The sequence below is a fragment of the Calonectris borealis genome, chromosome 4, assembly GCF_964195595.1.
Source record: "Calonectris borealis chromosome 4, bCalBor7.hap1.2, whole genome shotgun sequence".
Lineage (NCBI taxonomy): Eukaryota > Metazoa > Chordata > Aves > Procellariiformes > Procellariidae > Calonectris > Calonectris borealis.
The window spans coordinates 74,011,424-74,155,602 of record NC_134315.1 but is presented as its reverse complement, the minus strand read 5'-3'; positions in this window follow the sequence as shown (position 1 = coordinate 74,155,602).

Genomic DNA, 144,179 nt, shown 5'->3' with positions numbered 1-144,179 from the left:
TACAAAGATATACCCGTTAAAAATCCCCCGAGTTCAGTGAAATACTCATGTAAAATGTCTTTGCATTTCTCAATGGGCAAAGGGTTGAGCCTCAAAGTATTGCAGCCCAGATCCCGTGCTAGCTGGCGACGGTCCTCCGAATATTGCAAACTCGAGGGTTTGCAAACTCTGAGGAGCATTCATCTCAGAGAGAGATTCTGGGCGCAGCCCGTTGCGGTCCAGGAGAGCTCAAAGGGTCTCGCGTAGGACTGCTGTTAATAGAATTGCAAGATGACTTTACTCGTCTGAATTTCCATCCTGGCCACAGTGCGAGGCGGTAGTGACTAAAATTCTGAAGGTTTCAGTGTTGTTACAATTGAGCTACAACTCAGATAAGATGGTACCTGGGCGGAGCAGTAGGAGTATGTTCCCAGCCTCAGCCAGGCAGAGTTTCTGATATGGTCAAGGAGCGCTCAACTGTCAGACTCGGTACACCAAGGCCAAGGTTTCATGGGAATTTCTGAGATCAACGAATGGCCCAGGAGAAGCAGGGGAATGCACACCACAACCACATCCTTTCCTTGTTTCAAATTATAAATAAATACGTATATATAAAACAAATGGGATAGGTTGTATCTGTAGTTTTAACTAGGGAAGTTTAACTAAAGAAGAGGACACAATATAATAGGATCACTATACATCCTCAAAGGGCGTTTAAAAAGCATTGGAAACAAATGCATGCTAAATATTTCATTGTTCATTTGCAATCAAAGCATTTCTTCACTTTGCTTCCATGTAGTCATTAAGCACTGATCTGTTTTACTAAAAAGCTATGCCTTAAAATAATAAATAGTTCATAATATATGAAATGTAAGAAACCATTTTTAAAGGGAAAAAAGAACATGAAAATTAATCGACAGATTTAGTTGCTGTGAGCCAGACTTTAAAAGTTATTTAAAACCCCGTCTGACACCTGAATACTATCTTTAAATACCTTCAGAAATGTGGCAGCTATTCAACTGTCTTAGTATGGGAGCAGCATGGAAGATGAGCAACTTCTGAGACGGTGTAATAGTGCTAGGAACTACAATGCGGTGTATAATGTGCAAAAGTTGAAATAATATTAAAGTATTGTCTGTAAATTCTGATTTCTCCTTCAGAAGAGAATCCTGTAGCTTTTAGAACAGGTCAGTAACCAGAGTTTACTTTTTCTCTTTTTGGGGCTGTTAGCAGTGGTATAAAGTATTTAAAAGTAAAAGGGAACCCTGAGTTCCGGGCCTGGCTCATGTTATAGTTGTGTGAACCATGAGGCTATGGAGCCGTTCACTCCCATTGTGCTGGCTCTGTAACCTGTTGCATGAGGAACTGAAAGGCATGCTGCTTGCTGTTTCTCTGCACTCTAGCCTAGGTGGCAAAAGCCCTCACCTGCAGGATGGTAAGCTTCATCCTGCTCATAGGAGAAGGATGGGCAGCCTGAGCCTGTGCTTTAAGTACTGCTTTGCTGGATGAAAGGAGGCTGTAGACTGCTCTTAGTGAGTTTTTGTAAATAACTGTTACTTTAGACAGGTAAGAAGGCATCTCCCTGGATGCTTAATTACAGGCCGATGCAAAGTTGCTGTGCTTGGAAACTGCGTGCCACCCTGCTTGGAAAGGGACACAGCACTGAAGTGCAGCAGGGCGATGCCCTGCCCTCAGTAGGGGTGTTCACACGCACTCAGCACCAGCTCGGTGTATCTGGTAGTTTGTGTTACACTGCATCGGTAGACTTGTTTTTTGTTTTGTTCACAGTATCGCAAAGTTGTTCAGGTTGGAAGGAACCCCCTGCTCAAGCAGCGGCAGCTTAGAGCAGGTTGTCCAGGACTCTGTCCAGTCAGGTTTTGAATATTTTCACTGATAGAAACTATCAGTGTTTGACCACCATCCCAGTAAAAACCCATTTTCTTGTGTTTGGATTGAATTTCCTGGTTTTAATTTTTTTGTTTGTTTTAATTTTGTTTTGTAAATTTTACTCGCTGCCTCTTGCCCCTGTCAATGGGTGCTACTGAGAAGAGCCACGCTGTGCCACGCTCCTCCTCCTTCATTCCATTGCATCAGGTATTTATACATATTGATAAGATCCCTCAACCCTTCTCTTCTCCAGATTGAACAGTCCCAGCTTTCTCAGCCTTTCCTCATATGAATGATGCTTCAGTCCCTTAATTGTCGTTGTTAATTAAGTCCAAAAGACACCACAAATATTCCACAGTGGATGGAGCACCAAACTTAACATGTGAAGTTAAATATAACCCTCAGGGGGGTCTAGTTAAGCCACTGGATACATAACAGATGCGCACAGATGAACTAGGGAGTACTGAAATGACTTGGACCTAACTAATGTGACTAAGCAGTGGAAACAGGAAATCTAATAGCTGCTACATCTAGTTAATAATCAAAAGTCCAGCTTTCCTATTTTCGAGAGTAAAATCAACATGCTTGCTATTAGATCTTGCAATAAGTTACCTACAGCTGTCAAAGATCAGCCACTCACAGAGGTAAAATGACATGGCATTTTGTGTCCTGCTAATGACATCAGTGATGAGCATTCCATAGGAATTGCCTAATGCAGGCAAGAGATTTTCTCCAGCTAGCTGACTTTCCACTCCACTGCTGGCCATTAAAGAGAAGAAGAAAATAGACCAGTGCTGAAGAGAATCTGTTTTTGATTACATACAGAGCTCAGGGGAAAAAGTCACAAAACAAACCCCTTCCCAAACCAAAAATAGTGATTTATCCAGGCAGAAAACATGTATTTATTTTGAACTGAAACTGCATATCCAGGTTGAATTTGAGAATTAGGTTGGGGAAAGAAAAGAAAAAGTTTTGAAATGTCAAAATAATTCTGTTTGATCATTCTGAACTGAAGCATTTCTGGTTTCTTAAGCCAGTGGCTAGGGAACTGACCTGTAATCTTTTTCAATTCATAAGATGCACTTGAACTCGGGCATCTTATGCCTCTCAAAAGTAGCCAGAGGCCTTCTGAGATGGACCTTTCTCTGATTCATCAGCTGAAACCCTTCTACTATCTAGATCAATCCTAACTATTCAAAAAAGAACAAAAGAGAGACTCAATAGCCTGTCACATTCAGTGTATTTGAAAAGAGAGAATGAGAGGGGAAAAAACACCCCAAAACGCTTCTGTTCTGGGTCAATTGGTCTGAATGTCTGTCTTTGATTTTTCAAGTCAGTAACTAAATTGAAAAATCAATTATTTACACATCTCTAACTACATGCTTCTCTTTTGCCAGCCAATTGTTCGATATGGGCATTTCCACAACTTCCCCTCTTGCCCAAGATACTCAACCTCCCATCCCTTGCCCTGCTTTTATGTAGCAGACTGCGTGATAGCTTAATGGAGAGTGTATCAGTCCTTGTGGAAAACCTGCAGTCCTGTTGTGATCTCATTTCATTACCGAAGGGACAGAAAGAAGTCAGTCCTTTGATTCTCTTCTCTTCCCCCTCCCCCCAAGTATTTATAAACAGTGTATTTATGGAGCTATATGAAAATCTTTGGAGCAATATCTGTGGAAGATTATGATATCAGGGAGGTTTGGCTGGAAGGTAGGACTCGAGTCATTTGCATATTATTCCATTGAAATGACAGTCTTGAAATGACTTGATGAAGCCATTTAATAGAAATGAAATCATCATTGATGACTTTAAATTCAAATGAATTGAAACGACTGTGTGTGCATTAAACCAGAAGTGTGTATGAAAAAAAGGAAACTTTTAAAGTGGTATTGCTTAAGATTCCTAGCTTTGAGGACAGACACTCAATTGCCGTGTAAATCATGGAGGCATCAGCAGTAGAAGAGTTCAAGAGGAAACCTAGTGCAACATTGAGGCTGTGGTGTCACGTGTGCTTGTGAAGGCATCTGGGCTAGATGACCTGAGAAATCCCTTCTAACCTAAGGTACCGGAATAGTACAGTCTAAATGACCAGTGGAGATTTTTTTATACAGATTGTGCTCAAACTCTTTAATTAGCACCATCTCATTCTAAGACCTTAGAAGTGGATACTGATTGAGTGTCATCCCATATTCTTACTGTTAATAAATTCTTTCCAACACACAAAGATCAAATATACAAGATTATTCAAACATTTCTTTGCTGTTCTCTGCTTAATAAAACAAGTGAAAGAAAGTGAATAGCAATCGCGCATCTAAAAGACATAGCGCTATTTATAAAGCATATTACTTCTTTAGACTCCCCAAATTCTAATTAGAACTTTACAAAGCAATAACAAAGATAGCAGCTGGATTCTAAACTAATAATTCTAAGCTCAGTGCAAACCGGAAAGCCCCAATGCCAGTAAAATAATACAAGACACCTGTTTTATACAGTACACATCAAAAGCAAGCCCCAAGGACAATAACTTTTAATATAATCATTATTAAATGTTTATTAGCCAAAGCTCAAAATATCAAGAAATGTATTGTAGTAGAGAAACAACTATCTCCCAGACACACAGAATCTTTTTATTTTGATGATTAAAACTTTGGTTGCCAATAATCTTCTGGCCCAAGGTAGCAAGCGTTATTACTGTACTTAGAAAGTAATGAAAGCATATTTCTTATCATTCAATTTTCCTATTTATAATTTAAAGTGTACTCCTGTTCATCTATCTGTTTGAAATTAGATTCTTAAATTAAATACTTTATAGCTTTTTCATTCTCCTGGAGATAACAAAATTACTAATACGAAAAAAGTCTATTAAAAAAATCCAGAGAGAGATTCAAACACAGAAACTCTGGAAAAGTTCCCTAATGTTTTGAAGATACACAACTTTCACTTGAGTAAGTCTAGTTATTTTTTTAATCTCTGTTCTTGCACCAAACAAAACAGAACTGGGTTTAAATCCGGACTAAAACTTTAAACCTCTGTTCTTGTTTTGCTAGGAATGACTACCCAACAACAAATGGAGCTATATTCTTGCATGCTTCTCCTTCAGGCCTGCTTTATTACATGCCACTAAGTATACATTGGGATAGGGAATTAAATTTGGATCTCCCATATCTTAAAAGAAAGGTAAAGCAATAGTAAACAAAATGAAAGTATGTATAGGACTTCTCCCAGTAAGGAAGGAAGGTGGGAACCAGCCTTTCTTGTGATTAGTGCTGCTCTGATAGACCACACACATGAAACCTCTTTTTGATTGCTGCTGGCATTTAATTGCTAACACCTGAAGAGCAGGTGGGGCTGATTTAGGCAGAGGGTTTTAAACTGAGGAAGAAGTGCTTGAAGTGATACTAAACTGAAAATTAGTAGGGTTGTGTTTCTGGTCTTCCCTGCTGCTAGGGGAACAGTAACAGGAGCTGGAGTTATTTCTGTGTGTGGTGGTATGCATCTACTGTAGACTCCTTAGCTTTGGGTATAGCTTGATCTACAGATGTTAGTGCTCCTGGAGGCAAAAGAAACCCTGCTAGAATGGTGTGTATTGGGGTATGAAGGGGGTTCTCTTAATGGAGAACAGAAGTTACTAAGCAGCAGTTGTAAGAGTAGATTCAGAGTAGCCTTGAATTGAGTGAGTGCTGCTGATTCTGATTAAACAAAAGCAAAACCTACTGAGTAGCAATAGGATTTTTTTTAATACAGACCTTTGATAAATCAGTAGAACTAATTATTGAAATAATCTAGTTCCTCAAATAAAACTTTGGCATTACTGTAAATCAATTAAGGTGAAAAATGGTTAGAGAAGAACTTCTATAACTGAACAAATGAAAGCAGGATCTTGGAATTAATCAGAGCATATGAAGGGAAGAAAAAGGAGACAATTATTGTTGAGAGAGAAAATAAGTATTGCTCTAAATAAAAAGTGGATTCATGTATGACAAAGAAAATTTTAAAAAGTAATAAACCAAGTACACTAGTGTTGAAATGCTCAGCAATCTAATAGGTTTTGAGAATAGTTTTTCGATGAGGGTGCTGTACCACCTAAGGCAAAATTTGATATCGATCTACTACAAGCTTTAAACTTTAAAATACCTATCTGTACAGGAGATAAAAAGATAGAAAGCAGCAAGAGAAACTGAACCCATGTTTTTCATATCTTCCTTGGGTATTCTAATAGTTTGGAAAAGCTAGAGCTCTTGCATTCCCATCTTCAGTCTTGTTTTATTGTTCCTTTTACAGCAATGTTGCCACTATACTTTCCCAGAACTTGATGTTACAGGAGTGCATAGGAAGTGCCTGCTAGACTGAAATCCCACCCACCTGTAATTTACTTTTGAACACTCAAGGCAGAATTGGGTATCAAACTAATCATTTTCTTTAACAAACGGAGCATCCTATGAGGTACTGAGAGCCTTTCACCTCCCAGTAACACAAATGAAAGCTGGCAGCACCTTGCTGTGTTGGGATCTGTGCATTTAAAATGTAGACACCTTGAATTTATTTGTGCGGAATGGACTACACCTTTTTCAAGAACAAAGTGAATTTAAAACCTTAATGTGGGATATTTTCACATTTATTATCTTTCTCTTGGGTTTCTTTAATTTCTGATTACAGCAAACAACTATGTGCTCTTGTGATAGATCTGGTCTGACAAGAAGCATGTGGGACAAAACATATTTTAAAGACTGTTTTCTTCCTCCTTATTCAAATTAATCTACTCTTAAGGTTTGCTGGAAGGGGAATTTGTCTGTAATCCAACAGAGAATTTTTTTTTTCTAAATGGCCGGTCTACTCCTGTAAGTGAGTCTAAAATTCTCGTTGTGAAATTAATGGGTTTTTGCTTCACTAATTTTCAGAATATGTATACCCAGATTACAATGAAATGAAGAGAGGTTTATTTCAAAACTCCCAAGAATACAGTAATTTGAATTGAGGTGGGTAATTTCCATTTTATGCATTATCAGTGATGACAAAGCTTGTGTTACTTAAGTCTTGTGTTGCAGCTGTGGAACCATTTTGGTTTATGCCTTCAAAATGCTCATTGAACTCACAGGTCTTGCATGGAGCTGTTGGTATTTATTCCATCTTCTGTATCATCATAGAATTTGTTTCAGCTGTGCTGGCTCAACAGTTTTATAGAAGTAAAAGAATCAATTAAAACAGTTGTTTTGCCATTTTTGTGAGATAACAGCACAGATTTGTGAGGTAAGAAGGTATAGTTTTTATGTTTAATAGGGAAGAATTATACCTTGATGAATGGATGTTTGAGAAATTACAGGAGTGTACCAGTTTAATTTGAACAAAAAAATGGAATTTGGAAATAATTTTAAGAGTGGGATAATGCTACCTTTTCATTTGCACAAATATGATTTAAAAGTGTAATCTCTTTAAACTGTGGTTTCATGAGTCTGCAGTTGATTATAGATTTTAGTAGCTGAAGTAAGGCAGTATGTCTTGCACATTATTTCCAAAGCATTCATGCAGCTGTGCTGCATTATACAGAACTGCTAAAAAACTATCAGTAAAAAATATCACCTGATGCTGTTTCTTGTTAGATTTATTTTGAGATGCTTGCATATTTCAAAATTATATCTTAATGTTTGAGGTAAACTTGGGAAGTAAGAATTTCTGATTTCTAAAGCCAATAAAGACTTGAAATTGCCATGGGGGCTGCACTAGATGCTGAACAACTCTTACCTACCCACAGGACACACATAGCAGGTGAACTACAAAGCTCCTGTGGAGTCCTTTAATATTACTTGAGACTCCTCTAGAAGTACTGATTTTGAGTCTAACAGCATAGTCAGTAGGGAGACCCAGTTAATGCTTGTTTGCTGTCTCTGCTGAGATGGCACTGATGAGCTCATACTGTGAGGGTAGTTTTTGTAATGTGGGCACCTGTCCACTTGGGAATGGGCAGAGACCAGGGAGTTTTGAACTAAGTCACTCAGAGCTGTGAGTGATAATGACTTTCATCCTAGAGGCACTACTTAATTAAGCAACCCTCATGGTTTCACACACTTGTGAGAGATGCTGCATCTTTAAGAAATGGAGGGTTTTAACAAGCAGAAATTGGTAGAGTAAAACCAGAAGTTTTAAAATTTCTTAAGGGTTTTCATAAGCAAACCACCTTTACTTTAAAATAAGTTTAACTATTTAGCACAAGAGCCACCACAGACTTAAGTATCCAAAGCAGGTTCTGTGTGGAATTGGGGAAAAACTGTGAAAACTCGGAAAATAGCTAAAACTCACCGCTGGCCTCCCTGTTTCACTTTCTTGCTCTCCGGGTGCCTGTGGCTCCCCCACTGAGCATGCTTCATTCCGTTGAGGTCTGGGATGTAAGTGCTTTTTTTACCCAGGTATCTTTTTAGGGCCCGTATTTGGTTGGTGTGCTTGGAAAATGCTTACAAAAAACCTGATGGGTTTGGGTACTTATAGAGTGGAGTGAAATTCTTCGGTTTTTCTTTCCAAGTGCATCTAGAAAAAGCAGAGGTTGGAGATGGGCGGTGATGGCTCCATCTAATCTTTTAACAGCCAGGCAGCTATCTCCAGAAATACCTTTCTGCTGTGCCTGCCTCTGAGTGAGTTACAACTTGCAAACATTTGGGTATGCTTTTTGCCTCCCCTGTTGCAACAGTTCTGCCATACAGAAAAGCAAATCAAAATTTATTTGGTCAGGGAAAAGAAAATTCTTCTGAATAATTAGTGGTTAAAATAGTGCCTAAATCTTTCTGTGAAGTGCATTAAAATATATTTTTTAAGTTTTTTTTTTGGTGATTCATGAAATGGATGGACATTAATTTTGGGGAAGAAGTATTTAGTTCCTATGGATACTCCCATGTTTTGAAGGAAATGGTGTTCTAATAGGTTCAGCAAATAATTTTATCTCCATGTTATGATGTTGCTATTTGTGGAAGCAGCTTTCGTTCACCTGAATAAGAGCAACTTATAAGCAGAGAAAGTTTTATAGACCATCATACTGTTTACTTAGTGTCTTCACTACTGTGCCATGGTAATTCTCTGAGGTGGTAGCAGATTAGGGAGCCTTTGTGTGTCCTGCTACTTTGTTTCAAGCCCTGTTTCTTGTTACTCTAAATGCACTAACTCTGGAGAATGGTATTTGAAAAGTAAATTTGGATCTCTATTGAAGATAAGTGTTTCCATCTTGCCTCTGATAATATAGGGAACTGGCCAAGAAACTAAAGAAAATGTGGAAAGGGGTGGGGGGGAGGAAGATAAAGGATAGCTAGTGCTGCAAATCAGGGAGCTGAAGTGATTATGGAGTGTGGCTGAAGGCAAAAGTTACTATCACTCAAAATAAGGCAAGAATAAGCCGTATAAATTCTACAGATGTTAGGTCTCCAAGACGACTATGTTATATGGTTATGTTAACGAAATTTTTAGAATTCTGGAGCAGATACAGCTCGGGAGTGTCTGACTGACTTGTTTAGGATTTGCAGATGGGGATTTTGCCGCAATGTTTTTTAGAACAAAATTACTTTGGCCACCATTTAAATCAAACTGATGTAGTCTGTGCTAGTCTTTATTGGACATATAGCATCAATATTTTAACTTACTTAACTTTGTTCTTAGAGGAGTATATTTCACATTCTTATTACTCATCTCTGTTTACTTGCTTTCTTTACACAAAAAAATGCTTTGATATGGAAAATATTATACTAAGCCCAGCTTCAAATGCCTGTATAGAAATGTTTGTAAGTAAGGATACATTGTAACTTACCAGGTAGAATTTAAAGTCAACACCTGCAATCACTTTATAATTATTCCAGTATTGCTAGTGATGGCTGATAGGTTCTTAAATAAGTTAATAGATCAGATGGCATTGAAATCTGTAAAGACTCTGGGAAGACTTGTTGAAAATTAGGACAAGACTTTATCTTCAGGTAAAGGACTGTGCAAGCTGCAGTAGCCAATGATAAAGGATGACACTGGAGGGGTGACACTGTTTTTTTTGCAAGGAGGCATTTTCCTGAGAAGCAATACACTCCTTGTGTCACATTTATTTAGAGATGAAGGGTAAATTTTTGTTATCTTGTACCACGGCTTCTAATATTCAACACAAAATGAGAAGTCATCTCTGTTGTTAGTGGCTGGTTAAGGAAACCCTTGCTGTCCTGGTTCCCCCTGAGGTGCTCGAGAACCCTGCTAAGGGTTCAGACCTGTTAGCCTAGATAGCTCAGCTTGACTTTGTGCCTCTGTATTATGAGTTTATTAGTTACCTAATTTTCTGTTTTCCTAGAATTCTTTGAGATCTTCCCCGTCTCTTCTGGCACTGTTGGTATATACTCCCCATTTTCTCTTTATTGTCTCAAGAGGGAGTTTATGATCGTTAAGAGCCAGTCTTGTAACTTGGTGTTCAGAGAGCCCACTCATCCACATGCGGCCAGACAGGTATTATACAATTCACTCTGCCTCAATTTTCTAATTTTCATTATTGCACATCCAGTTATTGTGGAGTCTGCTTGAAATCTGCTGAATGCCAAAGACTTCAACAGTCTCTGCCTAAAAGAAACAGCAGAATGCTGGTAGTCTATTCATCATTGCTCTTTCAATGCTTTTATGTTTACCTACATAAGCCTAATATGACAATAGATTGTGTCAAATGATGTAATGCACGTAGTCAACAGGCTACTCACTGGTTATCTGTCTTTTTACTTCTAAATGATTCAAGTAAGATCAGTGTACCCTTAGGTTTTGGCTATACCCCATGTATCTCTGATTGTGGACAATGCTAAACTTTGGTAGGCTTTTTGTTTTAAAGTGTGGAAGATTGTAATGCCCAACTGTATTCTTGCTTATGAAACCAAATTGGATTTCACATCGTTCCAGGAAGTTTCCTGGAACACCCAAGGTGAATAAACAATATAAGAATATTCTTATCTGCTTCTCTCATCTAGGTGCTTGTTCAGTTCTTAAATTCTGAATTTTGGTAAACTTGCAGTTATGTTTCATATCAATAAGAAATCACTAGGTTTCTTAAACCACTGGAGACAAAAGTCAATGTTCTGATCTTACAGAACACTTCACACATCGTTACTCACAATCGTTTTATGACATTTCTTTTGTTTACTCTCTATTTACTTAGCTATTTTGTCATGGGTTTTGTTCTGTTTACTGGTGGTGATCACCTCCTATTTGATTTGTGATTGTACATCTTCAAATTTCAGGGTTAACTGTATCATATTAGTTACTTCAATAAGCGCCTTCAACTTACTGATTTATACTGCTAATAATGCTCTTTTCTGGTAACTTCAAATTACTGTAGTGAGTGGTAAAAAAAAAAAAAAACCACCTTACCAGCAGTTTACATGACAACTCTCAACTGTTATTTTAGAGATTCAAAAATACAATGTGAAACTTCTAGAAGAAATTTAATTTCTAGAAGTTCATCCTGAAAAGCTACTTTAGCCCAATTATATTATGCTTGTATACTTTTGCTATGCTGTCTTTCTGCCTTTGGCAGAAACTTGAAATAAGGAAGTCTATAATATGACATGTCCTGTACTTGAAGAAGGTTAGATGCTTATTTGGGAAGTGTGTTAAGGGCGCATTCCATTTATGTTGTATTTGCTTGACTTGGGTATTACCAAAAAAAGTTCATCTTCTTGCCTAATTTTTTTTCATAGTTCTTCACGTTTTGGTTCTAATGAACTATCAATACATTGTATCTTTATTTACCAGTGGCATCTCTTTAATGAGATGCATAATAAAAGCATCATCAATTTATATTAGATATTCCCCAGCTCCCTTTACACTGATTCCCAAACTAAGTGGAATCAGTCTCAGAGCCCTAAATGCTAATTTTTATTGATGGTGACAATGAGGAAATTAGTGAACAATGCTGATGTTCTTATGATTAAAAAAAAAGGCAGTAAAAAGAATAAATGGTGTGATTGTATTATGTCTGGAGATCCAAAGAGATTTTTTTTATCCCCTTTTGTAACCAAGTCAAACTATGAATGGAAAGGGTCACAACATTCTCTACGAGATGTTTGCACTGTGAAATTAGAAATAATTGTTATTGTGCTTTTTCTTGGTATTATAATGTTTGTCACTTGTGGAGTTTTTAGGATGCTGAGCTAGCGCTTTCCCTGCTGTATAAATCTTACCTAAGCTCATAAAGGGTAGATTTCTGCTTCTCCTGTCCACAGCTAATTAGGGATGTGGAGGTTCTGAGCTCTTCAAGTAGCAGGCAACCTTGGCCACTTCTCAGAAACTACACAAAGGTACGGTGCGATGTGAATATGAAGTCTAGTATTAACATTTGACTTGGAATAGGATGCCTTTCTCACCTGCTGTTGCTCTTGTGTCCTGCCTCAAGACTATTTAGAAAAGATCGTAATACTGAATGCCTGCAATAATTATCAATGACTGTAGAAGAATGAGAAAAGGGAGATTAAGGGAAACTTGGGTATTTGAGGAAAATGGTCCTGATGTATGAGAGATCTTCAGCTTGCATATCTTCCCTGGGTAGTGCTACTCCTTTAAGCTGCTTTGAGATCCACCATCTCGTGGTCATTCTGAAAAGCGATGAAAGGCATGTCAGCTTTTATGTCATGGCTTTCTGCCTGAGCCCTTTCTGGGAAGCATAGCTCTCCTGTTCACAGGAGTTACCTTTCTTCTGTGAGGGTTAAGTGGGCAGCGCAGGGGTCTTCTGACCTTTTACTCTGGTTGTGGAGTCTGGTGCAGTCCAAGTGCAGGCCCATGGTTCAGCTTTGCTTTTTGAGCATGTTACTTTTTCAATCATACTGAAATTAAGTGTCAGCCATGATTAAGCACAAATAAGTGTCACTCATACCCATGATTGAGCATAGCTAAGGAGGAGACCATTAATAAGATTAAATATAAGTTTCTTTAAGGTTTTGTTTGTATCTTTCTTTATTACTAGTCTAGAAACGGACATATAACAGTTCTGGCTGGATTCCATTTTTCCTCTCCTAAAAAGACAGAGCACATATAGAGTTGATCCTGTACTTCTGAAAAACGGGCTACTTAAACTGCTAAAAATAGAGACCTAGAAAATAACAACCAGAAATATGTGGCTTGGTGACTCATTTTTGATGTAAATAATTTTGTGAAAGTTATTTATAGATCACATGTATAAAACTGTAAAGTTGACCTTTTTTTTGTATGATGTGCACTACCAAAACATATGACTTGGAATAATTTGTAAATTTAAGCAGCAATATTTACTTGGCAGACAGGGCTGACAAGTGGGAAGCAATTGATAAAAAACGAAAAGAAACAAATGACTAATTCATTTAATAGAATCTTAGGACAATTTAAAAATCATTGTGGAAGACAGCAAGAAACCAGTGTTTAGGTGGCCTGACACTAAAGGACTGACTTGAACTGATTCTAGTTAGTAATATGGTGAACAATTGAAAATGAATACCTGAAAAAGAGCAATTAAGAGTGAAACTACTAAAATGTCAGCTTTTTCCACTATCCAAACCTTAAATGTTGCATATTGTTCTACTGGGAAAAAAAACCCCACAATCCTTTGTATTAATACTGCTAAAATGAGAATTTGGATTAAGATGCATAAATATTTCTTATTTTTCTTAATGTACAATAGTATATAGAAGAAAAGAATATTGACTTATTAAAGCATCCTGATAATTACGAAATGATCCTGCAGAATGAGCTTCAGGTTACAGTAATTGCTTTGCTTCAGAAGAACTGCTTCCTCTTAAGAGAAATGCTAAAACAAAACAAAAACGCAGCGTAATCTGAACTATATGTTGGCAAGGAAATATTAGGTGATGTAAAACATCAACGTGTTTATTTTGTTGGTTTTTAGGAAATACCAAAGGCTCACATATTCCCTCCTATTCTAAAATCTTGGGAGGAAGAAAAATACTTCATAGCTGCCCAGTTTAAGCATGGTAATTCTTCTCGATGAGAACTTGATCCTACAAGACAATCCTCCTCCTTTATAGAGACATTATAAAGGGCTAGATCCCTTTAGGATTAGAGTAATAGATGAAATTCAGCAACAGAAATGGGTAAAACCACTAGAAATCTGTGAGTGGATCTCTGCTGAATTTCCTGCATTCGTTAGGTGCTTTTCTTCCACATCTTCCAGGGAACTTCTCATCCCAATAGGTTATCACCATCAACTCCCAGCTGTGTCTTGTCATTTCTTTCTTGGGAGTTGGAAAAATCCAGCAATAATCATCAGCCCTACTTCAGACATCTTCAACTAATTCCCAGGTTTCATGTGGCGTTTAGTTAATTTGGAACTTTGTCTGCTTTGTCTTTGTTTCCTACCTTAAGTACCTGCAAAAATCAAGCTCTTAATATTGGCAAGTAATACAATACACACCAAAAAGAAAACACTGTAGTACTTTTGCCAGTTTACCACCTTTTTCCAGTAGCCAGGTTGCTAAAAATCAGTACTGGGAGGTGAAAAAAACCCAACCGTTGCTGTCCTACCTGCTCTTTCTGCTCTTTTTCATCCCTCTGTCTTGTTTTCCTCTAAAGGATGTTTTAGGTCACTCTAACCAAATAGCTGTAAAGGGTAGTTAATGCCAACAAAAACACAGCTGAAAAGAGGAAGTAGTGGGAGAAGACAGTAAGAGCGATGGGAAAGGAGTAAGGTAATTGTTAAAACCAAGTCCAGCTTCAGACTAGATCTGTGCAATGCCTTGCCTTCATTTCTTTCTCTCATTAACAACAGATTGTTCTAACAGATCTGTAATGCTGATCATTAGCAAAGCCTGAAATCATGACCCATGCTTTCTGTGGAAGTGCCAGAGCTGTGTTAACAGCTTTGAATGCCTTGACCTGTTATGTAGTTGACAGGTCATTATGTCATTGACATAACAGGCCATTATGACACATCTGTTCCCTTATATAATAAAATGAATAAATAGTGCAGCTTTCTTAATCTGATTTTACTTGCAAAGAGAAATGTAGTAATATTTTCAAAGTTTCTAGATAAATTCTTTTATTTTAAATTCCAATAGTACCCGCCACTTTCTTTGTTTTAACTTGCAGGTCCACATCCTAATTTAAATTTGGGTTCGTGCTTGTTGCAATTGCCTATGTGTGTATGGGTGTGCACAGAGTGTGCGGATACAGATAATTGTCTGGTATGGCTGTTAGTGCCTACTTGCAAGTACATAAAAGCAGGCACAGTCATGGTCTGTTCAAAATTATACTGGAAGCAAGTGGCATCTTTGTTAAATTTATGCCGACTTCAGGCTTTGGGTTAGGGCCTAAATTCCCATGCAAAATGTAAGCACATGAGTTGTATTTCTGTTTAAAAATGAAGCCCTAGATATATAACAAAAAATTTAGATGTTTAGTAGCTAGATCACCAGTCATTAGAAATGTCAGTTGCAATAACTTCAAATTTATTCATAGGGAGTTCACATCGGCAGACAACTCCAAAGGGGCATGCTTCCAATAAAAAGAAAACCTTGAAGGCCAGCTTCCCATTGTATTTGATTTAGTACTCATTTTTTCTTCACATAACTTGACACGTACTGGCCTGATTACACTTTTGCTCTAGCTTGATAAAAACTAGTTCTGACTTGATGTGATAAAATGAGAAGAAATTCTGATGTGACTTCGAAGTTGCAAGTGAAATGTGCTGGGTCTTCCCCCGCAAGTGGAGAGTTTCTTGTAGCTGCTGGGCTCCAACAATCTTCCATAAGGGATGAATTCTATTTCCTGATTTTGTGATTGTATCTTTTAATATTAAAGATCAGCAGACTCAGAGGCATACATAGTGAAGAGGCTGGAGTTGGTGCGGTCACATATACCCAAGTATAAAGGAAATTAGGGAACATGAGAGAGCAAACAGTGGCTGGCTGGGCATATGTATCCCTTCTAGGGCTGCATTCATTAAACCAAACTCGGTAAGGTCAGGGAGATTGGGGAAGGCTGTTACAGAACCTTTTCGAAGTACGTGAAGCTTTTCTTGAGAGCAGTGGAGTTACTTGGTTGGTAAGTTAAGAGGAGACACTGTGGACTTCCCTGACCCTTCAGGTCTCAGCCTTCATGCAGGCGAACTCAATGCATCCTACTTATCACAGAGTCTTACTTAATGTTTTCTGCTACTCATATACTTGTGGGAGAAATGGTAATGGAATAATAGGAAAACTGTTCAATTCCCTCTTTCATATGGAAAAACAAGGGTAAGAAGGGCTTTTTCAGTTTTTTTTATTTTTGGCTAATGAGATGAAACCTCTTAAAAGAGATATTAAGTTGAATGAAACTAAGTAAGGGAGAGGTTCTGATATGTAGTGTTGACCCCTACCAACTCCAAACTCTCCATGGAAGGAATTGGGCACGTTTTCTTCTTTTCTCCCTATATTTTCTTCTAGTTAATCTTTTTCCCACCTACACGTTTTAAAGAACTAGACATCGTCCAGCAAGAAGGTCTAGAGTTTCAAAATACCTTCCATCCTCTTCAATTTATGTGCAAACATATTCAGCAAGATAAATGGTAATTGCTGCTCATAAGCAATGTAAAAAAAAAAAAAAAAAAGATCGTTTCTGGTGTTGCACTTCTCCTTCTTCGTATGCAGCCCACTCCTATGCATGTACAACCCAAACAAAGAAAAGGAAAAAAGCTTCTTGAGTGGAACAAATGCTTTGTTAATAATCACAGGCTCTTATCCATCCAAGGCGGGGGGGAAGCCAATTAGTTTCCTTTGCTATAGACATAATTTGGTCCATTGAGCTCATTGAAAAATACTGATCTTTGGGCATGACAATATGTTTCCAGAAGATAAACTAGGATCCAAATCTAAAGCAAATTAACTGTTTTAAGGTGCCTTGCACTTAATGCAAAGGAAGAAAGACAGACTTACGGAAGTTAAAAATGAAGTAGTGTCCCTTCTTCTTCTGATAGATGCAAAAACAGTCTACAATAAAACCTTGCATTTAGGTCAAGAAAGTAACCATTGAAATAAATAATCTTTTGTAATCTTTGCATGAAGACTGCATATTTTTAGCAGCTGTTCTACATACAGCTCAAGCAAATTATGGATTTAGTGCAGAAGCTGTTGTTACAGTATTTTGCAGACGATGTCTATACTGAGTGGATCAGAAACTGATCAAAGTTGACCTCCAAGCAGAGCAAATCACTTAGCCTAACACCCTAATATATTCTACGTCTCTTCAGTGTTTTGTAGTGTAGGCTCAATACTATGCTGTGTTTGTAATCAGAATAAAGTTACATTTAGCTCAGAATCCTATGTGAATACATCCTAAATTATATTCTTTAGTATTACATTCGCTTGATTTCTGAAGAGTACATCTAATTTCACAACTTTTGCACACAACTGTGTGTTGATATATGAGATGAAGTGAGATTATCTGGATACCCTTATGGCAGTATTGTGATTATCTCGATGGTTTTTTAAACTGAGCAGCATAATAAATTTAAGAGTTCTAACTTACCAGAGTGGATGGAGATTGATATAGAAAAGTCAAACATGCCTGTTGCCATGAACCGGGTGATTTTTAGCTCATGGATTGTTAGCTTGTATGTGGTTGAGGTGAAAAAAAAAAAAACACTAAAAAGCAAATTTGCATGGTATGACTGCATCCTAGGGAGGACTCTGAGGTGCGTACTGTGTAAAATACATCTGTCACTGAACACTCTAGGAAGAATATTTTTAGGTGAATAAGTGTAAGCAAAAGAAATTCAAGTTTGTTTTACCTTTGAAAATATTTGTTTTAAGCACTTACACTTTAAAGATTTTTTTTTTTTTTTTAAGTAAGCCTAGGGGAGTTATTTTCTGCTAATGACATAGCCAGAGAAGAGCTGAAACAGCAGAATTCCATTGCTAAGTTCAGATTGATTGTCACTGTGTAATGCTGCTTTATAGCCTCTCTGGAACAAAGAAAATATCACCTTTTAATATATGGTTATAATTTAATATTCTAAGCTAGGAAGGAAGGAAAGAAAGAAAACAAATTTAACAGCCCTCCCTGTTTCCAAAACTGACTTTATGAAATAGAAGGATTTTTTTTTAATTTACATTCTGTTTCAGCAGCCTTTTCTATCCAGAAGCTAGCTTGTAGTTTAAATTAGGTTGAGTGCAATAAACTAACATTTGATTTTTGCTTGTAATAATGCAAACTGTGAAGAAAAAGATAGGGATATAACTTTTTGTATTTTAGATTTCTATGTTACCTTCCTCATGAAAAAGAAAAAACAGAACTGAAATGGAGTAAAAAGCTTGGGGCTTCTTATTTAGAGGTTGGGCTATTCCATCAGTAAAATATGGCCTTCGAAGAGCTGTATTCTCAATTTTGTACGGTTTGCGTGGGTATGAAATAAATAGCAGTCATAATTTAAATGAGAATTATGTTGGTTCAGATTGATCCAAGTCAGACCCCTCCAATATTTGATCTTTTTAAGTACACAGACACTTTTATGGCATGTCTTGGCACGGTCCTAAGTGTACTGTTGTACCTGGGAGTCATGTGTAGCTCAAGTGTAGCCTAAATGTAAATGTATGAAATGGCTCAAATCAGTGTGGTAGCCCTAACTTTGGCTATATAGTTTATATTTCTGTTGATCCCCTAGAACTGCCATGTGCTTCACTGCAAGCTTCTGGGCACGGCCCCAGCGTGGCCAGTGTTTGTCTCCAGCACGTGTGACCCAACGAACCTGATGGGTTATGGCAGCGATACGTGTTGCCACACAGCTTATCCTCAGCAACCTAAGGGCAGCTCCCAGCCTGTCTGCTGAACAATTACCTGGATAGAAATTCAGTGGGAAGCTGAACATCGTGTTCCAATCTGCTCTTTCAGATCAATCTAAAAAGCACCTCGGTGCCTTCAGTATACTGTTAACATATGTGATCTGCTCTGACTAGTATTCTTTCAGCCAGCTACTTCAGTCAAATGCTGGAATTAAACATTAATTCAATCTATAATGGCTTTTGCTTTGAACTGGGGTAATTTTAAGTTCTGCTTGCAAAACAAAATATTTTATGCCAAAGCTTATGCACATGAGTACTCTTAAAGTGAAAGGTTTTTCACACTTATGGCTTGAAAAGTCGCAATTTCCAGCCTTAAATTACAGTTAACAGTCAAGAAACATTCATTTTCCACTGCGCAGTGAGCTGGAATGTATGAAAATGCACACGACAGAGCATGTTTTCTTTCTTGCTTACTTTCACTGGGATAAATAAGGAATAGCTCCATTCACATCAATTACCGTTGCCTGGCACTTACACAAGGTGAAGTTGATTGACAGGACCACTGAAATCCATGTTGTGGGAGTGGAAGAACTTTTAAGATGTAGGGGCTTCAGAAATAGGACTCATTACAAAGTTGGAAAAAAAACCAAGATGACAACTTTTATGTTTAAACAAGAAGTTTAAAATAAATTATACATGAACTCTAGACCAGAAGCAGTTAAATGTTTTTCCTTCTTTCATCTGCTTGCCCTTTGCCGGGAGATCAGGTGAAGATATAGGTTCCAATAGTAAATCCATGACAGACAGAAATTCAAGAACCTTTCGTTTCAATCACATAACTGACATCTGACCTTCCATACAAATAAACTCAGGATTAGCAAGGACACCCTGCCAGAAAAAAAAAGAATACTGAGCTCTGACTGATTCAGATGTGGAGAAAAATATTTCAGAAGAGCAGATAATTTATAGACATGCTAACTTTTATTATTGCATTGCAATCCCTAGTATAGAGTAGCAGAGTAAATAAGAGCTACAGTTTTTCGTTAAAGGAAAAAACATTTTAATTTCCTTTCTCTTTAGTGGGTTTGGATGAAAAGAGTTTCTTTTTTCCTTACAAAAAAAGGTATGGGGATTATAGAGAAGTAATCTTTATGTATTCCATAACGCTTCCATTTCCTACCAACCTCTCTTCTTCTGCAATACAGTCAATTATCTTCCTCTCTTACCAGTAACAGGAAAAGGTCAAAAGTGAAATAAGAAAATACCATCTTTCCTAAGGGAACACATTCATAATGTGGCAGGGAGCCTGTAATTTGGCAGCTGTAGCTTTGGGAGGCTAAAGTTTGGTACAGGAAGAAATTGGAATGTCTCTTGGTTGGGGAAATAGTGGTCATCAGAGAATGCAGCTGACACGATTTCTCTGTGTAGAGCTGACATTGGGGTGCTTGGTGCTGTCACTGAAGGAAGGCAAGCAAAGGCTCTGTTTTATGCTATTGTCAGTTTTGCTTTTTTATCTCACATATCATGCTCAGAACTAATTGTGTTTACTGTGCTCCTGCAAAGCAGGTAGTGAACACTGTATAATTAACTGGGAACTTCCAGTTCCTCCTTTATCTTCTAAACAGCATCTAGGAGATTTCTTTCTGTCTGTCTTTCCCCTCTAACTAGGTTTTGTATTTGTGTGCACGTGGTTGTTATTTTTTCTAATTTATCATTTTGCATCTCTGATACATCTTCAGTTAATGTCCAGTGTCAATGACTGAATTTTTACGCTTTTGAGATTGGGGATGAGGCAATGTTAGACTTGCATGTATGCAACCACATTGTAATTTGAATTAAGATAGTTATCTCAGATTTTGGCTCAAAACTAGTTCTCTTATTGCCATTACATATTACCCACGCATTTGTGTTGAATAATATACTCATTAGCTTATTAAAGCGAAGATGGGTAAAGAAGGAAGCAATAACAAAAGAATGAGAGAAGGAATAAAGATAAATCCAGACTAGACCTTAAAATACAACCTTATATGATAATTCCATTCACACCCACAGGGTAAGAAATGATGTCCTCCTCTCTGCAGGATGACCATCTGCAGTCTGACAATGCAATGGTAGCTCCTGCAATGGATGCAGGACCTATTGCTGTGATACTTGAACAAATCAGATCCTAAGTCTGCAGTTTTCACAATTTGCTGGGAATGTATTTTGAAAGATTAAAAAAAAAAAAAGGAGATAGAATCAATTGTCACGAATGAGTGGTTTAGAGGCCGCTTAAAGAATCACTGTCAAAGGAATTAACAGAAAGTGTTTTTAATAGTAACTTATAAAAGCATGACTTAACAGAGTTCGATGGCAAGGTTCACTCTATCATTTACTATACGGATGAAGTATACAAAGTAAAATTGTGTTATAATTGAGCTAGAATGATCTGGACAGAGACCAAGGACGAAAAGGGTAAAGGAGACCCTCCCGTTGAGTCACGGGGTTCGGAGTAGACCCGGACGGATCTGCTCCTCATCTCCCAGACTTGGTCAACAGTTTTTATCTAATACAAAAAAGGTAAGGGAGACCCTCCTGTTGAATCATGAGGTTCAGAGTAGACCTGGCTGGATCCACTCCTAGTCCCAGATTTGGTCAATGGTTTTTATCTAAGGGTTTATATATGTTTAGCAGCAGCAATGATTTAGGTCTAAGGGATTATATGTGTTTAGCAGCAGTATAAAGTTCATTCAGAGTTTTAAGGTGGATCACAACATTTTAGCAGCACTTTAACTAATTTAACATTTACAAAATAAATTAGTAGAGGCTACTACAATCACAACAGTGACTTAATTACAGATTATGCTTACTATTAGTTCACACACACACACAGAAATATATACAACTGTACAAAAGGTACACCTGTTAAAAGTTCCCCTTGTGTTAAGTGAAGAAATATTCATGTCAAATGTCTTGGCATTTCTCAACAGGCGAGGGTTGAGCTTCAAGGAGTGAAGGGTTTCGGCCCAGGTTCTGTTGGACGATGGTCCTCTGAATATCACAGACTCAAAAGGTCGTGAGCTCTGAGAGGTGTCCCACTCAAAGGGAGATGCTGGGCGCACCCCACTGCAGTCCAGGAAAGCTCAAAGGGTCTCACTTAGGACCACCGTTTTTAGCTTTGCAAGATGATTGGTTTTAGTCATCTGTAAATTTCCATTGTGGCCACAGTCCCAGGTGGTAATTGCTAAAAAATTCTGAAGGTTTCAATGTTGTTCCACTTGAGCTGCGAGTCGGATAAGATGACACCTGGGCCAGGCAGTAGGAGTGCGTTCCCAGCCTCAGCCAGGCAGAGTTTCTGATTCGGTCAAGGAGCGCTCAACTGCCAGACTCAGTACACCAAGGCTGAGGTTTCATGGGAATTTCAGAGATCAACAAGCGGCCCAGGAGAGGGAGGGTGAATGCACCACCACATCAATAAAAGTCATCTCATATGCTTAGTTCAGTTGTAGAATTTGTGTTTTGGACCTCTGTAATGTAGAACAAAATTATCTATTTTCTCATCTAAAGTTGGTTTCTGAGTTCTGAACTGGGTCAAACAACTGAAAATATGAAATGTCTCAGATGTAATCGATGAAAGCTTGACTGAAGAAGCAGCATCCACTTGCTGTGAACAGTTTCTTGTCCATCAGGTCCATTGGCCTTTTTTTGTTCCTTAAGGTAACTTCAGCCAGATGGGTCGTTGTTGTCATTAGAGCAGAATTTGTCTTATGCTTATAAGCCAAGGGAATTGTCCTTATAGTGGCACCAAGAGGTTTTATTATATTTTATTTTATTTTTTTAATTTCAACTGTCAGAAATCATTCAGACTTTTTTTTTATCTATCCTTAGGGATTAGGTGTTTGTTTCAGGCCTTTTTTAACATGCTTTTATAAAGCTTGTTTTCTTTTGGTCTGTGCGCTGAAGTTGATCATTCAGTGTTGTAATTTTTTTATTACTATGGGTAATTTAGTTATTGTTTGTCTGTTGGATATACCTAAAAGATGTAATCAGAATTAATATCTGCTAGGATACATAAATGGGCAAATACTTGGAAAAGGCTATTCAGGCTACAAAGAGCTTAAGGTCTAAAATGAGTCAGAGGAGAAATAAGAAAGGAAACCAAAGAGATGACATACTGTTTCCTAGAAGGATAAATGGTCTGTACAGCACTCTATTGCCTTGACTGAACTGCTTTAAGGGAACAGGATCATGTGTGGCATAGTTATGCAGTGTCATTATGCCCAGAAAAATTAGCTGACTCTTCCCCAAACCAACCATTTTACAACTGTCCTTAATCACAGACAAAGCACTACTGATTAGACCATGCTTCCTCTTACACTGCTGATTTTATTAATAATACAGTCAGCATAATACTATATTATGTACTTGCCATTCTTTGGGTTTTTTACTTGCATATACTGTCCTTTTCCCTGTACCTCCATTGAAAACTGATTAGTATAACTTTATCTGTATTTGTAGGGTATTCTCTATTAGAGAATAGAGATTTCTTACAGGTGAGAAATAAAATTAGTTTGTTCCTTATTTTAATGAATAGCCTAATTTGACATTTGCCTATACTTTGAAAATGTCTGTCTGGAGCAAAAATGTTATTCCATGTCCTTGAGTTTTTTGGGGGCTTTTGGTTTGTTTTGGGGTTGGTTTTGTCTGTTTTTTTTTAGAGTGGAAAGAAATTGCACTCATATAATCTAAGTAGTAATGATGAACAATTTTGTTTTGCAGCTAAAGCATAATCTTTTTCTTGTGATAAATGCTTGTCCCCCAAATAATTTAATTTATGAGGGGGGTTCTGTCCTTTCTACCAGTTTCACCAATGAGAAAACTTCCTTAGGATGCAAATAAGATGATAGAAAGTGGTGGATGTGGAGTTCTCCTTTGTGACCTTTGTAATTCATAATTGTCACCTGTAAGAATGCGTAAGACTTGGGCTTTTGTGTAGTTCATGCTTTGTGTCTATATGTGCTTACTAACGAAACAGAACAGTAATGATGGACTTAAGGATACAGGAGAAACTCTGAAACATGGCAGACTGAAAATAATTAAAATATTCATCCTTCATTTGTTCTTCATAATTTGTCTCGCCACACTTGTTAATTATGGGAGAGATTAAAAGCTTGCTTGTTCTCAGCCAATCTCCCTTTCATACTTGATCCCTACAGTGAAGTTGCACTGATGAATTTGTGGTATCAAATTCATTTCCATAGCAGCACAGATTTTTGCTGTGGATCACACAAATAAAAAGATTTTGACTTCACTGTGGGGTTAAGCTGCTCTAAAGGAAGAAGGAAGAGCAAATAAAACCTCCTTATGGAGAAAAAACAACTGCAAAAGCAATGCATGTGATGGCTTGATCCAACAACTGTAAATCCTGGGAGTATTCTTCTTATTTCAAGTCAGTGGGGCTGCTCAGTAGGGATTTCTTTCATATTGAGAACTAAAGGGTAAGTCCCACAGTGTGATCAAGTTTGTGGTTTTTTCCCTCCTGAAATACTGTCTTTTCCAAAATTTAATTTAGCAGGAAAATTCTTCCTTAAAGCACATATATCTGGATTATTTCACATACAAATACAACACTCACATGCATGCTCTTTCTGATCACATCCTAAAAAACACAGCATACAATATTTGGCAACATAGCCATAAAAGAGTCCTAGATGTATGCACATAAAAAATAACAGCAGTGGAATGTTTTCTTCTCTGGCTGGTATCATCTAAAGGTTGTGATGACAAAACGTCTGTTTAGAGAAATCTAAACCACCACCAGGAAGAGGGGCAGGAAATGAAACCACTGTAATGAGAACTGTTGCCCGCTGTTCTGCTAAGAAATGAAAGACACTTTGACGATGGGTGCAGTGGACTAATGTTGGTCAGTCTCCTGGAAAACAGAATTATGCATAGCTGGTAAGCTCCGATAAAATAAAGACCCAAGTCAGTCAGTGACAGGAAAATACCAATTGTAGTCTAAAGATTAGCAGGCTCAATTTTAAACTTGGAGTGCTTAAAATTCTTCTACTGCTGTTTCTAAATGTGCTAGTTTAGCAGTGCATTAATTTTTTTTTTTAAGGGGGGGAACATCCTTCTAATCCTTCTAGAATCCCATTCAATGCAAAATCATTGTAATTATAACACCTAAAGCTAGTCTAAAACTATATTGAATCTGAAATATAATTTTTAAAATTATTATTATTTTTGAACCGTGCTTTTGATTTTCATATTAAAAGTGGGTTCTTAGGACAGCCAGGTAGAAGAATGAGTGTTAAGGATAGAAAAAAGGTGTAAAAGTAAAATGGCCCTTTCCTGCCCCCTGCCTCCCCTCTCAAACTCCTACATCTAATTGGGACAAGAACATATCTGACAGTGAAAATGGATGGTGCAGGGGTAAGGGAGTTAAGACACCTAGAACTATTTTTTAACAGTTTGAACGATTTTTCCATTTGTAAGATAACATTTTTGAGTTAAAAAGTCTGTTTCTGAATTAAAATGTGATGTGCCTGTGCAGAACATAGGTCTGCTTCTTTAAAATAGCCTTAAGAAAGGATTGCCTTGCCTTTAAGGAAAAATGGTTTACTGTTTTAATTTAGATAAATAGGAATATTGAAAGTAAACAAGATTCTTCTTTCGTGAAATGTAACACAGAGCCAGATTATAAAATGAGAAGCCATTATACCTTGTGAAATGTCATGGATATGACACAACCACACTAAGAAACTTTAAAAGGAAAATGATACAAGTCTCCTTTATAAAGCACTTTGTACCATATAGATGGAAAACAGTATTCAAGAGAGGTGAACTCTCTAGCTGACTCACTCTTTATGAGTTTCCCTACAGCATTAGCTGGGATCTGACAGATGGTATGGAGAAGATCAAGGCCATGACCCCATGTCACACAGCAGACTTAATTAACATTTCTTTTCTCTTACCCATTCTTTTCCTAGATTCCCGACGGGGCATTTAATGTGCATGAAAGGGTAAAATCGAAGCTATGCATATGGAAGAAAGTCCAATATTTTTAGTAATCTGTCTTTGTTATGGAACCACAAATGGAAATAAATGGAGTGTAATTCACAAAACTAAGGAAAGTTGCTTCAACAATGTTATCATGATGGATCATTTAGTAAAGAAGACAAATTCATCACTTTCTTACCCTCAGATCACCAATTTTAGAAACACTTTAATATATTTCTCAATTGCTGTTTAGTTTACTCATACAAATACAAAGATTGCATATCTCATGATGATTTAGAATTTGCAGTTGCTGAGTATGAATATTTTCACCAAGCCTGCAAGATACAGAAGAAAACAAAGTTCCTAACAGACTTGATTTTGCATGCTGTGACCTAGCCATAGTCCTTTTGTCTATGGCAAATGTGAAAATGCATATCCACATGCTGTATCTCATTTCACTACAATTTGTATACAAGAAATCATCAGCAAGCCTGAAAATGGGGAATTAGCCTGAATTTTCAAAGGAGCAGAATTCTAAATGAAACAAGAGTTCAGGTTTGGGACAAACCCCTCCCATTACACAATTACAGTTTAAGCCAGAAAGATGTAATTCCGGAATGGGCAATGGTTATGAGACATGTGAGTAGTGTCATTCAGGAGTCACAGGACCAGTCAAACAGTAGATGATCTTGATGGCTCAGAATAAGGTGGCCAGGAGTGAGTGTACTTCTGCTTAATGAATCATCAAGTTCATTTAATCTGTTCATCTCACAATTTGGTCTTTTTATTTTTTCGTGATAGAATTGTACCTGTATTTGTATGAACGTCTTGCTAGCATGGAAAGAAGCCATAGTAATGCAAAGTAGATACATGAGATAGGACAGAAGGTTAGGCATTACACACAGAAGGAAGTATACTAGTAGACAGATGAGTAATGATGGGATAGGGGAAAAAAACAACACAGATTTGTGTTTATCCAACACAGTTTCTGGGAACAGACTTAGTTTTGACTGTTCTTCTTTTGCCTTTGCTTTTCCTCTAAGTATTTTCTGACCACAGATCATGTCAGGACCCAACTGCAGAAATACATTTATGATTACGCAGGCTCCATGGTATAACTACAAGTTTCAATCTCTGGTTTCTATTCTTGATGTTTTGTCAAGTTTCATGTTTCTAAAATCAGGTTAATAACCTTTATGGAGATGCTTCTGTGCAGACCAAGTGTATGTAGAGTGATTTTGTCACCCATAGCAATATATTTCCAGCAATATTTATCTTTTATTCAGCACTTAGGCAGACACTGATTTCTTTTTTCTGTTTACATCCTAAGTACAAAAACCTCTGAAGTGGTTTGTCCAGTTTCAGTCTGAAGGCTCTTCTAGGATTCTTTGCATTCTAGCCTTGGTTTTTACAGGTTTCTATTTCCTAGACAGTTGGGATTACAGAAACAGTGATCTTCATCTGTGTACCACACCCCATTTACACTGTGTTAGAAACTGCAAAGTGCTTTGATTTACAAACTGATCAGTAATGATCTCTGTTTTGCTTTTCTTGTCCTCAATGTTACTTTCGTTCTTTTCAATGACAAAGTATGCAAGGATGTGTTTAACTGATTTAGTCTACGATCTGCGCAAAGAAGTTGAAAAAGGAAGCACTTTGAGCGTAGTCTTATTGCAGAAACAATTTTTCTTTATAAAAGTATATCTTAGTGGAAATGAAAGTGCTTGAGCAAGAAACTAGTACAATTTCAAATCAAACTGCAGACCACAGGTTTTAATTTATATTTAATCTATAAAGACCCGAATCTCACATTCACAAATTAGGAGGATTCCTTGAGGGGTCAGTTGGTTACTGTTTGTATTGTACAGCAGCCTGAGTTAGGGTATAGCAAATATTTTCCAAACTTTTGAAAATAAAAATACTGCCAGTCACTCAGCTGGAATATGGATTTTCTTTCATATTTGCAATTCTTTGCTAGAGGGCCACCTCAGAGTACTAGGCTGTTCATTTCTGTAAAAAGTAATTGAATCTATTCAAATTTCCGTGCAAGGATGGCTCATATTCATTTAAAAATTTATATTTAGTAAGGACATACAGTTGAGCTACAAATCAGAATTTAGAATCAAAGTATGTGTGTTAGAATGGATTGTGGTGATGCTTTTTTACAAGGACTTTCTAGCTCTGATTTAAAAAAAAAAACAAACAAAAAAAAAACAAAACCAAAAAGGACTTAAAAGAATCAAGAGTCGTGGATAAGAAGATATGGCTGTCTGTTTAAAGACATAAATAAGCACTGTAGAGTTTTCACCTGCCTGTTATCAAGAAAAGAAGATAAATAAATAAAGCAAAGTAAGTTTAAAAAAAAAAAAATCCTAAAATGAGATCCAGTGCTGATTCGCATTATGCTTCCTAATGATGCTCATTACAATCCTAACTACATTTTAATGCTGAAATCTTAATGCTTCCATTCATCATTGGAATGAAATACAAATGCTGACAATTGACAAACTTAATAATACTAAAAAAGTTCATAGGACTCAAAACTGTCTCTGCATATTTATCAGAAGAAAAGACAAAGCTATGGTGGTTGTGGTTCAGGAATGCCTCTTTGGGCAAAAAAAAATGAAAACAAAACAAAAATCCCAACACGAAAGGAAAAAAAAAATCAAAGTAAGAGTCAGCCAATAAACACAACAAATTAGTATTTACAGACTACTTAGGGATAGGTTTTTTGCTTACATTTTTTGCTCATAAAGCCCTCCTTTGCAAGAAAATACTAAATATAGAGAAAGTGGAGACAGGAGAGCAAAATATTTCTGAGTGATTTTGATAAATTAGTTTGAGATGATAAATGTTACCAGCAGTTACGTAAATTATAATCTTTCACATTTATATCTGTCCTATTCAAAAGCATCCGAAAATTATTAATATGCCCAGTTAGCTTCACAAAATTATCAGTTGTCAATGTACACCTACATCTTATGATACATAGCGCATCTATAAAATTAATGCTGTAAACTGATCTTAAAGGGACCAAAGATTGAAATTAATTTCTTTTCTCACACTCCTTGGTTCCAAGGTCTGAAATGCAAACATCCCAAGTGTTTTATTTTATTTTATCATTATTATGCTTTCCTATATTTTCTGGTTCTTTCATGTAATAAAATTTCAATAAATGTGAAGGTCCCAATAATACTGATTGATAGATCTCGGTAAGTTATTTGGTGCATGGGGAATTTTCTCCTGATGGTGACAAAGCTGATTTCTGTTATACTTGAAGTCTGATTCTCAGTTGTCCTGTATAATCCAACCCTAAAGTAGAAACTATAGGGATAAGTTTTGTAAAGATGGCATTACACTGACTGTAAATATATCAATTCTGTCCTCGTAAAGGCGAATGCTAATATAAATCTTCTGTTACATGCTTTAGTTAGCAGATTTCATATAATGAGAATGTTTTTGAGTATCACTGAAACTGTAGCACTGGTTTTCTGACTCTTTAACATCTGGCCATGCTGAACTGAGCCTGTTTTATGGTGGTGAGAGGGAGGAGCCAAAGAGGTTCTTTCTAGGAAATTGTATCAAGTCTCTCTTCTACCATGTACAACTCTGTTGATTCTTCTCTTTGGTATTCATGTTCTAGATTATTACATTTATTGTATCAAAAACATTTTTTCCTTTCCTCTGTTCTCTATTTCAATATTTTTCCACTTTATTTTCTCCTTTTTTCTTTTACTTTATTCTGCTTTTTCTCTCCACTTTCTTTTTGCTTCTTTGCATTCTCCACCTGCCTATCTCCTTCATCCACTTTGGCTTCTTTTAAATAAAACTCTCATGTCCAAGTTGCCATGACTTCAAAATGCAAAAATATCCTCAATCAAACCTTTCACAGTTCTTTCAATAGGACAATACTCTGTCTGAGGGATTGATGGGGAGGAACAAGGGGATTATATATCACTGTGCAGACAGGGAAGACTTTTAGAAGCAGGTAAACACGATGCATATACACACATATGATTGATTCTATATAATGTACACGAATGATTCTCTTGGAAGAATTTCTGAAGACAGACACAAATTATGCTTGTAAAACATTTAGGTTTAGACTTCTTTTAAAACTATTTCATCATGAAATGAAATTTAAAGCTCACTTCTCTGCTTAATATTTGTCACTCTCCTTTATTTGCAATGCTTTTTGTTCCAAAATCAATTAATTTTTCCCATTTGATGCTACTCTGCACTTCAATTCGGTCTGCTAGCAGAAATATAGTCACCGTTACTTTTAACCAAATCTTATTGTAGTAGCTCTAGGTGTATCTTCACAAAAAAAAAAGGTAAGTATGAGGTAATGTAGTAAGTGAAGACTAATTAAGATTAAGAAAATACCAAAGAAATATATTTCCTTTTCTGTCTGATATATAATTATGGGCCATCATAAAGAAATACTAGAAAGCTGGATAGAAATATTGCTATAACAGAAATTTAGAACTTTTAGCCAAATTACACACCATTTTTGTGTCTGAAAAGGGAAGTCCTGAATGATAAGATAGAAAATAGGAAATAAGTGTAAATGGAATAAATCTTCTTACCCAACTTCCTTCAAATATGGCACATGCAAAGAACTGTGTCTTTTTTCTAAGTCTCTGTCATATCTCCTTCAAAAGTAACTGCTGAAAAATTCTACCTATAAGTATGGGTATATGCTCATATCTGCCTAATTTATCTACTTTCTCCTCTTCAATTACTTGCAAAATCTGGGTTGAAAGTGCTGTCATAATCCATTTATCTAGACACATTTAGTCAAGTAATATATTTGGACTTCAAATAAATGTACTGAATGTGATTGCATGATCTTGCCCTATAGCAGTGTTCTGCAGACTGGTGAAAATTTTTCCTTATGAGTGGAAAGCAACTGTAACTTTTGGGTTTTGGTAATAGTAGCAACTGTTGATAACAGGTATAGTTTTAGAACTATACTTACATTAGGGTGGAAATCTGAAAATACTCCGTTAATTACTCTCTCTCTTGTGAGCAGTTTCACATAAGAAATAACAAGAATATTCTTGTTCATTTACAGACATGGGACACGGATCTAACTGGAGACTTATGATCTTTGAAAAAATGGAAGGGAGCAAATCTGGGCTTTTTTGCTGGTTATCCAAATATTCAGAAACTGTTTTCTTCCCAACCAAGATTTGATATACCCACTAACTCCATGTTACTTTAGCAGAGTTTACAAATGGCACACTGTGTCTATGTATGAATCTTGGCATTCTTGGGAGTTTCTCTTCTGATCAGAGGATCATTAATATTTAAAAGTAATAACAAGGCAAAATACTGATGGCATAACAGGAAAAGCAAGAACTGAATGGCTTGCGAAAGCTGGCTACTCCCTTCTAGAGGTAGTCTCTGACAAAGTTGTGGCTGCTGCAGTGCTACTTGTAAGGGGGATGTAGATGGAAGTTTTTTTTCCTATGGTGATATCAGTCTATCAGCTTTCCTGTACAAAAAAAAGTCACTTGAAATCTAAATGCTAGTACAATTAAAATCGGAGACACGTATGCATGTGAATGTACACATACACATGCACACACCTGTATGGAAGACTTTATTCAAGTTAGCTAGTGCTAAGGAAATGTACAGGAACACTATTCTAATGGAAGAATTGTTTCTAGGTCTCATGTAATAAAAATGAAACTTTGCACAACAAACCAGTCTCTTATACTGCCTCTGATTTCAAGCCAATAAATGTCAAGATCTTTAAAAATGAACTCCTAATAATAAAACAACTTTTAGATTCATCTCGATCCTTTCTGTGTGCTCTTGCTTGTGAGTCAGAGTGATTGATACTTGAGTTATTTCCTGAAATGTAAATGATTCAGGTAATCCCATTAGGAAAGATATGAAACTGTAAATTTCTTATGAAGTAAAAATTACAGTGCAGTCTGATGTCTGGAGCACCATTTCACAGCTTCACCAAGGAAAAAAAAAAGATAGATAAGCAAGAATGTACAGCATGTGGTCTACAGGCCTGTACTTCCTCAAGTGATACCAATCACAGTTGATTGAAAGCCAGTGTTTCACATTTGCTATACATTCTAGATTATCTACTTGTCCAAATTGCTCCCAACTCTTTAGGAATTTGGAGAGTTTTCTTCTGTATGTTGCATTGGATTTAGTGAGAATGCATTCAGTCCAAGTCTTGCCCAGAAGGCTTTTGATCAGCACGATGACTGCCCATTTCTCATTTGATTTCTTTCCTGTTAGAATGCTTTGGCCAGAACTCCTGATCCCTTATGGTTGTTGTTAACCAGTGGGTATCGTGCTCCACAGAATTACTGTGGAAGACACTATTTCACGTGTAGCTTCTATGATTTCCTTTCACATGTATTTTCTTCAATGGGAGCCAAGATTATATTCTCTTTATAAAGGTAATAATCTTAAAACATGATTGCAGAAATCCATTGTGGTGTGCTATAATCCAGAACCAGATTTTGTAATGATGTAACTGCCCTTTAAATAGATAAGTTTACCCATTAGAAGGCAGTCCTTTCAGTGGCAGAGGTGTAAAACAATGGAAGGCCATAATAATCTTAATCTGATAAAGTGAAAGGGAGGAGGGAGAAAACCCAAGTATTAGAGGGGAGAAAAAGGGGTAAGAAGAACTAGATATCGTTTATCAGTAACTTATTGCAATTGATTATTGGATGCTGTTTCCCATCTGCTTGGCGAATAGAGAAAGATACCCAGAACAAATCGCTTTGTTTCGTATTTGCTAAATGGTGGTCAGGCTTGATGGCATTTTAAATTGCTGCATACAGAAGCACCAGCACCTCGCCCTCCCTAGCTTTCCTTTGCACTTTGCCAGAGGAAAGTATATGTGATTAGGGGAGGCGCGAGGTCTAGTTGAGACAGGCCATTCCATAATGCTCTTCAGAAGAGATGAGAATGGCACTTTCCAGTGGAGTGTCAAAGACACACTCATGCATGAAGGTAACAATTTTGATTTTCATTGATTTCCCAAGACAGCTTTCAGGTTTTCTTTCTAAGAGCAGGATACGCAACACAAAGGAGGACACCCTACTGTTATGGAGAATGTTGAATCTAGTGCAAAGAATTAGCCAGTTAGTTACTACGAGCTTTTTCTTTTACTCACTGAACAGATTGTAATTGTGGTTTTCATTTTCAATTTGTTAGCAAGTTTATATTGTGGTGTCAGATTTTTTAGGTTTGGGATTGTTTATATTCTTTGCCTAATTACCTTCCAGTTTTTAGGGAAATCTGTAATGTGAGACCTGATACCATGCTCAAGATGTGCCCTCTGACAGAACGGTTTCTGAATTTACTGCAGATTTGTAGTTCATTCTCACTGCACTAACTTGATTTTGTTGCTATGGTCTTGCTCTTTCTTAAAAAGTAAAGCTTGCTGAGATAAACTCTTCTTTTCATAAATGCTAGTCAGCTGAACTTTGGGAATGCAGTACTTAAAGCAGAATAGATTTAGCCATATAGCTGTGTTTATTTATCTTATCTATTTATTTATTTACTAAGACATGGTGCAAGCTTTTCTATTCATTGGATATCTACCAATCCAATAAAGATAGATCAGAATTCTCTCATGTTTTTTTCTCAAACCTGCTTTTAAGCACTTAAGTATGGCTCTTGAGTCCAATCTTCCATTATCCTACGCAAACACATTTTATATTCTCGCAGACCAGCGTGTTAAGCCCAGCTTTTGAACAAGTTGTGTTTCTTGTCTTCACAACTCCTACTGGATGTCATTTTCAGAACCTTGGTTATCAGATGGTTAATAATAACCTTATCTCTATTGTAAAAGCTATAATCTAGGCATTATTAAATTTGTTCTTTACTAACACTGTTTTCTCATTATCTAGGTTTTTTTTTCTCTTTGTGGTATTCATTCATCTAATACAAGATGGAAAACAGTCATTTTTTTTCTTTCTTTTAAGAAGGCTGAACAAATAAAGCTCACACTTCATTGTCTTCATGCCTTTTATCAGCAGTAAGTCAGTTCTGTCTAGGAGACTGAACTGAAGCAAATTTCAGTAGGAGTTTGGCCCACCTATCGAGCACAAAGTCAAGCCTAATTGTGTCCTAAAGCCTGCAGTAGAAGAGCACCATCAATAAATTAACAGTTACTTTAAGAGGTGTTCAAAGCACAGTTTACACTGCAATTCCTCTGTCTCTGATACATTTCATGATGCATAAATTAAAAAAAAAAAGCACAGCAAGATATAAAGTCGAAATTGAAGATACTAAGACTTAAGAGTTAATATCTTTTAGAAAATACTATATCAGTAAAAAATTTTTCCCTTCTAGGGAGAGAAACTTAGGAAAACTAAGCATTTAGAAAAGCTGAACAATTGGGAAAGATTCCTTATTATTTGAGTTAGTTCACCAAGGTGTGTTCTTTTTGTGCATCAAAACTAATGATATACTGCCAATGGTCAACAGCAATTTGCTTAGGGATTGTAATGTGGAGACCTTCTATCTTCCTCTTAGTTTTACACGTCCGAAGTTTGGTTAAGTGAAGCAAATACATGAAAGTATTCTCTCTGTTTTTTCAGTTGCATTTGTGAATGCGTGCTTAAGGTTTGCTATTAAGGTGTGTGATACTTAGTTGGATTAATCTGCTGGCCAATGCCAACAGTGTTTCTTAAAAATTCTTTGGAAAAATCTATTTTTGATGATGAGGACAGGTTGATTTTTTTTGGTGATGTTTTCTGATCTAGGTACTGATATGTTTCATAAGACACATCTTGATAGCCTGCTGAGTTGGTGATTAATTAGAAAATTTTGAATTTAATTCCCATATTAGATACTCATGGTCAAAAATTGGTCAAAGTTGTTGTTTCAGATGTTCAAAATTTATCTTTATTGAATATAAGAGTATTGAACTTGCTCTGCTGGGTTACATACTTCAGTATTTTTCTTCTTAGAAAACAAACTTAATTAGATAAATAGAGATGCTGTCTTAGCAGCAGAACAAGCAGCTCAGCCTTCACATACTGGTAGATCTCATTTATTCTTGAAGAATAATACTCTCTTGCACAAATGGGCAGTACATATAGCACTCGATATATCTTTAAATACAAGGAGGAAAATATCTAACATTCATGGTCATTCCTCTGCATTATCTTGCTTTTTGTATATAAAGAAAGGTTCTTTGTTTTCTAGTTTTACTTCATCTGAGGATATTAAACTTTGGGTAAGTGCTGCTTTAACTCAGCTCTAATAAATTACACACATTAATAAATGTATGTCACATGAACAAATTTAAAAACAATACAAAGATCTATCATTTTATCTTTTAACTATAGTCAGTACACTATTGAGTACAAAAATTCTTTGTTCTCGGTTAGAAAAATTAGTGTTATGTTCACTGTGACCGTAAAAAGGGCAACTTCTAAGGTGGGTAATTATAATACCTGACCTGACCACTATTTTTGGATAGTTAGAATCAATCACTAGAAAAACACAGGAAATGTCCAAGACAAAGACTGTTGTCTAATATAGACATGTACTATATTTCCTTTTTCATTGCGTCACCTAACTGCAGAACATAATATTTTGCGGAGTAGTTATATTGTTTGGATCTTGCGCTATAAATTGGATATATGAAATTTGAAATAATGCTGAAAGAACTTTGCCAGAATTGATCAAATGTGATTGAAATGAATTTTTGCCAGCTCTGAAAGCAGGTGTCTGCTTCCAATGTTTTTTACATGAGTCTACCATCCTCTAGAGCTAACTTCTTGGGCCATGAGAATGATGTAAATCATGAATGCTTTCAGTCTCTTCTGCACCAGCAGCAAGGAGGACGAAAATGTCGATTGCATAATTACCAATACTCAAGTTCATTTATTTAAAGGTGCTGAACACTTGAGAAAAGTGCCATACTCATTTATTGTGTTAGCTGGGCCTCACTGGGACTCTAGGCTTCTTAATTCGTTTCTAACACTTTCCTGTTTTCTTATTTGTTGGTGAGTTCGTGAAGAGGAGATGCTCCCTTGGTTAGGGGTTATGAGAGCTTGCTACCAGCTGCAGTTGTCTTCTAAGTTTCTGTGCTAGAAATACTAAGATACTTTTTCCTGGTTTAAAGATACTGGTGTACAAGAGAGAATGCAGCCCTTAGGAATCAAGATTTAGAAATTTAAGAATTAAAATTTAAAGAAATAGACATTTTTAAATATTGAAATTTATTTTTTTTAAAAAGACTGGCTTTCTTGTTCTGTGTCTGACTGCCTCTTACAGCAATTCATAATCATCTCTATAGACTCTGCACCTTTTTCTGTCTCATCATCACATTCTCTGTTGACATACCATAAAGACCACTCTGTATATCTATTTTTCACAAACTATCAGTGCTCCGATCAGTCTGTTTAAATAGACTGTATATCCTTTGGTCTTTGTGTTCCCTCTTACTGCAGAAAAATAACTCGGCATATAAAAATGGTAACAGACCTGTTCTTAAAAAGCATCTTTCAGGCTATAGCTTAGCTATGCCACAGAAAACATTTCTCAAACTGTGGATTGTGTTGGACACTGACTTAAAAAGCCTGTTCTGGGGGTCAGGTGCTGAAGCAGATCCACTTGGTCTGTGAGTTCAGAACAAGTAATTAACTGCTGTTCAATCAGTATTTAATCAACTTCTTATTAATTGATACTTGGTTATGTTAAGATTCTTATATTGCAAGTTTACTTGTGAGTAGACCCTTGCATTCCTACAGATTCCTTTTGATTTCCATGTGGAAATGTCCATGTATATCCTCATTTTGCTGTGTGGCAAAGTTTCCAGAGCGTGGAAGTAGAATAGCTAGGTAAGAAATGAAAATTCAAAAAATATTTCTGAGTCAGCTTACTCTTCTTTTCTTGAGAATCTTCGTTGATTGTCTACTACAGACTTTATTTTTGTTTTCAGTGTTGCTGTTTGTGTTTCCTTCTTGTGAAGACTGTGAGTTATAGAGTAGTAAACAAGCATTTACATTCTTTCCTAAATCTGAAGCGATCAGAAATGAATGCTACTTTGCTCCATGCTTTTGTTTCTTTGATTATATTAATAATTGCTACAACCTTGATGAACAAATTCCTTTCTTCAGATAAACAAAATTCATCCTTACATTAAAAAATATGTATAGTTATGCAGTACTGTCTTTTCCTGTTTTTCGAAGTCTTGCTTCAAATTCTTGCCATTGATAAGCAGAGTGTATACTTACCTTGCATGATGTAATTTTACTCCTTTACCTCTCTTCTTTCTCTCCCACCCCAAAAAGTCCACTGCATCCTTTGATTCCTGTACATTATACATTTTTCACCTTATAGACAGAAAATGGTGGAAAAAACGTGCTTAATATTTAGCTACTTCAGTTTGTGCCAAGCCTCATAATATTTGTTTGTGGGTTTTCTGGATGGTAGATGGGTTTATACGTAATCATTTTTAAGGAGAATCTCCATGTTTTGAACTTTTAAAAATCCATTTAATATTTTAAAGTTCAATTTCTAAGTCAACTCACTATTTGTAAAGCAGTTCAATTTTGAAATAGGTTCAACATTCAAACCTCTGCACATTGGTTCCACTTCAGCGTGCTACAGAGACCTAATCCTCAAAAAATGCTATTTGATCCCAGGAAGAAAAAAAGATAATGGATTGACCCTCTACATGAAACCATAAAACAGAGTTCTGGGTTGCTGCCATTCAAATGAATAGAAACCGGCAGCAATTCTAACACCTTTCCAGTTTCAATTTTATTGCATCTGCAAGCATCATGCTGGAATGGTAAACATTTTAATGGTCAGACTCTGTCCACTTATACCATTACTATTTCCCTATTATCTCCTATTTTTTGTGTGAAATGGAAATGAAAAGGTGACAGATAGCTGCGACTGAAATGAATGGAGATGCCATTTGCATTCATTGCAGTTGAAGCAAATCCTCTTCTTTCCCATTTCTTTGTTGTCCTTCAGAGAGATCTCTTACAGCTTCTGAAAATCCGTGAGCCAGGCACTACATTTGGATAATGCAGCTGAAACCCCATGCATCAGTCTATTGTCAATGTGATAATGCTAAACCTCTTTATATAAAGAGTCCATCATTTCTTTTTAAATTTAATTGATTCCGATTAATAGAAAGATTTCAGCTACACATGCTCTGAAAAACTTTTTTAAAATTTTTTTTTAAATAAGGATGACTCGCTAAAGAACTCAGAGCACAGAAAACTCATGTAAAAGCCGATCAGCTTATATACTTGTACCTTTTTTATTTTAAATAAGCTTAACTAAGACACTCTCCTGGGTTGTCCTTATTCAAAGATGAACTCACATATTTCCATTTCTGTGGCTAAGACACAAATTGTGGGTGTCAAATCATCTTTGAACTTAAGCATGTGGTATGCATTCTTAACGTACGCTTTCTCAACACTGAATTGTTTTAGAAACATTCCCCTTACTGGCTTTCTGTCTCCTGTACTAGGACTTCTCTCTTTTTGCTCCCACTTACATCTGAGGTTTGGGGAAGTAAGCAAGCAGTGTCTTTAAGACCAGCGTCATCAGTTAAGAAAACAAGAGTATTTGAAGTAAATTGTTATGCCTGAGAATTTCTTGTCCACCGATATCTTCTTAGTGGAAGAGACCCCAGCCGTGGCTGATACTCAGGCCTACAAGTGAAAGAGAAACAAGAAAAAGACGATGGCAGTGGGTGCATTATAGAGTTGGCTGCATAATCTTGAGAGCCATTCAATTAAACTGAGGAATTGGTTTTTGCATTTAGAGTCAGCACTTCTAGGCTCAGATGGTTATTGGGGGGGAAAAAAATGTTTTTCAGCTCAACACTGTTTGTTGCCTCAAACAGGTACCACCTGAAATGACTTGTTGCTAGAGGATATGGAATGAGTGTGAGCAAGTGGGGACGTGTAGTCTGTAGTCATAGTGCTATAACCACAGCTAAAGGCCTGCTTTGCAACACTGGTTCACTATGAAAAAAAGATGCTACTAATTGCAACAGGCAAAGAGTAACTGAGGAAGAATTCTGCTGTGCTCACTTTCTTCCTCTGGTCTTGTGGAGATGGTTAGACTTAATAGCAATTTCTTTTGTACCACACATACATAAGAACACAAAAAATATACTAATAGGAAAAAGTTCTGTAGAACCATAAAATTAAGTTCCAGTGAAAAAAGCAATCCCAGAAGAAGGCATCTGAATTGCCACAGACCAGTAGTTCATACGTTTTGATGTTAACGTGTTTTGAAAAATACATGTTTTCTGACAAAAAAAAGTTTGAAAAAATTTCCAGGCAGCTTTATGAGACAGTAGTGTCTGCCCCTCTCCAAACACATCTTTGTTCCTACATCTGTGATCTTGGAAGGGCTGATACCACCACTGCGGGCCTGAGAAGCCGAGCATCCTTCTCTGATCTCAGAGACCAACAATCCTACAGAGCAAGGGTTTAGTCAGGAGAAGAGATGAGTTACAGAAGAGGCATCTGGGCAGTTTTCTAATCATAACTACCTTTCTTTTTTTTTAAAAAAAAGGTTGTAAAGTATTTGTGATGAATATTTTGATTAGTAACAGCTGCATCAAAAATACTGTCTTCCTTGCTCAAGCCTCCTAGTATTCATTATGTAGACTGGCTATGGGTTGGACATCCCGTGGCTCTCCCAGCACTCCCAGTCCAAGCCCCAGTGCGTGGGACTTCAAGCATATAGGCACCACAGGGAGGAGGGATGGTACATGCCCTGGACCTGCACTTATACAGGAAGAGTGTGTGTTGGGCAGGCACCTGGTCCTAAGAGCTGGAGAAGGCTATAGAGGTACATCTACTCCAGTATGAACTTTGACAATGCATGTGATACAAACCAAAATACTCTTATGATGTGCCTTTATATATATCAAGAGACACATGTTGTAGCCATGTGTCCGTAATTACTTGTACAGCTCATCTTTTGCACACTAAACTCAGATTTAACATGTTTTATGATATCCTAGAGGCATACATTTCCTACCTTGACGTAATTCCTGAATGTGTGACAGAAATGAAGGCACAGATCCAAGTAAAGGTTCTTTATAAACCAAATTCCAACCCAGTGATAAGCACTCTGCATTTCCTTGTGGTATATATATTAAGCTTTCTGGGAAAGTAAGGCTTTAAAAAAAAAAATCACGTAACATCCCAAGAAGCAGCATTTATTGTCTCACAGGCGTGGAAATGTCCCAATTCACAGCAAATTTCATACTATTTGAAAACTAACCATAGTTTGAAGCCAGACTGTTCCATCTGAATATCCTCCAAGGTTGTTATAATTCTGATATGAATTTGGATTCAAATGTTGTGGCTGGCTCATATGAAATTAAATACAAACACGGATCCGAGCACTCCCAGCTTTGGCAAAGTATCCAGATTTGGTTTGAATTAACTAGTTTGATCTTTATTCTTAAGTTGACCTTTTTTCTTAACCACAAGTGTCTTCTTCACTTACGACGATAACATTAGAGTGTGCTAGAAAAGAAGAATTGCCCCCCTCCCCCCATAAAATGTACTATGAGCCTGTGTTTGCTGCTTTCAGATTACATGAATGATTTCTTGCAATTTCATGCAATTAGAGCCACACTTCTAATCAATCAACTTGCAGAAGGAGAATCATTTTTATGTCGCTATGCGCTCACTTGAGTATTTAGTTTGGATACTAAAGGTGGTTCTTCAGTAACTGAAGACTGCATATAAGTTGCAATTAATATTCACAAAGTAAAATATATAGGGTTTCTCCTCTTCAGCCTTTACAGGAGGAACATCCAAAAGAGCATACTGGGTTGTGTGTAGGAAAAAGCCTGAATGACTTAAAAAAATTGTTCCTTCAGAGAAGTTCATGTGTATGTATGTGTGGAGGGTGAAAATCAGTTTTCTCCCTGTTCCCTAATGATTGCTGAGGATTTGCTATCTCTGCAGATCGTGTATTCAGATTCAGGTGAAATATCAAGTCACAGTAAATCTTCACCATATTTCCATGATGTTTATGGAGATTTTTCTATGTTTCTTTTCCTGTTACTTCCCAAGCTTTTTCTGCCCTTTCCGCTATGAGAAATAGCCACTATCCATGTTATATAAGTTGACTAGCTGTGGAGGAAGCTGCGTGCTTATGCTGAAGGTTTATAAATAATTTTCATCCTATCTAGTGTCTCCCCCAATTTTTTTTTACTTTTGATGAACCAAGGTATAGATATTGTAGGAAACAAAGAATGTAGTTACAGTGGAAATTACTGTCACAGGATGTGGTGCAGGTATTGATGCTAGAAGAAGAGCAGAAAAATACAGAGTTTTAAGTCCATCATAAGTTGCAAAATACAACTGTTTGAATGCAACATCTGGCTCTGGAAATCATTAGTGTCTTTGCAGTCATGGAGTTTTATGGTACTGCTATATACACCCTACTTGCCTATATCTTACAGTTGCCGGGGCAAGGTAGTATGCTAGTCTGGATTTTGGTCTGACCTGTAAGTTTTCTCTGTCCCTTCTCCATAGTGCCAGCCCTGACCTGCCAGCTTATTTCAACAGTCAGCGGTATGCTGCTTCAAGAGTGAATCCATCTTTTCCTGTTTCTGTTTTCCACATCCCCCTTGATCTCTCTTAAGTGTTCCTTCAATGTGTCCTTTGAAGGAGTCTCCTGATTCCCACTCAGATTTTCTAAGGATAGTTCACAACAGATCGCATCTCAGATACTTTACTTTGCTCCTTCAACATCTTGTGAATCTACAAGCATAACCTTGACTTTTAGATGAAAGTCTTTTAACTTTTACTTTGAAGGAGCTCCTTGTAAACATCTACAAAGCCTCTCCATTATCTTCCTCCATGTTCTTCTTACAACAATAGGTAGGGGGCTGAAATCTTGTGTTTGCAGCCTGTTGTCCTAATACCGTTTTGTTAATTTCTTGCACTTCATATGCATCCACCTGTTGTCTTTTATTTTACTTAAATTGCAAAACCTTTACTGTTCAAGTCATTTATATTTCCTGCTCTTGCAGAGCATGAGTATAAGCGGTGCCTAAGGCCTCCAATACATTGTCGTGATAACAGTTAAACAGCAGCAGCACCAAAATGCCTAATGTAGAAACAGTTTTGTATGTCAAATATAGAATGGGAAGGTCAGAATTAAGTGTTTTGGTTTTGTAATGCTCCTCACAGGGAAGCTTGACATCCAGTGTGATTTTTGTTTTGGGTTTACAAAATGCGAAGGATGCAACTTTTTATTTGTTTCTTTATATGTTGCTTTAGAGGCTGTGTCTGGAATGAAGGTGAAGGAGGTTGTAGAAGGAGTGAAGACAACTGTGTCCACACGGGTAGACTTCAGGAGTAGCCCAGGGACATTTTTCCGAAGGATCTAGAGGCAGTTGTGTGGATACTGTTGCAATCTATAAAGTTAAAGCTGCAACCCATTAAAAGTTGTTTCAGTAAGAACACTTATAAGGAAAGAATCAGCAGGGATTGTTTTTAAACCCTCTAATTTCTTATTCAGGAGATCTGAATTTCTCCTTTTAAGAAGTTTCTTGTTCTAGTATATTAAATTGTAATTTAAATTATCAGCAAAAATGTAACAGAAGTTACTTTTCTCATATACACATACTGCATACACAGCCTTCTCTAGGAAATAAGGACTGCAGGGGTTGTGTACAATTTCTTCTCCATTTGTTGCATAATTTAGAAAGTCCTAGTAATCCAAAACCTAAGCACTTTTATGAACTACCCTTCCTGGAGAGGAACACTTTCTGTGTTTCAGTAATAGGCAGAAAATAAGTTTATAAAGTAACTGAAGATACAATCATAGTTTAAGAGCAAAACCCAAAAAGGTCCTGAATAGAGCATTCCGTGTTCTCCAGTGGGTGCCATTTCCCTTACTACCTTGTTTGCACTTACAGTTGCTTTATGCGTACATGACAATAGGACCCGCAATTGAAAGCAGACACCGAGACAAGCATGACCAATAACACTTTGCCACTTTACCAATACTTTAATAAAGCTGGAAGATCAATTCAGTTTTTAGCTTTTCTCAGAGAAATGTTGCCCAACAAGATACAGAATGATGAATGCTGATCTCTTAAAACCACTAAAGTATAAAGCGTTACAAAAGGTTTTTTTAATACAACTGTGTGATAACACAGGCTTCTGTTGATGAATCACAGTGATGTGGCTGTCCTAACGCTTATCTAAAACAGTGAAAAATGAAGTCATTAGTAAAAATAAAATGCAAATATTACAGAATGCTGGAACGTTTTTCTTCCCATATTTCAGGTTGGATTTTCAGCTCCCTGTGTGACATTTACATGTACCAATATGAAAATAAGATGCATAAACTTTAGTTTCTCCCCATACCCCAGTAAAAATGAATTAGTGAACCAAGAGAGCTGAAATGCCACCTGCTTTTAAACTAAGGCTACCTTACATAATAAAAGAGTAGGATGAATATCATGTATGAAGTATGAAAAGAACATTGCAGTTACAATCCATAGGCTACTTGCCATCTTTGAACACGTAAGGATGGAGCAAGAAAACAAAAAGGGAGAAATCTTGCTGCCCCATTGCCAGCCTAAGACTAATATAATAATATCTCACAAATGTTGAAGTCAGGCTATTAAGATGCAGCACACTAATTCTATGTGTTATGCCCAGGTCACAAGCCTGTATTCAAATCCTACTTACACCCTTAATTTGTCCCTGACACTGTCTGGTTATTTCAGGATTACTCTAGGGATGCAAGTTCAGTTCTGGATTTACAAGCAGTAAACTATTCCTCTCTCCTGGGAGAAGAGAAGGGGGAAAGAGCAGCTCTTTCTATGGTGTTTTCCTCCTCTTCACTCCTCTGAAGTAGGTTCACCCCTCAAATGAGTGATGTTACTGCTAGCTGTCCTCTCTGAGCTGGTGCTACGGGCAGGACAGAAAGAGGAGAACTCTATTCAGCTGCAGTTTGTCATTGGCCGAAGATACATGTACCTACGATAGATCAATACAGTCTGTTCTTAAGTATATTTTTAGATTTTTTTTTTTTCTATTATTAGTCTGGCAAGAGCTTAATGTAGTCTGATCTCATCTCAGACTATGGAAATGCCTTTACGCCTCTAGCTTGCATGAAACCTTCAGGCATTAGGAGCTTCCAGCCAGAACAAAGCTCTGAAGGGTAGTTATCATCAATGGAGATATGGAAGTATTTCATTTGTCTTTTGCTTTCCATGCTACCTTCTACAAGATACCAAATTTTAAGATGAGGTTTTGATCTTTATCCACAAGTTCTCTTTTGGTAATCTGGGCTACCAACAAGTGGCTTATAAAAAGCTTAAAGAGAATGGTCCCCAACTTCATTGTCAAACCACCACTTTCCTTTGAGGATGTATTTCATCTGTGTAAGTCTTGATAATGGTCTGAGTACATACAATGAGTTTTCCCTCAGGAACTTGGGTCCATTCAGCCTTTTTATCTGCTGTTACTGACATAAAGCATATTTCTTTGATGTGATGTAACTAAGTAGTAAGTAGTAGTGTGTGTATTAAAAAAAATTCCAAAGTAAGCCCAAAGCAGGCTACTAAAAGAACACACTTCACTGTGCATGTTTCTTTGTTCTGAAACAGGAGAAAAGAAAAAATACGATAGATGAAAATCACATTATTATATGTTGCAGGGGGAGATGCTCAGGTAACAATGTTCATAAACACAACATTCATAAACACAAATCTGTACATTTAAAAAAAATGCATAAGATTGTCTTCTGCTGTGAGTTTTTGTCTTATGGAGGGAAAAATATGTACTAGTCATTCAGAGACAATAGAATTTTATTTTTCTTCATTGCAAGCTAAGTTATTTGGGATTTTTTTTTCATTCATATAGTTCTTACCAGAGCATACTGGTTCTGAACAATGATCTTGTTAGAGAGGCCAAAGAGCATTGTTTCCCAATATAAGAAGTCAATGCAGCACGAACATGGCTAGCTATATCACACAGAGTCAAATGCATCTGAGAGCTCCATGTATTTTTATATAGTGTAATGGGATAGGTTTAGCATTGCCAGCTTTACAGGCACAAAACCAGAAGTCTGAGATGCTGGTGAATTTGTTCATGAATACCCCTAATTATGTTGAAGGCTAGGGTGGGAGTGTTAGATGGATTTCTAAGATTGTGGGATAGATAGTTCGGGTTGGAAGGACCTCAGGAGGTCTCTAGTCCTTCCTTGGAGCAGAATCCACTGTGAAATCAGACCAGGTTGCTCAGAGGTTTAACTTCTCTGGGCAACCAGTTAAGATTATCCTGGAAGGAACATTTGATTTCCAAATTTGATTCACCAGTGCCATCTTAAATTAAACATTTATTTTGTCTTATTTTACAGAATTTGTTTGTGAAAAGTGGCAATTATTCCCCTATTTATAAGCAACCAGATTATGTAAGTCTTCCTCAGCACTTCTTGGCTAAAAAAGATTGATGAGAAAAAAAACTGCTGAGGACAAGAAATTGGAAAGGGTGTATATTAAAAACAGATGCAGGCCGCCCTTCCTCCCCCCCGCCCCCCAATGGACTGGAACATCATCTTTCTGTCCTTGGATGATATGATGAGACCTGTCTGGAATCTCTTGAAATTCGGGGGCTCGGTCCTGAATGAAGATATTCTGAAGAGATAATTTAATTTGATTTGCTAGACTAGCCTTCACACTAATGTGGGTGAATGGAGGAATAAGAATTTTTTTTTTAATTCTGTTTTTTTTTTTTTTAGACACACACTGAATTTGACATCAAATACTATTTGATTATAAGGAAACAAGAAGCTTCCTCACCATTCATGATGTGTCTCTGAAATATCACCAATATAATATTATTTATCCTGTTAATAATAATTATGAACTTAATCCAGGATTAAATATCCACTAAATCATATTTCATCAAACATTCAGAGTAAGCTGTTTTCCTCTCCAAAATGTAAAAATAAGGAAATTAGTTAAATATAGAGAAAAATCAGAAAAGGAACTAGAGTTTCTTTTGTAAAATCTTTGTCAGTGAAGTCTCTCAAACATAAATGACTGTAAGACCAAAGTCTTGCAGTACCTGATAATTAGGTAGTATTAGTTGAAAAGTTACTTGTTTAACAAGATTTAAAAACCACTTCAGAATAAATATGATTTAATATAAGTAGAAAGATTTCACCAGCTAAAAATGTTACATGCAATTACTTTATTTTCTTCTGAGAGAAAAAAAGGAGTATTCTCACTTCTTTGGTTAAGTAATTATTCTTGGATTTCTGAGAGATATGGGGCCTTATTTCCACAACCACCATTGTCTGAAATATGCATACACTTTATCAGAGTAAGAAAGTATTTTTGCAGCTTAGATGATCCATCAAACAGACGATGCAGAGCTGGAATGGTACAAGTTTGTCATTCAAAAGTCAAATTTGTGATAGGCGGCTTCACACCTGCATAGTTTCCTTCACTGCACCCAAACTCCATTTGGTGAGACTGACTTACAGGCCACATCGCTATCTTTTCCTGAATTGCATTGTCTTTCCAAAGCTGTGAGATTGATTAATAATGCACACGCAGTACTCTGCTCGTCCAAGCAGCAATGAGGGAACTGAAAAATGTTACCAAGCAGGTAGAATCTGTAAAGTTTTATCCAATAATATATAAGCACAGACATGCTATTGTTAAAAAAAAAAAAAAAAGAAAAATTTGAATGCAGTTCTGGAGTTCCAAATGTTGGCTTTTGACTTCTGGCAGCAAATGAGAAATCCTCAACTTTAACTGTTAATATAAAGTATTTGCGTGCTTGGTGAATACATTAAGTGAACTGGAACAAAATTGTTTGCTTTTCCTCATACCATTTGTTCAGCTGAACATTTTTGTATGCATAGAGAGGAGGTGATTTTAATATAGGGGCAGTGCCAATTATAAGCCTTTTTGGTGGAGAATTTTTTCTGTGCTTAGTATGCATTGTTTTTACAATATTGAACTTATTTGGGACACAGAGCACAGTTTGCTTAGCACAAAGGTCTTGTTTCTACTAGCATGCAGAGGAGATTTGGGCAGAGATAAAACGCAATCACTGTGAAATGTCCCATCTCTATATAATACATCTCGGTTAACTGCAGGGAGTCACAGTAGTCGAAGTAATTAGATAAGGCTTTGTTTCTTTCACCTAAAGGAGAAGCCATGTGGTGGTGAAATATAAAAGAAAATTGCTAGACCATATGTATTGCAGTTCTCTATTTCCACCGGGTTATTTTCTTCTGCAAAAATGCTTACTGCAGAATATTGATACCTATAACAAGGAACATTTATACTTTGTTAGGTCAAAACCATGGGTACGCATGTGAACTTAGGCCTACATGATCACTGGCAAGTATGTAAACTGCTTCAAAGTAGACTTATAGTAAGAAAATATGCAGAAGTATGCTGCTTCCCATAGGCAGATTCTGCCAGTTTTCAAAGTGAAAGTCAAAATTCTTCACTTCCCAGTAGAATGAGGATTGATTTGTACCAAGATATTTTTGCAGCAAATCAGTGTTTATGAGTTAATGAAAAGTCCATGTAAATCAAAATAAACATTTAAAAATGAAGCCAATTATAAATCAAATAGAATTTCTCACAACTCAAATTGTTATACTAAAAAGAAAAGGAATAGAAACAAAAAAAAAAAAATCAAGGGAATTGGATGATGTTGTCTTTTGTGATGCAGCTTCATCAGTGAAAGAGGATTCTGTCTCCCAAGCTAGCTGATTTAAGTGGAGCTTCACTCACAGATATCCTGTACTTTCTGACCCAGAGGAGACAGAGTCTCTGAGTCAAGGAATTATAAAGAAACTTAACAAGGTCTAAAGAGAATACAGTAATCAGTATTTGAGATGAGAAAGAAAGGCAAGGAATTATACGCCCCACAATTTATCAAGCAGATAAATTGAAATAATAGCAGCAAAACAATAAAAATTAAAGCTATTATTATTTTATATGTAGTTGTAAATACTTGGGCTCCAAAGAAAAGCAGGAAGGCAAAATAGTGACAGCAAGGAAAGTCAAAGTCATGACGTTCCTCATATGATAATATCATCTCTGTGCAGCTGCTTGAAAAATTTGCATGTAATATCAAGAAAAGAACATCTGCTGCTCAGTATGCAGCAGACCACCAAAGCTGCTGTAGAGAAGAAGTGGGAGGAATGGATGGATAGGAACTAGTTCATGATAAGCCGAACAAGAAGTGGCATCCCACTGAATGGCATGACCTCTATTATTACTTTCCAAGTCATTTCCTCCCACTTCTCAACCGGGGGCTAGCATTCATGATGATAGAGGTAGCTGCCATAGGCAAGTTAACCTGGTAGTAAATTTGCTAACGTGGGATAATTTTCATTGAACGAATGCTCTTCCAGAATTATGTAAAATACATAATTTCAAAGCAACAAAATGCTTGATACGAGCTTGTGAACGCATTGCCTAACACCAACTTCCAACAGGTAAGCAACTAACGTGGAGCAGCAAGAAGGTAAAAGACTCTGTCAGATACAAGTGCGGAGAATGATGATACCAGAGCAAATGCAATAAGGATCCATTTGTGACTAATCACATGTAATGGGAGAGATGGGAGTTAGATGTATAAAACGCTATTGCTTCAGGCACATTTTTTTGCTATCTTAAGGGGCTTTTTGTTGTTTTTTTTTTTTTTTTATTTCTGTTTGGCTCAGTAAATTCTTTCACTTTTAATGGTTCACTACACTGAACAGCAAGAAATTATAGGATAGGGTTTTCAAATGAAGTTACTACCTGTACAATGCAAAGAAAAACGTGGGTTTTCTGTTCCAAGTATCTTGGTAATTCAGAAATTTGGTATTAAAAGTATGTAAATTATTATTTACAATTTGTGTGTTTTATTTTGTATATATACACACAGGCATAGACTGTTAGAAAACCGTTCTTTTTAAGAGTAATATGCTACATTTGTTTTTATTTCCATTATTTTCACATGCTAACAGTACTTCTTACCTTTCTCTAACATTCTATACCATCCATATTAAAGGCAAAGTAATATTTCCGATCATTTCAGGAACTCATTTATAATGCAGTACTGCTCAAAAGATGTTTTAAGATGGGCTATATTTGGTTTGAGAGGAGCACAATTATCTAATAATAATTTAAAAATCTGTAATACCATCTGTGCAAAAGCCCTGATAGAAGCTCTGCTTTAGCACAGTATGGCTTGCCTATAACATGATTTGGTATCTTCAGTGGGCAGATGTTTTTACTAGCTTTACTATCAGAATAATCTTTTTCTCCTCCGTATTATATGCACAGAGGTCCATTTCTGGAAAAAAGTAACAAAGACAGTATTGCTGTTATAAAAAGGCATTGTAGGTGCTGTGTGCAACAATTCTGATTAATAGATTCTGTAGAAATAGTGTGAACTAAATTTACAGTATAATTTGGTGAATTTTGCCAGATACAACATTATGAAATGCCAAACAGAGGGATCTAAGACTTTTGCTTATTTAATCAGTAAACAGAAATATTTAGAAAAAGATTGTTGTAGTTGTGAGTCACTGTGAGCTATTTTTTGCAGAAATTCTTTTCTGATTTTGAACAATGAACGAAATTGTTCAAAACCTGTTCTTTTCTGCCATACACCTATGAGCCCGTGAGTGCAAGCTTGTGTGAAGTTAGGGTGCTAGTCACAATGTAAACATAGATGTAGATCATATAACATTTCAGCTTATTCTGGAAATAACAGCTACGTAATACCATGGATTTATACAAATATATTCACTATTCTATTTAAATCTAAATAAAATCTCCGATCTGAAAACTGCAATTCACTTTGCCTGCAGGGATTGAGGAATAAATGGTAATGTGAACAGAAAGAGGGGAATGAGATCCTGAGGATGCTGCCTTATGCAGCTCTACCACCTGCACGTTCACAGGCAATTTTTGCTTGGCCAGCTGGGGGACTTTTGTTCGGAAAACTCCTGTCAAATACTTCTTTTCTTCGTATTCTCTTAGTCTGTCAGCTATGAGAGAACCTGAAAGAGGAGTGAATTTCCAAGTCTGCGTGGTCTGAGGAGTGGGTTGGGAGGAAGGTAAGCAGAGAGGGAAAAGAAAAGAAGGGGAAAAAATAACTATGCGTTAAGGCAGACATTTTCATCTTCCTCTATGCACTGTACAGAGAATTAAGAGGTTAGTGGGGTTTTCTCCCGCTTCTGTCCTCCCTTCTGTGGCAAAAAGACAGAAGATGATTCTTGGTTATCTCTCTAGACCCGGGCAGCAAGGAAGACTCGGAAGAGATGTACACCATAGAAATAGAATGGGATTGAAACATTCACAAATACTATCTACTGGTAACTCTTCAATGTTATGGGCTTCATTTAAACCTTAACCTGAAATGTAAAATACTCTCCATTACTGCACCAAATACCCATAACATGTAAAAGGAAAACTTTCTAGAAATTAATACTTCTGGAGCATCTGGTTGTGTAATGACTTATGCGTGTTTATACAAAAAACACTTTGGAAAAGGGTTTATATATGAAACACTTCTCAAAGGTGTGTCACGTAAGGGACCTTCTGATAGGCAACTTCTCATTAGTATTTGCCTCTTGTGAGTCATAAGTCATTTTGTCACAGTCTGTAGCAGCAGTACTTTGCTTTTATTAAAATGACAGCTTTGTTGACTACTCAGTGTTTCGAGTTATTTCATTACAAGGGTCACTTTGTGTCTCCTTTGTCTCCATGACCTTCAGATTATGTCTTTACTTTCCACTTCAGTCTGACATCCTGCTTTCATTTACTTGATGGCTCCATGGTTCAATAGCACTTAGAGATGTTGACAGCAAATGGAAAAGTTTGAAAATACTTGTTTAAAATAATACCATCTGTGCATACTATATACCAAATTTATTTTCTTTCTCTTTTCAAAATAAAGACAGTTACTTAAAATGATAGCTTTTTTTTTTGGTTCTTCAACAATTATTTTTTGCTTTTTCCTTCTTCTGTGCATCTCTTAGGCTATACTGACATCAGTTAGTCCTCTTCCTACTAGAAGTTAGTATATCCAGCTTTGGGAAGGAAACCGTAATATCTTCCAAAGATGATGTAAATATTATGTACTCTGCTCTCTGCCACCGACATGAGAGCACAGCCCGGGGAAGCGGCCACTGTGTCTTGACAGTGCCTAGCTGCTGTTTAGGAGCTATTTCTTCTCATCTGTGCTGAAGCAGCCTCTGCTGTAGGATTGACAAATAAATACTTCAGGAGTCAGGGAAGCAAATTTAGCTTGCAGATGGGATGTTGACTCATGAAAATGTTCTCACATACAGATTCATGGGATAATGGGGGCATGGAAATACACCTACATGGACTGTACAGTTTAACAGAAATGTAGAAACTTGCTTGAACTGAATGCAGTGCTGTATGTTTACTTGAATGAAGTAATTGTAACACGTGATTAGCTCTTCAGTATTTCCCTTATTGCTTAAGACATACATTTCACTATTCTTCATTCTGGGATATATGCATGCATCCCAGTATGTTATGATTTTTCTTTTTATTTAAATTAAAAGGTTTTGTGACGTGATGTCACCTGAGAGATATGACACAATGTGGAACATCTTTTACACCTTTGGGAGTATTGGATTACTTTCCCTCAGTTTCATTTGAAGAGAGTCTGGGCTGTTTTGGTCAGAATAACTATGTGTTTAACCTTTGGGCTACCCACAATAAAGCACTCTAGTTTTAAAGAAATCTAATTCTGGTACTTCTTGCTGTCCTATTTGATTGACCCTGGTTTTCTTGACAGCCTTGGAACCCATTTCAGTCAAGGATCAAAGCAGGACACTCAAGTGAATTTACTTTATTAAAAGTTTTTAATGACCTTTATATAGCTAATGCAAGCGAGTTTCATGTGGCTTTATTTGACCTGTCACTAGCATTCAACATTGAATCAGGCACAGAAAACACTCTTACAGTACCTAGTACCTTGGCTGTCATCAGTATTTGATGGCCAGGGCAGTGCGCTCCCTTCTGTTGCGTCATGTCTTTCTGAACATGCGTTTCAGGTGATAGACTTGGGTAGGAGGGGACAGCTGGATGTTACATTTGTTGTTTCAGTGTTTGTTGTTGTCGTTTTAGGACTGCTTCTTTATACCAGCCTTTTTATGCATTGCTTCATTCCTATGGCTTATGTTATCGCTTATACACAGATGACATACAGATTCATAATTCCTATTGGTGTTCTCGGATTTTGCCTTTGTGTGTCTCTGCCTGCATCATCTCCGTAACTGGATGCATACTAATCTTTTATTACAAAGTCGTTAAAAAGGATTCTTTTTAATCCTGTTCTTTAGGTTTTTTACTCACAAGTACTTCATGTCTCAAACATTGCTTCTCTTTTCTCTACTTCTGCAGTACTGTATGAGAGTTTTAAAATGTTCATTATAGCTTATTGTATAATCAACACCTTGCAGATCAAAACTAGATTTTTTTTTCCACAGGTTGCATGCTTTTTCTATATGCAGATCTTCAAGATTTTTTTTTTTTACTGTTTATATTACAAATCAGAAAATCCCTGGGACCAACTGGTCCCTGGTCTCTGCAAGTCAGGCAGAGCATAAGTTTTATTATAAAAGTACCACTTCTCAGTCCAGTGACCTAAATTTTAGATTACAGCAAATATGAAAGCCACTGCCTGCTTTTTTCCATGTGCAATCACATTTATATGATTTGACTTCTCTTTGTAGACTTGCCCAGAATATAAATTCTGTTTATAAATTGTGTGTACTCTTTTTCTTTCCTAAACTGTAGGAGCTATAAATATAGTAAAAACCGTTTTTGAACAGATTTTTTCCTCTCTGGTATCTTCTATGTTAGATTTTGCTGACTTTTAATAGCATCATTTGTCAACTTTTAATGTACTTTCAGTTTTGATTTAAATTTGATCTTCAGTTAATTTTTGCAGAATATCTACCCTTTTGTTACATGCTATTTATAATTTAATTTTTGGCTCGGTACATGTTCTTTTTATTCAATACACACTTTATGTTAAAAAAGTTTAAGTTATTTAATAAGACATCGTCAGAGATTGATAATGCTGCTGTCGTTATTGCTTTACCCTGTTGGCAGAAATGTGAATAGGTATTTTAATTTCCTACTGATGCCATTTTAAAATATCACGTAATTTATTTGCAGAATGTTCTCAGTATGATAGTCATAAATACACACAATTACTACAATGGCATTAATAGTTTCCTATCTACAAGGAACTATCCCCTCTGATGTTTTTATAACTGGCATGTAGACGTGCAGTAATAGTGGCTAATCTTGTGCTAGAATTATGGTGAAGGCAGCAACAGCATGATGCTTGCATTGAGCTAGAGAGCCAGCCTCAGAAGGAGAGGGGTAAATCCAGCAGGGAAAGCACGGAAATGGTTAAAAATTGGGCATAGGTTGGGGGAAATTCTGTGCACTTACAAGTGAGGTGTACACTTACAATTCAGGCTAAAAATCAGAAAGTCTGTGGAGCAGATAGCATCCACTGTGGGGAGCAAGCAAGATAAGGAGCTACCAGAAGGAAGAGGTTTATTGCTACATGGGGTAAGCAGCAATATAATTCACTCCACTGTAGCCAGCAATTCATGAGGGACAGGACTTTAGCAGATTGACAGTTGCAGCACGTATGCCACAAAGTTAATTTGTACCTAAGCTTTTGTCACGGCTTGAAAAGTAAATAGTTCAACTGATGAGTAAATGGACTGAAGGTACATAAGGGTAACCTTGTTTGCACACTGTCAGTAAAAAAATCATACAGTTCTTCACTGTTAGAAATGTAAACTTGTTAGAACTCATTGGCTTGATCCATGTTCTTCTCTATGACTAACTGGATGGTACAGCTGTGTTGCTTTGGGGTGGAATGTGCCATCAGGAGGCTTTGGCAGAAGCAATGTGGAAGCATCAGCTGGCAAAGGAGGTGTTTGCCAGATAGAGATATGTTTAATTTTGTTGTATACAAGCTGCATAAGATAATAGACCAAACCACTCTTACAGAGGCTGAGAAGCTGTGGAGATGTTGTTCTGATTCCTTACGAACCTGTTGTCTGTGGCTACCCCTCTCGCTCTCCTCTCATCCAGGCAACACAGCTGGTTTTTGCACGGGAACTGTTTCATTCCTTTGAATGAAGCACTTGGCTTCTTGAGGTTGTGTGTAATCATATATACCCAGTGGCAGGAAATGTATCGATTAATGCAAGGTTTCTACAGTCACCAGAAATTTCAGGGAGAGGCATATTGTTTTTAAGGGCTGGAGGACACGCTAGGGAGTTGTGGCACCGTGCCCTATGGTTATTTTGGTAGACTTGAAGATCTAAAGATACAAAGAACATGCAATTGCTTTCTTCTTGGGCTTATGAAAGAATAATAATGCCACTGTATATTAATTTCTAACACATCACCACAAATACTGCTAGTAAATTGATGTAAAGGCATTGAAACATTAGATGCTAAAAGCGTGACAAGTGCTTTTAACTGTCCTTGGGGATTATGAAGGATGAGATTCCTTCATCGCTGTGGCTGGTGGCCAAGGAACCCTATGTGAGAAGGTCTGGAATGATGAACAGGCAAAACTGGAACAGGGTTAGGTTGGTCTTTTTGGAGCATAAGACAAAAAAAGTAGCAGGAGACAGGAGGAGGAAACTTGGGCTCAAGGAGCATAGTTCTGAGCTTTCTGTACCCACCTAGAGTTTTCTAGTGATACGGCAAGCTTCAGCTCATGATTTAGGAGGTGTGTACTGGAGGATGGCTTGTGGGATACCTGTGCCTAATGCAAGCCATGAGTGGTTGCATGAAGAACAAGCAGCTGGCCTTTTTTCCAAACTTGTAGCTCATAGTCAGCTGTTTCATCAGCCAGTGCACCCAAAATTAAAATTTTCGTCGCATAATGTGTACCTACTCTCTAGCAGAAAATCTTGGTAGTAGCCACAGGTGAATCTTTTAGAAATTTTCATTTTACATTGATTGCCCAGCAGCGTTGTGCATTACTTTGTGTCATATTCGTGTCCTCTTCTCTTTCGATAATAATTTTAAGCTTTGTGTCCGTAATAAAAACTTATAAACACTAACATGTGAAAGTATTAGCAAGAGGAAAACAGACATTCAAAACACCATATTCAAAGAACTTCACTATCCACATCTTTTCAACACAGTAGATTTTTTTCTGGCCCAATCCACTGTGGTCTCAAGGCTCATCTTTATTCTCTCATCTTGATTCTCATCCAAACAATTCTTCTTCTAAAAGTTCTTCTGAAGCTGATAATACTACTACAGTCAGACTAACGGGTTTTTATGTACTGTCATTTTATTTTCCCTTTTCTTAAATACAGATGAGACATTTGTTATTCTGTATTCATAAATACCAACTCACTTTGGTAGATTTATTTATGTCCTTTTCCCGTGTGCCATTTTTCTTTATTTCATATCTGTAATGGCAATTTGAATTTCCCAACCCAAGGCCTTTAAGTGCTTAGGTTTTTTTTGCTTTCCTTTAGATGTTACAATTTCCATTTACACTTTTTAATCCTAATATCATGGTGAATAATATTATTATTCCCTTTTATTTTTTTCTTAGTTTGTTCTGTTGTTAAGCACTAATGTCCTTAATGAACACAGAAGCAGTATATTTAATTTGGGAACTATAACTAAATTGACTTTGGCTGAACGTCACTGAAAATCTGATTTCTTTCTTCATGTTCCATCTTTTCCTTTTATGGCTTAAGAAACTTTTGCTGTTTATTAAATCTCCCTCCAGACTTATAGCTCAGCTTCAATTCTGATAATTCTCAGTTGATCTTTACACTTCAGAGATTTCCAAAATATATGCTTGTTTTGATTCTGCTTTTGGAAATAGTTCTATATCCTTCTGCAGCTGATGCCTTTCCCTTCATATTTTGTCCTGTTCCTTAAGCTGGAAATTCCTAGTAAGTTTTTAATCTTTGCCTTGAAAAACCTTTGCCTTCTGCTGTAGTTGAGGACTTGAACTCTTTAATCTCATTATCTTTTCTAACTAGTTACCCAAGTTTGTCCTTTTGAAAGTTAAAAAAAAAAATCCCTTAGCCCTATGTTACTTCACCAAATCATCCTGCAGTCAACTTGCTCCAGTATTAGATTTTTTATTTTATCATATAACTCCATCAGATAAAATTTATTCTTGTTTTATCATGTAGTACTGTAGATATGCTAAAGTCAAATTAAAGCAAAGCCTTCTCCTGCATTTGTGACTTCTTTGTCACTGTCAACTCTCCTGTTAGCAGTGTTTCCTTATTAGTAGCCATTATGAATAGCTTTGACTCTGCAGTTTTTATTGGCAAAGGTGATGTCACCTGTAAGTACATATTTCCAGCATTTCTCTATCTTACATTATTACAGAGATATCTGCTGTATTAAAATCTGAATCTTTGGATCTGAACCTTTGGATATCTAACCGTAATCCATAAGAATTTCTAATGTTGATATTTTAAACATACAAAAATAAAAAATATCTCAGAAAAAAAGAAAAAAACTCTGTACAAAAACTTCATCTCGTAAGTGTACGGTAGTGAAAAAGACTTTTGTGATGGTTTTATTAAGCTAACATCATGGGAATGAACTAATACCTCTAAAAGAGTACACAGATGAAGTTCATGATCTTCAATGTCCTTGAAATTCTAATGAAAATTTGAATTTTGTAATCAGTGAAGTCTTGGAGAAATAGGAAATAAATTACAGGAAAATTTGGTATAGAGTATATTAGAAGACATAAAGGGACAAGTAATGTGGTGGAGTACTCGCTATTAACAAGTGCCATGAGCTGCTGCTTTCTGTCCATGTTTTAAAAAAGCATTACCTGTTGTAGAATTGAAAAGCATTGGTACTGTAACACCACCTACGCTGGAAATACTGGCTTTTTCCTTTTTCTTAGTATGATGTTTTTAGGATATACAAAACAGAACAATCCTTGCATTTTATGACAGAAATATCAGTGGAAGAGGAGGATAATTTCTCACTCAGCAATTTTGGAGAGTTCTGTAAAGAAAAGAATTAATTACTTTAATGATACTACTTCCCAAGTGCAACACTTTTCGTGGGTGTTTCCTGATTTATCTAACGTGTACATCCATTACGTTTTTCTCAGTCACGACATTTTGTAGAGCAATTAAAACATTGAAGGAACCCCGGCCATCCAAGCATTTTTCAAAATTATTAGAAACATCGAGTGCTGGCTGTGGCAAGTATGATAGTACTAGTCATTTTATCATCAGTGAATGTTTACATTGTTATAAGGAAATCGTAGTAGCTTTTACCTGCTCATCTCTGTAGTGTGAACCACTAAAACTTAGGAAATGAGTTTCTGTTTCAGAACAGGAAATGAAGACCGTATTTTCCACCTAGATGTGTCTACCTTGGTGTAAAGCTGCAGATATTTGAATAAGCCCCTATTTTAGACCTGTAAGCAGATAGGATGGACAACCATGGTGGGCAAAGCTCATGAAAAGAATTTGAAATAAGCTGTTGGGTGTCAGTTCAGTGACAGGGAGGGTGTTCCGGGACGCTGCTGTGCTGACACAATGTCATGCATGTAAGCTTTGCTCTTCCCTTATAACCTGAGAAGTCTCAACTGCAGCAGCTTACGTGTACTGCCTTGTTTTGAAGCAATTTCTTGGTCACTGCAATTCATCTGCTGCTTGCTTGATTTTTTTGAGAGTTAAGTGCTATTGAGCTCACCTAGAAGAGCTACAATGATCATATCCTAAACAAGGGGACCCAGGAGTCCTTCCCAGCTCTTAAGTCTTGGTGCTCATGTTGGTCGTGTCCTCAGTACGGGCTGTATATAAGGCCAAAGCTAACACCATCCTGTGTTACCTCAACAGTAGCTTATTGTCAAGAAAAGTAATTAACAAAAGTGCAACCAAAAAGCTAATATGTTGCAAGAAAACTGTAACGATGACACTAGCTCTTTCTCAGGTGTCAGTATGTAATAGAAATTCATTAATAATAAAAACATGCAGATAAGATATGAAAGAGAAAATACTTTTATTCAGAAACTACAGCTCTTAAAACCTAGCAGGTTTGTGGGGAAATTTTGGCTATTTACAAGCTGGAAAAGAAACACTCAAGTGGACGCTCCATGTAGTGGCTACACTGCCCGTTTCTTACTGTGTTTTCTGCTTACATGAAGTCTCTGAGCCCTCTCACCCCATACACCCACGAAGACATTTTTCTTGCTGCTTAACAGATCTCTAGGGCATCTTTATGGAGTTACAGCTGTCTGATACGCAAACAACACACGATCAAGGCTGTTCCTAAGACATTGTGGGAGTGAGGCAGAAGTTGTAAAGCTTGCACAATTTACCAAAAGTGCACATTTTATATCTCTCTTGGGTTTAGCTAGCTTTAGGATTTTGACTGTATTATTTTTTGCTGCTGTTTTATCTCACTCCTGAAAACCTCTTTGTCTAGCCTTGCTTCCTCTGCGAGCACTGGATTTCATCTACTGTCATGGACTTTTCCTGTACTACATATATTCAGAAAAGGACACATTAAAAAATAACGAGCGTGCTCACATGAGGGAGGGGAGAAAGAAGGGAAATGTTGCAGAGTCCCCCTCAGGAATACAGGAAGAGATGAGAAAAAAATTGTTTTAAGTGCAGGGGACGTGTCATCGCTGGCTGGGGTGAGCAGCAATATTGAGGGAGGGGAGTATGGACTTCTTACAAGGCCCTGTTAAGGCAGGACAAATATCAAGCCCATCTGAAGAGACGAGACTAAGAATAGTGAAAAATAGCAGAAGGGGATTTGATATCCAAGCAGGGCGGCCAAGGGCAGTAGCTTTTTGAGCTGAGTCTCATTGAGTCACCATATTAAAGAAAAAACTTGTGGGAGGAAAGCGAGAAGGATACTATGATGATATCTTATTTTTAAGGCATGTAGTCCTTTGCTATCCACTGCCTTCTCTCTCCCTCAATCAATTTTGACATGAAAAGTCTAAATATTTTTCTTAACAATCTCAAAACAGAGTATTTTGAGTTTTCTGGAAAGAAGTCCCATTTTTACTGCTGGAGCGATTACAGAATTTGTCCAGTGTTTACAAATATTTTCACAAAATGACCGATACTACAGATAATGGACTATTCCACAGAAAAAAATCTATATGTTATTAATGCTTTGAATACTTGATGCCCTATGGGCACCCGCTGTGTCATGAAAGATAAATAAAATTTAAATAGCTTATGCAATAAAAAAATCATATCTCAGTACCATGATGTATGGCATATATTCCACTTCAGGGGAGGGTTCATATATCATACGTATCGCATAGAGCTCTACTCGTGAATTATTTGTTTCTTTTGTAGCACGCGTGCAGTACATGATAGATTAAAGGACACAATCCCAAGTTACAGTCGACATATTAAAGCACTGCTGTGCATAGAGATATTAGTTGTGAAAGAAATATTATACAATCATAATTTTTCAACAGGGTCTGGTTTCCTCCTCTCTTTTGAGGCCGAAGAATAGTAAGTAAGGTAAAAAGCTTGAGGAAAACACTAAGGGTTGTATTTCCAAAGCAGTATCCTCCCTGTAGTTTTACCTAGTTAGGTGCTCACACTGGTATTAAATCTTTCTACTCAGAGCTGGTGTTCAGCTCATCTTAAAAAGATGGTGTGAGACTTGACCTCTTTTGCAGCTTCGTATCTACAAGTTAGTAGTATCCTATGCTGTGGTCTGATTTATTTGAGAGGCTGTATATTGCCACTGCATTTTGCTGGTAACTGCATGGTCATACTGTGTTGGGGTGAGCACCCAAAATACGTTACTGATACCTCAACTACACTCAAGGCTGTATTTGTCCAAAATTTTACTGTTAGCATGGTTTCATCTGTAGAGTCAGAAGTATAATCTCAGTGATATTGCTGTCCATGAATGTCAAATGAATTATGCCTTGAAAAATTAATTGGAATATACACACCAAAATAAAACCTTAGTCATGGAAGTACTGGTTACTTTTCCTGTCTTCCTTTTGGCGGAGGAGATATGACTATGAAAACATATTTTAAAGCTAAAACAGATCAGCTGCTTAAGAAGAACCTGGTAAACAGACAGTATCAGATGTCTGGAAGACTCCAAACAGAACTACTGTCCCAGGTGATAGCGTGTTTTGCGCAAGCTTTGGGTGCTTTGGAAGCCTGAGTTTAAACACAAAGATGGCAGCTTTATTTGCATACATGTTTCATTTAGTCACAAACTGTCAGGAAGGTATATGTACGCAAAGTGTTACCGAAATATCTGTTCAATCATTTATAGATGAAGTTTTCAAATTTACATACTTAATTGCAAATACTAAACAAGTGAATGCCAATGCACAAAATCAAGATTTATTAGTGCAAAAGGAAAAGAGCACAGAGTAACTGTATTTATATGTATAGAATTGATAAATATTTATTTTGATTTATTGTGATTATTCATTTTGCCACATTATGTGAAAAAGGACAAAAAATTCTTATTTTTCGGATTCTTAGTGACAATTGAGAAGATATTGGTTCATTAGTTAAAAAATATTTTTTGCTACCTTCAAGTGGTGATTGAACACTTTGTATGTATTTTATACAAGTAAATAGTATCATGTTAACTATACAACCTCCTCCCAGTAAATACAAACAAGCCTTCTAGATCGAAATCCTGGCTGTGTTACAGTCACTGGGAGGATTGCCACAGCTTCAGCAGGATGAGGATTTAATTCTCAGTCATACTCCTGCAAATAAAGAATATTGTTCATGATACTGTAAATGACTATCCCATATTAAATATGATGTTAAGTATGTTTTTAACACCATCCAATTGGCCTCAAAATCTGCTATTATTAAAGTAACCATTCTTGGTGATTCAAACCCATGATAAATTCAACCCCATGGGTTTAGTGAGTCAGAAGTTGAATCTTGACTTTGCTGTAAAATAAGTCAGGATGTTTATTTCATTGAAACTGTAGTTAAATAATTTGAGAAATGCTTACAAATAAGATGAACTGAAACCCAAAGAAGTGCTGTATTTTTCCTTTTTAAATAATTTTCTTTATATTTTTATTTATTAATTTCTAGTGAAAAGGTAATCTGTATTTTTTGCCTTGGGGCAGGAGATGGAAAACTGCATCGAAAATTCCCCATTTATTTCTAAATAATACAGTACTGTATAGAAAAGTCATAAAAACAGAGACTGCAAATTGAATTCCAATAAGTCTATCCTCTGAAAAACAAAACCTCCATCTAGTAAATGGGAAAGCATTATTGACAATTATATGCAAATTACCAGGCTTTTGGCAGGCTCTTCAAAACTATTATCTTATGGCAACTCTGTAAATTACCTAGCTATGCCAGCAATGTAGAATTGTTCATTATACTTTATTGATACATTTACATCGCGTTATATTGGAATATTTTGCTATGGGTCTTAGGAGGCTTTCTTCTTTCTTTATTTTTGCGGCTGCGTTTCTCTTGCATTTTGTACTTACCCCCATCCTCAGAGTCAGAACTTCCTATAGAGTCACTGGGCCAGAGGGAGTCAACTTTCATCAGCAACATCACCATCCGCTCTTCTTTACGTCCTGAAGGCCACTAAACATGCAGGTAAAAATTAGGTGTCATTTTGTTATCATAAGACTTCCCCGGAGACCAGTGCATATCCTCCCTTTTCAAAACCCTGCTTGTTCTTCATCTCAGGTCATGGATTTCTCTACGCACCCCAAATTCAGTAGCTTACGTTTCTTCTTGAGCTGAGAACACAACATTTTCAAGTGCTGCTATGCTACAGAGTGTGTGTGCGCTCTCTCTATTACAGCTTATATTTAATAAACGAGGAACAGGCACCCTGTTTATGTTTATTCATAACAAGTTTAGATGTTACTTTTGAAGATAAAGAAACAAGTTTGATGATATACAATATCAGCTACACGCTCTGCACTGATAGCAAACTTTAGCAATCAAGGAAAGATAAAAAGGTTTTGGAGAATTTAATCACATACTTCAAAGTAGGCTTAAGAACATATATTTCAGAAATTGAGATAAAATATGAATGTTTAATTTATCTTCTTTCTTTTTTACCATGAGTGTTTCTGATTCTGTTGCTAATAACCTCATTGCTTCTGTCAGCCAATACTTCTTGTGGCTTTTTTTGTCAGAGAGGTTTTTTTTTCTTTCCTGCAGTAAGTTTTGTTGAAGAAAGAATCTTCTAATTAGCTTTTAGTTTTCAAAAGGATGCAACTAATGCTTAATTTTACTTGTGTAGAGGACACACATAGTTTGAGGTGACTCAATAAATTTCACACAGTTACTGGAAAGGAGGAAATTGATGCAAAAATAACCAGGTTATAAGCAATGACATGCTGAGGTTCATCTCCAGTAGAGAACCCCATTTCTCGAGTAACCTCTGACGATATCTGTGTGTGATGGTAAGGACAATCACACTCTAGTGTTTCTTTTTTGGCTGGTTGTGTAGTAACATAAGAAAGAGGTTTCTCTAGTGTGACCTGAGGTAATTGCAAACTTGTTTGGGCAAGGTTTATAACCAGATATGAAGCACCATCTTGCCAAATATTTGCCCTTTTCTCTTCTGGACATCGTTAATTGGATTCTGGTGTTAAGGACGTATACAAACAGAACTCAAAACATGTCTCTGTCCTTTCTTATAAAATCACAGGTTAATTCTTGCCCCGAAGTCACAAGCAAAACATTTAGTTTTACTTAGCAGCAACTTCTTGCCTGAAATTAATATACTTGCCCAAATTGTATCAGCTAACCTCCATGTCTGATGTGACACATGGTGTGGTTGAAGAAGAGCAGCTCTTCGTGTCCTTCTTCAGGTCCTTCAGCTAGTCTTCAAAGTGGAAGAGTCTGAATGAAGGGCAGCTGTCACAGAAGGAAAGACAATTTTTGGCAAGACTTAAATTCATGTTCTTTTTACAAGTCCTGCTGAAATGTATTTCTGGTATGTGTTGATGATATTCTCAAAGGCCCCTTTCTTTTTCCATACTGTAGCTATAAAATTGTCAAATTGAGGATAAGATGTGACCTGGGTCAGCACACTTCAGAATCCCACAACTCTTTCCCCAGTGCAAGGACTGGTAGTGGGGGGGGAGAGAGAGAGATCTTCTATTGGGATAGGGATACAAAGAAAGCAAAAGCGTCCCTAGGATTGTTTGCAAGCATCCACTGAACCAAAACCTTCATTTGCACTTGGGGAGCTTCATAAAGAAGAAACTAAGCCATCATGTTTAGGGTGAAATTTCAAAGTGCTTGGCATTGACCTAACTGTACTCCTGTTAAAATCAACAGTGAAATAAAACTCTGACTGACTGGACAGTGCTCACTATAAAGCTGAGGATTTTTGAACATTGTTTCTTGGGCTAAAAGTTACTAAAGTTAAAGTCTACCTAGTCTACCTAATTTTCTAGGGGGTGAATCTTGAGGGAACCTGTTTGATTTCCTTTGTTTAGCTTTTCTCTCTGGTGGTTCCATAAAGTGATCATGATAGAACAATGAAATCAAATCAAAGAAACAAGGGATTAGGTGTCTCGGTAGCAAATAGTGCTGACAGCAAAGTTGCTAGTTAGTGTAGGAAGCTGTTAGCTTGAGATAAGAGGCACTAAAGGCGTAAGTGATCTTCCAGACACTATCAGTTACCAGTTTTATGGAAATGAGGGTGCTCATCTACTATTTTAGGTTTTGAAATTTTGCGACTTGCCAGAGCAGAATCTCTCTGGTACTGATTAGCATGTTGAATCACTTGATCAGATGTGTGCATCAGCCAAAATGAGGGGAACTTAGGAATCAAAGGAAGGGAAATTACCCCTTATATCCTGTACTTTCTTTGGTGTTCAAAACTAACTGATTGGAAAATAAGAGGAAATATCCCACATTTATGCTGTATGCATCTCTTTCTTTCACTGAGTCCACAGGAGAGAGGAAGTAGTCAGGCTTAGCGCTATGTCCTAGTAGCTACAGAGGAGCAAAATCCTTGTGAAGAGTTGAGGGCTGTGCCTTCTGGGTCACCACTCTGGCTGAAGACGATCAGGATTAAAGGTTTCTATTCATGGGGAGAATATGAGAACCATCTGAAAATTTATTACAGTTTAACGTTACCATTTAATATCCAGCCTGTGGCCAGTGTAAAGTACTCACGGTAAGATATTTCTTACACATTAGCAGACATAGTTCAGATAAACAAACATTAATATCTTGGGCGACTTCAGGAGTTGGACCATGTAAGGGATATCAGTCTAAAGGTCAGCCTTATGAACTTCAAATTCAAGCACCATTTTAAAAATAGACGGCTCAGTAATTTTAACAGTGCGCCCATATATTTCGTCTGAACAGCAGGACTGCTATTTTGGCATGTTAGTACTGCAAAGTGACCTCCTGCTGCATTTTGGGTCTGTGCAACGCCAGCTTTTCAGTGTATCTGGCTTCCTTCCTAAGACTGCCTCAGTATACTTTCCAAAGGAGAAAGCACACTTCCTAACAGCTAGAGGCTACCTATAAGGTGTTATGTCTTAGACTTTCTTTTTTTTTTTCAGTTTTTTTACATTTTTCTTTTTCTCTTATTCTTCTCCTGGCAGTAGAATGCACAGGCTTCTGAGAGAATTCCCCCCAGCTACAGTTCGTTTACAGCTGATTTTAGAAACAGTGAGAGAAGAACACTTTGAATCAGAGTATGTCTGTTACCTCCCTGGCTGAAAGAAGGAAGTGCCTAAATCCAGATATTAAAATAAATAGAGAAAGAACCAGCTGTTTTGTAGAAACTCTAGAACCTTAAAACCTTTGTTTATTCTGTATTTTAATTGATTATCTGAACCTGAACCTCGCTTTCCTAGCAAACAGCTGCAAAGAGAAATGCAAACAGACAAAAGGGAACAGCAAAGAGGATTTAAAAAATGCATACAATTATAACAGACAGGAAGAGTTTAGACAGGGAAAATCCTTCCCTTTGCCTTCTCTGTTTAAAATGAATTGCTGCAGATACTGTACTATGTAACTAGCAGCTTACCTATCGCTAGCTGCAGGGTATTTTGCGAGAGGTGTGAAGCTGGTAGCTTAGGTTACTTATTTATTCTGTTGCAATAACGTGTGGGGCATCCCTCTCTTGTATTGCATTTGATTTCCATGAGAGACCAGTGTCGGAGGAAGAATAGAAAAGTGTGACTTGATAAATCTGGAAAGAGCTGTTTTCTCTAGTCCCCTTCAGAGAACATGTGGTCTTTGTAGCCCTTGGAATTCTGCCTGATTAGAAGAAAAAGCCAAATAATTTGACACAACAAAGCAGTGCACAACTTCAGCTTGCTAGCAGTGCCTTAGTAGCTTGCCTGTCTTTCCAGAATGTGACAAGTGCCTGAGGAAAGGCAAACAACGCGTATTATGAGAGAGAAGGAAGGGGAGTATTAAGTGCTGTTGATTTTGAAGGGGGGGGGAAAAAAAGCCTTTGCATGGCAAATGAAAATAGAAATGCAAATCGGCTCCAAACACTTAACATATCTGATAAACAATTGTATAAAAATAGAAAGTGGAGACAATAAAGACCTTCAGACATTCTGTATTCACATTCACTGTCAGTGTAGCCTCACTTAGCTGAGGAGCGTGCCTGTGTACTCTGCCGGATGTGAACACCTATTCTCACCGGTCAGTTAGAGCTTTCCGTGTCACGTACACACATCAGTTCCCAAATAAGCATGTTTGTAGTCACACTAGTGATTAAAACTGTGTAATGGCAACTGAAATTACATGCACAGGATAAAATACTGCTCAGCATTGCCAGAAGCACCAGAAAAAAGGTATAATGGAGAATTAAGGAGCGGGGGGGGAAAGGGCGGAAGAACAACATAGTCTAAGTGTATGGCGTTGTTCAGTGTCAGTCTGCACAGATTGTGTTTGAGCTGATCATGCCTGATCTACTTAATGGTTGTTTTCTGAAAGCTGTATTTCCGCTATTCCACAGTTTAGAAAAATATCTTCTTACGCTGTCACCTCTACAGATATTTACTGCAGAGAACTTTAATGTATCTTATAAAGAAGCATGACAAAAGCAAAGAATACTGAATCCACTGGGCCTAAGGTGGATCACACCATTTTAAGAATTTTTTTAAAGATTTTTTAAGAAGGGATGCACTGCTCCAGCATGAAGGATCCCTATTTCGGTGTCTGTTAACCCATAGGTCAGTTACTTGAATTTTGACAGTATTTGTTTTCTATTGTGGTGTTTCTCTGAAACAAATACAAATTTTTAAAGATGCAGGCACCTTCTTTTCTGCATTATATCAATGTTCCTTGCAATACTGCTATTCTTTTAGAATACTTGATAGAAACAGAAGCAATAATTTGTAGTGCGATTTGAATTTCTATTTCCAGGCAAGGGCATTGCAAGTGTTATAATTTCTGCTTTACCTATTGTGCAAACGGACATCATAACAACACATCTGTACCTCTCCAACCAAGGTCTGTCTAAGCAAAAGAAAATTCTAAAGGGAAATCTTAAAATAAGCTTTAGCATGAGATCAGATCCTTCTAAACCCTTTTGATTTGCAAGGATATGTTATTTATAATCACAGAGTTCTCCAGCCTTCTTAAAGTCCAGTCATTGAACATGACCTGATGACAATGAATTCCCAGGTGTGTTGCAGCTGCAAAATAAAAATCATTAAGATCTCAGACCAGCCTCCTAATTCATTATCATTGGGTAAAATAGAGTGACTTATCTTGAGAAAATATAATGCAAACTCTCCTTAGCTCAGTAAGATGTCTATGGGATTATTCCCTGTGCGGGAAAAATATCTAGTAAATGCTAAACTTATTTTTTTTTCCCTTTAATAAAGTGTGTTTTATAACTCACACCTTTAGGGCTTAATACTTTCATCAAATCAAGTAATGGCATTAAACATTAATAAGACAGTTAGAAACAGGTGATTGTTTTTTCTTTCAAACAGCAGACCTCTAATACAGAAATGCTTTGGCTACTGTTAGCTCCACTCCCCTGTTGCAGACTTTAGAGATGAAGTAAATACTTACACTGTTCTTTGTCTGTCAGCTTGCTGATTTGTTCCCCTAGCCAACCTGAACAAGGTGTTCAAGGCTGTCTTCAAGGAGTTACGCTCTGTTGTGTCCAGTGGCTACCTAGTGTTTGCAAAAGCTCTCGGTACCTTGCCTCTTAGTTCACACAGTGGAGCTACGGTATTTCTGCAGAAATGGCAGCTCTCTCTATCTGAGGGAAAATGAACAAAAAAAAATCATGAAGAATTGGTGTTACAGTCGGGCAGTAGACTCAGAGGCAATAAATCAGTGTTCTAGTTTTTCTCGTCAAGTTTAAGCCTTGAAATTCTGGTGAAAAATCAAAATCTATTTCCTTCTCTCTGAACACAGGCGCAGTAGTCCTGAAGTGCTTCTATCACGCCTGGAAGCTGTTGTGAAATGCTCCATCCATGCTCATTGCTCCCTCTAGCCTCTCTGTGCAAACTCTACTGCCTTGAATTCCCATCTAGTTTCCCTAACACCTCCCACAGCGCACTAATTTTCTGCTTATTGAAAGGCACTACATGATGGGATATCCCGATATCCTCATTTTTTATTGTGTAAAACAATAGCTTTAAGAAAATCCTCAATTTCAAGGGATGTGACATAGTTGAGAGGTTCTTTTACTCTCAGAAACCTCATTCTTCCCCTTTTTCTTCTGACAGCCTATTTATCTCACCTTGGCTAAATCATCTATATAGATAATAATTCGTATTCCAGTTGCCAATAGGGTGGTTTTTTATGTTTTGCTAGTGTAGGTGAGAAATAAGTAAATCCATATTCTTCCCAGCTGAAATTATCATTTATTACAGTCTGTTGTGTTGTATTTCATTCTCTATGTAGTCATTGCAGAATGAAAATAGTAGCTTTTTCCACCAGTCTGTTTTTATCAATTTCTGTTGGTTATTGAACTTTAAAACACACCTTGCAGATGAAATCTGCCTACTTTTTTTGCATACCTAAAAAGCAGATCTAGCATTACTTTCTGATGGTAGGTGGTACCTGCCTAGGAATCAATCTACAGATGAGAATCTCAGTGTACCTGGGAATAGCCCTTGAAGTCTAGTGGAGGCTGTCTGGGTTGACTAAAGAAGCCTATAAGTTGTCAGTTAAGATACTGCTATGACCTAAGTGTTTGTCTGGTCCTAATATTAATTTGGAGCTAGACACAAAAAAGTTTACCAAAAATTTGCCCTTTTATATGCTAGTCAAGGCTGTTTTTCAGCATGCCAACTGGTACTCTCCGTGGACATGTCTTCAAAGTAGATGGTTGTTTTTCTTTAATTCAGCAACTCATAACTCCCTCTCATGGCATATTCTTCTCCATTTATTTGTAATGCCTTCGTGAGAAGTAGCAGAGATGGGTAAAAATCCTGGGGCACCGTTTACTAATGGCTTGCATTTGTGAAATTTGTCAAAAACGTGGCGCTTGGTATTGTTTTGCGAATTGTTCCATCTTAATAGTAGTAATTCAAACATTTACTAAAAATTGCACTTTCAATTTTGCAAGCTGGAAGCTAAGGAACAGCGAGGCTTTCCAGGCAAACGTACAGCTTGTGCACATTTTATATAAGGGGATGAGCTTCATTTTTAATAGCACAGTCTGTCACCCCTTGGTAATGAATCTGAGTAAAAGCCAATACACCAGGAATATACCAAGAATAAAACAAAATTTTAGACTGTGGGGGTTTTTTGGATTGCTTTTATTTCTTCTTTTTCTCTCTCCTCTAGCTAGCTAAGGGATTACAAAGGCTTCTGTAAATGTCGGAAGTTTATGTCACGGTGTTTAGCACTCTGTAAAGCCTTGCACACCTTCTCTGTTCACATTGTACTTACTCGTTATGCAAAATCAGTTAGAAATTTCCTACACGAAATACTAGCAGTTCTCCCAGGTAAAAATAAATACATTTTTGCCACTTTAGATGTTCGTCAAGGCTGCGGGTGTTTTTTCATTATTTAGATGTTATTTTGCTCCTATTAGTCCTGATAGCAGCTTTTCCAGTTGAAGTAATATGGCTTGTAAAGTTAAAATAATTACAGTAGAGTATCCTTTATGGATATCCTGGAGGAGATAGCCTGTACATGGCACTGCAGGTCTCATTTCAAACTTTGAAGGCTGTAATCTGAATTCAGTACGTGTAGCCATTAAGAATTAACACAAGATATAAAATCTCGCTGATTGTGTTTATAAAATGTCAGTCAAGTAGTAGCTGGTGACTAGAGTTGTGTTAGCACAGTAAACTCAGGGTACAATGAGATCCGTTTCAGGGATGTTTATTTTGGAAACCTTGGGATAAATAGAAAATCTGTATGACCTTGGAGACACCAGTTTCTTGATGAATGTTAGGAGTGTCAGACACACATATGTGCTCCTATATATACACATACACACATACGCGTGTGTATTTTTCACTTGAAGTTTCTGCTTTGTTAAAGCTACCTGTACAATCTGCACTGAAAGAAAAGATAATTCTGAGTTCTTATGAGTGGCTTTTCTGCAATCATGATGGCCCAAATCAATTCAAACCGTCAGGTGCCAGGATCAGCATGGAACCTGTGCCCACGGTGGTGTTCTGCATGAGGCGAAAGCGGGTGCATTGCAAGAAACATTGGTATTGCTACGTGAAGTATCGGTATAAGAGGGGTCTCTCTGGAGTGGGTGACACAAGTTAGACCAGGGAAAAGAGCATGGGTGAGGCATTTTGCCTATGCGGGAGGACTGAGGAAAACTTTTTCACTGCCCAAACCAGCAAGTCGTGTACTCCTATGGTTAAGGTACAGATTGGTCAGGAATTGCAGAATTAGAATTTTGAGAGATCTTTTTCTTCCTGAAAATCTGAGAATCTTAAAGCACCAATTTATTTTTAGAAATACAGTGGGATTATACCTTCTTCCCCCCCCGCGCCTTGCTTTCTTTGGCCTTGCTTTCAGAGTAAAATTGTGGCATTCTTCAAATCTCAGAGGATTTAATTGATTCTGACCAGGTTGCATAGGTTACAAATTGGGGCCAAAAAGTTTGGTATAGTGTTTTTTGTTTTTTCTTTCTAAAAATGCTTAGTATTTTTAATGCTATAGTTTATTAAGATGTAATTTTAGCTTAATATAGCGTAACTATATTTTCTTTAAGATTACATTCATCTTATGAGACTCATATCTCGTGTGGGCATAATGTACATTACACAGCCTGTTGAAAAGAATTGTCTTCAGATGTTGATCAGCTTTTTGAAGTAAAGGGAGAATTGCTGCATGCACAGCTCCAGCAGTTCCCCAACTTTCACCCTGGAAGTCAGCACTGATTCTTCTGTTGATACATTCCTTTTAGTAAAGCAAAACATTGTTAGCAGCATGTAATATCCCACAAGCACAAAGAAATCTCAAATTGTAATTTTTATCCCCCACTAATATCCTGCTGTCTTCACTGATAGCAGTACATTACCGAAGTGCAGCACAATGTTTTTTAAAAGGTAAACAAAGACCAAAGTATCAAACTGTACTGATTTAAGGACATACAAAGGTAGAGGAATAAAGGGGAGACATTTTTCTTATTACTACTACTTCTGTAAGAAAGGTGGTTGTTTTTCTGGAGTGGAAAAATGTCAGCGTTATCCAGTATTCCCAGAAGCATTGGTCCAGTGTATTGCATATTTGGAGAGTCATTGCAGTTCAGGCACAACAAATTGTAAAGGTTCGTATAAAGCTATGCAGTCCCAAAAGATCCTCATTTGGCACTTTTGCCTTGAGAAATCCGTGGAGGCAATAGACTCATAGAAATTTAAGGTGTTTACAAACTGTATGCCAGCCACTACAGCACTTTCTAGAATGCTGCTTATTCCATTTGGGTAACTTTTCCATACCTAACTGTGACAGGGCAGTCTGCCACTGCCATACACCACATTAACAAATGAGGGAGAAAAAATGTTTTTCTCTGCCTTTCTTCTTTGTTTATCCGTTTAATGCAACAACATTTTTACTAAAACCCTGTTTGCTTTCCTCACATAAAAAATAACCCCACACCCAAACCCAGGTTGCCTCAGTGGTTAACTAGACAAGACTACTTGCCTTGATTTACTCTAAAAAGGCTAGGTGGCCACTGGGGTAAATATACACACGCACACACACACATATATATATATATGAATTTGAGAAATTTCAGAAGGAAATTTGTTCACACTGCTCTAATGCTCAGGATATGACCGCTAAAGCTTCCTTTTCATCTTCAGGAGGAATATTGTGCCTGTAGCTTTTGTTTTGTAAAAGCTGGACTGATTGCCCACCTAACTCCATAACATGAACTGAAATCTTACTACCTGAAAAAAAAAATCTCGTCTTTTGTTTCCAAAAAATACTGCACTGTTTCCTAGCAATTTTTTCATCACTTATGAATAAGTATTAGAGAGCTGTCTACAACCCAGGTATTAGAAAAAAAGTGCCTTTTTTTGGATATGCCGCAACGAAGGCATATGTGATAGACACACACCTCTAGCTAACACCCTGAATAAAGCTAGTGAGGATGTGGCATGATATGTTTTAATAGTACCTCAGTGTGCATCAGAGTACCTATTTTATGTCTTTGGAGAATTTGCATGATGGCTGTAACTGCATATGAAAGCTGAGGCTGCTATGTCTTCATTGCCAGTTTTACTTATGTTAACAAGATTATGCTAAGGGAAAGTTGAGACAGGTGTTCTCATTCCACCATCATTCTGCCATGCAGACAAACTTATTATCTGACAGAATATGATGGAGCGGTTTCATTGTGGTTTGTTGTTTGTGTTTTTTTTTTTTTTTTAAAAAAAAAAAAAAGGGCAGAAAAAAAATCCCAGAATCCAAGAAAAGCCTTCCAGCCCGATGTTTAGGTTATAGCTCTCTAATGAATGTGTAATTATTTATAAGATGTGGAACAGTTTCAACAGCAGACAGTGGGAGCTTTAAAAAAAAGATAAAACAGGCTTACTCTAAAATGCCTCTTATGGTAGGGTTTATGGGAATTATCAAAGGAAATACGACATGGAGGTTTGAATTCTCTCAGATAGCAGATAGAGGCGGGACGGAAACCTGCATCTCACAAATATGGGGTAATCGCAGTGAGCACTGGACGACATATTTGTTAAAAGGTGGTGGTATCACATCATTCTTGGTAAATCAGTCCTTCATAATCATCTGTTATATAAAAATATTTGTGCTGGAATTTGTAAATATCTTCTGGGTGCCCAACACTGTGTTTTTCCTGCAAATACTGGATTTATTAGGGAATGAGCAGCTCTAGTTTCAGTATCATATGAGTTTGATTTCCTAGTGACCAACAGTCATTTGAAATACTTGATGGGTACTAATCCTTTTGTGTATGCATGCTTGGCTATATAAATAAATGCATTCTTTCAGGAAACACACCACTTTCAAATATTTATCTGTTGATTATATGAATCACTTTATATGTAATTAAAATGCTTTCTATTTGACAGAGGCCCACAGAAATGTAAAATCATCTTAATTACCTTTGAGGCGTTGATGCTAACTTAAAAACCAAGTCTCTTGTTTGTATGAAAGTCATGGTTCTTTCAGTGATACTATAAACTATGGTACAAATTGGCTTTCCATGATGACTTTACCAGTCATAACAGAAAACCTAATAGAATTCAAAATCTGATTTTATGTAAGCTCTGGTCAGACAAAGTCAGAGAAAATTTGCATAACAAAATCCTACTACATTAGATGAGGAAGATAATGATGGTTATCTATGTTGCATCAATCAATGCTCTGTTTTACTTTCCTGAAGCTGTAGTCAGCCTTTTCCCTTTTTGGCAAATTTTATATGTACTTCTACTTTCCTTTTGTGTACGTGCTAAGAATGGATGAATAAAGGCAAACTGGCTTTCATCTCCATAATTAACACTTGCATGAAGCATAAAATGTGAAAATTAGAAATGAGGATGCAACTGAGGGGGGAAGCTGAACCTGCCTGATCTGTCAAGCGGTTTCAAACCAGAAAAGATCAACCCTTTGAGATTCAAGTTCTATTTAGTGAAATGTCAGTCGGAAGCTGCTGAGTGGGAGGGACGTCGTCACTCACTCCTCAGAGACAGCTAATCATATCGCGGCGAGGAGGAAGAACTGTTTAATTCCTGCAGACTTCAGTTTTCAGAGGGTCTTGTGAATTGCACTTTGTAAATTTGTTCTGCCAGGGCTAGAGGTAAGCAGGGCGTACGTACACGATCTCAAACAAATGCTTCCAAACTGAGCTCCCTGGCAGCCGTTCTCAAGCATAAGGGCCCCAGTATTTACCCCCCGTTTCTACCCCCTAGCTTCTTTTTTTACATCAAGGAAAAGAAGCAAATAGTTGGAGTGAAGCTAGGTAGGGAAAAATCCAGTTTTTGATATCATGAGTGTGTTTCAGTGTTTGCCTGTGTTTACTGCCTGGAGCATAGATTAAAACTGTACTGAATTTGAAGCCAGATTTGCTTTTGAATAGGGAACGTAATAACCATTTTGTAGCACTCGGGTTACAAATAACATAAGACTGGATAGCAAGGTGAGCAATCCAGAGTTGAGTTGTCTGAAGTAGCGATGCCTGAGATTTAAAAAAGGTTCTTAAATATATATGAACTTACGTGGTGCTGCCAAAAAAGCATAGAAGTCATCGCTCCATCTTAAGTTCTAGATGTCCTGCTGCAAACTTGGGAAAGTAAGAAGCGGTCTGAATGCAGCATTTCCAATCTCCTAGTCTGAGTAAACTCTTGCTTTATTTCAGCATGAGACCTAGATGTTGGGTAATTTTTCTTACTTCTGTCGGGGACAGATGTGGCCGATTCTGGCAGGCTGTCGGGCAGCCTGTAGCAGATACTTGCTACAGAGACCAGATGCTGCTTGCCTAGTCCGGAGTCTGGGTCAGGAGCTGATAACCTCCAAACGAAATGCTGCTGGTAGAGGATTGTCTCAGGGGCTATGAAGTTCAATGCAAGGCTTTAAGTCATCTCTTTCCATTTGGTATTCATCGCTTAGATACTGTGCAGGTATGGAAGGCTGTGGCGAGTGGTAGCCATGCGAACCAGCAGAATTTAACTGGCAAACCTGTAGCCACTTTTAGGACTAAACAGACTTCTGAGAATCACACTCTCTTCCTTAGGCTTTCCTTTTCTGGTTATGTCCCCTTTTAAGCTTTCCAGTCCTGGCATGGATCTTGCCTGAGTTTCTATGTTAAGAACTGGAATACGCTGTGAGAAAGCAAGTTCAGAACTGTAGCAGAGAAAGATGAAAACGATTAGGGAAAAAAGCAAACTGATTTTCTTTAAGAAAACATGAAAGCTGTGAAACTGACCCTAAATAGAGCCTGAGACTTTCCAGGCAGATAAATAATTTCAGCTATATCTAAAGCTGCACAAGAGAAACAGTGTAGACACACCTGTAGAGTCTGTTAGCTAATCCAAATGTCATGCTGTATGGCATCTGGTCCAAGGGTGAGCTCTGGTATCCCTGCAAGGCTTTGCTCTTGGAAATGTAAACCTACTGTTAGTTAAGTTCCTCTGTCCTCTATTTCCATCCCTCCCATATTTGCTTTACAGTGGAGGACTGGCCAGAGGGGACTGTAGTTCTACTTGTGGTCTCTTGATTATGGTGCATCTGGAGGGTAATTGTCGTGGTTTAACCTGGCAGGCAGCCAAACACCACATAGCCACTCGCTTGCTTCCCCGGCCCCCACAGTGGGACCAGGAGAGAATCGGAAGGGTAAGAGTAAAAAAAAACTCATGGGTTGAGATAAAGAGAGTTTAATGGAACAAAAAAGGAAGAGAAAATAATAATGATAATGATAGAATATACAAAATGAGTGATGCACAATGCAATTGCTCACCACCCGCGCTGACCGATAACTAAGTAGCGATTGCTACTTCCAGGGACCCCTACCATTCATATACTGAGCATGATGTCACATGGTATGGAATACCCCGTTGGCCAGCTGGGCCAGCTGTCCTGGCTGTGCTCCCTCCCATCCTCCTGTGCACTTGGCAGAGCATGGAAGCTGAATGTCCTTGACTAACAGGGTACTTAGCAACAACTAAAAACATCAGTGTGTTATCAACATTCTTGTCATACTGAATCCAAAACACAGCACTAGAAAGAGATTTAACTCTATCCCAGCTGAAACCAGGACAGTACTAAATAGAAAATATTTAACTGGCATGCTGTATATTGATTAGAGACTACCAAAATTAAGCATGCTTATCTTTGCAATGGTAATATGTTAATAAAAATGGTGTGTACCCTTGATTAGTGTAGATTAAGGCAATTTTTTTCCTGTCATCTCTGAATGCATTACTTTCATTGTCCATTGTACATGTGTGAAAGATGGTCAAGGTTAAAATACAGTGGTTTAGAATAATTTGTTAGATTAGAAAGCCAACAATTGTGATAAAAAAAATTAATTTATTTTCATTGTTTTCTTTAGAAATGTATTTTAATACCCTTGATTAAGACGTATGTCATTACTTCTAATTGATGTGTAAGAAGTAGAATAGATTTGTGGGGGCTAAGTCCCTTGATGAGGAGTACAAGGAACAGATGACAGAAACGTTGTACATGGGTAATAAGTGAATATGAATCTCCCACGCATCTGTGAGAACAAACAAACAACTTAATATCATAAACAAAAGAGTACACTTTAAAACACAGAATTTTAAACTATTTTTACTGCCATTTGAATTTACTTTTAATGTAATTATTATCAGCCAGATAGTATTTATTGTTACTGTGTGAGCATGTATGAATTCATCCGGATACATAGGAATGCATAGGTAATATATTTAGTACTTGAGCACAGCTAGCAGAACGATGTCATCATGCAAAGAGATGTTCACACTGTATAATTACCTTATGACAAACACATACATTGGGATTATAAAGAATCTTCAGTCAAAGAACTATGCCATTCTGCACAGTATATAATTTTAAACAGAAGCGTTCCAGCTGTTGCCAGTACTGCTGTCAAGTTTGTATCTAATCAGACTCCTAGTAGTAGAAAGCCTGATTTAATGCTGCATCTCTGGTCTGAATTTTTAGGAGTCCAAGTTCTAATCCCCAGTGTTTTTGCTGGGCTGTGCAAGACCAGCTCTTTACAAGTATTGAAGCACACCACCCAGTGATGTTTCCAAAAACACTTTACCATTATCTGCCCTTTACAGTGCCTAAATAACTTTTAAAAGTGTCCAGTATCGATCATATCTCAGGGGTAAAACAAAAAAGCTTGTATTACCAAAAAAAATAGGGGATGACAATAATTCCTGGGGAATTATTTTCCCTTTTATTATCCTTCCAAAAATTGAGGTTTTAGAACTCTGGGTTCAGAGACAGGGACATAGACTGACCCAGTGGTGAGAGCATTCACCAGGCACATGAAAGGTCAAGGTTGATCTTCAATATTACACTTGCTTATGTGAGAGGAAAGCTTGTCAAGGCTAAGACTCTCCAACAACTTCATAGCCGACAACAAGAGAGTCGGAAATCCAGGAGTCTTACCTGCTTTGTTCATAAATCTTGTTCTCCATCACCTAAATCCTTGAATGATGGGCTAGTATGAGATATATTAGAAGAAGGAATGTAGACAACTACCCACCCGTCTCAAAACTGGTATAAATCAGCCTCTGTATATGTGAGAGACCATGTGTGTGTACATACAAAGTTGTGTATATATTCAATTTGGTACTGATATTGTTGCTAAAAGAAAGTCAGAAATTTCCAGCCTGCTCTTACTGACTTTCTGACAAGCACCAGACTAATGTAAAAAGAATGACATGCACCTTTGGGACTTCTGATTTTTAGTTTGGCTTTGCGTTTAAGATTTAGCTAATGCTAATTAGTGTTCCATATTTAATATAAAAGAATCTGTGTTTAGAGGCTGTCAATCTTTTCTTTCTCAGCTCATTAAGAATAACATAGTAAATATGATCTAATACTTTTCAAGATGTTCTCCAGCAGAATTAGGAATATAAGAACTACTGTTTCAGTTTTTTCAAAGACTAAAAATGAATTACATGTAAAACCAATTGAGAATGAAGAGAAACAGAAAGGCCCGATGACTTAATATATTTATACACCACAAAGATAGAGAAAAATGTCGAAACATTTAAAAACGTTAGTGATTCTTGACAGCTCACCCTTTCAACCCCTATTTATAACAGAAAAATACTTTTGCTTGGCCCATCTAAATACAAAAAGAATATTATGATGGGTGGGTTTGAAAAAAGCAGAAAAGTTGTCCTTCAGTTCTCAGCCACCCTGTAAGATGACAAAAGCCATTTTGTAGAGAGCACCAAAAGATTTAAAGAACAATTGGTGGCTCAGCAGTATTGTTCGGCACAATGCTGCAAATAAGCCTTCTTCTGAAGAGCAGATGGGCTATTAAATAGGCTTATAGTTCTGTGCCGCCAGATTCATAGGACTGAGTTCTGAAAACAAATCCCCTGGGTTTAGATGAAATCCCTAAAGAAGAGCTATGAGGATACCTTCCCTACCTTGCTGCCCTTCCTTCATATTACTTTGTGATGACCAGAACCTGAAAAGTGTTGAACTGGGAACGAATTTTTTAAAACAGGCTTTGCATACTGAAGTTCATTTAACTGTAATCTGGTGGGATCTGCTCTCAGGAATTCAGGCCAGGTTCCAGGACTCTGAGGACAAACAGCAAGTAGCCTCTCTGAAAGTACTGTTGCTTTAATTTTGACAAGTGTGTACTGAAAAGAAGCAAGAAATATGGGTAAAATGTGTAGCCTGAAATTTCCTACTGAAAAAGGAATGTATCCAGAAAAATGCAAGGAAAGTGCAGTTCGTCTCAAGAGAGTTCTTCAAGTGAAATTGAGGCTAAGTCTCTTATGGCCAACCTGCGATTTGGCTCGTTCTGTTGTCAATGAAGAGAGAGAAAGAAAGAGAGAGAGAGAGAAAGGCACCTCTGAAAAGCAGTTCTTTTAAGAGAATGAGGTAAATCAATCCCTCTGCCTACCCACCCTGAGCAACATCATACCTTCCCTAAAAGCAAGGACAAATTCAGGGTGGCTTCAGTCAAGTCAAGACTATTCCAAGTTTCTTTTTGGAATTTGAAGTGCTTAGTTCCATCATGCATTGAGCTTCTCTGGGAATACTCCATGCATCAAAGGCTGCCTCTTTATGAAGTTCATTTCCAGTGAAAGTTGAAATTTTTATAGAAGAAAAGGAAAATTTAGTGAGTGTAATTGACTTTGCTTCAGCTTTATTGCCAAATTTACCACCCTAAATTTTTACTTACTCTCTTGGAAAATCTGGCTGTTTCTTTCCTATGGTAAATTCTATAATTACATTTATAAACTTCTCATGGAGTGTTGAGATTGACCCAAGTTGAACAAAAATATTTGTACTCTATTTTGAAGTTTTATTAATTCACAAGTTAAAAATGACCTGTGTCATGCTTTGCGTGCACGCACACACGCAGAGCCAATATTCTGCATTGCCAACACATCGAAACATCACTGTGATTTGTTTTATATGCTGTCCCAATTAATGGATATGCCGAACTTCTCTTCCACAGAACTTTTACTAATTGATGAAGATAATAAGAAAACAAACTATTAAAAAAAAATCAGGTGGTACTCAGATTTCAGGTTGCTTATCAGACTTTTCAGAATAGGACCATTTTTTAGATGTTTCTGTTACTTCCCGACTTTTGGTCATTGAAGTGAACAACAGCTATTTTCAAAATTTATTTAAATATTCTAAAACAAAGTTTTCAAAATGCATTTAAATATTCTAACACAATTTAACCTGACTTACCGCTACGCTGTTAGAGATTGTTTTCTCTCTATGACCGAGGACACATACTGTTTTCAGATTGTTTAGTTATTGTTTCTTCCTGTCACCTGGAAGGGGGGGGGGGGGAAAGACCATTGAGGGTATTTTTGTTTGGTTTGGTTTTTCCTTCCACCTACCATCATTGCCAAGAGCAGTCCCCGCTGCCTGCCATAGCTCATACTTCACATGTCAAAAATCTACCGAGTCCCCAGCCTTCAGCCGAGTGCCCGTTCCTGAGCCTGCTGCCGGTGTTTGCGCTGCACAAATCTAAACAACAGGGGAAATTGTTTCTGAACCTTAGTGTGTTAGCAGTACTGGTCCAGAAGCATGGCGTTTGTTTACATTTATTGTGTTTTGGTATCTACTGTAACTGCAGTATGTTTACATGACTGTGTTATTTAAAGTAGATAATCATGCTGCTATAAAACCGCATTATGTAGGTGCAAAGTTGTGCTTAGTGCACATCTGTGCTTCCCCATATGTGGGTGTTTGTTATTTTTTCCATGTAGGTGTGTGTGTGCATGCACGTATGCAATATACGTATATGTATGTACATAACAGCTGTGCTCCTCTATTTTACTTTAGCAGCCTTTGCCTCTCTCTTTTCGCTGTTTTTCTTTCCAGTAGGTATTCTTGGTTTGGTGATCTGGCGCTGGATTAGGTTTCTGTTAATAATTTAGTGAATCCAAGAAAGGAAGGAGATGAGGGACTTAACGTAACTCTGAGCAGCGCTGAGCAACTTCTTTGTAAATTCATATCCTAATTCCTTTTCTCAGAAGCTCTGTTGTACTTCAGCAACATGGAAACCTTCTTTAATGCTCTCTTTTGCCTCATGGTTTGGGTGAGAAAGCTGTAAAATAATGTTTATTTGCAAGCTCAAATAATTTTTATTGATGAGAGTGTATTTCTAGGGAACTCTTACTGTACCTAAATGTGTATCCTTTCAAACTTAAGGTTTTTTCTGAGAGTTTTAAACTCTCTTCTCCAAAATGTTATGGTACTGCACAAGATGGAGTGGAGTAACTACAGTGGCTTTAATGAGGTTCCTGCAAGGATAAATGGGGTGTGCTTGTTGCTTCTCTTCTGTATCTTTAAATATCATTATCCTTTACTGATTTGATTGGTATTGAATGATTATTAGGCTTGAACTTTGTATTTTCTTGATAAAACAAATATTGAAAGTCCATGAGTTTTTTTTAATTCCTAATTTTAGAAACATTAAGTATGAAAGTAGTCCAGAAAGGCAGCTGGCCTGATAACCAGAAGATGTAAGAAAAAAATAACAATTGTCAGACTGAAGAATGTAATATGATACACTGTCTCGTACTACTGTGTGGCAAACTTCTCTATATGCAATATAGAATCATACCTTCTGTGGAAAGCAGAATTTTACAAATTTTAGCCTAGGAATCTCTTCCAGTTGCTAGTTTAGTTTGAATCTGTAACCCTTAAAGCCTTATGCTAACATGCAGCCCATGTGTCTTTATTATTCTTGTAGCACAAATACTGGTCTATCATTTCTCCTTAGTGCTCTCGGCTCCCTTGTTAAATAATGAAACGATCCTCAACCTAATCGCGTGTGGGTTTTGGTTTTTTTTTTTCCTTTTTGGAGAACATCTACCTTACTCATTTTCAAAATCGGGGTGTACTGCTAGCAGTTCAGTTGTATGTGTGTCCTCCAGCACTCTCTTGTCTGGGGTTATTGGTTTATATGGAGCCAGTATGTATCCATAGTGTCGGAGGTTAAGTAAGTTATAAAAATGAAGATCAGCCACATTCTTCCTCCCTTAAAAGGATATGCAAGACCTCTATGTTCGCCCATAGAAGATTGTAGCATGCTGTAATGACTTGGGCAGACTAAGTGAGTGAACAGATTTATGAGCCTTTTGCCACAGGAAACCCCGAATGTGCTGGCACAGGAAGCAATCATGTTCTGAATTAACCAAGCCAGTCACTGATGACAGGGAAAACCAGAACACTTTGTCTAGAAAAAAGAAAGAGGGATTTAGTTTTCTTTTTTATAAAAACGGGGGGTGGGGGGTGGGGAAAGGTGTATGGTTCAGGCTTCCTTTCTGGAAGTTAACAGGACTTATCTTTTCCTTTATTTTGCCAGCACCTCATGAGGCTGTAAATGTGATATATTAGAGCTGACCTAGAATATAATCTGCTATTGAGTTGTGTGTTTATCCAGTCCAGGTAATTATTTTCTTAAACATTTCTGACATAGTATTTCTGAATTGCAAATAAAAGCAAATGACAAACAGATATGTAGAAATTGCCTATCGTAAAAATCCAGTCTGTATTCCTAAATCTCGAGGGTTTCAGCTGTTCAGCCCTAATGCAAGAACACTAAAGTCTATTAGACATGAGCAGCTAGTAATAGGAAATAGGAAATGAGAAAATATGTAGAAACGACCTGCATTGTTCTGGATCAGGGTGCAATTCGCATTGCTTGATCACAGATAACTTATGTATCGGTCTACATGACGTAAATTACCAAGTGGAGGCAGTAATTTGCCGGTGGGTTTTGTTGATAAGAATGTAGGGAAGTTATTCCATGTTGAAGATTTGACAACATAATTTTCTTAAGCCTTATGTGCACACACGTTTTTGGATGAATACCCTGCAGAGGTGCTTGCATACCATAGTTCTTAAGAAGTTTGACAGTTTATAGTTAAGAAAATTACTAGTTATGATCCCTACTGTATTGTTAAAGCTGATGGCTAGAATTTCTATCACAGGGTCAAATGTTCTGGAGCATTATCAATAGATAAGAGTAGTTTGAATAGGGAACTTGAAGAGAAAAGTCTTAAGTTTTTTGAGTGATGTGTTCCAAGAGTAAGAAGTAAAATTTTTGAAAAGCAAACACAAAACATTTTGAGAAAAGTACAGTTAATTTGCTGAGAGGGTTCAGCATTGCTTATGAGCAACTACAGGAAAGAATTCAGAACAGATAGTGAAACTTTTCAACCTCCATCATAACCTATTAATGTTTTCTCTTGAGTTTATTCCAGACAACATAATGGAAAGTTGTTATGGATTCAAAACATCCATAATACCCACATGCACAACAGAGAATATCTTAATTTTGGGTTGTGCTCTCAAGAACTAAAATAACCTGTTGTCTGAAGACATTCATTAAAATGCCTGCTTTCTCTAGTTTTATACATATATGGACAGAGACATAAAGTGCAAGGAGAGTACGGAGCTAGACTGAAATCTATTTTGAATGAAGTCAACTTTAAAAATTTATTTTGTTAAAAACCCACAGATAACGTCACTGTTCTATAAGCTGAAAAAAATACACAGTTATTTCCTTCCACTCATGCCCAGCGATCACTAATTCCTCTGGTATGTGTTGGTTATACGGGCTAGTAGCAAGTGTCTCCTTTGTCAGCTGTTCAAACAACAGATGTTAAATACTAGTAAAAGTATTGGAAATTTGGAATTTTAGAAAATGTATGATGAAACGTAGGGTGATGTTTTTTTTTTTCCCAAAAATTTATTATAACAAAACAGAGGATATCCATTCCTTGGTACTTGCAATTTGACTGCATGTACAGGATGAGGTGAAGGTAATCTACCCTAGTAAAAGAGAGTAGATTCAGACTAGATACAAGGAAGAAATTTTTTACAACGTGATTGGTGAACCACTGGCACAGGTTGCTCAGAGAAGTTGTGGATGCCCCATCCCTGGAAACGTTCAAGGTCAGGTTGGACAGGGCTCTGAGCAACCTGGTCTAGTTGGAGATGTCCCTGCCCAGGGCAGTGGGGTTGGACTAGATGACCTTTAAAGGTCCCTTCCAACCCAAACTATTCTATGATTCTGCGAGTCTTTTGTGGAGTACGAGAGCCACATTAGCTAGCTTAGAGAAAGAGGTGTTACTTATCATTAAGAAAATTCCTTAATTAAAAAAAAAAAAAGTCTACATGTTTGGAAGGTCTGACATTACTCGGTCTTCCCACCCTAAGAGCTGTAAGGAGGCAGGGTGTACTCCTATTCCATACATAACCCTTTCTCTCTCAATCAACAGTGCCAAAATTCTCACCCGTCACTCACTCCTTTACACCGTAAATAAAAGCTCAGTGGTGTTTTAAAAAACAAGCATAACAAATACTAAGTTAAAGGGAAAAATATTGAAAAGCAAAAAAAGAAATGTCCCTTTGGAGTGTTAATGTGGTTTGCATACAAAGAGGAAGTCATTTTTGATTAACAAGGAGGTAATGTTTCCCCACAAGGGTGGGTCGTAGATGAATAAATAGTGTAATCAAATACTAAATTAACTTTATTTAAAAGCCTTATTTGCATGTTACTTTGTAAAAAGCTTATTGATGTAGTATTTTGTTTACTGTTATTGTTCTGAGGCAATTTTGTGATAAATAGAGAAAGGGAGCAGTAATAGCATTCAGTCTTTCAACACAAATGCATATGTATTGATTATTTATTTTTCTAACAAATTCGTGAGCTTTTCCGCCTTTCTGCATCAGAGTTTCTTCAGGAATAACTTTTCTTATCATAATTGAATATTTCTGAGAGGATGGGATCGTAGAAAATTTTTGTTCTCTGTTTCTGGAGAGAAATTCTTTATTGCTTTGTAGCACACCAAAGAGAAGCAATAACGTCCAGTTCCTGCCACAGTTAGGCCAGGAGAGAGGGTCAGGCCGTGCCACAGGAGAGAAGCGGCCGAAGGACACAGGCTACGCTTACCTTGTCTAGTACAGCGTTCCTCTGGGCTTTTGATAAATTACAGCAGCCCATCGACAGGGCCAAGGCTGGGGCAAAGGATCAGTGAGATATAAATGGCCCTGCTCTCTGTTGCGCTCCTGCAGATAGTATTTAGCCTTTCAGGCTCTCCGTTCACAGAGCAGGAATTTAGTGTATTTTGATAATACAGTTAGTCCTGTTTTTGCCTAATCTCCTGTGAAACTGGTACGTTCTGTAACAGGTTTCCAGTGGAAAGGGAAGAGGGTTGTCTTATTTCTATTCTGCCTCTCAGTGTGCAGCATGGTAATATCATGGCATTCTTCTGTGATTTAGCTTTAACACTTTTGCTATGTTTTGAAATTGCATAACTTCATAGAGTATGTCTCTTGAGGATTATATTTCATGGTCCTGTGTGATACCAGGAAGGGTTCATTGATAAAACTTGAGAAGATTTAAAATGCTGCTTCTCCAAAGGAGCCCATTGCTTCTGATTAACATGAATTGATTTGATGGAAGTGTTTCTCTAGCTCACTTGTGTAGTAAATTAAAGACTGAGGTTGCAGGCCCAACAATAATTGAATTTATTTACTAGCTTGTGTTTCTGTTTATGAAGGTGAGCGATGGTTTCCATTACAGCCTCTTTGTGTAGCAATATAGCACACCTGCTTTGCAGAAGATGGTATCGTAAAGTACTCACTTGGATTGTCTTGTCTCTCGTTGCAGAGGTCATTGCATCCTGTGCTGTATAAATATAAAAGAGGCAGAGCGTATAATAAGTCTGGTTTAAATAAAGGAATTAAAACTGGTAGTCATGGTAGACACGTTATAGAACAGGGTATCACCTGAAATTTTGTGGACATGCCGAACAATTTGAAATGATGGATAAATCTGAAACTATGGCAGATACAATAAACACATCTATCTACTTAGAGAGATTCAAAGCCCTTTATGCTCGCAGAAAGCTATGTCTAAATTGTACTGCAGAGATCAGTGAAATCTCTGATATTATACTACACAATGGAAAACTGGAAGAGATGGTATTAACATTTTAAAATGGGAGGCTTATGTAACTCATGCAAGGAATAAAATGTGAAGCAGTGGAATAAATTTGTGGAATAGTACTTTTTTTTTTTTAATGGTAATACTTGATGTGATTTATTTGGAATTGTTGCCAAAGCGATGGTGATGTGCGATACCTGAAAGGTAACAGGACTGACATGGTTCTAAAGGTATTGGTGAAACACTCAGTCCCATTAGATGAATCTGTATAGATAAGGAAAATATGTTTGATTTTGTGTTAGGTGATATTTGTGATTCCCTTATTTCAAACATGAGGATTTCTACCTTGCAAATAAGAGGTAAACACCGCCCTATTTTTCATGGCCAAAGTCATAGCTAATGACAATTGTGAGGTGGACGTACGTTTTCTTGTCTTCACCTGTTCTGCGAGCTAACACTTAACTCTGCAGGATCCATGCTTACCTCTGGCTTGGTACTAATAAGTAAATAAGCTACAGGGGTAGAACAGCTATAGTACAAGGATACCACTTCAGGACCCTGAAAAAGGGGTACATCTGAAAAGTGCAGCTGAGAGCCAACACATGATTTCTGGGTGGAACATAGCTAAAGACTACTTTGGTCCTGCAAAAATCAGGTGCCGTTGGGTATCAAAACCTGGGAACTGACTTACTGGGGCAAAATGAGGGAAAACCACTGAGAAAACTCAACAGACTGTCCTAGAGAAGTGCTGAGAAGCAGAAGTTGGGAGCACTCCCAGGACTTCAGTATTTCATAGTATGGGGAAACATCCATTAATAGCTTTGGGATCTAAAACAGACTGTACTTTCCAATAGGTATTTTGCAATATGTGGTCCATGTACCCCCAATGATAACAGCTGCATCTAACGAATGCCCTTCTGACAGGCGTATTGCCATGGAAACGAGAATGGTTGCAGACTACTTGATTTATAGAAATTACAGCTTTAATAAAGTATTTCTTGCTCTTTCAAGTTCTGATTTAATTAGAAAGAAAAGTGATCCGTACAGTGTAGATGCTATCTCCTACAGTTATTGGAGCTGTATATTAACACAGCTGTTGGCTTGTTTCATCTTACGCTGTCTGTGTTTTGAGTGCTAGGCAGATACTAATCTACGTGCCTAATCTACTGGAGTTGTTACTTTAAGGGAAAACAGAACTTCATAGTATGGTCTGTGATTATACAATGCAGCAAGATATGGACATCCTATCTAGAAGCATGGCCACGATTGTGTTAGAAGGAATCTAGAAAGAAAACTACTTCAAACTGTGGCTGAACCTAATTTGCACTCTGCCATTAAAATAATTGTGGCTATAAGGTGATTTTTTTAAACTAACTTACTCACTTTCAAAAAGCTTTGTTATTTTTTATATAGTTAAGGCCATACTGGAAATAGGGCGTTGGATCCTCTATGATTCTCTGAAGCAATTTCTCAACCCTAATATATATATTTGAAGGGTATGACCACAAGTATTGTTGTACCTTTCTCCCCTTTCTTACAGAGATACAAAGGGTGACAAGGTCAGAATTTCTGGCTGCAACAATATCTAAAAATAAATAAAAAACCTTGTAGCACAAGTTCTGTCTGATGGCACTAACATCTGTTGCACTAATTCATAAGCCAAAGTGCCAACAGATTGCTGCAGAAGTCAAGAGGGGGGAGTACAAAACCAGCGATGTTTATACACATGGAGAGGAATGATACATACATACATACGTACGAAAATAAAACACAGTTGTAAATGGTGATATCTAATTTGAAAATATTTGTTTATCTCAATGTAAGATGCATAGCTCAATTTTAGAAATCATTTTAATAAAAGACATGGAGTAAATTAGACTCTAGAGTCTATCTGACTTCTCTCTATATACGTCTCTGCTTAGAAGGATAAACATTTTAGAAATTCCCAAATTTGCCAGCTTCTGTGTTCTGAGGTTCACCAAGTACTGCCATTCCCTCCTTTCTCCCTCACTCAGTATGTTGTGAATGTTTTAATGCAGAAGTAGCTGTTAAACTGATCCTAAATAATACACACTCCTGCTATCATTTCAGAAAAAAACAAATCTCCTCTCAAGTGCCGTCAGCGAAGAAGGTTAGAATAAAACTAAGAATCAACTGTTGCAAGTAATGAAAGGAAGAATTACTGCCATAGGCTTAAGTGAGAGACCATTACAAATAATTATTAAGAAAAGCATATTCTAAGTGTTTACACCCTCTCTGACTGAGTAACTGTGGCCTCCTACAATTGATCATGTTTTCTATGAAGCCCAGATCAATCATCTTCGTGTCATATATACACAGTATAGCTATGTTTCTATAGTGCTTAGGAACTAGCCTAATAAACAGTATGTGTATAAATATGTCCTCTGAGTTACTCATCTCAAGTGTATACTATAGATCTATATTTTTTTTTTTTAGTGCAAACCAGAAGATGAAAATTAGTATTGATGATGGGTCAAGTAATATAACTGCATTTTTAAATTTCTCTACTGAGAGTGTACTCTTACTACTTGGACTTCTGAAACATGTATAGCAAACCCAAGGATGTTTATGCTGCATAAGTGGCCTTTAGAGCCCAACTAGAAAGACTGTCGAGTTTAGTCACTCCTTTCCCTTTACAATGATATTAATGGAAAGAGTGATGATGATTGTGGCCAGAGTAGATGAGCAGAAATGCTCAAGTAACAGTTTCGTTGATATTCATGGTAATCAGATTAAATGACAGATGGAAGAATCATCTGCAAGGCTTTGCATATGGAAGTGCAACTGTCTTGACATCAGGGCCACAACTCATGAATGAGGTTTTGCTCAAGTGGGCCCACAGTATGGCTGAAGGAATACTATTCCAGCATTTTGACGGTAGCGTAACATCCCGGTGAATGGACTGATGGTACCGTATTTCAGAACAGCCACTGACTCAGTAAATAGGTTGCTTCCTGGAGACATGGTAGACTTCAAGCCTTTTCTTCACCTGATTTGGAGCAAGTTTAGATTTGAGCTTAGGTTTTCTAGCATCCTAACAATAGAAATATATGCTTGCTCTTTCTTTCTGGCTGGTATTTTTGCAGGTATGTCCTCAAGTTTTCACCTTCATTCTGAATCAATAGGTGGGAAAGGTGAAGCACTTTCATTTTGACATATATGTGACATTGATTTACCCTTCTACATTTGGATTTACCTGGTTTTGCTCCTAATTAAAGCACTTTCATAAGTACTGATTAAGGGTTTTACATGCCAGTTACTTTTAAAAAATAATATTCAGTACAATCAACACAATCGTTACAGGTGCTAACCTAGTATAAAATAGTATCTATTGCATGGCTATGCAGCATTAATACGCTTTTTTAATGTTTTAAGTAGGAATAAAAACCTTTCAAATACTTTGAAATCTTTCACATCTTTATTTTAGAGAAGACTAAAGCCAATAATAAAGAGGGAAACTGTGGATTAAATGTTTTAAACGTGGAAGAGGAGAGCAGAATTATCACAGGGTCTGTCAAGAGTTAGCATGTCCTTCTGCTTGAGCTGATTTACAAGAACTCCTGCAAGTGAGAAACTACACAAGTGTATAAAAATGGAAGCAGAAGAGGGGATCTAACTGATTATATTGGATGACGATGTGTTTTAGTGGAAGGACTCAGGAAAGGTCTCAGGACCAAACTGACTGTTGATTTGTTTGTTAAACCATTACAGGTTTATGATTATATATGGTTAAGATATGGCTGAAGGTCACTTTCTTGAGCTTATGACAAGCTCTGTGAGAAAGAACTACTTTTAGTACTAAGTAGTTAAGATACTTCTGTACTCACTTGGACTGGTTGTCTGTTTACTATGCATTGTCATTTCTGCAAGCAACGTTGTGTGAGTCCAATACTCTCTGATTAGGTTTTTGTAGATATCCCATGCAGGGAGGCTGTAATGTTTAATATCACATTTACTTATCTGAAGAATTTTGATTTAGCAGAGTGATACAAAATATAGTCAAAACGCCATACAAATATAAGTTACGCTTAGCAAAATACAGCAGTTGCAATGCACAGTTCAATCATGGTACCAAAGTGATCCCCATTACTGGTCTCTATAATATGCCCACAGTCATGACGCTGGGTGTCCCCAGGCGCTGGGAAGATGTGGGTTGAGACAGCTCAAGCCCATTGCTCACTTTGGAATTTTTTTTTAGCTGTGTAGTTTTTATACTCTTGGGCTGAGCCATGTATACACACACCTCTGGCTCACTCAGGGAGACGTTCACGCTCTTTTAATCAATTCGGTGAGAAACATTTACACCACCAGTTGACCCACTCGACCCTTGATAGCTGTTTACCTAAAACAAAGGCCACCCTCTGGTCCCCTTTGTGTGGAGATCAAGTCAGCTTCCTTTGCAAGAGGGGTGGTCAGTCACACCCTGCATATTCCCAGAGCTTCAGGGGCTCATGCCCTTGTCCATCTCCTCTGAGCCTTCTTCCATTGCAGGGGTTTTACTGGTCAGTCACAAATGTGTGGGCTGCTTTGTGAAGCACTGGCTGCTGCTTAGGCTGCTTTTAAAGAATAATGAAGACATAAACTCTGTGTCCAAATAAAAATACTTTCCTCTTAATTTTTGAGCATATAATCTTTAATAAATTCTCATTCTTAGGATTTTAATTTTTACCAAGATCTAAGTCACCTGTTGATGTCTCAGCATACATACATACACAGGTAATGTATATTACACCATTGTTTCAGATTAATTTCTCAACTTTTTCATTAATAAGCATGAGAAGCGTTCAGTCTGGGCTAAAAGAATACATCCTAAACCAGTTCCATTGTGCTCGCTGGTCTTTGCCAACAGAAACTAGGAAAGTTTTGTCAAGTCTCTATCCCATATTTATTTCAAAACGAACTCTGTGCTTTCAGTTCTTAATATGCCTTATTTCAGTCACCATGGTCTTGAATTTGCCGAAGGAAGTGTTAAGAGGACAAAGGAGTGGTTCAACAGTTGTCTTTATTACCTGGGACACATGACCTTGAATCTCCTGCAAAGACTTCTTATAGAAAAGGAAATCTGCCTTTGGAAGCCTTGTAGTAGTCACATCCCATTCCTTTGTCCTTGGCGGGGTGTATGGATTCTCCATCTCTCTCTATTTCTCTCAGGCAAAATGAAAGACGCTTTTAGATTTCCAGTATGCTTCATTCTAGGTAGCAAATTTACACATTACTAGAAGCATGCAAACATGCTGTCCTTACCCTATATTGTTTTAAATACACAGTAAACTTCTGGGCTAACATAAATATACTTCTAGAAAACCTTTCCCTTATGCAATGCATTACACAAGGGTTTGTTCATGGCAGGATGAAAGATCGTCAGCTCACATAATAATGATACTAGCACCTACTTTCTATGTCTACAGGAGAGCGTTTAGAATGATCTTATGAAGCCTGTAAGAAGGAATGGTTGGTGGAGTTACCTACCAAATACAAATATAGATATCCCTACCTGAACACAGGAATGTGTTGAAGCATCGCTGCATTTATTCTATCCCAGACTGGACCAAAGATTCCTATCTGAGAAAAGAGTTCCAGTTCAGTAATGTAAAATTTTAATCAAAGCAAAAAAACAAGCAGTTAAATCAAACAGACATGAAAACCAGAAAGCTTTGTTCCAGTTTTTGAAGTCTTTTTTGTGTAGTTTTATTCCCTGAAACTGGAAACGATCTATTCCCATGAAAGTTTTCATTTTATTGAATGACGATTTCTTTTTTTAAAAAAGAAGCTTATTTCCAGAATATACCTTTAGTGCAGCTTTTTTATACACCTTTAATGCACTTCCATCTTTCATAAATCTCATCTTAAATACCACTGCAGCACAAATATCTGACTAGGAGGGAACAATTCTGCCTCAGAAAAAGGATTCTCTTTGAAGAAATCAAGGCAGAGGAAAAAAAGTGCTGGATACTTGCCACACCTTCCTCAGAAATAACATCATGCAACCCATTAGAAAATAAAACTATGCCTAACAATTCTTCCACAACTCATACGCTGTTATCTCAGATGTTTTTTAATAGGTATTATAGTATTATAACATGTCGTATCATTGAGGTCAAGGAGCTCAGGCAGATGAAAGTCACGTCTTTTGCTTAATTTATCTGATAATAGTTCAACGCTATGGTAAGTGACCAAAGCCTGTTCAGGACATCTCTCAGAGTACTGACCCATATACGTGGCATTAACGATCGACAGTGTATCCCAGAGGTATAAGACCCAAACAGAAAGTTCGCTATTTAATATGGTGCACATAGGTATGTGCACATTCAACTGGATTAAATTAATCAGATAACTTAAAAGAGAAGAGAAAATTTTTTAAGAGGGAAATCTATTAAGAAAGTATTAAAAATTATTCGTTTGTGACGTTGACAAAAGAAAATGACAACACAAAATAGAGAACAAATCAATGTTTGTAGAGAAGTTAGCAAGGTATGTAAACAAAACCTTCCCATTTCTAAATTCAGAGGTGGTGAGATTTTAGAAGAATGTAGGTGTTGATATGGTTGATGTGTTGATCTGATATATTCCAAAGCAACCAGACGTTATCTGGACCACACAAGGTAGGGATCAAGATCTTTGAGCTCAGGATTTGTATCTAAATAGAACAATGCATGACTTCGTTATGATCACATTTCATTAAATTTTAACATAACATTTAAAAACTGGCGACATGTCAGAAATTTAAGTACAAAAGTCATGTATTCCTATGAATAGATCAAGTTCATAGGAAGGAACCTCATGGTCAGTGAACCTTAAATGGTAGACTAAAATGAAAGATGGCAACAATAAGGCCAATGAATATTAAATGAAACAAATTATAGGAAAGAAAAAATGAAATTAGGGAATTAGTTTTAAAAGGGTATGTAATAAGTTCAGTTTAATAGCCAGCTCTTTTAAAATAATATTACAGGCTTTTCAGCTTGCTCACATCCTAATGCAGCTCAGCCTTTTCCATTTTAATCTGTGCTTTGATTCATATTCAGATATTGTAGCCATCCTGATAAGATTAACATAAATGTAAATAATATTTAAATTCAAGATGGCTTGGAGGATTTTTTTAATGATGAATATAATACTATGAATGTTTCTTGCATTGGTGGTTTAGGAAATGAATACTCTCAATTTCTCTTATAATAAAAAACTCTTCAGCCTGTGTTTAGACAGAGTATCCTGAGCTTGGTACGCCTGGATACTACAGCTGTATTTTTCCTGAAGTTTACATGGGGCAGATGTGATATGAGTCAGCTTGTAAATGACAACGTGAGTTTATAAATTACGAAAAATAAAGTCAGTGCAGAATTGTAACCCAGTCTGAAGAATGCTGTAAATTACCTCGGCATATTTCCAATAAAATGTGTCTACTAAGTCTGAGCTGTAATTGGCACTTAAGAAACATTCACAATGTGCTATCTCTTCATGTATTAGGAAAGACCAAGGAGATGCTGGGTCATTATGTAAAAATTGGTAATTAAGAGCAAGCAGTTTTCCAGTTAATTTACATCTTCATTACATTGAATATTATTTAGTTTTCTGTGTCCTTTTTGTGTCTCATAAACTTGACCCGAGGGATCCTACACTGTTAAAAGACATATAAATTATAAAATAAGACATATATTTAGCTGACTCATTGAACTTTTGTTGTGACTAATGATTCTTCCAGCAATCATTGCATAAGAGAAAACATTTCTTTTTGAGTAAATAATGTTCACTACCTTTTAGAGCTGCTGTCACTGGAAAAAAAATTAATGTACTGAAGTGTCTGCATTCTTTGATGAGCTCTCTGAGGGCATCTTGTAGCTTTAAATTAAACTGATCAAATAGAAAGCGATATACCCTTCAAAATACTTTAACTGATTTGACTACAAATTAAAATAAAAACATTCCATGTGGTTATGAGAAACTGATGGCAGGCTAAATTTCCGAAAGAAAAGGATTGATTATATTATCAAAACTGAAGTGAAGTTTTCCTTACGCCATTTACCAACATCTAGGACTATTGATGAAACGCCCAACTTTGCAAAAAGAAAGAACTCTGTGACCTTTACTCACTTAGATGTAGCATGCTTACACCTTTATTCACTTAGATGTAGCATAAATCAAGGTTGAAAACTGTATGTGCTCAAAGATGAGGTATGGTTTCTCTGATAATCTGAGTTTCCCATGGGATTGATGACGTTCTGGTTGAAGCTGATGGGAGATTTGCCATTGATCTAAATGATAGATACCTGTATATTTTGCAAATCAATTTCTTTATGGAGTTTGCTGCCGATGGGATTTTATTTGGATTTTTGAGGGATCTTCTTTACCTTTCATAGCAGCCTCAAGGGTTTATTCTATGTACTCCACTATGTATCCTTGTATCATTACTAGCTGCTGCTTTTAATTAATGTGATGATAAAGTTTTAATATTTTTCGTGTACCGATTGCTTCATTTACTAGCAGAATTCAGCCACTTCCAGACCTGACATTTTGCACAGCCTTGTATTTAATGCTGATGAAAGGTGTGAATAAGGAATGATTTAATAAACATTGTATACGGATAATATTTTATCTTTCCATGTCCCTTTAATTCTCACAGAGGTGATTTTCAATCAGGCTTGCAAAGAGAGACGTAGTTAAAAAAATACTATGGAAAATTTTCACCTTTGCATTTTGTCTTCGTGTGTTTTTTTCCATAAGCAAAGGAAAAAGAGAAAAGTTACTAATTCTCAGTCAACAAAGTAACATAGAAAAGACATACTAAATTCAAGAAACGTAATTTATTATTGACGTGGACTTTATCTATCACTTATATACCAGTACTGTAATACGTAGACTGCAAGATAAAGTGGTGCGTCACGTACTGAAAATCAGAGTTTAAGCTGGAACTGTGGTTTCCTTCTTGAATAGGTTTAGCAAAGTTTCATTTTTAAGCAGTATACAAATAATTTCTGTTCTCCAGTGGAAGAATGGAAACTGTTGTATTAAAAGGCAAACTAGAACGAGACACAAGATGAATTTGAACGTTTAGTATATAACAGCAATGAAAACTTCCATTTTTACGTCTTATATTCAATGGTTTTGAGAAATCATTAAGTAAATACCTTGATCTTTTATAGAAATCGGTATATTCATTTTCTGTTGCCAAGGATTTGGCATTGACTTTTGTCAATAAGGTTGATCTCCTGATTTCCCAAGTAAAAAATACAGATTTTTGTTATACAGGGCTTCTGTTGGTATCCATGCAGACAGGTTCATTTACCTCAGCCTTACAGAGTAGTGTATAAAGCATTCTAATTCCCACATCTCTCTTCATATATACCTAGTTCATTTTTTTTCGTCTCTTTATTTGTTTGAGTACATAATACGTACAATGGATATAAAGCACTATCAGCCTAGTAATCAAATAGACTTTTTATTGCTAAGGTAATTGCTTCCTGAGTGATGATCATAGACCTTCAGACTAGTCCTGTATCCCTCCATCCGCATTACATTTCATTTCTTAGGAAGAATTACTTGGGCTGGAGTGTTCTCAGAAGGCCAACGAATCTAGGCTGAGTGAAATTAAGAAAAAGGCGTGGTGTAGGTCTCAAGTATGAAATCTGGACCTCATTTGAAGTCAATGACAACATCTTGAAGACAGTATTTAAAAAAAAAGCCTTTTGAGAAAAAATTATCCTACTAATGCTTCCCTCTCAGAGGGAAACTAAGAGTTTCAGCTCTTAGATCTCTCATGAGTTCTGTGCAAAGAAATATGAAGTTTGTCAGGCAAACGGATATCAAAATTTATAGGGTACTTTAAAAATTAAAACCGATGCCCCAAATTCTGCTTCAACACTTACAGTATTTACAGGGCAACCCAGAGTTCAGTTTAAAATTCTTGTGGTGTGAATACAGATTTGGTAAGCGGGGAGTTGCTACCTGGCTTAGGTTAAGGTTCCAGTGATCTCGGGAAGGAACTCTTCATCCAATATGTTGCATTGATTTAGTTTACATATAGAGAAAAGTTAGTATAGTGCCTGAATCAGAAAGAATTAGTTGTTCTCATATTCTTAAATGCAGGTGAAAAAGCAAAACAACTTCTCAGAGACTTGCTTTAATAGTGCAATCTCAGAATAGATATAAAAAAAACCCTAAACCCCTCATGTGAAGATATTGCAGTAACCTACAAGAAATCAAAGCAGATTAGTTGCTTGTATTTAGCTAATTTAGTGTATGAATAATGAATGTATCGGACAAAACCTACTCAAAACAATGGTACCTACAAAAGTATAAATTTTACTTGCTGTAATTGGCAGATGAGAAGTAAACAGCTTAAAAATTAAACCTCTCATTTAAATTCAATGTAAGAGTTAATTAAAGAAAAAAGAGCCTTGTCACTTCTTCACGTCCTTCGAGTCCTTTATTTGCTATCTATAAATCAATTACTTGAAGTATTCAAAACTTTAGAGCTCGAAGATCAATCTAGCGACACAAATCAACACATTATCACTTCCTTCAGTCTGAACTAAGGTGGACGAGTATAGGGTAACGGGAAAGGTCTTGCCTCATAAGTTCAGCCATACCTACATTGAGATGATGTCTCATGCCAGATGTTTCTAGCTAATGTGGGAGAATCCAAAAAACAGAAGGACAGTAAAGATTCAGTGCTGTGCTTTAGCAGTACATAATTTATTTCCCAGAACACTTGTGATTTTACCTGTTGTTTGTGGAGGTAGACAGCTTTGTGAAGAAAGTAATAAACAGAAGCCCAACTAGCCATGTTGCTGAGTATCTTGTATGATTTCCTCACATTGGAACACACAAGAAGATTTCTAATGTGTATAGTTTTCCAAAGCATAGTGTTCAATGAAGGCTATGTTTAAATTGAGCTATATTTTTCTCTTTGTTCACATTCAAACTGCCTACAAATTATTTAGAAAGAGCTCCTCTTGATTCTTAATATGTGTTGAAAAGACATTTAAAAGTTGAAAATAATACATTTGGAGAGGTCCAGAAGTTACAAGCCCATGCTCCTTTACCGAAAGATTTGGGATTTTACAAAGTATAAAGGAGATTGCATACGTGAAAGTTTCAAAGAATCGCTCCTCTGTGTGACCAAGTACGGGAAGACCCTAAGCCTTGGAGTTTTTCTATAGTAATAACATTTCACTTTATGTAAAAGACAGCATGTAAATCACCACAATATTAACTTTGTACAGTAAGTTATGTCTTTGTAAGGGAATTGCAAAGTGGATGCAAAATTCTGCAGCAAACTTCCTCACCTCCTTAGACCTTTATTCTCAGTTTGGCTCGTATGAGCATTATGTAGCGAAGCGGAGAGCGCCATGAGAGTCTTCTATGTCATTTATTCTTCAGGATGAGCGCAGGAAGGTACGATTAGACTCTTGAGATGTTCACCTGACATAGCATAGCAGGGGACAAGCATAACTCCCAGCAGTCTGATGATCTAATAGACTTAAAACATTAAAAAAGAGGCAAGGAATAATATGGTCACCCTACCAATCAAAAAGTTAAAATGACCCAGGAAGATTTGGAAGCTTTGGAAATATAGAGGCTTGAGGTAAAGTGTTCAGAGATGCGCCCGTAAATATTGAAGTGTTGTCACAAGGTCCTTGTCATGAGTGCAACAGAATGTAAGTAGGTGATTTCTGAACAAATTAAAAAATAACAATGCAAAACCTGCAGCTGCGCTGTCTTTGGCTGAGCTTCCTTTGTATAAGTGTATTGCTTTGATCAGAAAAGATTGATTTTTTTTGTTTGTTTGTTTATTTGCTGGTTTTCCAATCATTATTGTTAAAAACAGTTCCCTCTTCTTTAAGGAGCAAGGACTGGCAGCATGTCAAAATCTCAGTGTATTGTTATGCAGCTGGCATATGTACTAGGAAAAAAAATATAAATCAAATCTGTGATGCACTACTGCATGTCAGATATGCTTTTCAGAGATAAGAGAATCCCATTACAAATGCTGATTTTTCAAAATTATTATAAATCATGACCAATATTCACTGAATACTAAAAATTCAATAACAGTGTACACCATTTCAATGATACTGCCTTCAGAATTGATGTGATGCTGAGTTACCGTCTGGCAGCCCTTCAGAGTAAGGATATTTTTAATATCTCAGGTCATGTAAAACTAAACAGGTTAACCTAAAACGTTGTGCACTATCATTTGTACAAACTGCCAATAACCATCACAAGGTAAGCACTTTTCTCCTGTGCTAAGGAATGCCACTAAGAGGATCATTTTTCTTCTCTTCTTGGATGAATCCAATTCTTTCACTCAATGGGGCTTCAATTCAGCTAACAGCATTCTGTGCACTCGAAGATAAGGCATGACCAGCAGCAAAACTTAACACAGGTCTAATAAGAAATTCTTTAAATTCATGGTTCTTACTGTATACCATACTTACTAAATAATCAAATCCACATATATATGTACATATACATGTATATACAAAAATCACTGCCATCAAGAAATAAAAATACTTCACAAGACTCAAGAGCATTTTAATACTCCTCTGTAATCTGAGAATCTTTCAGTCAGATTGTAAATGTGAGAGGCTAGGATTTGCTAAAAATTGATGTCGCAATATTCCCACAACGTGAATGTAAGGCTTTAGGCCTTTTAAACTCTCTGCACAACGTCTTCTTAGAAAGAGTGAGAGAGAGGGAGAGAAAGACCTTTAAACAAATACAGGACATGGCTCTGTGTTTCATGTATTCATCTATATGTTCTACATTTTAATGATGCGCATGTTTTGTAAGATATGCATTCAAATAATTTAAGGAACTTTGCGTAGATATATATTAGAAAGTTAAGTGTCTGAATTAAGCTCCCCATGATATTTTAAAACTTGTAGAAATATCCATTTTTCAAGTTGTCAGACTATCATATTATATATTTCTATCCATCATTTATTAGCAGTGTGTGCGTAACTATACACACAGCTTTGGAGGAAGAGACTCTGTTCAGAGTAATGCACTTCAGGCATTTTCTTATTGCTAGGAGGGGCTTACTTCTGCTGTGTTCACAAATTCTGTATTTAAATGCTTGGAGAGTGGAGAAGTGGAGATTGTGATGGGATGTGTGCGGCAACTGGGCTAGAACTAGGAGCCTGTACATCGTGGCCAAGATTATTGCTAACGACCACTTGTCTCCATTCCCTAGCCATGGAGATCCAATGTGGTAAGAAATACAAAGGCTTTGCGAAATACTAGAAAGACAGATAGAGTAAACTCTCAGTCATCCAAGCTGTGAATTAATCATACCAGGGAGGCAGAAAAACCTCACAACCCTTAGAGCCACTAAAGTTATTACTGAAGACTATATGTATAGACCGTATTGTTTCCAACAACCAAGATATCTCCTTCAGACAGTGGCTGTAGGAGGCCTAATTAAGTGAAGCACAGTGTTATTTGAGCCTGCATATCCAACTCTGGTCCAGATCACGTCCTGTCTAATCTAATCTCTTGCCTAAACAAGCATGGACAGGAGGCTTTTCAGCAGCCTGAGTCTGTAATGGCTGGAGATGAGTCAGGGCTAATGTGCCATGTTAGAGATGAGATGTTCCTTACAGAGAGCCACCTGGAGAACTCTCCTGTGCATGCTTCAACTCATTGGGCTCTGAACAAGCTAACTATCCCTGGCCCAAAATGATTTTATGAATTTGGGCTGCATTTCCCCATAGCTAATAAACCCTCTTAGGGCGCAGTTTATTGGGAGCCAGATCCATTGGGTCCAGAGCAGCCAGATCCAACAGACGAACTCTGCGCTCAGTCCAATAAGCCAGAAGGAGTATTTCCAGAAAGAGGAAATACTGAAGCTATTGTCCTGTGCTCCCCAATATGCTATGATTCAGGGTTTTAATTTTATACTGCCCTATTACCCTATGCATACTGCCTAATGCCTGTTATTTTCTGCGTGTGGAATGGCACAAGTTTGACTTCTCAGAAGGACTTTTCCCAGATTAATAGCTGTTCTCATTTATTTCTAATGCACAGGTTTAAACTTATGAATCCGTCATTTAGCAATTGCACCTCTACTATGAAATTTTGCCATGCATGCTGCAGGGAAAAAAGTCATTAAGGATCTCAACCAAGTTCTCTTGATGCATTTGTTTTCTCCTTTTTTTTAACTGGAGTTGGCTAAGACCTTTGTTTATCAAAATCAGAAATGAAAGGGAAGCTTATAAACTGCCCATTTGTATAATGAGCCTGTAATTATGTTAGCATTCAATTTTATAGTCAAATTAGAGACTGAATTTCCTTTATTCAGCACTGAACTTCACTTACACTTTCCCAGCATCTATAATGCAAAAATAAAACTCCTTACTTATGTCATACATTCGTGTACTTGTTTGTCACCTTAGTTGCTGGTTTTGTGACAATTCTCACAAAAAAAATCCTCTTTTCTGGTCATTCTGAAATGTTTATGAATCAGGAAGAAAATTGCCCTGAAGATTCAGCTGAGGATTCCTCTTGAATAAATTAATTTCCAGGTGATATAATCCAACACAGTCTTTTTCTTTCCTTCTTGTACCTTCATGTTAAGTAAGACTAACCTTCATGCTAAGTAAGATTTAGCAGAAGCAAATGTCAGGAGTCTAAGGGAAAACTGTTCCTCTCTTGAGATCTTGGACTGGAGGCTTGGACCTCAGGAGAATTTTCAATCAATTGCAAAATTTTGAATCGATTATAAGAGGAATGTAGCAAAAAGCCCTTTCTGTCCTGACTGCACTTCCATATGCTGAGAGTAGACTGCTGCATGTTTATTGCTTCTTCAAAAAGAGAGGGAATTTTTGAGATCGAGATCTTGGAAATACCTGAGGAGCAGGTATTTCAGTTTTGCATTTATATCTACAAATATTGTAGCCCATTAAAATGATGGCAAAATACTTTCAAAAATTGAAATTTGACAACTAAAAATACATATATGAGGTTGCAGCATCTATATTACTTCATTTTTATTTTCCTTTTTCGTAAAACTCCAAATCAAAAGTGTACCTAGTGAGATTAGTCTTTAATCACACAGTAACTTCCACAGAAACCATCAAGATTGGCAGAGCCCGTGCTACTTGACGTGAGTCGAATTTACTGGCATGAGTGTTTTTTTTAGGGATAGAGTAAACTTTCTGTCTCTCGCCGCCTCTGTAAGAGCAAATAGCAATGCAGGGGAAGGCAGAGAACTGACAGGAGCTTATTGGCTTCACTAGCATCGCCCTGATTACCCGTAAGAGACATGGCTTTTGATGAATGCTCTGAATATTAAGTGTTTGATTTCCTGGTTGCCTTTAATTTTTGACACAGGGTAATCTTACGGAAGCAAAAACAAGTAGCATCTGATCTCAAGTTTTAATCATTCCAATGTTCATCCCGTACCTGTCGTGGTTTAACCCGGCAGGCAGCCAAACACCATGCAGCCGCTCGCTCTCTCCTCCCCCCTCCTCCCCCACAGTGGGACAAGGAGAGAATCGGAAGGGTAAGAGTGAGAAAAACTCATGGGTTGAGATAAAGACAGTTTAATAGAACAGAAGAGGGAAAATAATAATAATGCTAATGGTGGAATATACAAAATGAGTGATGCACAATGCAATTGCTCACCACCTGCGCTGACCAATAACTAAGTAGCGATCGCTATGTCCTGGATCACGCCTACCATTCATATACTGAGCATGAACGTCACATGGTATGGAATACCCCGTTGGCCAGCTGGGCTAGCTGTCCTGGCTATGCTCCCTCCCAGCCTCTTCCAGAGCATGGAAGCTGTATGTCCTTGACTAGCCCTGCTGGCCAGGGTACTTAGCAACAACTGAAAACATCAGTGTGTTATCAACATTCTTCTCATACTGAATCCAAAACACAGCACTAGGAAGAAATTTAACTCTACCCCAGCCGAAACCAGGACAGTACTGAATCTCATCATTATTTCCCTCACAACTTCCCAACATTCAGCTTTGTAGCATGTGTAATTACCTCCTACAACTTATAACATTACCACCACTGGGGTACAGATCTGTCTCTGAAAAAATGACCTAATTTGGCAGATCTCGCCTGTAGTCAGAAAGTGAAGCTGGTTTTCTGAGCTGTCATTATGTCTTGGTTTTTCCTTCTCAGCTTTCAGTTGTTTTCTGCTACCTCTCCTTGCTTTGCATCTGCCTTAAAAAGTGCTCAGACAATTTGTTTGTAAATACACCACGTCATGATAGCAATAATCGAAGTAATATGTTTTCTCGCAGCACGAGGCCCTGAACTCATTCTCTCTTCACAGTATTTGGTAACATAAAAGAAGCTGGATTCTGATCTGCTTTATTTTAGGAGTCTAATATTTTATGAGTTTGAGTTGGGCAGAATTCCAGTAAAAAATAGACTTCCCTTATAAAATCCTACAGTAAAAATCAACTTGAAATTTTATGAATAACTTTGCGTTGGCCGTTACTCTAGGTTTTTCTAATAAACCTTGTGAGAATGTTCTGAAGAATTTACTAGAAAGGGGTAACTTTATGCTTTTTAATATAATCATAGAGTACAATATACAAATACTCAAAATTATATAAAATTATTACTTTTAAGGATCTTCTAGAATCAGTATAGGTGCGTATAAAATTCCTGGGTTTTAATTCTTTCCTGGCTTCATGTCTATTATACTTTGCAACAGGAATTTCTATCATGGATCATTTTCTTACAGTTCAAGGTGTAGCCTGAGTTGACTGACATCAAGAAATAAAAGTGAGATAGCTTATTTAATTCACTCCAGTTGAAGATATCAGGAACTTCTCACTACAGATGATTCAAGTTACTTTAGAATATCTAAATCAGCACTTTCTTCTCCTATTCCATTTCCTTTCTCTCCGTTTTTCTTTTCTTTTATAATACATCCATTTTCTCACTCTATTAGTAGCAAGTTCTCACATATCACTTGGATATTGAGTTCAAATGGGTCCAAAACCTCTTTTGAATCATGTTGAATATTGTCTGGAAATCCCAATGAAGCTAAATTCTCATCTTTTTAATTCTTGACAAATCGCATGAGAAAGCTCTGAAGAACTCAATAATTTCTGTAGAACTTTTTTTCTGAAGGGAGTGGAAGAAAAAGTTGTCTTTTTAGCTTTCTCACTCCATATCCTCCTTAGCAGTTTTGTCTAGCTATCACCTTAGCATAGGTGCAGGGCTAAGATAATTTTTCTCTTACTGAATTCCTAAGGATAACTGAAGCGTAAGAGTCCTCCTTCAAATAATTTCTTCTGCGGCAACACACCTGCCATACTCCCTATGCTGTCTGCTGCTGCGATGCTAGACTGTCTTGGTTTTTACCCCATGATGAGACTCTTTTGGGCTGGTAAGAGTAGCTGTATGGCTGTATTAAGCTGCATATTAGATTCCCACTATTTTTGACACACTGCAAATATTGCAAGAATATTCTTGTTTCTGGAACTCCTGGCCCTTGGAGAGCAGCTTGCTCGGAAAGGAGATTCAAACTATTTTGAGCCTTAAACAAAGACTGACATTTAAAAAAAAAAAAATTACACAAACCAGTTACTAGCTTTTGGTTTATTATGCTTGTCGTGATAAAGCTGTTTGCAGTGTTTTCAGTTCCATGGCAAATACCTTATCTCATTTGTTTTCTTCTTGCTCACTTTTTAAGGAGACATGGTTACTAGATATATAGATTTCATTTCTGGTAAGAAATCCAATACATAACTTTGTGTTGTATGAGGATGTTTGCCATTTGACTGCAGATATCACTAAGCCATTGGTACGTAATTGGTGAAGAAGAGACCTCAAGAAAAAGCATTGTTCCTGTTTGTCTTGCTTGTAACCTGCTCTGTTTACTCTGTTGAAAACAACAATTTAATGGAGAGGAAAAATCTCAATAGTTCTGAATAACTGTGCTTGTGCTAGCCTAATTTACTAGCTAATGCTTTTTTCCCTTTTTTTTCTGTAATGCATTTTTGAAGAAATATCTAGGCAGTTCCCAAGCATGAGTTTGATGAAGATAAGAACCTTTCTTAACTTCAAAGTGTGAGCATAACAATTTCAAAAGGCAGTTTCAGACCAAGCAGAGTAATTTTCAAGGTATGCTAGATAACTGCAGGAATATCTATCAGTCAGCCCCGTTTTACTCCTGGGATGAGTTCCTGTTGTTCACATCATTAAGGTGTTGAATTAAGTTTGCTTGTGGATCATAGCTGTAAGAACTGATTTTGAAAACAAAACCTAACTATTTATTCATCACCAGCTTTTGACTTTGGTCTGCTTTCCTCCATCCTTCCCTCCACCTCATTACCCTCCTTCCAGCTGTCCCAGCCCAGACATCTGGAAAAGCTGCTCCTGACTGGTAGTGACCTAGTGCAGTGGCTTCCACAGAACTGTATTTCCAAAAAGGTGAAAGTGGCTCTCAGAGATGTCAGTTCCCAAATGGATTATATTACCCTCTTCAACAGCATCAGCCATGTTCTGTATTCCTTGCATGAAGTCAAGGAGGATTTTGGTATGTAGAAATTGAACCCTTAATAGAACAGTTTCGTTGTTGTCACATGGAAGAATGATTTGCTCTTTTAGAATAGGTTGGGGAGGAAGAGAATCGAAATGCTCTGCAATTAATTCAAAGCTCTTCTGAGGTTCACCTGGCAATGATTTAGAAGAAGAGTCATTTATAATGTAGGTAACACTAGATAGCTATGATTTTTTGCTGATGTGGTCTTGTAATGCGGTCTTGTAAAAGAGTTCCCCTTCGTTCCTAAAGAGGTTATTTTAGAGCAATGTTTACATTTATGGTACTGATTAAATAAATAGATAGTTGCCAAATACATCTGCGTAATAGTTTCATAAATAACGGCTGCCACTTTATAATTCCCATATAATGCAAAGTGCATATTTGGTCTTTGAAAGAGGGAGAGATAGACTACAGGAACAAAGCTTCTAATAATTACAGTGGAAAAGAATGTAACATAACACAGGAAGGTTTCTGCCTCTCTATTAATGCTTTGCAAAGCCGAGATTTTCCAAGCCTTCTGTGGCCATTATTGCTTCAATCTTAATACGAAGGGTTCAATAAAATTTTTACTCAAATCCTGCTTTTTGAATATTACAAGATGACATAATAACTATGGAGACAGATTTCAAATTGTCATGTAAATTTCCCCAGTATTAGCTTTCAAAGTTTATTATTGCTTTATAATATTCATTGCTCGTAAGCTTCTTATTTATAGAGGCAGTGTATGTATTTGGAATAACTGTGGTAAATGGAGAGATTAAGGTAATATTTCTTCTACAAAATCTCTTTATTTGGGAGCCAATAAAAACCTAGGGTTTGCAATTTATTTTGTTGTTTATTTACTTGTGGTTGTGTATGTGTGCGTGTATTTTAATTTCAGTCAGTACAAGCACTCGCAAGGCAGAATTGTTACACTTGTCCCAGGCCATCAGGAATCTTTGGAAACTAATCCCAAAGATACATGTAAAATACTACAAAGGTCCATGTACATAATACAAGAAAATAGAATGTCACTGAGAGCTTTAAATAAATATCCCCCATCCTTCCTTGCAATTTCACAACAGGATGAACACATTTTTTATGAAGAAACATATTACACACCCTCTTGAAAATACGATATTCACTATTTTATTGAGTACATTTCCATAATGTTTAGTAGATAATATGTCAGCTCTGGATTGAACTTGCGAGACATATTTTAAAGTTGCAATATTCATGCCGTGTTGCCAGTACAAAACTTCTGTTCTTTCTCACAGCTATGAATGATTCTTACTTCATTGCATTTCATGCTTTTTTATTTCTGTGATTTGCAAAGTATATTATGTCTGTATTTCCTCTTGACCAGCACAGTCTATGGACTCTAGGTAGTGTAATGAGAAAAAAGATAGTATTCTAAGCTATCAATCGTGTCAGAATGGGATACAACAAGGGCAGACATAGAATTATTGTAATTATTTTTTTAACTCTGCATATAAATCTTCTGCAAATATAAAATTTTTTGTAAAGTTTTTTATAATTTTGAGGATATTTTACAAACATTAAATATCAATATTTGAATTAAAGATGCATTTTAATACTTACCCTTCTGTAACTTACAGGTGTTCTCTGTTAGCTTTTTGATTTATCTAAGGATAATATGCTTAGAATTTATGTATTCTTTAAAAGTATAGTCAGTATGATGCAGGAGAGCACAGCTTTAGTCCATTCAGACAGTAAGTACAATTATATCTACTTTCCCATTGGACAAATACATATATATTTTTATATGTGTGTGTGTGCAGGTGTGCTTGTGTGTATAGCTGTGACAGAATGAAAGCAGGGTAGTGAAAGAAAGCAAAACTCAAAAGGGAATGCTAACTACCTGTTACTCTTATTTAATTGGTCATCAGAGAAGCCTAGTGATCTTGAGTAGTAATACCCAAGTTCACTAAGCAAGTTTCCTAGATTCGGGAGATAAGGCAGGTATCTCATGCATTCTTTCTGAAATGGTATAAAATTGTTCAGATGCTTCTCTGAAAAACTCCTCGGAAAAACTGCTGTCCTCAGCCTGTAGACATGCACAGGATTAAGTCACCCTTTTAAGCAGAGTGTCTGATATTGGGAAATCCTGGATCTGGAAGAGACAAATCCCAAATAAAGATTTGCCACACTGTCTTGCAATGCTTCATTGTGAATCTTTCCAATATTGTTCTGGGGAGACTCCCATTCGAGTTTTCTAATTCTTCTTCCTCCCATCTTCCCTCCCTCCCTCTCTCTCTCCTTCCCTTTCTTCATTCCCTCCTTTCTCCTTTCCTCCTTGCCTTCTTCCCTTCTTCCTTCTTTTCCTTTCTTTCTTTCTTTCTTTCTTTCTTTCTTTCTTTCCTTTCTCCTTCTGTCAGACATCATCAGGGAGGTTTTCCTTTGAATGTGCAATCTTCCAAAAGCACAGAGGATTCTGTCAGCTCTGTGCTTGAAAGTATTGCTGCCTTAAACATATTGTGTCCTGACATTAAAACTGATTACTTTTTTAAAATCCGCAGCCTGTAAATGATTCTGTGATGCTATCTTTTGAGTAATGCATGAGAAGGATGCTCTGATGTGCTATTCAAACATGAGTTCATTCTAAGTCAGAGGCACTAGTGCTCAGGTAATAGATATTTTTATACGGGACAAATGCTGTAACAATGGTTGTATAGATAAAAATGTTCATACTAGCTGACCAAGAAAGACAAGAATTCTGTTATTTAATAACTATGACAAAGAATCATAAATACCACAAAGCATGCAGCGTGGTAAGGAAATGAAATAGAAAAGGAATGAGATAAGAAAAAGAACATATTTTCCTGTCGGTTCATATTTACTTACATTTTTATCTCTGACCTCTCTATAAAGCAAGATTTTCGTTGTTCAGTCCCTAAAGAGATATGTTCTACTCTTTCAAATAAGAACAGAAGCAACGAAGCAAACATGAATGCAACCGCTACAAATGTAGTGACAGCCAGTTGGCCCATCCATGGAAAGACATTTTGCCTTGATCTGCAGCACCAGAATACCAAGCAGCTAAGAGGTACAATAGGCTCTGGCTAACCCACATATGCAACACTAATCATACCTTTCACACCCTTTAAGAAAGCTGGGGTTGTCATTAATCAGTCTTCAGGAAGCCTGGCACAGTCGCCCCCAAAAGCAGAATGAATTCAGTGATCTGGATATTAAAATCCCCTATTAAATAAGGTATTATCTTAACGTAGCTCATTATGCAAGCTTGTCACTCTTTGAACTAGTTCATTTCCTGTATAATTTTAAAAATGAAAAGGAGTTGGATAAGTCTTCCTCAGAAACCAAGAAAAAAAAAATTAATACAAAAAGTCAAGGTAATCTGTATTCTGTGGTCACTTTCAGACTTTTAGATTGACTTAGAATGACTAGTTTCCTTATGGTCCTGCTCTGCTTCCTCCTTTTTCCAACCATGCAGCATGAATTGTAAGTTTCTTTTTTGTTTGGAAAAACTCTTGGAAGTGTTTTTCAATATATGTTATGCAAACATTTTACTGGATTTCCTGGATTTGCAGCTATTTCAATGTCTCAAAAATGGGCAATTTGTCAAAAAACCCCTAGCAAATCATACAAGGACTTTCAGAACTTTACATTCATGGTAAATATTTTGGTCAGCTGTGTTCAGAATCTCCGGACAACATTAGAAATTTAGAAGCAATACAGCCTTGGAAAAGTGGTGTCTGCAGGTCAGTTACAAACTCAGCTTTTTGCAGTATATTTTATTTTTTAAGATCCATTCTGGAAGTATTGGCAATATCTTACACAGTCATAGAAGAAGGAGTTGCGGTTTCAAGAAAGATTAAGCAAAACCGAAGCAAATGCTAGAAGCATCAGCTTGAAGTTATGTTGCCGTATTTTTCACACAGTACTTGTGAAAAGGCCTTCTCAGGTTTGATGCTCTGTTGAAATTGTGTTGTTTCACAAAATCAGGAGAAAGGCCAGCCATGAGTGTTTCTCATTCTTGGTTACTTACAGAGATTTTGGTTAGTAAAACCAGACTGGGAATCTTCCAAAAAATTCATAAAAATATGTTCTTTTTGATCATGTAGGGTAGATCATGTGCATGCTTTTAGTATTACTGCAAAATGCAGTAATACAGGAAATCAGAGGAGCTCTGAAATGGAATGGATATTGGTTAAAACAATTTCATCTCTTGCTGTGTTTCTTTTGCTTCTAAGGGAGTAGTTGGATTAATTCTTATTTTGTCCAGATGCGAATTCACTACACACTCTTCCTGAACACCTGCTTTCAGGCAGATGCTGCTAGCCTAGGCTGTGACATTGATACAGTACAGGTAGTGGCTGTGTAAGGTCCTGCCTGGCATACTGTTATTTGCAGAACCAGGAGGAATCCACTTGGATATCTCCTAATTTTAATACTTGAGTTCATGAGTTAGGAAGCCAAAATGAAGAGTTCCGTTTTGCTTAACAGCAAGAAATAAAGAACCTGGTTTAAGACAAACATTTTGAAGGGGGCCATCTACATTCAGTTTCCATCTTCATATTTAATAATTCCGTACTTCTGCTAACATGATTTAGCACAAAAATGTATTGCATTCCTTTCTTCCTTTCTTTTTGGATTAACATATGTCACTGCATTTTAGTTAGCTGTAGTTTGCGTTTTTGCTGTAGAACCTCCCTAATGATAATATGTTTGTGTGTGTATGTGTGTGTTTTAATGGTGTTTTCTTTTCTCATCAGCGTAGCATAGTTTCATGCATTGTATCAACCTCAGTACATGCGATCTCTTTATGCTACAGATCAAAAGGAAGAGAAAAGAATGGAAAATTTATTTTCCAAAGCGTTAGTAAAAAGCTCATTTCCCCAGAATAATGGAGTCCAGGTAGCTGGCAGGCAGGCTTTCGAAACGTCAGATCTCCCGAGCTGGTGCACAGTTTCAGTTCAATAATTATTCTCATTCCCACTATGCAGCTACTCGGCAGCAAGTGGCGCATCCAAACTGCACCTCGTGATTAGAATGGCATTAAAAAAGAAGGTGAGAGAACTCTTCACGTACACACCAATTTTCTTTCTTGCAGTAAAGACTCAAGTTTGTGTTGCTGGAAAGAAACAATTAGGAAATGAAATTGAAGACCTGTGTGGCCTTGTGATTCAATACCACTCTGAAATAAAAATTGTAACGATACAGTGTAATAATCTGCCTGATGCAATGAATGAGGTTTAAAGTCCTTAGTCCGTGGCAATGCTCCAATAAAACTAAAAAACAATGTAAGGTTCCTTTGGGCATGCTCCACTGTATTAGTATGCGGTGACATGTACTGACAAGGCATCTATAGCGAGTGCTCTTGGTTTCGTTTACAGACCTGCCAATAGTGGCTAGCAATCGCCTATGAAAAGCCATTATACACTGGCCATAAAGCCACACAAAATTTTCATTATGTTTCACTTAAAAAGTGCTTGTTTTGCAGGATAGAGGCCATGTCAATAAAATGGATTGGATGTCACTTAAACCAAGTGACGTGCTAATCTCCTGGAGGCCTTGTGTCCTTAATCTCTACAGGACACAAGTCAGTTTAGAAGCATGAGCTGTTCTCACAGGTAGCAACTATTGAGCTCTTTAATGTAAATTCAAAGGCAAAGCTTATCAGTGTGTTTCAGAAATTGCTTCAGCGCGGTTGCTGTCTATGGGAAAAAAAATCCCCACACTTCCCCCAAAATCCCTGGGCAACTTCCAAGCTTTCACTGTGCCCGCGAGCACCTTTTAATTATAAAGAAATTGGTTTTGGTGATATGTGCCCTGTGACCAATTGGATTAGAGGCATTTCTTCGGGCTATTATTAAGCTAACTTGACTATTGCCCTTGTGTAGCTAAGCATGATCAAAATATAAAGTATGGGAGAGCATCTCGGTTATGAACCATAGTACAGTGCTCCCGCAGACTAAGTTCTTCAGTTCATTAAAAAGAAGGTTCAATGACTAGTAATACTATAATGAAAGGGCAGAATAATAGGCACAGGATCAAGGATGCTGTAACTCATCGGGATGAGTTACAAAGGCTATTGAAAGATTCAGACTGCGGTTTTTAACATTTCAGTGGGCTGGTCATTATTAGACAATAGGTGGGGCCATAGGAAACCTATAGACAATCTGTGACTCCTTAGAAGGATCTAAAGATGAAGAACTAAGGTCTCCTTGGAATGACTGTAATAATATGCTAAACATTATAAGATACTAAAATACATTTTCTGGTGTATATTCCTTGCCTGTATTTATCCACTCCTCTGCTAACTAACAATTGCTAACAGATTTCATACGTGCTGTAAATTAAAGCCAGTTATTTTTCTATTTGTTTGAGCCATAGCAAGTTTTTCACTAGAGAGCTGATCCGTGAATCAAAACCAGTTCTTCAGAGCTTGTAAGTTAAAGTCAAAACGGAGGAGCAGAATGCTCATCTGTATTTCTGACATTCTGATCTATCTCACTCTGAAATCATGAACTGAAACCAGTGTAAATGGATGGGCTCCATTTATTCTTCCATCATCGTTTACTGAGAGCAGTGCAAAATGCAGCCTTTCTGGCTGTGTGTGACTATATTTGGTGTGAATTAAATGATGACAGGGAGCCAACTCTTCAAAGTATTTTTACTGCTTATACATAGCATGAGGAGGGGAGAAATGGGAGTAAGAAAAGAACTTTTAAGAGATTTGAAATTTGTTCATCACGAAAGGAGGGGTTTTGTTTTATAGAAGTGGGAGGTAATCACAAACAGTAACATCAGAACATGCTCCAGCTAAAATAATTTATTATTAAAATAAAGTTTTTGAGATATTAGAAGAAAGTACCAGAGTTGATCCTCATTCTTCTGTGTGACAGGTCGCCACACTATGCTGATTGAGATTTATTGACATTTAAACTGGACAGTATCACTGCTAGTATCACCCCGTTATAGCATTTACACCGCTGTGAATAATAGCCCTGCTGTGGAGATTTGATCAATTCCTTTGTGGCATTGCAGTTTTTAGGATTTTTACCAGGTCCTTTTATTAAAAAAAAAAAAAAAATCTCTGCAATTATTTCAAAATTCTTTTTCTATGGAAGGAGAAAAGATGTCAGTTAGATCCCCCCACTCATCACACACAGAACTGGGAGTTTGGGAGCCACTTAACCATCATTGCTCCCATTCCTAAAAGCTGAAAACTGTCTTCTAATTTCCATAATAAAATTGATTACAGTCAATTTGTACTCATCTATTTAGACCCTGTTATTTTCCTTTAGTACAAATAAATGCTCCTTCCTTCTAGTGTTTTTCTCTTGGGGTATTTGTAAGTCAATTTACCCCTGTCTTTGCTGTTTTGCTAGATTAAAAAGCCAAGCCATGGCCAGAAAGATTCTTGTTTTAAGATGCACTCTATATTCCTTTGATCACTCCAATAGTCTCTCCCTTCATTAAATCCAACATAATTTTTTTTTAATTGTAAAGATGGAGCAAAATTAAAAGTTGAGGTCTCATCAGTGACTTAAATAACTGTATTGCCATTTGCCTATTTCTGCTGGAAATATCTTGTGTGATAGATCTTTGGATTACATTTGTCTGTTGCATGACCACATTATACAGTATCTAAAAACTAGTATTATACAGGGTAGCTGAGTTTTCCCTGACTGGGATGCACTATTACATTTGTATTTTTCTGTGTCATCAGGAACAGTAATAGAAAATAATTGTTGTTAGTAGCCTGTAGTGTGTAATTTCATCTCATACCTGTGCCTCATCCTCAATGCCATCCATTTTTTCCTCCATGATATATACACGTGTCTCGCTGTTATTGATTCAGTTCAACATTCCATTATGAAGAAATGCAATTAGTATCCAACATTTTTGTGTGCCAAGGGTAGTTATAAAATTATTAAGTAAGATTGATCCTGAAAGAAAATTTGGAGAACTCGGCTATTGATCTCGTTCCAGTACAGCTGTTCGTTCAGGATGACCTGTTGTCATCTGTTCTCTGGTAAGGTCCTTTGGCATTTGATACTTCCTGTACTAATCCCCATCTTTTCCAATTTATAGAACATGTTCTTGTTATATTAAACATTTTACTGAAATTAAATCATTTACTTCATGACATTCTATTTGTTTAAAAAAGTTACTGATCTCTTATACCGGACAGTGCATTACAAGCTGTTCCCGGGTAATTCCACGTAGACTAATGTTGAGGTTCTCCTTTGTCTCATTTTCTGTTAATTTCCATGTCTTCAGTTACTCTTGCCTTCAAAACAGTGATCCAACATTTTCTAGACTGTAAACAAAGGAAAAAAGAAATCTGACTTTGCCATGAACCCTCACTGAGAGTTTTTTTTCCCCCATGTAATTTTTACGTAAAATGGGGTGAAATTCCACCCTCTGTTTTTCCCTTTATTGGACTGTAGAAGGAACAGAAGAGTGTAGGACATGGGGATGTGTGGGATCCCCTTTTCCTCTTGAGTGGTTCATCTCTTACAAAGGTTTTATCATTGGCAGGAGAAGGGAGAAGGTCTCATAGCTGAAAATCCTATGCCTTGATCACAAGACCATCACTGACAGAGGAATGGCTGCATTTTTTGAAACAAACATTTGCTATGAGTTCATCCACTTAATTTCTAGCACCAGTAATGAATTACAGTAATTGTACTATTAGCAACATCCTTTTACTTAAATAAAATGTGTATTCCTTCTCTTGCAGATTATACAGAAAGTGAATAATCCTTGCAGAGGTACAAGTTACAGAGTTTCTTCTCAAATTCGATTAAGTAGGACTTAGTAAAAGTGTTCACTTTGATGAGAACAAATAGAGCTCTGCACTTTTTTTAGCCGCATCTCCTTTCTGAGGCTGGTTGATCCATATCACTTCTGGATATATGACAAAGATAGCGAGGAGTTAATGGCTCTGTGTAACAAGGTGCTCTGTGCCAGAACCGTGCAGCTGTAATGAATTGGCTTAAACATTAGCAGTATAAAGTAATTTAAGATTAAATTTTACAGCTCATATTTTTACAGTGAGCATTACCCACTATTACAAGGTATCTCCATCTCATATTTCACGCCGGTTAGGATGAACTCTCATTTTCACTGAAATCCCCTCTTCTTGGCCCAAAGACATGTCATATGTGGGAAGCTAAAAGCAAGGATAAATACATTTAGAAACTTGAACTAGAACGGTCTTCAGCTGAATATATTTTTAATCATCTTATTTGGCAACTGTTAAATTATCCAAATCATATCCTGTTTCTAACATTCTGCTATTGCAACATGAAACATCTCAATGTTTCTTCATTTTTTTTGGGATATCAGAAAAAAATGTATCTTAGAAATATATCTTAATACCACAGCTTTATAATCTTTGACTTTTACTTCTTTTTGAGGTAGTATGGTAGTAAGTAGCAAACAATAAAGTTGATCAATGTGAACTCAACAAAAAGTATATACTGACCATAGGTCAACTTGTGCTGAGATTATTTTACTGCTCTTCTGATTTGTATTCCCTGAAGCACCCAAGCCAAAATGTCATGTCAATCAAACATATAATTTTATATAATACCAGTTTTTTTATATATTAGATTAGTTGAAAAAAAATGCGGAATCTATGTTTTAATGAACATTTCTTTTAGTGGGAAGATGGGCACAGGAAAGAGTCTGTCTTCACCAGCCATGTTTTTTCAACTCCCACATTTCCTCCTCAGTTCCGTAATTTCTGCTGATGGATCTAACTGAAAAAAAGGAGTGAAGAACTGATCCAGGCTGAAATCGGGCTTAAAAAAGGGCTTTCTTCGCTGTTGCTAGGACCTACAGATGGTTGTGTTAGCATGGCAGTGTGGGAGTTGGGAAGACCAGAAAGGAGGTGAGGCAAGAAGAAGGGTTGTTTAAGCCAGAGCTGCTGATGATTTATTCCCCCCCCCCTTTTTTTTTTTTAATACCACACCCTAAAGTAAACGCAAGATGTTGGCAGAACAGCAATAAAATAATGCATTTAATTCTGAAGGCTTTTTTTCCTGGAAAGGAAAAGCAGCGTGAGAAAATAAGAAAAAGTGAGAAGTCGAAACTTTTGAGAAGGTTTTAAAAGGTTTACTTTTGCTTAGGAGAGAAGTTCTGGCACTGACATTTGTCTCCAGAGTGTTCAGATTTTAACATACTTCTGCAGCCTTCAAACTGATGTTCAGCAATTGGAAAATACATTCTGCTTTGAATGAAAATTGGTCATGAATGTTGCTGTTGGGTTGGATTTACTATCCTTCTACACCTGTTTTTAGGCAATAAAAACAAAAGCCAGACTGGCAGGCCCTTAGTGTATTTGAACAGGGGAATGAATAGAGAGAAATACCTTGAGGGGCAAATATTGAAAAACAAAAGCCTGCTTGGAAGAGAAAAATCTAGCAGAAAACTGGTTTACAAAGTGGTGGCATAATCTGTTAATAGCTGTGCAAAGTTTAAAGTGATACAAGGTCAATATGCTATGAAGGTAAATTAGTACTGGGTACATGAAGCAATTATACAAATAATCATGCTATCGAAACCGCCGACATTTCTAACAGTGAGAGGAAAGCATTTACACACTGAAACTTTTCAGTGTCACCTTTGTGAGGACTACTCTGAAACTTTTCTTCTAAATAATCACTTTAGGTTGTCTTTTCGTATGTGGCAGGTTTTTAATTTACATTTTTACTCCCATTGGAATGGTATCCCGGAGTGTCCGGACTGTCGCCTGTCAGGAGGATTTTCATACTCTTACCGCTTGCTCACGTAAAATCTCACTGTCATTCTAATGGTTTTATGGCCTCTCAGAAACTATTCTTTCCCTCTGATGTTTGACAACAGTATTGCCTAACCATATGCTCCTAAAATTGTGCTTTCAGCCCCCTCCTTTTCCTTAACAAATGTATAAAGGAAATGGGCTCTTACGGGCTTCACTGTAAATAGGGATCTTAAAATGCTCTAGAAGCAATAAAAAAGGCAATGGTATTTTTTGTGGGTTGAGACTGAGCTGAGTAAACTGTTCTTTTTTCAGATGCTACCAAATGCTTTTTTTTTGAAATAGACTGCTGCAGGCTTTATTTTTTTATATGCTTTTACTAGGTCATGGCGCCTAAGATGTTTCCTTTAAAGCATAAATGGAAAATATCTGCTATTTATTTATTTTGATGTATTTATTACAATTACATTTGCAAATCATTTTATCTCACAGATTTTTCTTTGCTTCTGAAAGAAGCAAAAGACAAAATGAACAGTTTTTGAGACACTGAGGCGTTTTCTCTGGAGAAAGAGAAAACACTTTTTCCAGATTACTCAGAAGGCAGCTATGACAGAGAATATCAGCACTTGCTTTTGTTGCATCTTTATGGAACGTGGAGCAATGGGGGGACAAAACAAGCTTACAGTGCTTTTACAGCAGTGGTATCAGAGGTGAAATTTGCAGCCGTGCAAACTGTGCATGCCACCTGAGAGAAGAGCGCATCTTTTGCACTACTGTAGATAAGAAGCTGGCTATAAGGTTTTTAAATTAACTGTCAAGTTAATGTTAATTATTTCTTGTCGTGGTGTTTAGAGGGGAGTGAAACTGGGGCAAATTGTATCTTCAAGAACCTCTGGCCTGAGCCAGTTGAAGATCTGCTTGTGACTTAAGCAAATTCCTGCCAGGCATTTTGGCTCTGAAAGGTCCTTAAACAATGCACATGTAGAGAAACACCGTCAAGGTAAATTCCCTTTGAGGAAACGTCAGTGTTTAATTCAAACATCAGTGAATCCATTTGGAACTGACTAGTGGATTGGTTTGAGGGTGAATTTAGCTACTGTTCTTCATCCAGCATGTTTATGGTCGGTTATCAGTCTCCCTTAAGAAGCAAGGAATTTTAAATTATGTCATATGAAATCCACGCTCAAGTCTTCTTCTAAGGCGCGTGTATATTCTTGAGTTTTGCTTTATGATTGCTGTATGCTCATGGGTATAGAAAGAGTCTAGAGAAATACTTCAGGTGGATTTTTCAAAACAGCCAAAAGATTTCCTGTCCTCTGACTGCCTCTACCAAAAGGAAACGGTCCTCTCCCAGTTCGCGGCTAGTTGTTCTGGGGATTGCATCGGTTCCATGCTGTGATAATGGGGGATCTGCATTTCTACAAATCCTGGGATGGATGATGATTTCACACTATATCCTCAGGGGGAAAAAAAACCGCCAACAAATAATAACTTTGAACGTATACACACACACACACCCCCACCCACCCCCCCCACCTAACTGGTAGCAGAGCTCTGAGCAAGGACACCATGCAAGAGGAAGGAGGGTTTGGGGAATATGTTCTCTTTTAACTTGCAGTAGGTAGCGGACTGATCATTGTCTGTGTTTATCTGGAGGGAACGTGTAGGCAGTATGTGTGTGGGTAAAACATACGTAAACAGTAATCATTGTTACCACTTGTTTAAGCCCTAAACTCAGGGCTTCAGGGATGGATATGGGCGTACTGGCTCTCAAAGCTACTCTTCAGAAGGAAGATCAGTGAATCACCTACAGAGCAGGCATACTCATGAAGATGACTTCAAATTTTCATCACAATTTTGTCTTCAGCTCACATTACAGACATGTTACCTTCCTAGTTTGCTTTAGGTAATCATATGTTACAGCTGCTTTACATTACACAGTGTTTTCAATGAGTGAAACATTGGTAATGCTGCTTATCCTCATTTCTTCTGTGGCCTGCTGCTTGCACCGGAATTGCCTGGTTCATCTAACCTAGTAATCAAACAACATAAACATGTATAAATCTGTATTGATATCAATCACATCCGTATAGATACATAACAGTGGATATATTCACTGTGTGAAGAGTTTCATTCTACTTTTTCTCCTGTTACTTGACAGAACCAGAGGGCACGAGAGCAATACAGTATATTTCAAGGTTGAAGAGTTTACGTATGTCTTAACATTTTAAATACAGTATTCAAATGAAGTTATTTCCCCTAAAAGACGCTTTACTATTTCTAACACTAACAGCAACTCATTCCCTTCATATCCACTCTCCGAAATCATAACATGGTAAAAAGTCCTGCTACCAAGGGCTTTTTTAAAACACAGTCTTAACACCCATAAAAGGTTGTCCAGGGAACTGATGATCATGTTTGGGTTTAAACACGGCAACTCCCAATATCCGAGTGCTGATAAAGCTTTTTGGAATCTCCATGATCAAAACGTCTGGAGTGGTCTTTGAAATGCAGTGGCCAGTAGAGCTGTGGCCGTAGACCACTAAGCATAGAAAAATGAAGCTATAAACAGAACCGTTACTAATTTTTACAGTTTTCCTAATATGGATAATTGCACAGAGTATTACTTCAGCTGCCAGGATGATACAACCACACAGAGCTGCAATTTCAAAGAATACATTTTGAGGGCTCAGTATGGTGCATGTTCCTTCTTACGTTGTATCTGTTCTTGTTTTCACTATGTAAATAGCTTCTAACGGCTCTTTGCTTCTGCCCTTCAAACGGTGGCCTTTGTAATATGAAAGAAAGATAGTACTAAGCGCAAGCCTATTTTGCTGGAGCTAAAATAATCTATCTCAAAATAGAACATCTGCAAACCTCACCCTGTGATTGAAATTCATTTCAGATATTGTATGAATTTTGATTCCTCATGTTCTCAAAGAGCGCTTTCTTTTGTTTTATTTTACTGCTGATAGCCCAGACGCTCAAGCTTGTATAGGCAAATGGCAGCTGAGATAGCGAGGAGAAGCAGCCTTAATCTTCTTGCTTTCCCAGGATAGTGAACAGTCACAGCTGCATTTGTTGCGCTTCCTTCCCTGTAGAGGCTACTTTGGCCGGATAACAGCAGGAATGAGGTGCTTGGGAAGAAGAAATCCGGAATAACACGAGCACTTTTCTACAAAGCAGCCTCCCAGCTACGTTGGCTCTAAGGTCTGTGATGCACGGTTTTCCAGTTCTACACCTGTAAACTGCTGCTGCCCTTAGCAGAGGCAGTTTTAATTTACACCACCTATAGTCATGATGCATTTAAAGTGCATTTAATCTGGTTTATTTATTCCTAGTCGCTTATATATCAGTGAGTCTTTGCAAGTTAAAAGAGACTTCTTCAAGTCTGCTACTTTTAGGAAGGTACAAGGAATCAGGATGAGTTATGGTGCGTTATTCAGTTGCATTCTGCTTTGTTCTGAATCTTTTCTTCCCTCCCTCAAGGATCTGCATTGCATTCAGTATGTAGTTTATACTGTGCTGTACCTCTTTTATACCTCCTGACTGCCTCTCACCTGCATTCCGGAGATCTGCATCCGCTACATCCCTCAAGGAGCCCTATCACACTCCTTGTGAAAACATTTGAACTTTAGTTTTATCATCTGAAAGAGGTCATTCCACAGGTTCTATCAAATATAATCTTGGATGAAACCAACATAGCTACTATCAGAGTAAATCTTAAAGGTTAAACCACACATTCAAAAGGTCCTGCGTCGTGTATATGCCCATGTAATAATTTAGGCAGGGCTAGAGAAGAGAGGATGTTTGGAACTCATGTAGACTGAGAGTAGGATCGTTAGGAGCTGACCATCCCCTCTCATACCTAAGGACACCAGAAGATTTGTGCATGTTTATGGCATCAGACGGATAGTGCATCACATTAATGCAGGCCAATAAATCATGTTTGTCTCCAGAGACATTTCTGTGCATCAGCACCTGAACAGAATCGCTATATAATCTTTAACCCCTCCCCACACACCCTGCCTTGGCTGACGCCTGACTGTGGCAATTTTAACTGAAACGGGCAACTGCAGCACGGGGCGGGAGACCTTTGTCATCGCTGTTTCGCCGTGGAATTACTATCGGGCACAGGAAAGGAGAAGCCGCCACTCTCTGGGCCCGCTCTTGAACCTGGCCTTTTCTCAGGAGCTGCAGGCTGTGAGGGTCCCTGCGGGGAGGTGTCCGGGGGGCCGAACGCTGCCGCCGACGTGACTAATCGCTCCCTTCTAACGGGGAGGGACAGATCAGCGCGGGCAGGGTTTTGTCTGGGCACGGCTCCAGCATCCGCAGCCATGCACTTAGGCAAAGATCTTTTGCTGGAGATCTTTACTCGGGTTTATTATTTCTGCTGAATTCCAGCCAGCGAGTGGAAATTCCCACCAGGAGGTGGGAGGAGAATAAGTGGAAAGACATTGAAAACAGAAAGGATAAAGGACAGAATAAATTGAGCGACAACTAGCATATTTAGAACCAAAAATGAGAAAGTAATCATCCACTCCTGGAACTTAACAGGATTTATTTTAAACTCTAACTGCCTGTGCATAGAAGGCAGGCAGAAAGCACAATAGCATTCTCCTAAGTACTAATTAGTGAGCAGTGGAAAGTACAGGCCCAGCGAGGTGAAAAATTGTGTGTAATTTTTAGGTGTGTGACACAGGTGTTTCTCTTTTGGAAGCAAATCCGTTCTGCAGAGAACAAGGAAAAATCTTCAGGATTTAACAGGAAGCTGGAGGCCCACGATAATGCCAGCAGACTTGTTTGCATTAAGAGAGAGTATTCCTCAGTAATGTTTTTTTTCCAAATTTTCTGGCAGGAAGAAAAGCACGCATTAATCAGCTGATTTCAAGATCTAATACTTTTTTCTGAAACACTACCCTCACAAAATGAAAATACCCCAACATTTAGAAAGGCTAGCTCTCCATACTATAAAGAGTTCCCAAATCCTGGAATATCCTTCCTGGTGATCATTTCTCAGTGAGATCTGAGAAAATTGTAGCCTGCTTTTCCACATTTACATTTTCAAGTAGAGGCTAGTTGTATTTTTACCTTGCTTATAAAAATGCAAAAGAGTATTTTCACTCAAAAGTATACTGTCATGTACCCAGGGTCTTCCTTTTTAGTGGGCTTTTTTTTGTTGTTCTTTTGGCTAAGAACTGCAGAATCGCAAGCCTTGCTTGTCTGAAGTAGATGGATAAACTCCCCTATCACACACTATACTTAAGAAATGGAGCTTGCGTGGCAGAGATTAAAAATGTAAAGAAGAAAAAGCTGCTAGTTTATCAATCGAACTCTCTCTCTCCGTGGGTATCTAGCTGATTGTGTGGAAGCTGCCCACACGCAGCACTGTACGCTGCGGGAAGCTGCTGTTCCTCCCTCCAAACTGGCTCAGCTCGGCAGGTGCTCACACATCCTTCCAGTGTCCTGACAACTGGCTTAACACTGGGATGAACTGTCTTTCCTATACACTTCCTCAATTCAAATAATAACATGTAGTAAATTAGGTGTCAACCTGTTTGTCGGGACATTTTTAAAGAGGGTAAAATGGTGATTAGGCCAGCCAAAGAGTACCACAATGCTCAGTAGCTTAATTCCACAGCAAAGAGCAGCGGGAACTGCATCGCTGTCTGCAGTGTGTGCCCAGAATCATAAACAGAAGATTCAGTAAATGCAGGTACAAAACCAGGTGCTTTAAAATGTACCGCCTTACACGGATATAATGTTGTTTCATCATACAGGTATATAGTAGTTTTTCCTGTTAAACTTTTTTAAAGGCAGCAAGAATTATTATAGAGTATAAATGAAACACATGCTCACATCTGAGTACCTTAAAATATATGTCTGCATGATTCTTACCTAGAATCACCTGCAAACATTGACGAGGACGTACCGGTGAAGACAAAGCTCTACCCTAAATTCCTGTTTGATGATTGACTAGCAAAAGAAATTCACAGAAATGTTACGGATAAATAGCATGCTATATTTATGTAATTTAAAATGCTGCTCAAAGACAAAAACAATGATCAGAGAATAAATGGTTTATAGAAAGGGAAATAGATTTAATGTGAGAAAAAGATGAAGATTAGGAGGTTAGTATTAGTGTTGCTACGATGAAGTGCATTCAGTTATCTTTTTAAACTTGTCATCCAGTGGAAACATCCTTTTTAATAAAATGAGTAGTATTTTGAAGGAACTCCAAGTGAGCACCTTTTGATTCTTCAGACAAGGGAGAAGGCTATCTGCAATTTAGTATTTCCATGGTAGTAGAGGGAGAGGGCCAGGTTCCTAGACTGTTATTTTTTCAGGACTAGCTATATTTAAATATATGAAATACTTCACAATTCTTGTTATGGAAATGAAAAATCAAAGTGAAATCACATTCCTTTTTTTAGAGAATAGGTTAGAAAAGCAAAAATTACAGTTAGTGGTTGCCCTCATTTTAGGCTTGAAGCAGACTGTGATAGAAACTACATTGTGAAATAAATTATTCCTTTTTAATTACTTGCAATAGAAGTTATACCTTTATCTATAAAATCAAAGTAACTGATAGATAGGAGGAATGTTGATGTATTTAATGGCTAAACTGATTTACACCTTCAATTCATGAAACATGGAAGAGGATTTGATCATCTGTTACTACAGTGTAGGAGCCTGAGAAGCCCCGACGTGCTGACAGATTGCATGCAGCAACATGCTTCTTCTCCAGGGAAAACACTGGTTCTTATTTTGAAAGATTCAGGCACTGCTCAAATATGAGTATCTATAAAATGCTCATTAGGGACAATAAAAATCATTCTCAATGACTGCAGTGTTATTAGGTGCCATCAGAACTTTGATTGATTTTCATTCTTGTTTGGGAATTTGCGTCGTGAAGAGATCCTATAGTCAGGGCTCACTTGTCTTTTGGGTTTATGCTCTCATTTTGAACGAAAGAGAGGATTTTTACACAGGGCTATCTGTGACTTGCATTTGTTCAAGCTCCTACTCTGCACCAAAGCACTAAGACCAGGAAAACAAACATACATCCCGGGCGGCCAGGGAGCCATCTAACCCCACGCCTAGGCTCTCACAGCATCCAGGAGCCGAGTGTTGGAAGGGGGTGAAAACACGATGAACGCAGAGGGATAATTCTTTGGTACGGTTTTCAACCCCTGGCAAGCCCCTTAATAAAAGTACCGAACAGTTACAGAAATACCATTATTTGATGCAGAAAGAGGCCAGAAAGAAATGGCATCTGTCAGGTATGCTTTTTCCCGTCAGATGAGTGTTTCTTATTAGTGAGACACCTATGCATTTTATTGTTGAAAGCATGTAACAGTCTGTAGAAAAGGGGAGAGGAAGAATCCAAAAGAGAGTGTTGATATAGGGGGAACCAGTTAGCTTTTTGGACAATCACCTAAAATAAAAGGGAGTAAGAAGAAATACTATCTTAATTCTTCATTATACACTGCCTTACGGGGCAGATTTTCTGCAGAATCTCTGTAACTTGTACTTCATTCATCTCTTCTCACAATCACATTCATTGCTAAATCGTTTAAGGCCATATTGTATGGCTTTTATTTGTGTCAAGTATTCAACCTATACTTCTACTGAATTAAGTGAAAACACTTAATATTTTCGATGTAACACTAAAAAAATTAGCTTAAAGGTTTGGGTTTGTTTTTTTTTTTTTTTTTTAACGTAATGTTTTAAGAAAAAAAGTAAGAACATAGAAAATTTTAAGAAAACAGATACTACTTTGCCCACTCCCTCTCATTCCTCTTTCGCCAATCCATATGTTACTGGGCTTATTTAGATCTACCAATAATAAATAAATGCAGATATATAGAAATAATAATACGGCAACAAAATTTAATGAATCATCTCTGCAAGGGGTAGTTAAATAAGACAACGCTAGTCAAACTTAGTATCAACTAATAAAATATAAACAGTGCTTATTTAATTAGATTAAAATATTGGTTAAAATCTTCATGAATTATTTAATGTATTGATTTATCTATAAGTAAAGAAGAATATTTATGTCTTGGGAGAATGTATATTTAATTTCAATCTCTTTGGCACATAAAATAGTTACGATATCCAGAGAAGAGCCAATATGTTCTTGAAATTAGTAAGGATTAAGGACCAGAGTTAATAAAGCCTTTGACTACTTAAATAAATTTAGATGGGAGTAGATGGAATTTAAGTGTGCATCCAAAATTATAAGAAAGGGAAGGAAGAAAGGGAGAAAGGGAGTCCTCCATTAGAAAGGAAGATTTGTTGAGGACATAGCCAGAGAACTACCGTCTATTTGATATACATCTCATCTGAACCTAGTGACACTGGTCTTCTAAGTGTATGAGAGTTTCTTAGTAAGTAAATAAGTTAGTAAATAAGGACAAGTTAATAGCGGTCAGTCTTGCCATTTGAGCTGTATCTTTAGGCAATTTTTACTGAAAGGTTAAAATAATATTTTAACAGCATTTCTAAACACAGAGATCTCTTGTGGAAATTTTCAAAACTGAGAATCTGCACATAAATTTAATCAAATTTATTATCAAATACTTGGTATTTTCTTTACTTGCTTATTCTACTTAAAAAGCAGAATCTGGCTAGACGATGATATTTTGATTGCAGGAAATCAAGAGTGGCTATAGTGGAACCAGTTGGCCATAGTATTTCTATTTGAACTCTTTCATATATTTTGCTTTACGTATACATATATGCAAATATATATGCAGATATAAAATGCATTACATACATTTATTTTGTATATTTAAAAAATCATGTTATAAATCTTGAAAGCTTCTTTTGCAATAGGCTTATATTTAAAATTGGAAATTGTGCCCAAGGACATGAGATAGGGAAAACAAATGTCATCAAGACCCTTCTGAGAGTTTATATCTAGTATGACTTATAGGGTGTGAGGATTTAAGCCGTTTCATTTCCTTTCCTAAGGTTAAAAGTGACATTGTTGGATTTAGCTTGTCTCAGGGGTGAATAAAATGTATAATAAGCCTTCTTGCCATTACTAATGACTGATGGTTGACTGAACAAGACCAACTCAGTCAGCCCCTTCATGAAGTTATGATCATGGGTTATAGAAATTTGAAATTTCTTCCCTAAAAGACCAATAAACAAACCTGTCTATTTCAGATGATCCTCTTTTGAGGCTATGGTTTTATCATATTTCCAGCCTGTTATTCTGAAAAGACCGTATTTGGTAAGTTCTTAGATATTTTTTTCGATTCAAACTAGTGAGTGCCCAAGATTTCTGGAGTTCTCTATCAGTTCCTGCTGCCTATGGTATAATGACCTTTCTAATACCAGGGAACCAGTGACAGATGTCTAATGTTTTTTTTGGCAAAAAAGAAAAAAAAAAGATTTTCTTTCCAAGTGTCAGTTTCAGAGATCTTATTCAGACAAACTAGTTCTTTCTAAATTCCATAAAAGTTAGGATCATAAGGGACTGCTAGTTCTCTTAAGCCATCCTTCTGCAAGGCTCATACCCTGTCAAGGTTTTTCTCAGGCTAAGAAGGATTTTATATCCTGAAGATCACGAGAGAAAATAATGTTGGCCAAGAATTCAGTAGTGATGTCGCTAAAGACGACCTCAGATATTCGTAGCTATGTTGGTAATGATATCAGTTGATCCTTTTAATCTATTCTATCAATTTCCAGTTAAATCCTTGATCACAGAATCATAGAATCATACAGGTTGGAAAAGACCTCTAAGATCATCGTGTCCAACCGTCAACCCAACACACCATGCCCACTACACCATGTCCCTAAGGGCCTCATCTACACGTCTTTTAAATACTTCCAGGGATGGGGACTCCACCACTTCCCTGGGCAGCCTGTTCCAAGGCCTGACCACTCTTTCAGTAAAGAAATTTCTCCTAATGTCCAATCTAAACCTCCCCTGGCGCAACTTGAGGCCATCTCCTCTTGTCCTATCGCTAGTTACTTGGCAGAAGAGACCAACACCCACCTCACTACAACTTCCTTTCAGGTAGCTGTAGAGCGCGATGAGGTCTCCCCTCAGCCTCCTCTTCTCCAGGCTAAACAACCCCAGTTCCCTCAGCCGCTCCTCATCAGACTTGTGCTCCAGGCCCTTCACCAGCTTCGTTGCCCTTCTCTGGACACGCTCCAGCACCTCCATGTCCTTCTTGTGATGAGGTGCCCAAAACTGAACACAGGACTCGAGGTGCGGCCTCACCAGTGCCGAGTACAGGGGCACGATCACCTCCCTACTCCTGCTGGCCACACTATTCCTGATACAGGCCAGGATGCCGTTGGCCTTCTTGGCCACCTGGGCACACTGCCGGCTCGTGTTCAGCCGGCTGTCGACCAGCACCCCCAGGTCCTTTTCCTGTGGGCAGCTTTCCAGCCACTCCTCCCCAAGCCTGTAGCGTTGCATGGGGTTGTTGTGATCCAAGTGCAGGACCCGGCACTGGGCCTTGTTGAACCTCATACAGTTGGCCTTGGCCCATCGATCCAGCCTGTCCAGGTCCCTCTGCAGAGCCTTCCTACCCTCTAGCAGATCAACACTCCCGCCCAGCTTGGTGTCGTCTGCAAACTTACTGAGGGAGCCCTCGATCCCCTCGTCCAGATCATTGATAAAGATATTGAACAAGACCGGCCCCAGTACTGAGCCCCGGGGAACACCGCTCGTGACCAGCCGCCAACTGGATTTAACTCCGTTGACCACAACTCTCTGGGCTCGGCCGTCCAGCCAGTTTTTTACCCAGCGAAGCGTGCACCTGTCTAGGCCGTGAGCCGCCAGCTTCTCTAGGAGAATGCCGTGGGAGACAGTGTCAAAGACTTTACTGAAGTCCAGGTAGACCACATCCACTGCCTTTCCTTCATCCACCAGGTGGGTCACCTGGTCATAGAAGGAGATCAGGTTGGTCAAGCAGGACCTGCCTTCCATGAACCCGTGCTGGCTGGGCCTGATCCCCTGGTTGTCCCGCACATGGCTCCTGAGCGCCCTGAAAACCAACCGCTCCATGATCTTCCCCGGCATCAAGGTCAGGCTGAGCGGCCTGTAGTTCCCCGGATCCTCCTTCCGGCCCTTCTTATAGATGGGCGTCACATTGGCAAGCCTCCAGTCGTCCGGGACTTCCCCAGTTAACCAGGACTGCTGGTAAACGATGGAGAGCGGCTCGGCAAGCTCCTCCGCCAGCTCCCTCAGTACCCTCGGGTGGATCCCATCCGGCCCCATAGACTTGTGAACGTCCAGGTGGCATAGCAGGTCATTAACTGCTTCCTCTTGAATTGTGGGGGGTTTATCCTGCTCGTCGTCCTTGTCTTCCAGCTCAGGGGGCTGAGTGCCCTGAGGATAACCACTCTGACTACGAAAGACTGAGGCAAAGAAGGCGTTGAGTACCTCAGCCTTATCCTCATCCTTGGTGGCAATGTTCCCCCCTGCATCCAATAGAGGATGGAGATTCTCCTTGGCTCTCCTTTTGTCATTAATATACTTGTAAAAGCATTTTTTGTTGTCTTTCACGACAGTGGCCAGGTCGAGTTCTAGCCGGGCTTTTGCCTTTCTAATTTCCTCTCTGCACGACCTAACAAGATCCCTGTACTCTTCTTCAGTTGCCTGCCCCTTCTTCCACAAGTGATAAACTCTCCTTTTTTTCCTGAGTCCCAGCCAGAGCTCCCCGTTCAGCCAGGCCGGTCGCCTTCCCCGCCTGTTCTTCTTGCGGCACATGGGGACAGCCCGCTCCTGCGCCCTTAAGACTTCCTTCTTGAAGAACGTCCAGCCTTCCTGGACCCCTTTGCCCTTCAGGACTGTCTCCCAAGGGACATATGGGGCTAACCTTTTCTGTAAACCACTTTGTAAACACTAAATCAAATGCCTTGGAAAAATCCCAGTATAGTATACCAGTTTACTGCTCAGATCCATAATCCCGCCTAAGACAAAAGAATGATATTACCTCCCTTCTTTGAACCCAAGCTGATGGGCAGTGCTTACACTTGTAATCTCTAATCCATAATGATTTTTTACCTGTGAACAAAGATTAGACCAACCAGTCTGTCGTTCCTAGTCATTCTTTCAATTCTTTTAAAATATTCAAAGGTTGGTAACTCTCTAAACCTCTGGAATGTCTCCAGTGTTCTGAGGACTGTTAGATATTAACAGGAGGGAATCAAATAAATCTTTTGCTGTTTTCTTTGTGACGTTTGTCTGTTACTTTCTCTTTTTTCGTTCAAAATTATTTACTTTTTTCTGATAGTGACTCTTATTCACTCTTATAGCAGATGGCAATATTTTTATTACACTGAATATATGCCATTCACGCAACGTCATTCCCTTACTGTATCTGTGGATCCAGTTTTTCCAGCCTTAGAGCTTTAGAAGTAGTTCTGGCTTCTTAGTCACATAACAGATAATATTTGTGTGTGAAGGATTTTTTTCTTAAAACAATCTTTACTGAATACCTTATTAATTTTTTTTCTCTGTAGTCCTGAAATGTTCTTTCTGCCTTAGTCCAGGAATATTGAAAAATAGCTACGTTAGAGTAGTTCACACAGGATAAGAAGTGTTCTATCAAATGTCATATGCGCTTCTTAACCTATTAATAGCGAGCTTCATCGTTTCCTAACTAGTCACAGCCTTTCTCCTGATTGATGACTTGTAGTGGTTATTTAATAGCAAATAGTTGAAAATATGATCTTCTGGTGTTCCTCTAGTTACAGGGGGACAGTCATTAGGCTTCTTATTTAAATGCTTGCAAGAATACAAAAATCTAAACCCCCTTCCACCCTGAACATCTAAAGAGGGGTGGCGATAGCCAGGGAAGAAACTACAGAGGAGAAATAGATTTCTTTTAGCCAAAAGTGATGGTAATTCACCTTCCTTTTCTCCGGCGCACCTCAGAATAATGGGCTAGGACTTATAGGACAGATTTCTAGAAGAGGTTCTTGTGAAATCTGCCAGTGATTTTGATGCTTGAACAGAGGATGAATTTTTGTCAATTTGTTGTTTTGAAAATCTAGTTCAGAGTCTTTACAAAGGCTGATCCCTGTTTCTTATTTAGGTTTAAATATGAAACATTATTCAAAAGCATCCCAGGAGCTTGTTGAGTACAAAACGGCCAGGAAGGCAGATAAACCATGCTTTCTGCTGAGTTTTGAACACCCATGGTCAAGAGCGCTTAGCAGGTAGCTTGTCTTCAAAGAGAAGCACCAGGTTTCATTTCCAGCATCACTGTTGTATTCACAGGGTAGCTTGGCTGCCTTCAAGGTTTTCTTTCACCTAACACACTAAATTGGATATTTTAAAGTGAAACTAAAACCTTCCTTGTACTTGGCTTTTTTGAAATGCTGCTGGGCAAGGTGGTAGGGTGAAAAAGCTGTCAGAGGACAGCTAGGAAAATACTGTAGACTTAGGGCTGATTTTGATAAATATAGATACACGGTCATAAACCAGAAAATAACAACAGCAAACCACTGAGAACAATCATTAACATGCTCATTTAAGTTTTACTGTAACTTATTTAGGGAACCAGAGATGAGAGCCACAGTATAATGTATGGCTTTGCAGTAACAAACTACTTTGGGATCGTTTTATGCTCTTGTAAAAGTAAACGTCTGTAAATGACAATCTAGGATGACAGATAGAAGAAGTGAGCCTTAGCATGATAACTGACTGTACACATCTTGTTGCTTACAAATTGATGATGTTAAATTAATCTCAGTTCATAACAGGGGACAAGGATGAAAGTAGGCATAATAAAATTCCTAAATGCAAAAATCAAACTTGATAATACCCTAATGAATATGAAGCCATATATCTATTTGGTGTGAGTCTGCATATTTCTGGTCATTCACATGTAGCAAAGAAGAAGGTTCAGTTTTTGCCAAACACATACTAAACTTTATTAAAACCACTTTGAAGCAATTTACTTTGTATGAGTGCTAATATTTCATATTTTCTGGAAGGCCCAAAGGCATATATACCAAGAGCCCAACAGTATTTTATACTATTTTCATCCAAACTGAAAAATGTGGCAGTTGTATTACAGTTACTTACAGACATCCACACCCACTTACACATACATAAGCAAAGCTCTTCAGTTTTTTCATACAGTTGTATCGGATGTAGTTTGGCATTAAGCGAAAGAGCAGGTCAGTCTCATTTTTAGTGATGTAATATTACTTCCTCCGGTTTGTTTACAGACATTCATTTTAATTTGTTTCTCTGAGTTATGCCAAGCATAATCTTTTTCACCATCTGTATATAGTCTTTTATATATACTCATGATATTATTTCTGTCACCATAAATAGTAGTTGTGATCGTACTTCCTAACCCACAGTATAATTGGCTTTGACTATGATTGTTTTCATAATTAGCCTTAGTGTTTATGTTACAAGTATTATGTCAATTTTAAGTAAAGTAGATCATACACATTTGGTCGCTAAAGCAGTCGACTTCTTTGTCGGTAGGCAGCTTTATTACATCTCTAATATTGCTTGTATGGTAAGCCTCAAAATAACCGATGTCCCAAGAAAAATAGGTTTGTCTCTAGATGTAGAGTGGATGGATTCACCAATTGCCTATCTCACACCCTTTCTATTTCATACTGAGCAACAAGGGGAAAGAAATCAATAAAACCCTACAGATTTTGCACAACTTGAAGAAATAAAATGGTAAATAGGAGGCAGAAAAGGGAGAGCCTCACTGTGTATCAAAATTTAAGGATCGAATGCATCCTAAATAACGTTCAGCACTAGTTACCCTGAAACTTTCCAAAGAATTATTAAGTGCTTTTCTGTATTTTTTTCCTTCAAGGTTTATTAAGGGAGGAACCCCGATGCAGTGTGAACACTGCAAAGATACAGCTGCCTCTGCTCTCCTTTTCCAGCCCCCAAAGCTGGAAGATTTAGGGAAATCTCCCAGCGTAACTGCAGCTCCTTTCAATTCTTTATTTAAGGTGTTGCATTATTCAGAGAAAGAGTCTGGATTTTCCACAGCCGTGGAGATCTGATAAGCATTTTTTACTTTTTGAGAAGATGTCTTTACAGTCAGAACCACTTGCTTTTCTGTCTGTGTAACTGTTTCTCTTTGCAGTCATTCTGGTGTGTTTTAGAGGATTCGGCAGGATTAAAAAATACTCCTTTTATTTGTTTCTGGCCCCGAGCGCTCTCCTTGCCTACTGTTCAGAGCCGAGTTTCAAATTTGAGGATTTCAACAGAACAGAATACAACAAGAGGGAGGTCTGATATGTGAGGAGATGTCGTCAGAAAGGAAAATAGCTCTGAAGTCATACAAGTACTGTCAAAATTAGTGTACTGTGCTCTGTTCTTCAGGTTCAGGTGCAGGGTTGAATCAATAAATAATATGCTTGTTCTGGTTATTTTGCATGTAGAAAGGCGACTGGACATGTAAAATAACCACAACTGGCAAATTAATTATTGATTACAGCGCAGTCTTCAACTAAATGCAAAATTAAACATTTATTCTGATCAATAAATGATGTGACAGTTGTGGCTATTCCCTACGTCAAGTTGTATTTCCATATATTTGTGTCCAGATTCGGTTGCCTGAGTGCAGAGCTGTGGGGAGACTTGCTGGTACCTGGGACAGGAGGACCATTTGCCTGGCTTGCTGCCCCTCCTTGCCTTTACCGGTGTCTCCCCCTGTCACGAATGAGTGGTTTTAAGGCCGTGTAAAGAATCACTGGCAAAGGTATTGGCAAAGGTATTTGGACAGGCTGGATCGATGGGCCGAGGCCAACTGTATGAGGTTCAACAAGGCCAAGTGCCGGGTCCTGCACTTCGGCCACAACAACCCCAGGCAACGCTACAGGCTTGGGGAAGAGTGGCTGGAAAGGTGCCCAGAAGAAAAGGACCTGGGGGTGCTGGTTGACAGCCGGCTGAACATGAGCTGGCGGTGTGCTCAGGTGGCCAAGGCGGCCAATGGCATCCTGGCCTGTATTAGGAATAGTGTGGCCAGCAGGAGCAGGGAGGTGATCGTGCCCCTGTACTCGGCACTGGTGAGGCCGCACCTCGAATCCTGTGTTCAGTTTTGGGCCCCTCACTACAAGAAGAACATTGAGGTGCTGGAGCGCGTCCAGAGGAGGGCAACGAAGCTGGTGAAGGGCCTGGAGCACAAGTCTTATGAGGAGCGGCTGAGGGAACTGGGGTTGTTTAGCCTGGAGAAGAGGAGGCTGAGGGGAGACCTCATCGTGCTCTACAACTACCTGAAGGGAGGTTGTAGCGAGGTGGGTGTTGGTCTCTTCTCCCAAGTAACTAGCGATAGGACAAGAGGAGATGGCCTCAAGTTGCGCCAGGGGAGGTTTAGATTGGACATTAGGAGAAATTTCTTTACTGAAAGAGTGGTCAGGCCTTGGAACAGGCTGCCCAGGGAAGTGGTGCAGTCACCATCCCTGGAGGTATTTAAAAGACGTGTAGATGAGGCACTTAGGGACATGGTGTAGTGGACATGGTGTGTTGGGTTGACAGTTGGACACGATGATCTTAGAGGTCTTTTCCAACCTGTATGATTCTATGATTCTAAAGAGTGATTTTAATAGAAATTTATAGAAACGTGACTTAACAGAATTTGATGGTAAGGTTCACTCTGTTACTTATTACATGGATTAAGTATACATAGGGGAAAATCGTATCAGAGTTGTGTTGGAGTTATTTGTACAGAGATTGAGGATAAAGGGTAAGGGGGACCCTCCCGTTGAGTCACGAGGTTCAGAAAAGATCCGACTGGACCCAATCTTAGTCTCAGACTTGGAACACGGTTTGTGTCTAATACAAAAAGGGATAAGAAAACCCTCCCGTTGAGTCACGAGGTTCAGAGTAGACCCCCTTGCTTTCTAAACTCCTTATCAGAGAGGAACCTAGGTGCGGCTGGATCTACCCTTAGTCTCAGACCTGGGCAACGGTTTATAACTAAAGGGTTAATTGTGTTTAGCAGCAACTTAGAGTCCAACAATACTTAAGCATTAATCAATCTGGCAGCTATACAAAGAATTAGTCAAGTTCTACAAATACTGCAAAGACTAAAACAACTTAACTACAGATTATACTTGTTATTAACTGTACAGATAAGTGCACAAAAAGATCTAATCAATCAATATGCATATACATGCGTATGAATATGGTACCAAAGCTAAATGAAAGGCCTAGAGTTGGCTAATTTATAAAGGTATACCTGTTAAAAATTCCCCTCGAGTCCCGTGAAATACTCACGCTAAATGCCTTGGCATTTCCCAACGGGCGAACAGTTGAGCCCCAAATCTTGGTGTTCCTCTGAGTATTGCAAATTCGAGTTTGCGAAGTCTGGGAGACGTCCCACTCATAGGGGGATTCTGGATGCAGCCCGCTGCGGTCTGGGAGAGCTCAAAGGGTCTCGCTTGGTACCGCTGTTTATAGGTTTGCAAGATGATTGGCTTTAGTCATCAGTAAATTTCCATTCTGGCTACTATCTGAGGTGGTCCAGGGTAGTAATTATGGTATTGTTTCACTATAACAATGGTATTGTTCCACTTGAGCTATGATCCAGGTAGGGAAAGCTTCAGAGATGACGGATTATGTCTTGTTTCTGTTCCCTACCTTGATCATGTAGCTAGTGTCCCTGGTACGATCAGTGTCATTCCCCACCTTAGCCATGCAAGAGCGCTTGGTACGGCCAAGGGACGCTCAACCGCCCAACTCATACACAATGGCTAAAGCTTAACAGAAGGTTCTGAGATCGTACCGTAGCCCAGAGGAAAAGGGGGGGAGGAATGCACCACCACACCCCCCGAGCCCCTCCCGGGGCAGTTTCCCACTGCTCGGCTCGGAAGGAGCCCAGGGGAGCCCAGGGGGGCAGGCGGGCATGGGGCGCCTAGAGGTACCCCTCTGTAAGGGGAGAGCATCCTTCCCGCAGCACAGACAGGGGTTTTCGGGGTGTCTACTCATTGCCCCCTGCCTTTGGAGAAGCTAACTTTCTTCAGAGAGCGTACATGGCGGACAGGGGAAAGAGGTGGGTTTAAGTTGTTATTGCTGCCCTCGCCTTCCCCGTTTAATTCCCTCCCTCGGAAGAAAAGTTATCATTTTTGTCTCATGTTTCTTATGGCCCTCCTTGAGTTTTTCACTCGTCATACCTTTCCATTTCATCAAGGCGGCGTTAAGAGGCATTACTCTTAGCTTGAGATAATTGAAGGAGAGGAGAGGTAAGGAAATTACACTTGCTTTCCTCGAGAAACCACATAAAACGAGGGAACCTGCTTCACTTGTTCAGTGCCACAATCAAGCACGCTGCCCATGAATTTGCAGTTGAAAATTGTGTTCACACTGTCTGCTTGAGGTATGAAATCCAAGGGAAGAAAGCTTTGTAAAAGTGGGCTTTGGATCAGGTTTTAGTGTTAAAGTAAAAGCTGGTTTTGAAAAGTGTATCTTTTGTACAGCATGTGGCATGCCTGCATTGCTTCAATGGGAAAAAAATAAAGTTTTCTGATGAATAGTCAACTGGTTTTGAGTTCTATTATGAAGATAATTTATAGGGTTGTAAGTGTTTTGCACCTGCCTCCAGGAATGAAATACATATGATTTATGCATCTGGAGGGAAAAAAAAAAAAGGAAGGAGAAGGCAACTGTCTGATCCTTCCCCACCATGACAGCTTATCATTCTGAGAAGAGAAGTAACTGTTTGAGGTTAATTTAGATCACATCAATCTGTATTACTTGACCTTTTCAGAATAAACAGAACCAAAAAGTGACTACACAAAAAAAGTCAATCTTAAAGCCAATTACACTAATAGCATCTGATGTGTAAATGGGTGTTTATTATTAAGAAAAAAAAATCACTGCAATAAAGCTGAGGGGCATTTAAAGACAGGAGATGTCTAATTGTAGCATATCCAGTAATGAAATCACAGTCAGCCTAGTAGCTGATTAAGGTTAATTTGAATCACATCAATGTGGATTAACTTGGCCTTTGCAGAATGAACAACACCTATGTGCCAACATGATCAATTAGTCCCCTTAACTTCATACGTCTGCTTGGAAAGGTTAGATTTATTAGTTATCAGGATAACCACTTGGAGATTAAAATCTCAGGTTTGTGTGCTTTTTTCTTCAGCATACCCTAAGGAAGGAAAAAAAAAAAGAAAATATGAAACTTTTAAAATCTCGGTGCAGTTTGATGCTTTATCTAATAAGCTTGAAAAGTCACATTTATCCTAACATTAGATAAAAGGCTGGAGACTGGACATAAAATGGAATTGTGTAACAGTGTCTAGAAAGCACTGACCATGCTTACACTCCTGTACCACTGTTGCAGCTACCTGGTCCCAAATTTGCATTGCTGCTGCAAATTCTTTTTACAAAGAGAAATCTCTCCAGAAACAAGCATGCCAGGTCAAATCTGTGTTTTGCCTTTACCCTTCTCGATCTTTCCACCATCCAACACGTGGGGGTGTTAAAAAGAGGGGAGACTGTGTTCATAAATGAATGCTGGTAAAGACCCCAGAATGACCCCAGTGCCGAGCCCAAGGGCTGTCTGTCATCAGCTATGACCGTTGCTGTGGTGATGTTTCCCACAAAGAAGCTGGAAGGCCGAATTGTTTCATATCTCCCTCCGTCGATTCCCCATCCGCAGAACAGACCATTGCATCTTGCTACGTTTTGCAAAATTCTCCAGGAAAGGACGCTGAATGTTGCACGGGTGACTTTTCTAACTCAGAATGTAGGACTAAGGCGTTATTTTCTCCACCTTCTATATATTGATACCCCTTTTTGACCTGCTAATAATAAATATTCAAAGAACCCTGAGGTCTTTTCCAACCTTAATGATTCTATGATTCTATGATTCTATCGCAGTTATACAGGCTCACTGACAGACACTCCTTACCCCATGTATAGTAATAAAAGACTATATACATTCAACTGACTCCAAGAAGAGGCAGTAGTAACAGTGATGACGAGTTCAACAAATACACTTGCGACCTGACAGCATATGGTGGATTGAAGTTCCTGCAAGAACATTGTGTTTCTGGTTTGTGAAAGACAGCTTAGCATAGGTGCAATGCTGTCTAAATGCAGCTGTGCCTCTTTTCAAGCCAAAGTAGTATCTGTACAAGAGCACACTGTATTTTCCAACCTTTTCCAACTTAAATAATTCTATGATTCTATGTAACACTGATGCTCTTCAGCTCCTACATAGCCAAAAGGATGACAGTGCGAGACCTGCACAGCTCTGCGGGTGGACAGAGAAACTGCCACAGTCTACTCATGCAGGTCAGTGGTCCTTGCAAAGCAACTTCTTTTTTTCATAGAAAAACCCAGCTTGTTATGACTTAGAGGATTGTACAAAAGAAACAGAGAAAGTAAATATTTTGTGGACCCTGTAAAATAATACCTGATGGAAAATTTGAGAAAACTTACCTTTTTAGACGCCGATGAGCAAACCTGCTGAGTGCAGGTAGTGGGGAGCTTGGGGTTGGGATACAAATGTGGAAAATCACACACTCTAGCTTAAAGCTCAGAGGAACATGATATGCAGAAGAAAGCGATAGCTGCAGCTAAATTAGGCTGATTTTGTTGGGGGTCAGCTCACATAGGGGAATATCCCTTTGAAAGGAAGACCTGTGGAGTGGTACTCTAGTCATCTGTTGTGTATTCCTTGCACAGCAGAAGTCATGGGAGGGTAAACTTAGCAGGAGGCAGCACTTCTCTTCCTATTCATAGTCATGTGAACCGTCGTGTCTTGCATTCTCCCACCCATTTTCAATCACGGAATAATCCTCTTGTAATGAAAACCATCGCTTACATGGAAGTAGGAAATGGTTGATTTTATTTTTTCTGATCTGTTGTGAATGGTGTTTCATCTATTTTTAAATTCTGTTTATTATTGCAGTAGTATCTGGAAGACCAATATGAAGCTGGAATCCCGATCTGCTGGATAGATGTGCACGTTTAATCTGAGGAGATTGTTCATTACTCTGTGGATGTTTGCTCTTCACCCTGTCTCCCTTCCCAGCCATCTGTTCTGCTTCTCTCAGCTGGAAATCAGGCAAAGAGCAGGTGCCACTTGTGCCACCAGCTCTCGTCCTACCAGCTGCAAGTGCTTTGCTGACTACCAGTTGCTCATGGAATAGTGTGCGGGGACCGCCAGCAGTGAAGCATCCGCGGTGGCACTGTCCCGTGCATGGACAGTCACTACGGCCTTTGCAGAATACTCTCAAATACTCTCATCTGGCCAGAGCTGTCAGTCCACGCTGTATCTGGAGCAATCCGAACTGGAGAGGTGACTCGTTAACTTAGTGGCATTTCTAGAAAAGAAAGTATACCGCTCTGCATCAAAGAGTGTTATACTTCTTGAGAATGAATATAATGGAAGTCACACATAGAAATACACAGAGCTGCCTTAAAGCATGTGTTATCAGTGGCTTCACGCTGACTCTGCACATTAAGGCTGGAATATAAAACAATTTGTTTCTTGTTTTAATTTTTATGAATGATGTTAAAATGTATTGTATGTTCTTACTTGAATCTCAGTGTCACCTCTTAGATGATGCACAAACTTCAGCGTAAAGAGGGGCCTGCAAATCAACTCTACTGAGTTTGCTTTGTAAAGAAGCCAGACAGACTGATTCTCCTTTTGCCCGCGTTACTGTCTCGGGTATTACAGTGATTGCCTGGAAGAAGAAACAAGTTAATTCAGCACCACGTATAATTTGTTGATGATGGCTGACTTAATTCTTAAGGTAAAAATTTTGGAATAAACTCTTATTTCTTCTTCTCTGTGTAATTCAGTTTGCCACTACTGCTATCATCTCTTTTCTGCGCAGTCCAACAAATGTGTGCTGTGTATAAGGCATCTCAGATTGCTATTTGGGCACAAACATATGGAGTCAACAAACGACTTAAACGTTGCGGCTGTAAAACTGAAACCTGTGAAATCAGCCAAGTATTATTCACTCATGCTTGATGGTACTTGAAATATGAACCGCACTAAACAAATGGCTCTTTTCAAGCCCACCAAAAAGACAAGGTGAAAGAACAAAAGCCAGGCAGTGAGAAGAAAGGAAAAGATACTCGGGAGTGAACTCACAGAAACAGATGCAAAACCCCCTTCACTTCAAGGAAGTTGGTTGTAAATTAATTTCAAACAGGTAATCAAAACATTTTGTCTTTTTAATAAGTTTACTATTTTTGTAGATTTATTCATATATAATACATGTCATACATAGTCTAACATGGTTACATATGCTCATACATACAGATGTAAAATGTCATTCATATTTCAAGGATATATTCCTTAATGCCAATGTTATGATATTTAGCAAGAGAAAATTGCATATTTTGTGATGGCTTTCACAATAGGCTTTGACCCTTCTTCCTCTCCTCTCCTATCATTTTTTTTTCTGTGAGCAATCTAAGCTGGCTTTCAACAGGGGCCTCATATGACCTAAAGCTGATCCTGAAACATTAACAAAAGGGAGATTAGTGTGGAACAACTCCGAGACCTCTGATTCTTTCTTTATGTGTTATACTGGTTAGGCTGTATTGTTAAATGAAGCAAGCAATGGCTGATAAATAAAATACCCTGAAGTCTTTTTAACTCTTTTGCATATCAGCTTCCTATTTAGCAAAAAAAGAGCCAAACCCAAACCAACAAAAAGAAATCCTACAATTTGCTTTCATAACAGGCTCAGGTCTTACAAAGCTTTAGACTTAAAATTGGATTTTTTTATATTACTTTGTTTTTCCTTTACGAATGAAAGTTTTTACAGTTGCTGGAAAAGCAAAGCAAATTTTCCAAAGGGTAAAGAGTGAGAATACCATGGGGGAACACTTGCAGTCAGTGCCAGTTGTTAAAAGTTAGACCAGGCTGCTTCAATCTGGTATCAAAGCTTAGACAGAGACTAGAAGCAGAGCGATGGGTTTCCATGGCAACCCCCATCTCCTGCCCCATCCCACACGCTCTGTGCTCTGCTCAGCTGAGTCCGAGCACAGGGACAATTAGTTCCTTCCTTCAGATGGGTGTGTACAAAATCAGAGGATTTGTCCCGAAGACAGGGAGAACATACAAGAGGCATAAAATTACAAGGAAAAAAATTGTGGCAGCGTGATACGGCTGCACAGCTGCCCTCACACCCAACACCCCTCTCGAATTTGGTGGCTAGGACCTGTGCACTCATGGCACAGGCACCCTCCAGCCACTGCCACTCTCCCGCCCCTGCTTCCCTTACGTTGGCACCAAAGCAGCTTCTAGGCATTTTGGGCTGTACATCATCCGTTGCTTCCTTGGGCTTTTGCCATCTCTTTCCAGGCTGATGTGGTTTCCTTTGACTTGTATTTAGTGGATAAATATGTTGGGGCAGCAAGTGTTTTTTTGTTCAGAAATTTGCACAGTGCGTAACACAACGTGGCCTTAACCGCAGTCGGGGCTGAAGGGCCCCAGTGCTGCAACGTGGCAATGTCAGGCTCCCCCTCTTCTGCATAGGAAAGCGATCTTCAGGAGCTCTGAGTTACAGCCTTCCCCCTCTGCCATTCTTGCTCATTAAAATAAAGTATTTCCAACCCTGTTGTCATCATGGTTGAAGTAATGAATATACCTATCATAATATATTTCATACGTATGTATGTTTATATATTGCTGAGGTGGTATAAGAAGCAGGTATTTTATTATTGATATGAAATAATGCCTCAGGGTGTAGATAGATTTTTCACTTTTTATTTGAATAAAGTGAATAGCAATGACAACCACCCCCACCAAATCTTTGTCCATATGAGATTATAATCCTCAGTTAGCGTTTTCCCCTCAGAGTTTTCTGAACGACCAATGGACTAATACCTAACAGCCACCATTATCACACAATTTGGGCAATATTACTTATGATACTTGGCGGTGATGTCTTTCAGGCATTCTGAACTCCCTACAACCCACATATGTCTCCTTCCCCTTCACTGGTTGAATGAACAATTATACTATGTTGATGAACTCCAGGAAAAGGGAAACACATATCTGCATTTGCTTTTAAGTCTCAGAGTTGTCTGAATACAGAAGCAGCCCGTGGCAATTTATGCCCTGCTGAAATACAGTTATCTTAACTGATATATGGGGATTACCATAATATTTCCTATTAAGTCTGTGTGATTTTCCTCCCATTTCCATAGATAAAAAATGGTAATACATTATCACTGGTGACATTGCAGGCACTGACTTTAGCTATGAAGATAAAAATCTAGCTGTATACATAAATAATGTTAAGATTGTTACTGTTATGTCATCCTGATCGAAGTATTCAGTCTTAGCGGTCCAAGGTTATGCTGAACATACTGAACCTTCCAGAAATTTACTTTAAAGATGCTCCCAGTTGAAAACACCCTAACTAGCTCTTCCAAATTCAAAAGTTCACCAGACATTATCATTAATAGTTCTAAGACAGCCAGCAACACCATGAATCAAAACACAGACAGCAAGTACTATACAGTGTCCTCTAGCTTTTTAATTCACACAGAGTGACAAATACACTACATTAGGTTGGTGCTCAATCACTGTTCATTTTCCTCTATTCCTCACCACATAACAAAATTCATTACGTGATAAATTTATTACCACTCTTCTGGGCTGGTTGCTGGAAACTTCTTTCTACAGTACAAAAACAACATCAGAGACATTATTTGATTTAATTACAGTGGTTTCCAACACACAAAGCTGTGATTCTTTTTATTCACAAATTGTCACCTCCTAATTGTTTGTCCTTGGAACTACGCTACAGTTTCACTTCTGCTGTCCTCTTCCATTCCCTTTACGTGCGCTAGTAAAACCATCTCATCCCACCTCTTCAGCTGAATTACGCTTTGCTACTTTGTTCATTGATGGGTGAAGATTATAGCCAGCTGATACGATTTCTGAATTTTTATCAAATTATGTAAATCCCTCTATGCATAAACCTCTTCTATGCCCCCCAGAATATAAAACTGCCAAAATTCAGAAAAAAAGGAAAAAAAAGTGGGTTTTTTTTGCCTGATACTCTCTTTTTTTATACATTCAGGCACTGACCCTAACACAGTAAATAAATGGACATTAGCACAGAGAAGGAGTTTTTGCATATTATCACAATAGTTTTCTGAAATAATTTTAGTAGTACTATGACTGTTAACTTCTAGTAAATTATACAAAGGGACAGTGCTGACAGTGTAGGGGTGACACTCTAAGTCATCTCTCTTCAGGTATTTTACAAAAAAAAAAAAAAACCCCAAACAAGAAAATGTATCCAGACATCATCCACACATTCATTGCAGTCCAAATCCCTCCCCCCCCAAAAAAAAAGCTCTTAAAGGTTCTGACGGATGATTGAGGCATAAGAAAGTATCCTCCAAAGATTGTTTCTTGCGTGCCTCATGTGCATTTTCAAAGCAATCTGGCCATGTCAGAAGACCTGCCGTGCTCTGGTAGGGCATTTTGTCCATACAAGTATACTACCGTCCTTCCTAGTACACCACTTGAAACAGAGATTCTTACTGGTAAAATAGAAACCTCCCTCTTCAGCCAAAGTAGTAGATTTTATGCTAACATGCTGCTTCAACACGGTAAGCAAGAAAATGATGTGCTTCTGTGATGCTCAGAAGTAAGCAGCCACCTCTGGAGCTGGGATCTGAGAGGGATTACTGAAGTTGGGCAAATAGTTTGAAATTGAATTGCAACCAATGAAAATTGAACGCCATTTTTGTAATGATAGACTTTTTCCTCATCTATGTGTATGCTGGGTAGCTTTTATTGCATTTGATTTTACAGCATTACCTACTGCATTGTGTCAAAATGATGTTACACCTTGAACGAAGATAGCGAGTGCCAAGAACAGAAATAAAGGAAAAGGAAATCCTGTTTTCTAAATGCAATTTCTGCTTCTTCAGAGCAAATTTGAGCATGAGGACTCAGTCTGATAAGAAATAACATATTTAAAGTATAGAACTGGACGTTAAGTAACTAGAGAATTGCGTGACCCCAGTTTAGTGTCAGAGTAGAAGAGCAATAGATGGGATTCAGGAATTCCCCAGCCAAACATTTCTTGTCCACTTACTTGCCAAAGTGATACAAATTTGTCATTGTCCTACTGCTTATCACTGGGCCTGCTTATGGAAGGTGTTTAAAGATGGCAGTGAAAGGGAACCTAATATTTGAAAAAGGTATGGTCCAGTATTAACTAAAGAATATTTTAGTAGCTGTTGAAGCTTAAATACTTCATTCCAAATTAGTGAATTAAAAAAATATTGTAAGAAGATGTGTTTTGTAATGAAATAGACTACTCGTGTCTTGTGGTATTGCATTCTTTTATCTAAGAAATTATGCTTATTTTATTCCTTTATCAACAGCCTAGCTACCTTGAATTTTCTAATGCTGATGAAGGTCCCTTCCAAAGAAAAACACAGAGTAAGAGTTCAGATTAAATTACATGAAAAGACACATTTTTACTCCTGGTTTTATTTTCTGATGTCCATTTGCTCGCTTGTTCGGTTGCCTTTTGTGTTTATTTGTAAACAAATAGCAATGTAATCACGTACTATTTAACAGGCACATCATACAGCTGCGTGACCTTGTTTTAAAAATTCAAGTTATTTGAGTTTCGTTACTGTTTTCTTCCTTTTCTGAATAGAGCTCAGCAAAGGGTGACAGTTCCATGCAGAGTGGAAGGCCTTCGAACTTGCCCAGAAAGAAACTAGAGTCAAATAAAAACTAAAAGAGCCACTGAAGAGCTCTCTCATCGCCTCCCTCATGTCTTTCCCAACTTTTTCCCCAATAGAGATGTAACATGAGAGCAACCCCTTCCTAGCAAAATGTTTATGGAAGCATGTTTTTTTCATTTTATTGACACTCCTTGACTCTTCCAATAAATAAACCAGAGGTGGAATAAGAAATAAAATAAACCTTTTCCCATGATAGTTTTATGGAAACCAAAATATTTATGATGAATGTGAGCAATGCTTATTTGATGAAAATTTTCCTGTCATTTTATCACATATGAACCTACACATATATTTAATCAAACCACAAGTAATACCTAGTGAATTAAGTGTTATTTTAAAGAGCTGAATACAAACCTGAACCAAAAGCTGAGATTGAAAATAAATCTCGTATTGTCATGTGTAAGAATGTGTAATGAATGTGTAAGAATACTATAGATATATTGAATGCATAGGAATATTTTATCAGACGTCCGCAATACTTGCATTCAAGAAAACAAATCTTGTTTAATTAAACAAATCCTAGAACGTGGTAATAACAAGTTGTACAAGTCTGAAGATGCAACATAAATGAAGGAGATTACTGATGAGCAGCAAAATTAATGAGGTTGGGTTTCCTCCCGATTGCTGAGGAATCATTTTGTTGAGGTGTGATGGAGGGATGCAGGTGAGCTGCCTGGCTGCAGAGCGGTTGCCCACCCAGAGGGTCCCCCTTTCTGCAGGTGGGCCAAATGACGGGGTATGGGCTGGGGGTGTAAGGTGAGGTTTCAGCAGAGAGTGATGTAAGTCTGTGATACTGTGAAAGTTTCTGAGAAGGATTACTGGGATGACTTTGAGAGCTGTAGTAGCTTGGCATTGGTGCTTATACGATTGCTGCTGATGGGATGCAAGGTATGAAGGCATAAAAGTAGGTAATGAAACTCATGTCCATCCAGCTGATTTTATGGGAAATTAGTAATGCCAAAGAAGTTTGGTGTTTTTTTTTTTTTTTAATCATAGTTTTATTGAAAATAACTGTGTTGACTAACACATCTTTCTTAGGAAAACAAACAAACCCACCAATCCTATGCATAGTCAATTTAATTATCATAAAACACTTCCAACTGCAATTTAGATTTCCATGTACCTACACCTGCTTGTAGGGGAGGGGGGTTTTTAGTAGTGGTTCACTGAATGATGATATGGAGCACCTGGGAGTTTGGGAGGGTTTTTCTGCCAGAGGAAAGAGAAGCAGAAAGAAGAGGCTAAAAAGGAAGGAGGCAAATGAGATAAGGGATTTTATGGTGTTGGATTGTTTTGGGTGTTTTTTTTTGTTTTGGTTTTGGTTTTTTTTTTTAAGCAGGCTTTATCTAAAGTGTAGTACAGGGAAAATGAAAAAGTAAATGTAGCTGATCTCTGATGGAGGCACTGAGACATTTTGTTCTGATTAGGAATCCTCTCAAGATCCCAAGGTGATGGGATTGTTAAAAGGAGACTGATGTGAGGAGCTGGTGGATTGGTGAGAAAGCCGCATTTGTTGCTATACGTGGGGATGTGACTGAGCAGAAGACTTCAGGTAAGTTTGATAGACACATGTTTTAACTTACCTTTGAAATAATATTTTATTTGAGTTATGCAAGACACTTTGTCATCGTGGATCCTAAGAACAGAGAAGGAGATCCTTAGCGTGGCTGAGGTGGGGCCTGCTGTAGCAGCTCAGTGAATTGGATCAAATGTGACTTCTAGCACAAGAAGTCATGGTGAGGAACTGTTCTTATATCACTGTAGGTATTTTCAGTACGTTTTAGTGGTGGCCTGTTCCTGACCTGATGCTATTCGGTATTTTCACAGAGTGAAATAATTGCTGTGAGCGCTTGCAAAGGGAGCTGAGGTGATGTAGTACAATGATAATCTAAATGAATTAGATGGGATTTCTTAGATAAGCTTATTTGAAAATCTGTTTAAATGCTGCCAAATGTTAAGCTTGATGTGTAGGAATAAAGAAAGCGGGCTATGTTTATGAGAGAGAGTTGCTCAGCCTGAAATAAAGGTGCTTTGGAGAAGATCTTGATGGCAGTCCTAGAAAAATAATAGAACTTTTTGAGTACCTGATGCAATGCTTTGACTAAGGCGGTGTTTATACTTGAGTACTGAAAACCAGGGAAATGGAGCAGGAGTAAAAACATAGAATCTGTAGTGAAATCACAGTCAGTTGTTATGCTGATTAAAAGCTAAAGATACTGGAAGATAAGGAAGAACTCAAACTGGAATTTGAAGGATACTTTGTGACCTAGAATACAAATGTAACAGCAACGAGAATGACTACTATATTCAAATGGAAATTAATGTGTAATTTGATAATGGCTTGATACTACTTATTTTGCTGCCTGTTACCAGGTTTTGGGTTGTTGTTGCTTTTGTTTGTTTTTTTTTGTTTGTTTTTTTTTTTTTTTTTTTTTTATCCCCTAAAAGTGTATGTACTTTGGGTAGGATTTTTTCTTCTTAAAACACTTATACTATGTGTATATGTATACTCTCTTAATTTATGCATCACTGTCTGATGTACATTCATCCCTACAGTATATGAGACTAGATTTTGGGGGTATTTAATTATGGAGTAGCACTAAATAGAACAGCAGATAATATGGAAGCTTGTTCAATATCTAATAACTTTTTGTAATTAATTAAGTTCATTTTGAAGAAGTAGACTCACTTCAACTCAGCTTAGCCAGCTTGATGTACAGACCTCTGAATTCCAGATTCTAGCCAGCTTAACGTGGACACATAGGAGGATGTAGCCTGGAATTGGGTTTTAACATAGTCTGGAATATACTCCTCTTAAATCTTGAAGAGTACTACTTACCTGAAAAGATACAACATAGATCCAGTGAATGTTTGCTATTGTAGTCTTGCCAGATATATGTAATAGTCTCCCACAAAAATACATGGATTAGACAGTACTGTTTCAGAAATGAAATAATAGTTTTATTTAGGGGGAAAAAAGCTAACTCAAGGTAAATTTTTCTGGCTTTACAAAGAATTAAATTGTTATAAATTGAATACAAATTGGAACTGTGTTGAGTTTCATATCCTAGCCAGCATGTTCTCCGTGTTTTAGCCAGAAAGTCTTGCAATGTACCTGTAGATGGAGAATAACCATTACAGTTTGGAAGAGTATATCTGGGCACTTCATTTTGTCTTATGTTCAGTAGTCCGCAGCATGATTTCTAGATGCTGTTGTTTGTGCTGAAAATCGCTCCTATTCCTTCTCATTCACCTCCCCTTAGGAGTGGGATAAACGTTCAAAGAGTACAACACCTTACTGAGAAATCTCAGAAGTTGGCTCAACATATTTGAATAGCTTTATCAGTTTAAATCTACTCCTTAAAGCATGACTTTTCCTGTGCACTCAAAACCCAAACATTTTGTGACACTCTCAAGGGAGGTGTTTTAGTGACAAAAAACCTGTATGTGGATGTTTTTGGTATCTGCTTAAGAGCAGGTAAAACACAAATACGGATGCTTGATGCTCCATTTACTTTCCCCCAGCCTCCCCTTATGTAAGATAATTGTGTATTGTCAGCCTGGCAACCTCTGATCCTGTTGACAAGGATAATCGTGAAGGTGTGAATGTGACCCCGTGCTTTCCCTTGAAAGCTAAGGGAAATCGGGAGCTGAGCTGCAGCCTAGTGTGAAGTCCAGCTGAGAATGATCTGGGTTAATGACTGAGGATGTTTGCTGGGGAACCTGACTGAACTGTGTCCTTGCCGCATTACCAAAGGGATGAGATAACTGGGATGCTTTGCAGCAGGGAGAAAAGACCGGACAATTACTGTTATGCATTCTCTTAGCTGCTTAACCGATTACTTCTGTGGTTCAAAATCTATTCTTTTATGTAAAACAGTTTTGTCAGGTCCACAACCAAAAGTATATAACATGTTATTGTAATTCTTTACATTACTTTTGTGTCTTCAACTTGAGGGGTCTTCCAACATCCACCTCAAAGCTTCAGCTGTATTTCCAGAAAAACATTGCCA